Source organism: Primulina tabacum, chromosome 9 (genome assembly GCF_025594145.1).
Source record: "Primulina tabacum isolate GXHZ01 chromosome 9, ASM2559414v2, whole genome shotgun sequence".
NCBI lineage: Eukaryota > Viridiplantae > Streptophyta > Magnoliopsida > Lamiales > Gesneriaceae > Primulina > Primulina tabacum.
In genome coordinates this window covers 4,409,378-4,553,556 of record NC_134558.1, presented here as the reverse complement: position 1 = coordinate 4,553,556, position 144,179 = coordinate 4,409,378, and the positions used below count along the sequence as shown (strand labels likewise).

The window sequence follows — 144,179 nt, the reverse complement described above, 5'->3', positions numbered from 1 at the left end:
GAAAATAATTTCAGAAAACGGACCAAAATTACACAGGAACCTAAATGACAACAAAAACGTCTTTTGAGATCTAAAATGTTTCAGAAATCGATTCAATGCATAATCACTCAAACTTTGCTCATAATAATCAAACTTTCACATATAACATACATCAAAATATCTACTATGACAAGATCGATACATAAAACGAAAGAATATACATGCCTTTGATCTTTAAAACTCACGATACGGTGAATATCGAAGCGACACGGTGCGGGAAATGATCCGGGCGACTTGAGGCACGATTTTTGCCGCTAAATCAACGAAGGATTATTGAAGGAAATTTGGAGACGAAGATGGTGATATGGAGGCTGCTGAAAGAGAGTTTCAAGAAAACTTCTCTTCTTCTCTTATCATAATAGAGTAAAGGAATTGACCAAGTAATGTTTATCTGTGTGGTGTGTGTATACGTGAATATATGTGTGTGGTGTGTGGGGTGTTTTAATTAAGGAAAAATTGTTTAATTAATTAATTAATCATGCCAATTAAAATGTTAAACCAATTATCAAGTTAATAAAATTCTAATCCCATAATAAATTTACTAAAATCCCGTAATTAAAATAAAATCCACAATTGATAAACTTTAAAAGTTTAAAATCTTAAAATCACCTAATATTTAAATTAGGCTTTAAAAATGTTAAAACTTCATAAATCATTAAAAGTTTCATTTTCTTGACTTGAAATAAAATACCACATTTTAAAATTGTCAAAAATCGTCTTTGGTCTCTTTCCCTCGATCCCGCATCGAATATTCGCCTGAAACATAAACTCGAGAAAACATTTTAACGTGCATCAAAAAATCATAAATAATTAAAATAATGCAATTTCATAAATCATGCATCTCTAAAATCATTTTAAACTTAAATAATTAATTTAACAAATTAAATAAATGCATGAGTTTCACGTATACTGATTTTGGGCTCTACATCAAGGGCCTTAAGTCGCAAGGTGCGGGTTGGTTAGGGTTCACGAACATAGGGGCCGCATGGCTTGGTGTTTTGGGGCAACTAGGGCACGACTCATGGGCTCCTGAAGGGTACGGTCGCTAGCAGCGTTCGGGCCACATCCAGAGGGTCCCTAGGTGGTCGAGTCGTGGCCCTAGGTAGACTAGAGGATGGCTGGATAAGGAAGGCGCACAGCTAGGGCACTCCCTAGCCGTGGGCGTGAGATATATGAGGAACCATCCACGTCCTCGTGCATGGCTTGTAAGGGCTGGTCTAAGAAGGTCTTGTGAGGCTTGTTCTAGGTCCTAGGAGGGTTTGTCGGGGTCTGGTCCACTCGATTAGGGTCTAGGTCGAAGGAATTCTTGGCTTGATCAAACTAGGGTTTCGAAAAATAGGGACAAAAATTATGTAGCTTATCTAGGCTTGATCGAGGGTCTTAATTGGCTTGTATATGGTATAATTAGGTGTTTTAAGCTTTGGTTCAAGTTTGGAGAAGTTTGATTAAGTTTCGAGTCCATACGAGTCAAAATCGGGATGTACGTCTAAGTTTAAAAACGTATTGAAACAGTATTCAAGAAGCTTAAGTTTATATCTAAGAAATATTTATGGGTGTATTTTAAGGTGATATGTTATGTTTGGAATGATTTGGGTCGTCATTTTAAGGTCTAAGTATAAATTGGGAAGTTGGGGTTTCAGGGGCAAAACGGTCATTTTTCACCTGAAAAACGTTAGACATCTTGGCAGTGCCATGAATGCTATAATAAATGTTAAAACGTTTATTTTAAATATTTGTGGAATTTTATGATGAAACGTTAATGCTAAAAGATATGTTATATACTTGGTTAAAAGAAAAATGATTTATATGTACATGAATTTTTATAAGTGATGGAAAAGTAAAAAATTGAAGGAGGTGAATTGATTGTGACTAATACGATGATACAATGATATGTAAGGCCAAGGCTCAGTTGACGGGTGAGAGTGTCGCTGATATCCCCGCCGCCTGGTACCGTGGTAATACGTAGATTGATCCATCGACCTACAGCTAATACGAAAGTCACAATTGAGGATATGAATTCAATAAAAAAGGAAACATATACATATATGACGAAAGGAAATATGATATGATATGTTGAAAGGAAAACGCTAAAGTTTATGTTCATGAAAAGTCATTTTATTAAAAGTATTTTCACTTTGTTTGTGAATGTATATGTATTACTTGCTATCATGGTTAAGTTTTGCTGAGTCAACAGACTCACTACGTGTGATCGATGCAGTTGAGCATGAGATTGATGTTAATGGAGGTCTTGATGGCTGATCTTGCTGGACTGAAGGTGCACACAACCCGAGGACCGTCGCTAGTTTTCCGCAAATAAAATAATTTTATAATTTATGATTACTTAAAGATTTTATGACTATGATGCTTTTGAGAGGTTTTTGAGAGAATGTTAGAGTTAAGGTTATTTTTGAAATAATTTTAGTTTAGGTTGGTTGACGTTTTACGACTTTATACTTTAAATTACTTTCTTGGATTTTCAAATAATACTTGGTTGGTTTATTTTTAAATGGTGTAAAATATTCATATTTTTAAATGCTTAGTGTTTCGGCCGAATGAAGTAGAAAGAAAAAAATTTCTGATATTTTTTTAAGAAAAACGAGTAGTGGACGTTTCAGTATATATGTGTTAAAATTTGATCGAATCACTACATATTTTTTTATGCTCGTTTCCTTTGCCTCTACTTGCTCTGTTCCGATTTATTACACTCATTTCATCATGTTCCGAATTTGAAAACCATTGTTATGATTCAAGTTAAAAGTGAAGAATTCCTAAACCTTGGTAAGTTTTGTTCTCAACCCACATGTCCGTATAAAACCATGCTATGACCTCACCTCATAGAAGAATAATATATTTGGGAATGATCAGTTAACCACGGATATTAAGATGAATTTTAGTGCTATATTTGTTTTGTTCTGATATGATATATTTTTTTATCTAAGTTTCAAAATCTTTTTATTCTGTGTTTTGACCTATGTCGGGACATGTTCTGTCATATGAAATTTTTGAAATTATTTTTATATGTATAATATGTTATTTTATTGTTCGATAGAGCCCACTTGCTTAATGTCTCACAAAACACTCAATCAACTAATTCTCTCGCCATATAAGAATGAATATCAGGAGGATGAGGATGAGCAAAATATGTTTTGGGATTGGCGAAGAAATTCAAAATATGAATATCAAGTTTTTTGTTCTAAGTTTAATTTCATAATTGCTAGTTCAATTGTAGTTCTCTTTCGCATTCCGTACTTTTTATTTCATAAAGACAACTTTCGCACTATTTAGATTATTCATTGTAATAAGTTTCATGTTATAATTGCTCGTTCAATAATAAGTATTTCGATTGTTAAACAATATCAGTGTCGTACGTTCCGATCTCGGGACGTGACAAAATTGATTTTTATTGTTGAATAATCTCAATAAAAAAAATCAAATCCATCTCTTATTCATTTACATTATATTTATATAAATCACAATGAATATCAGACCACTTCAATGTTATAATATTTGAAATCTATTGTGTTTGAATTTCTTTTCTTTAAATTATCAAAAAATAGAAATTCGTTTCAAATCTAACAGATTACAAAACTCTCCAACAAATTAAATCTTAAAGCAATTGCTTCTACGGTAATTATTATACAGGTAATGAAAACCCCATTATACATAGAGGTAATGAAAGCCTATAAGATTTTCTTACTTTTCAAATATCTTTTCAATTCAATTCTGAAACCGAAAACTCGATCTTTTTTTAATTCTTAAAAAAAACACTTTTTATAAATAAAAAAAAAAAAAAAACTTTTCCTTTTGTGTTGTGTCAATCTCATTTGCAATGGGACAAAATAATATTGCATAAAAACTGTCCGTCAAAAAATTTTAGCCACAGATATTTGTCCTAGATTTTTTTTTATTTCGAAATTTTTGAAACCAAAACATAGAAAACCACTAGAAAATTGAATACGCAAAGTTGATTCAATATTTCAAGAAACGAGATACCTGATGATGGCAAATCAACAAGAGGATGGTTTCACTACTCTACACTTGGTATGAATTGCCTTTTTTGTTTTTTATATATAAAGTTTTTAAATTACCGGGAATGATTTTTCCTAGATGGAGATTATTTTGTAGCCATCCACATTTTTAGGGAACAAATTTGATAAAAAAATCGCAAAGATATTAAGTGATCCCAATAAAGCTACACGATTTTAAATCTTGTTTCAAGCTTATAGATCCCACTTTTCTTGAGAACTCGGAGTTTCTATCATACATCATTAATTAATATTTGGTGTTACGTCAGTACGCTGACGAAAAAAGACTACAAATGGAAAATAATACTAACTTATTATAATAAAACCAGCTTATATATCAATTTACAGGACAAATTTATAATTTTTCTCATACTTTTAATAAAAGTTGGTTTGTTGTGAAGAATGCCAAGTTCACGCTTATCATCAACCACTTTAATTTCCTCAATAACATGAATACAAGAGATCTAGAGGAATGTTTGTACTCAATAAACAAAAACTTTTTTGTTTAAAAAAATCAGTTTTGTGTGTTTTTTAAACTCAAATCTGCGTTAGCTTCTCCTTGATTTAATTGAAATCCAAAAGTTGATGAGACTATGATTCTACTTCTACGAAAACAATTACGATAAAAAAGTTAATATCATAATCATTTATTTATCAAATATTATCTACTTTTTATTTTCAGCTTTTCACTTTTGTATACAAACATTACACACACTGATTTTTCTCCATTTCTTGGTAATCTATCAAGTTTGAGCCCATTTGTTTGGAGAAGCCAACATGCTAAAACATATATTTTAAAAAAAAAAAATTAAAATGTATATTGTTTGGCTACAAAAGATGTTTTAAAAAAGCACTTAAAAATTAAATTTTTAGAAGCTTCTAAAAATTTATGGTTTATGCTTCTAATTTTATTTAAAATTAAAAATAAAATCACTTTTTAATATTTATCTAAACGCTAAAGCTACTTCTACTTTTTTTAAAAATAAAATAAAACACCTAAAAAAATTGGATTTATTTAATGGTTTTTTTAAGATACAATTTCTATATTCAAACTCACACAATCTTTCTTACGAATGTGTATTCAAACTCCCACTTCCTAGATATTATAGAAAATAAAAATAATAAACCAAATATCAAGTAGAGCTACTATTAACGGTGGTGGATTGGAGGTAGGGATGTAATCGAGTCGAGACGAGTCGAACTCTTGAATGTTTGAGCTTGGCTTGTTTATAATCGAGCCGAGCTCGAGCTTTATTTAACAAATATATTTATGGCTCACGAACTTATTCAAGCTTTTATCGAACCTAAACGAGCTCAATAAATATGAATTGTACATTTAAATATTCATTAAAAGATAAATTATAAATTTATAAAAAAATATAATATTCTTATTAAAATTTGTCAATTTATTATAATAAATAAATTTAATAGATTTTTCTGTATACTTCATAATTAATGTATTAAATCAATAAATTAAATATCAAAATTATTATTTTTCATCTAAGATATTACTTATGAATTTATTAACGAACATGTCCACGAGCTAACGAGTCGAATAATATAGAGCTTGAACATGGTTCGTTTATCTTAACGAGATCAAACGAGTTTTTATCGAATCGAGCTTCGAATAGCTCACAAACGGTTTGGTATCCCTAATTGGAGGAGGAACCGACATGTATGGACCAAAAAATAGCCCTATTCCAGATTGTATGTTTGCAAGTCGTCATGGACCAAAAAATTAATGGGTCACCAATCTTTTGCATCTAAAACATAGCGGAAATTTTAAATTTTTGTTTCGTCGCTCGAGATTTTCTTTGGGCATCGTAATACTATTCAAATATCCATATGGTGTTTAGATTATATACATGTGCGTTTTAAATGCTAGAGTCGAAACCAGTTCAGGATTAACGGAGATGATTTTTCTTGTATCTCCATTCGAACGGAACTCCGTTTTTTATCATCAAATTATGTTCACGATCAGATATTGTGTTTCTTGTTTGGATTGATCAACTTGTAATCACAAACAATTTGTGTGTTGAGACTATTTCATCCGAATTTTGCAAATTCGGAGTCGGCACAACGTCTGAGGAACGCGTCAGAGGAAGAAATCAGGGCTGAATTTTTTTTCAAAATATTCAAAGTGGTCGAGAGCTATTTCTCGGAAGGGGAGGAGGATTTTGATGAACTTTTGTGCTTATATTGAGTACAAAATCTCTCTTATGTCTTGTGTCCTCTCATTATCTATTTATTGAGTGTGATTCCTAATCTCATCAGATAAGTCTCTCTGCTATTAGGATTCCTTATTTTCATTAAATAAAATTCTCATATTATTATTATTATTATTATTATTATTATTATTATTATTATTATATATTTATCAACCTCTGATAATGTATTATATATTTTTAAATACGCATATCATTATATTTCCATATAAAGTGTATATATAAACATTAATATATTTACACTTGTATATTTAATACATGCATAGATATATTAATTAATTATTATTTAATTTATTTAATTAACTTATTAGTTAATTAATTCTAGACTCCTCTAGACTATTTTATGAGAATTTTATACACACTAGTAGTCATTACTACTAGTACTATTATTTAATTAGTAAATTTTAAATTCGCTAAATAAATAATTTTGAACTCATTACAATTCTGATTGAAGATCTAACAGCGCCGATGTATCAAAGATACAAATCTCGTTCATATAATAAAAATTGAAAATTTCGAAGATCAAAATTTTCACTATCCATATTTGCAGCTATCAGTTTTATAAATTTCTTCACCAAAATAGACAGTTCTGCTATCTTTCCTTAATTAGCAATTAAACTAACTTCCATTTCTTTCATCTTATGGAATCAACTTATAAACTCATTTATAAGCATCCCGTTTGATCTCACTATATTTATCAAATTCAACTCCTTGAACTTTGACTATCTCAATGGGAACACACAATCTGATACTTGTGTGACCTCCAATGGTTCATGGATACAACTAGCTGTGAGTTCACATCTCCATTTGATTCATAATATTTATTCTTATTTGAGCTTATCCTAATTTAGCCTCATTCTTTTCATCAATTCATTAATCAACAATGTCAGAACTCATTTCCGATTTTACTCATCTGTTCATGATAAGAGCGTCTAGTAGTATCGTCTCATTATCTCTTAAGTATCGCTAGTAGTGCTTGCAAGAACCTTAAGTTATGGTTATCGTACAATATGGTCACTTCAACTCATATATCCTGATCGAATTTGCAATTACTAATATATTGAGAGTTTCATATGAATCCAATAATTATGTGATGTATCTTTGAGTAATAATAATGGCATGATATGTGAAACTAGGAAAACACATTTCCCTAAAGTGCATTTCTTGATCTAGCCAAAGACTCATTGCACTATTAACACATTATATCACATAGTATATCTTCACACATAGGCAAACGATGAATCCTCAATTACAATGTATTTATCCCTACGTATTTCGAAACTATACCCAACTTCGTCTCCTGATGACTCTTAATGGAGTCGGTAAAATGATCAAAATACATGTTAGTACGTAGAGTCTCTACATTGTCCCGGGTCAAAGAACTAATAGTGTACAATCACCACTGACTATTCAACTCGATAAGTGAAAACCACTTGAACAGTCCGAGGGAGGGTTGTTCAGTGCATCATAATATGATCACTCATCTCTATGAATGAACATCTTCATTCTCTTACCGATGAAATATGTCGTTCACATCACAGATGCTAGTCTCGAGCTCAAGCGACATTGATCCTTGTTTTAGGCTGCTGATTCGACTAGAAACATGTTTAAAATACATGATACACTTCTAAATGAGTTTCATGATCTTACATTGCAAGGCAAATCTCATGGTACCTATTGTATATTCAAAGACTTTATTTGTGCAGTTTGCATGAATATACAGATAAAATAAATGTCACAATTGGATAAAAATCATAAAATATTATGAATTTAAAGATCGTTTTACATTATTGTCAATAAAACCTAAACCACAAATTGTGTCACTAGGCACCTATTCTAACAAAAATAGCCCTTTGCTCTTCCGGCGCCGCCCATTACCGCACAAACAAATTGGTAATATTTTTTGATTCTTTGACCGAGAGTTATAACCATTATTAATTATCTTTTAGTTTTGTTTTTAAAAAGTGGTGAAGAGGAAAAGCACTACATACTTGCAAATTTTTTATATCCCTATCCAACCGTATCATGCATGGATCATATAATATTCGTGGAGTCTTGGAAAGGTTCGGGTCATATCCTTGGATTCGGGAAAGAATGGAGGACCAAAGCAGGATCAGATTTCAAGTTGCTTCCAGAAAAATGTATAGAACATCAGATAAAATTTAGCCAAGGTTTATCTCACCAGACCAAGGTCATCTCGTCCATCCAAGAGGTTCAAGTCTCCTTACCAGAGTTTTGTGATCATACCAAAAAAAGAATATTTTAAAAGTTGCACCATTACAACTCACGGTACTCAATATGCAATTATTATGAATTCTGCCATTGGACTATATGTTGACTTATTTAACGGTGGTGGATTGGAGAAGAAATCAACATGCATGGACCAAAAAATAGCCCTATCCCAAATTGTGTGTTTTCGAGTCGTCATGGTCCGAAAAATAGCCATTCGCTCTTCGGCCGCCGCCCATTACCGGACAAACAAATTTGTAATATTTTTTAATTCTTGTTGGTCCCACGTGCGAAATTTGAGATAATAAAACCCGAAAATAAAGAATAAACTGGACACCGAGATTTACGTGGAAAACCTCTAAAAATTATTAGGGTAAAAACCACGGGCAAGATGAAAAGAATTCCACTATAATATTTTGTGGTGTACAACTCACTCACTGTGTTTCCAAAGAGAACACACACTCTCTTAATACAGGAGAACAAAACACCTCACAATATTATAGAACTAAGCACTCAAATGCTTATAAGATGAGAGAAAACTCGAAGAAGGGATGATTTGAAATGAAGGAATGAAGCTCTATTTATAGAACTTCCTGTCAGTCTGAAAACGCGTATAAAACGCGTTCCGTCTGAACGCATCCTACCGCGTATAAAACGTGTTCCTTTCGTCTGCAATTCAAATTAATGCACCACAGGAAATGCATTAAATGCATTTCCTATTTGTTGTCGACAATTCTTTGATTGAGAGTTATAACTATAATTAATTATCTTTTATTTTTGTTCTTAAAAAGTGGTGAAGAGGAAAAGCACTACATGCAAATTTTTTATATTCCCATCCAACCGTATCATGCATGGATCATATACTATTGGTGATACTATGAAAAGGTCCAATTCATTTTTGGACTTGGGCAGGATGTGAGAACCAAAATAAGACCAGATTTTAAGTTTTTCTCGAGAAACTGAGTAGAGCACTGATAAAGTTTAGCCCGACCAGGGTCATCTCGTTCGACCAAAGTTCATCTCCCTCGATCAGGGTCACCTCTCCTGACCAGGGTTCAAGTGACCCGAGCAAGGTGTATCTCCTTCGACCAGGGTTCATCTCGCCAGACCAAGGTTTATGTCCCTGACCAGGGTGTATCTACCCCGACCATGGTTCGTCTAGTCCGACCAGGGTTCATGTTCCCCAACCAGGGTTCAACTCGCCCGACCAAGGTTAAGGTCATCCGACCAGGGTTCATCTTGCCTGACCAGAGTTCATCTTCCTCGATCAAGATTCAGGTCACTTGAACAGGTCCGACCAGGGTTCATCTTGCCTGACCAGATTTCATCTTCCCCGATCAAGGTTTAGGTCACTTGAACAGGATTCATCTCGTCAAACTAGGGTACATCTCACTTAATCACCCGCAAAGATCTTTTCACATTGGGTTCCTTCTCACTTGGGCTGATCGCAAGGAGACAGGCCCACCAATATGGGTCTACATGTCTCGAAATCACTAGCATGAGAATCAATGCCCATGACAAGACCAAAATAGTATGGGTCGACATGCCTACTGACAAAGCACTAGGCATGAGCAATTGTTAGAGGACAGAGAATGGATAGATGTCTAATAAAGAACAGTGTCTAGACACCATAATCGAAGTCATCTTCTCTCCTGTAAATACTCAGGTTTGTTTGTTCATTTGGAACATGAGATATTGCATTCTACTACATTTAATAAATTCTTTCACTAATTAATGAACTGTGTATTGACTTGAGCGTTGTAGTGACCACGTCGGAGACCCTTTCGGCACCCCACTGACATTTTCTTGTTGAGTGTGTGCAGTTCGTTTGACACGCGCTCATTCCATTAGGTCAGGTCAGGCTCATACCACCAGATTAGTAAAGGCTAAGCCACTTGGGATCATCCCATCAGGTCAGATTAGGGTAGGCTAGGCCATCCCATCATGTCAGGTCTGGCTCATCCTATCAGGTCAGACCACCCAGGCTCATCCCATCAGGTCAGGTCAGATTCATCCCACAATGTCAAGCCACCTGAGCTCATCACATCCAGGCAGGCCAGGCCAGGCCACCCGAGCTCGTCCCATCAGTCTAAGTCAGGTTCATCCCATCAATTCAAAAATTTTCACTGGGAAATTACACCTCTATGTCCGATAGATTGCCCACCCAATTTACCCAGACATCATCAACTATATATAAACATGGCAGATAATATATATTTTTCTTTTTGAAATTTATACACAAGATAATATTTGATTCTTACGATAAAATAATAAAAGAGAAAATTATATAATTTTGATCTTGTCAGTTGACATATGACCTGTTTAAGATTTTAGTTCTATAACTTGATCAAATTTGGTTTTAATGATTTTTTGTATCCTTTTTTTGTCTGAGGTCACTACATGATATTGATTATTTGGAATCGCGTTCTCTTACACGACTCATGTAACGAGAATAGAAACTTATATTGATTGTAAGTAGACGCGACTCATGTAATGGGAATAAAAACTTATATTGATTGTAAAGTAGATAGGTTTTAATATATATAATATAAGCTTAATTTTAGTCACATTAGACACCCATGCCAACTAATCTACGATATTTATTCCAACATTAATTTGTGCCCGGGAGTATAACGACATATCATGTGCAGCGTCTCTACGATTAAGCAAAAGTAAATACAACAAAGAGCTTTGTTCTGTTACGTAAGTGAAATAAATATCTATAAATTATTCCATTACCTCATTTAAAAATCATACATATCTAAATATGAAATGCATGACTGCGACATACTAGCAGAGTAATACAACCAGTAATTAAACCGACATGTTACAATGATTGGTTTGTTTTTTTTTTTCTTTATTACGTAATTAAGACATAATCAATACATATGACTGCTTCACTCCACCATTATATATATATAAATAAACTACTCAGCAGCAAGAAAATCAAGCAGCTTATTTACAGAATATGGCTATGGAATCCTCAAAAGAAAATAAGAACAAAGATTATTTGAACTCCTCTTCTTCCTTGTCTTCTCTTTGCTTGAATAAATTTCACTGCTTCCCCTCTAAATTTCTTCTACCTTCCAAGTCGCCGCTGCCGACATCAACGTCTCTGCCGGAAAATGGATCAAAGGTCGCATCCCCGCAGCTGAGAAAGCCTGGCGGATGGAAGGCCATGCCTTTCGTATTGGGTACACACATGCATATATATAATATATTATGTAGTTTATATCAACGAATGGATAAAATATTTGAGTTCTTTTGCTTTGTTACATGTTTTAGATATAAAATCATTCGCAAGAGAAAACTACTTCTATAGTCCAAGAATTAGATTTGGGAATAGCTGCGCCTTATGTGTAATATTTATAAAAATTGCAAATGAAGGTACTGCATATTAAACGAAGAGTAATTATTATTGTAGGTAAAATTAATAATATCCCTGCAAGGACAAAGCTGAAAAAAAATGGAGGTCGGAGAAAAAAATAAAATAAAAAATTAAAAGAGACAAAAGCAAATATTAGGAGTAAAATGAAAAATATATAATTATTTTTAGGCTCTTGTCAATAAAATAAAAAAATTGTGAGGCCAGAATTACAAAAAACAAACACATATAAAAAAAATGTAATTTTCTTTATATATAATTGAATTTTAATTAACAATCCTTTTCCTCGTATATATATTATGATTTTTTTTTTTAAATAACAGGAAATGAGACGTTTGAAAGATTGGCATCCATGGGTTTGATTGCAAATTTTATGGTGTTCTTGTTAACACAGCTCCACATGGAGCAGGTGTTGGCCTCGAATGTGTTGAATATTTGGTCGGGTATCACAAATTTTGCGCCCTTGGTGGGTGCATTTATTTCGGATGCCTACACCGGCAGATTCACCACCATTGCTTTTGCTTCTTTCGCTTCTTTGATGGTATGTAGCCACATTCTAGCATTAAATCAATCATGGTTCTCTTCAACTTTTCTGATTCGGAGGGTGCCACAGCTTCTAATTAGTCTCGATATTGACTCGTTAAAACGGGTTAAACCGATAGATCAGCCCAACTCCCTTTAAAAATGGGTGACCCATTTGAATTTGGGTCAAAACGAGTCAGTTTGTTGAGGTTGAGACAGTGTGAAAACGTTAAAAAATTTCCGATTTTACATGAATATTTTTCGGTGATATGTTAGCATTTTCACATTTTACATTAGTATTTCTCGATACCACACGAATGCTTTTTGGTGTTACGTTAGAATTTTTTTTTTAAGAGTTAAATAGTTTATACTTTTCAAAAAGGTTAATTGATCCCTTGTATTGTTTCTCTTACTTAAGGTACGCAACTGATAGCCGCATTGTTTTCGTCGACAGCTAGCAATATTAATTATTATATGTTTGTACGTTTTTGGATTCTTCATGTGGGATCAACATAAATCACATTAATCAAATTGGATTGTCGAGTGTCCCTGACGGGAATTAGGACAAATTAATTTTTTTAAAAAAAGTTGCCATTTATCGTATTAATCTTGGACAAAAACTTGTGTGAGACGCTCTCGTATTTTGTGAGACGGTTCTCTTACTTGGGTCATCCATGAAAAAGTATTACTTTTTATTGTAAATATCAGTATGGATGACCCGTCTCACAGATAAAGATTCGTGAGACCGTCTCATCTACTCTTATTCTTGAGCAGTTTCAGTCATTATTATGGCATTATATTGTTTCCCTGGTAAAATCACGAAATCAAAGCTAAATTTTTTTAAAAAAATCACAAACTAAAATCTTGAATTCAATTTTGTTAAAAAAATAAAAATAAAGCCTTGAAATAATAAAAAATATTACTTAAAAAATAATCCCTAAAAGTGAAAAAATTTCAGTTGACAAAAAAAACAAAAATACTCAGTATTTGTATCAGCTTAAACATATATGTGTATGCATGCATGTTTCGAGTTGGTTATATTTATTAATAGAAAATTAAATTTGTTTAAGTTTCTGGACAATAATTAAATCCTAGCAAGTCAAGTTATATACGATGATGAAGTTTTTAATTTATTAATTTATCGTAAAGCCAAAAGCATAAAATTATGTTTTTAAAGAAATTTCTTTGGTTAAAAAAAAATAGTGTTTATTTAAACTTCTCCATCGACAGGGTATGTTGATCTTGACACTTATAGCGTGGTTTCCTCAGTTGCATCCTCCAACATGCAACGTTCAACATTCCACCAATTCTTGCCAGGGTCCCACCAAGTTCCAATTCGGAATCTTGGCCATGGCGTTGGGGTTTTTGTCCATCGGCGCCGGAGGCATTCGGCCATGCAGCATCCCGTTCGGTGTCGACCAGTTCGACCGCAACACAGACGAAGGACGGAAAGGGATCAACAGCTTCTTTAACTGGTATTACACCACATTCACAGTTGTTTTAATCCTCGCACTTACTTTGGTGGTCTATATTCAAGATTCTGTGAGCTGGGTTTGGGGTTTCGGCATCCTTACGGTGCTCATGGTCTGCTCGATTTCACTGTTTTTCGCCGGGACGAGGCTTTATGTGTACGTAAAGCCTGAAGGTAGTGTGTTCTCTGGGATAGCACATGTGGTGGTGGCTGCATACAAGAAACGGAAGGTCAACATTCTGGAAGTTGGCGGAGTCGTCGACGGGACATATTATGACCCACCATTGGGGAAGGGAACGCTTGGGGAGAAGTTGCATTTAACAAATAAATGCAGGTACCCCATCTAATCCATTCATTGACATTTAGTATGTTTAACTTCTTTACGACTTCATATTTGTTTAATGTTTTTATATATGTTTCGTTTAGATCTCATCTCTCTTAAGAAAAACTGCATGGATTCTTGAGCAAAGAATACAATCTTAGGGTCAAATTCTTGACACGATCATATTGTTATAATAATGGTTATGGGTGTGAATTGATGGGAAATAATGTGGACTCCAGTGATGGAGATTGATCCCAACTTGCCGTTTGTTTTTTTAATGACTATCGGCATCTTTCGACTTGATATTTTATGTATCACGAGGTCCAAATGGTCCCATTGTTATGAGAGAGAGAGAGGAGATCTTCACGAAGTTTAGTAATTTGTCTTCATCCGGCGCATAGTCGACGATACTGTGTGCATCGAAATTCGAGATATCCAAAATTTAGATACATCTAACTAACATTTTATTATATCGAAATTGTACTGTATATCGAAAATTCGATAGGATATCGGTATATACCATTTTGTACAGAAAAATCCTTATATTTTTAAAATTTTATAAATTTATTGTTTTAAAATATTATATATTTTTTCGTTATTTCGATATTCCGGTATATACCAAAATTTTCAAATTGTATACTATTATCGTACGGTACCGAAATCTTCGGTATATCGAAAATCCGGTAAATTTGGTATTTTTTAGGTACGGTGATTTTTTGTATACCGAAAATTCGGAAATTTTTTCCTACCCTTCGTACTTATATCATACAAGATATAGCTGACCTGATGTCGGGTGTTATTGCGGCCAAGTTGGAATTTGACAATCTCGTAATCGGCCACGAATGCAAAACTAACGTAATATTCTAAAATTATGCCAACGACCAGATTCTTGAACAAAGCAGCCATAATAGCAGAAGGTGACATTCAACCCAATGGCTCCATCTCCAATCCATGGAGACTTTGCAGTGTCCAACAAACCGAAGAACTCAAATGTATAATCAAAGTCATTCCAATATGGGCTTCCGGCATCATCTGTTTCACTGCCATAGCACAACAAGGCACATTCACAATGTCCCAAGCCTCGAAAATGGACCGTCGACTCACCTCAAACTTCCAAATCCCCCCAGGTACACTCGGTGTCATATCCATGATCACTGTCGGGATATGGGTACCGATATACGACAGATTGGTCGTGCCCTCGGTCCGTAAAGTCACAAAACTCGAGGGTGGCATCACTCTACTCCAAAGAATGGGTATCGGGCTCGTTTTCTCTGCCATGTCGATGGTTGTGGCTGGTCTAGTCGAGCGCATGCGAAGGGATTCGGCTATCGTGCATCATAGGGCTGATGGGGTTGCCCCCATGACCGTTTTCTGGCTAGCACCACAGCTTATACTGATGGGATTTGCGGAAGCATTCAATATTATCGGACAAATCGAGTTCTATAACAAAGAGTTTCCTGAAAGTATGACTAGTCTGGCTAATTCTTTGTTTTCTTGTACAATGGCTGGAGCCAGTTACCTTAGTGCTCTGATTGTCAATGTCGTGCACAATTCGACGGGACGTAAGGGGCGACCTGATTGGTTAACAAAAGATATTAATGCTGGGAAAGTTGAGAATTTTTATTTTCTCATTGCAGGGTTGGGAGTGTTGAATATAGTGTACTTTCTTTGGGTGTCGAGGGGTTATCAGTATAAGAGTAGAATGAGAATTGGTAGTGATGGAGAAAGCGATGAGGTTGAAAAGCCAAATTTTGATGTATAAAATAATGTTGTATGGAGGATTGTAATACTTGGTTCATGAAAGAATAATAAGATAATAAAGTTATAGTAACAACATTGATGTGGTTGTTTTAAAAATTAAAAACTAAGCTGAACTCGCGGACCAAACTTATGATTCGATCGAGCTCATAGAAATATTCATAAAGTTATTATCAAAAGGAAAGTAAATTTTTTATCCAATGAATTGTTTCATGGTTTTGGTCTATTTAGCATTAAATTTTTTTTGGTGCCTTGTTTTTTTTTTTTTAGTCATTTTTCTTTAGAGTATTGATATGATACTTAAAATATTTTGAAAATAATGAATGAGTCGGAACCACATTAACAATTAGAGCAAAATATCTGAAAAATTAAAAGTTAGTGAACTAATGTTTGATTTTATTGGCTAAAACTCAAATTTAAATAAGTTAGTAGACCAAAATATTTATTTTCCTTCCAAATAATATTTTGATTTTAATTTTATTTTGTAAAAATTCAGTAGCATATCAGTTGAGATCAGATTAGAGTTTAGAGAGGGTGAATTAACTTTTTAAAAAGTTTTCTTCAAACTTTGAACCGTCATCAACAGTTTTTAGGTTGTTAAAAAAATATTCTTGAATATTTAGTTTGTTGGACCACTGAAAAGTGAATAAGTACGGAAACAGTCTGTTTTGACTAGTGATGAATTATACAACGCAGTAGATATTTTAACAAGCAATGGATTGAAATATGATATGCAAGATGTAAGATGCGTAACGAAATGAGCCATATATTTTTATGCATATTCAGATACAACACTTTTACGTCACATTTTTCCACTTAGGAAAGTTTTCACTAAAAGACTTTGATTTTACAACGTCTTGTAACAACTCACTTCAATTAGGACTTATCATTGTCTAAGTTGAAACTCTTATCGATCGCTTTATAACTTACTCTTAGGGATCACTTTAAAATATGTGGATGTTTAAGAAGTCTAAGTTTACCAGAAAACAAAACAAAATAACCCAATGGTCGCTTGACAGATTGAGTTGGTAGTATAATACAAAATAATCTTTGAAGATATGATATATTCTGATAAGCTTGAGCTAAGTAAGAAACTTGAGATTGAAAGCTTGAGTGTGCTCGAAGTTCTTGGAAATATGAAAGCTTTGAGAGAGTAATCAAATTCATCAATAGTTTCTCGTTTTTGCTTATTTCTCTTTGAAATCCGCATATAAATAGTTGAAAAACTCCAACGATCGGATTTGTTTTTCAATAACCATCTATGCAATTACCCTATATAATAGACATGTCGTTTTCAATCATTGTCGTATCATTAAATGATCATTTAATGTTCCTTATACTTTTGTGACTTTAACATTGCTTTTCAAAAAGTTGGCGTGTCATGGCCAAAATAGGCAGCTTTCTGTCATTTATGAGTTAGTATGATATTGTTTAATGATACTAAATACGGCATTTGTTCAACGGCTTGATTTGCATTATCTTTTTTGAAATTATTCAATTTTGACCAGTTGCAGTGCGGTTAGCGTTGCAACGGTTTGAACATGTGTGTTATGAAGGGAACTTGATATGGTCAGTTTGACAGATGATTTCTCGAAGCTAGAATTTAAATAATATATGACTTGACTTTATTGTCAAAACAGCTTAAACTTCTGATATTTTTGCCTAAAAGGCTTGAAACGATCCGGCGGCCTGAAACCTAAAATTATAATTAAAGAGCAGCAGGATCTGAAATAGTTCGATATTGTTATTTGTCGACCACCAAAATTTAGGATAGTAAAAATGTTCTAATTTTTTTCCATTTTTTGTGATAATAAAACCAATATGCAAGTTTATACAAAAGCATACATTTAAACAATATAAGGGATGATTGAAAGAGATGAAATGTCATTTTTATAGGTGCAAAAAATTTAAATCATAATCTACCTAATACACTTATAAAGAAATATAAAACATGTCTTCTATGGCTTGAACCTCCACCACTTCCTCTATTTCTTCTATCTTCATCTTACTTTCTCATTCTTTCATCAGCTTTCTTAAATCTTCATATCTATCTCTCTCACCTCGATGTTTATACTCTTTTTTACTTTTGTGATCCACCACTTCTCTTTTTTTAGTATCACCATGTTGCAAACAATCAAGAATTTCTTGCAACAAGCCACCCAAAGTATCGATCCGCTCATCTATACGTTTTTTACTTGAGCAACTTTAGCTTTCAACTCAGTATCCATATAAGTTTGACAATGAGAAATCCGATCTGAGAGTTCTGTGTTCATGGTAGCGGATCAATTCATTATCTGGGTTTGATCATCCATTGTTGATTTGAATTGAAATTCAATAGCATTCAAGTTCTTGACCACTTGAGCCTTGAAGTTGTCGAACTGGACCTGATGAGCATAGTTTTTTATTTCCATGTCATTCATTAAATGAGAGATGATGATCAATTGAGACATTAGATGATCAAATGGAGTCTTTGTTGGAGAGTCTGCTCTTTTGGGTAAAAATTCTTCTGGAGGAGGGTATGAATGACCGCATTGGTGCAATTTAGTACCACGAGATGGACTTGAAATTATTGCATTGGCTGCTATAACTGGTACTTATTCTATCTGCATATCAGTCACTTCTTATATCATTATTTTCTTGGTCTTTTCACTGTAAATGATCAACTCTTTACCAGATAGGGACTTAGGAGAGAGCAATTGATTTTCAATATTTTTTTCACTGGCAGGAGTGGTAGGCATTGATTCTAGATTAATATCTTCATATATATAATTTCTGTCTTTCTCAACGGTGAGATCTTCAAGCATGAGAGAGGAGGAGTTCATCTTGCTATGATCGAAATCAAATTGAGATAGAGATTTTACAACTTTATCCATAGATATTGGAGGAATATCTGGGAATTCTTTTGATGGCATGTGTTGTAGCGGGGAGGATGGAAGAGCTTGTTCCTTTGAAGGTTTATGCCGGTTCACTTGACCATCGGTCTGAAGTAAAGATTCTTCGATGTTTGGATTTTGACATAGTTCTTCCACTGTGGTGGATATCTCGACCTCTAGGCTGTTTGAATGAGGGGTTGACCTCTTTGTCAGTCGTGACTTTTTTAGCAACAATGTGATCTTCAGGAGCAATTATCTAAGGACTGTTTACCCGTTTGACTTTCTCCAAGATAAAAGATTCTTCAATTTCTGCTTCCTCAACTCCTGGAAGTTCATACTCTTGTTGTGAGGGCCCATTATTCTAATCACGATATATTAACATGCAATAATGATTAATCGGGAAACATCAAAAAAATGAGTTAAAAATATGTGTTTGTCCCTATAAATTTTTTGGCACGACCTTCTTGTAAATAGGACATACCACAAAATCAAATACTTAAAATAAAAAACATATTTCTTCAATAAACACTAACATAAAAAAGTTCCGGCTAGACACAATCGTGACATATACAAACAAAAATATCATAGAGCCGACAAAACTCGATAATAACATAACACAATCCTCCAAATTTATACATATAGTATATGTGCGACGACAACACTACATAATATCTAAATACAATCAATGTCACTCTCAATAAGCTCTGGTACCTCCTGATGCTTCCTATCGATCACCTGAGGTCGAACGACATGTACCACCTATCATGTCCATACACAAAAGGCATGAAAACTCCGTCTCGGTTGTCAAAACTTATAAGTGCAAGAATTGCACTTAATTTATAAGAGAATCCATTTTATTTTTGTTAGTTTTGGACAGAATTATGCGTAGTATTTGTTGTTTTTGTGTCGTAAAAGAGGTCAACAATTATTGGATGAATGATGATGATTAGCCGCAGCTCTAAAAAAGAAGTGTTGTAGCGCTAAGGCTTTACACGAGGGAAAAAAGAGTTGCAGCGCTACAACTCAGCACCGCAGTGCCAAGGTTGCCGAAACTCAAGCGCCTAGGCGCTACATTACAAGCGTTGCGGCGCTAAGTCTGGGATTGGAGTATGGTTTACAGGTGCCTAGGCGCTGCTTGACAAGTGTCGTGGCGCTACTGCCGAACGGAAAGATAATTGGGCTTTATTTTACGGGCTCGAACGAAGGATAAAAGGGACAAATAGGGTTTCAACCTGAGGAGAGCCGTTTTGAAGAGAAAAGCCGTGATAGACGAAGAGGATACATTGGAGAAGGATTTGGAATGCAAGGATTGATCTCAAAACCGAAGAACGACGAATTTGGAGATAGAGACGCCACTTCTGATTTGTTATATGGTTCTTTCGCCCTTTAAATTCTTGTATTGAGATGTCTAAATCTTCAAAAATGTTGTGTTTTAGTTTAGATTTCGTTATGCACTAACTTTTCAATTCTAGAGGATGGTGTAACTTCGTTGACACGATAATTTTGACTCTATTGTTTATATGATTGAATTCATGTTAGTTAGTTTGTGTTTTCTATTTCTTATTGATTTCAATTTACTAGGCCATAAATTGACTGTCATCATATTAATTCTACAACTCGGGATAGGGACTAGAATTATGGATCATTGGAGACCATCGTTAAATGTTTATATTGTTCAGAAGGTGTATAGCTTTAGCGGGGTTTAGGTAAGATCATCTTTGCATATATCAATTGAACTTAGATTTTTATTATGAATGTTTGAATCGAAGTTTGAATTATACATTTTATTCGTCACTTGGAAAATGGGGAATAAAATAATCAAATGTTCTTGGCTATTAAATGAATGGAATTCATGAATATAAATTCAACCGGGAAAAGTTATCGTGAAAATTAAGTGAAATCATTACTCTAGATATTTTTTCTCATTGACATTTGCTCAATTCGATGATTCGATTAATAGTTATTTTCAATAAATTCGTTCTAAGTAGACTAAACCTTTTATTGATTCTTCTAGATAAAGTCGTGACTATTTTAATTACAAGCACCGATATACTTTTATGTATACACTCTTCGTGGGAACGATATTTTACTCTCCTATATTAAAACTTGACAACTGTGCGTTTACGAGCGAAAAATACGCAACTAGTTGTTGACGTCGTTGTCGGGGAGTGTTAATTTTAAATTTATATCAGTATTGTTACTGATTAATCATTATTTTAATTAGAGTTGTTTTTATATTATTATAGTAATCACTGATTTGTTCTTTTTCTTTGTTTGACAGTGCATGCGAAGATCGCAAATTCTTGACTTGCTTATCTTTGTTCCTAAGATCGAAAGAACTGCAAGAATATTAAGAAAAACGAGAAGAGAAGATATTCAAGCATTGGCCGAAAACAGAGAAGACAACAGGCGAAACCCGCCAATAACTATATCCATCAAAGATCATTTCAGACCAGTGATCAACACACATTATTATGGCATTGCTCGGGGTACTATCAATGCTAACAATTTCGAGTTTAAGCCAGCCTTGATTAACATGGTTCAACAGAACCAGTTTGCGGGAACCGCCACTACAGATCCTCACCTTCATATGTGGACTTTCCTAGAGATTACAAATACGGTAAAGATTAATAATGTATCTGATGATATTATTAGACTGCGTTTGTTTCCATTTTCTCTCAGGGACCAGGCAAGACTGCAAGAGGATGGCTCCAATCGCTTCCTTTAGGGAGTATCACGACATGGCAGGATTTAGCAATGAAGTTCCTTTCCAAGTATTTTCTCCGTGCGAAGTCTGCATAGTTGAAGATTCAAGTTAGTACTTTTAGGCAGACTGACTTTGAGCAGTTTTATGAGGCATGGGAACGGTACTAGGGAATTGTTGAGGAGGTGCCCGATTCATGGTTTTGAAGACTGGGTACATAATGAATTATTCTACAATGGTCTGAATGGTGAAACACGAGAATTATGATGTAAAGATCCGAGGACGGATGGTTGCATTCGACAGTCGGACGATTAACTCGTTGTACTCGATGCCCGACTATGACACTGATGATTACACGACGTTCATGAGAGAGACTTACCCATAGGAAGCGATTATTACTGTGAGCCGGGCACAGTTTGAAAACTCAACAATCAACGAGCCCTGGTACATTTTCGGCTACGTCTATGAAGAGGGAGGCATATAAATGGTACCATTTTGTAGTCTTGATGTTGATGTCATCTGGGCATGTGTCAACTGTGACTAAGAGTAAGGCAGCTTTGGTATATTGTATCATCACTGACAAGACAGTTGATGCAGATCGGGTGATTATGTACTCGATCTTGCAAGCTGCCCACGGCACTTCCACTGTTAGTATGCCCCATTCTTTGACCATTACAGACCTTGTCACGTAGCGGGTGTCACATGGGATGACAGCGAGAAGGTGTTTCTAACAAAAGGAGATATTTTACTAGTTGGGGTCCTCCCGAGATATAAGAGACGACGATAGAGTGCTAGTGGTCCAGGTGAGGATTCAGGATTGGAGCACAGCTGCAGCTCACCCCACAGGCACCACATGTACAACGTGCAGGTACTGGGAGGCCACAGTCCGCGCATGAGCCTCTCGATGATTTGGAGCACATGATGAGAAGATAGTGGCGGATTACTTGCGAGCACATGGAATATGTGCATGACTTTACCCGTATGTTGGCACAGCGCTTTCCTGGGTCAAGCGCCTCCGACGAGCCATTTCCGCCTCCGCCATCTTTTCACACCGATCTATTGATGATGAGTATGATTCTTATGAGGATGATGAGCTTGATGACTTGGATGATGAGGAGGTTGATTTTTCAGAAGAGGACAATGAGTCCTGATGCTTTCTGGGTTCATTACTGTACATTGGGGACAATACACGTACTTAAGTTTGTGGGTGATTAGTTATTTCTTGTATAGCAATTAAATTTTTTAAATTTCGTAGGGACTCTAGTCGAGTAGTTTTGAGTTTTACTTTTAGTTTCAAATAAATCGAGTCAGGTTGTAGAATATACAAGTATTCGGCCTATGATGAGAAATTATTTTGAATTAAAATAGGTCAATATATATGTATGATTTCTCTTCTTTCACATTTTTATGTACTGGTGCCATGATTGTTGATCCCATCGTTGTTAGGAAACATTCACTCACTTGGGATACTAAACCGATGATTGAGAACTAAAACATTATCTAGAATAACATGAACCTAAGTAAGATGTTTGTGTATACAGAGATGACCTAGGCATTGTTCGAACTACTTTGGGTCTATTCCTTTTTATTATCATTTACAGCCCTTTGTGCCTAATTGAAAAATGAAGTGTGTAGTTGAGTTCTTATTGCATGAAACCATTTACTTGTTGAGTTGCATGATCATTCTGTATCGACTATGGATTAGTAGTTGTCTAGAACTTAACCTCACACTCCTCGAGACAAAATACGGGTAAAGTGTGACATGAAATTATTTAGGCAATTCTTAAAAGTATGTTGAGCCTTTCGAGTCTACCTAATGCATCATAAATATCCCTATTGATAAGTGCAACAAATGCACTTAATTTATATGAGAATTCATTTAAATTATGTTAATGCATGGTATTTGTTGTTTTTGTTTCGTGGAGGAGGTAAAAAATTATTGGATGAATGATGATGATGATTAGAGGTTTTATTTATGCTGAATTGTTGATGGACTAGCAGGGCAACTCCAAGGAAGAAGCGTTGCAGCGCTAAGGCTTCACAGGAAGGAAAGAAGAGCTACAGCGCTACAACTCAACGCCGCAGCGCCAGGGTTGCCGAAGCTCAAGCGCCTAGGCGCTACATTACAAGCATTGCGGCGCTAAGTCTAGGATTGGATTATGGTTACGGGCGCCGCGGCGCTAATGCCTGCGCGGAAAGATAATTGGGCTCTATTTTACGGGCTTGAACGAAGGATAAAAGGGAGAAATAGGGTTCAACCTGAGGAGAGCCGTTTTGAAGAGAAAAGTCGTGATAGACGAAGAGGATACATTGGAGAAGGATTTGGAAAGCAAGGATTGATCTCAAAAACGAAGAACGACGAATTTGGGGATAGAGACGCCACTTCTAATTTGTTATCTAGTTCTTTCACCCTTTAAATTCTTGTATTGAAATGTCTAAATCTTCAAACATGTTGTGTTTTAGTTTAGATTTTGTTATGCACTAACTTTTCAATTCTAGAGGATAATGTAACTCCGTTGACACGATAATTTTGACTCTATTGTTTATATGATTGAATTCATGTTAGTTTGTTTGTGTTTTCTAGTTCTTATTGATTTCAATTTACTGGCCATAAATTGACTGTTATCATATTAATTCTACAACTCGGGATAGGGAATAGAATTATGGATCATTAAAGACACATCGTTAAATGTTTATATTGTTCGGAAAGGCGCATAACTTTAGCGGGGTTTAGGTAAGATCATTGTTTGCATATATCAATTGAACTTAGATTTTTATTATGAATGTTTGAATCGAAGTTTGAATGATACACTTTATTCGTCACTTGAAAAATGAGGAATAAAATAATCAAGTGTTCTTGGCTATTAAATTAATGGTATTCATGAATATAAATTCAACTGAGAATAGTTATGGTGAAAATTAAGTGAAATCATTACTCTAGATATTTTATCTCATTGACATTTGCTCAATTCGGTGATTCAATTAATAGTTATTTTCAATAAATTCGTTCTAAGTAGACTAAACATTTTATTGATTTTTCTACATAAAGTTGTGATTATTTTAATTATAAGCACGGATATACTTTTATGTATACAATCCTCGTGGGAATTATAATTTACTCTCTTATATTAAAACTTGACAAACGTGCGCTTGCGAGCGGAAAATGCGCAACAGAAACAACGATACATGACATATTAAAACTTAAAATATCATGAGTAACTCGATCCAAATATGGAGGGGGGAAAAAAGAAGACCCAACAGTTAAAACTCGTTGAAAATTCAATCCAAATATGTAGTGGTAAGATGCTTGCCGTGCAAAAATGGCGAAATTGCGTGTGAAAATGAGGAAGAGAAAAAGAAAAAAAAAAAGGCACGTATGACTATCATATCTTATTCGAAAATGGAAATTTTTGAAACCGTACATAATATTCGAAATTTGTTTATTTCGGACCAATAATTTGATGGCATTAGATCATGCACAAAATTTTTAAAAAAAGTGCTGGAAGATCAAAAATATTAGAATAAAGTGGCTGCATGAAGCAATATTTTTCATATTTAACATCAGCGGTCGACATGATGCAAGGTCCCAAGAAAAAACAGAAAAAATGTTCGATTCCTCGACGAGATGGAGGATCCATTTTGAAGCCTCGAAACAAGCTTCAAAGCTCGTGAGTCTTCTCGATTTCGTGTTGTTAAATCTCAATCAACAACTCGTTTGGTGTAAATTTTATTGCTAAGATGTGTTCTCTTCTGTTCAAGATCGTCGGATATTTCACAGCTTTCTTGTTGTGGACATTGCCATCAAATTCAACCGTCCGTCACGGAGTTTACAGAAAAATATACTGATGTCGACTTTATCCAGAATGATGATGATGAATTGCACGTATGTCCTTTCGGCAGTAAAAATTTATTTCTACAAGCAAGAAATATGACACCAAATACCCAATATATATATAGTCCCATGATTAATTTACTGATTCTCAAATTTTGTCCATGTTAGATTTCCCCTGATTTGAACAGCCTAGGAAGATTTCTACATCCACTTACATTTTTATTCCATTTGAACAACTCAAAACTCTTCCCTTGCAAGAACTCGAAATACCAGAAACATCAAAGAAATCGATACAAACTTTGTCTCGTGTGAAAATTACCAAAATTTTGGGGTACTGCTGCTGAAGGATTTCAATTATCAGCAGTAAACAGCTTATATTAAACGCTGCTTAATTCATATAAAACAAGTAATTACATACGCATCGAACATGCCTCTCTGCAAATATCAATTATAGTTGAATTGTGTAAACAGGAAGTGGCAGAGGGGTTCGGAGTACAGTCATGCCTAGTTTCAGTGCTGCTAAAGAGAGGATAAGTAGTCGATAAGGTTGTGGGGGCAAAAAGGGAAGACCTCCAAAAGAAGATTGAGAGATTCTAATTCAGATCAATAATCCTTAGTGGGCTCTTGCTTTATTAAGAGTGGGGAGAGCAAACAAAGTAGCACGAATCATTAACCTTGTCAACGTGACATATTGAACTTGAATTTTACATGCATTTGGCTTTCATACAATTTATGTAAGAAATAATTTCATGAATATTCTATGCAATCTTTCACATTTCCTGCTTATTACTGGAAATTGATGCAATAAAAGAATGTTTAGGCTAAAGTTCAAAATACTGAAGAAAGAAGCATCTGCATACAACAGAGTAAAACGATTCAACCGCAAAAAGTTCTGTATAGCTGCTGAAAAAGCAGCTAAGCCAAAGCAACGACCCGAAAAAAAACTCTGCTACGCACAAAAACCATTACTAGATTGAGGAGGTAAGTATATATATACACTTAGTTGCGCTATATGCATTCATGGTAAATCTGTATTAAACAGACAGATACTACCCGGTTGTCCTGCCCAGGATCCTCCTTAAATCCGACTTCTGTTCTGCAGTAAGGCTTGAAGGGAATTTGACATCGAACTTGATCCTTAAGTTTCCATTTTTACCAGGTTCTTTTGATACGGGCATTCCTTCGTTTTGAATCACCATTTCATGTCCTGGTCTGATAATATCTGATATTGGAACAATTAGCTCACGTCCATCCAATGTTTTTATGTTGAGATTCTTTCCCGTGAGAGCATCGACTAGAGAGATTTTTTGATGGATGAACAGATCATTGCCGTCCCTTTTGAAAATCGGATGGGGCTTCTCATCAATAACAAAGATAAGGTCTCCAGGCGTAGCACCGGGTTCGTGGTTCCCTTTCTCAAGAAAAGTAATCTTCGTGCCATTCTTCCAACCTGGTTTGACATTTATAGCGAGTACCTCTTCAACTGTGCTCGGCTTGCTGCAATAAGATCTTGGCTAGTGAACATAGACTCAAGAAAACAAGGGGGAGGGAGATAGCATTGAGCCCACCACCATCAGACACATTCAAAAGACAGAAAATCCTAATATTGCACGCAAATTCAAATTTCAAAGTATGCTTCAAAGATATATATAGAAATCAACACATAAAAATGAATGAATTTACAGTAAAATACAACAATAAGTCGAACTTATGTGACACACATATTATAGCAAAGAGACATAATTTGACACTTTACAGACACTGATCTGCTAACAGGAAAGGTATGATTGATACAAATGGAAATTGTAACCACTGACAATTTCTTTTGTTAAATAACTCATACACACACAATCTTCCCTCATAGCATAAAAAACAAATTTAAACCTGAAAACAAAAAAAAAAAAACAAAAAAGATTCCTTAAAATGCAAAAGAACTTTTAATATCCAAAACAAAATCCTGAATATATGCAAGCAATAGGAAACTGAAACAAAGTCGATAACACAGAAAAGCAACCACAAATACCTACCCAGAATAATCAAGAACGATTCTTGAAATCATCATTTTCCTTCTCGACCCTTTATACAACTCCTCCAAAGTACACGGCAACATATGCTCCATCGCCTCCGCTTTCCTCAGCCGCCCTCCGCCGCCGCCACTACTCTTCCCTTTCCCACTATCCAAGCCACCAAAAAACTCCACAAAAATATCCTCTGGATCCCTCTGGCTAAATTTAAACCCCCTCCCTCGTCCACCACCGGTAAAATCCTTCTCTTTTGAACTCGGCGGCGCATGCAGACCAGACTTAAGCCCCTCTTCCCCGTACAAATCATAGATCTGCCTCTTCTGAGTATCACTCAACACATCATACGCCTCACTTATCTGCTTGAATTTCTCCTCTGCTTCCTTGGTGTTCACCGCATTCTTATCCGGGTGCCATTTCATCGCCAACCTCTTGTAAGACTTCTTCAAATCCTCTTCAGTCGCATTTCTCGAAACTTTCAGTACGTTGTAGTAATCGACACCCATTTTAACTAGAAAAGATTGCTCTTTTACCCTTAATCATCCACAATCAACCTCACAAATATGGTGGAATGAAGCTCTCCAGAAGATTCCAGAGAGTTGTGGAGGTGAGACTGGAAATGGGCAGCGCGATTTCCAGCTGATACAAGGCCGTCGGCGCCGGGAAGCTCGGGTGCGCAGTGTAGCGGAGTGGAGAATGTCGTGCTAAGTTGCACGTTGGTGGCGATGTTTTAAAGGAGGTTGTTAAAGTGACGGGCGTTGGAATACTCGGATACGGGGGCGTTAACTCTTAAGGCCGTGTTTGGAATGTTCGAAGAACAAATCGATAAAATAAATAAATAAGTAAAAATTTACAAGTAAAAAAATGAAAATCTCAGACTCACAAAATATATTAAATTGCATATTATTATAAAATTTTCTACACTCAACATGTGTTTTTCTTCACAAATTGAGAGACCTATTTATAGAATTTTTTTGAAAATAATCCAAAAATAAATACAATATTACATACATATCACACACTAATTTTCAATATTTACAACTCTTATTTTCAACACTCAGTCTTGTATTTTAAACACTCCTCCTTGTAATATGATAATGATATAATAATTATCTTCATTACGTGTTTTTATACTGCTTCATTAAAAACCTTACTAGGAAAAACCTATTGGGATAAAAACTATAATAAGGGAAAAAGAGTGCAATCACGTAAATTTTTCCTCATGTAAACACGAAACGATTCTTCACAAATTTCGTAGATTGCGCATCTCAATGTTATATATATGCTTTCTGAATATTATCGTAGAAAGTGTCTTTATGAAGAGATCTGATAAGTTTTCACTTGATTGAATGTAACGAATATTAATATTTTTATTTTTCTCAAGCTCTTGGGTGAATGCGAAGAACTTATGGGGAATATATTTAGTTCTGTCGCTTTTTATGTATATTTCTTTCATTTGAGCAACACATGCAGCATTATCTTCATATAGTGTCACAGGATTCTTGTCGAATGATAATCCGCATGAGATTTGGATATGTTGTGTCATTGATTTTAATCACACATATTCACAACTTGCTTCATATAGTGTAATAATCTCAGTGTGATTCGATGAAGTTGTTACGGGTGTTTGTTTCTGTGAACACCAAGAAATTGCAGTGCCTCCTCGAGTAAATACATATCTGGTTTGGGAACGTGTCTTGTGTGGATCAGATAAATACCCAACATCAGCATAACCAATTATGCTTTGATTGGTATCTTTTGAATACAAAAGTCCCAAGTATGTCCTTCATCGTAGATAACGGAATATATGTTTAATTTCGTTTCAGTGTCTCTTTGTTAGATATGAGCTAAATCTTGCCAATAAATTTACAGCAAAAGATATATCAGGTCTTGTACAATTTTAAAGATACATAATGGCACCAATAGCACTTAGATATGGTACTTCTGGACCAAGAATAACTTCATCATCTTCACATGGATAGAATAGATCTTTTTTCTATGTTTAATGATCTAACAATCATTGGAGTACTTAAAGGATTTGATTTATCCATATTAAAACGTTTAAGGACCTTTTTGTATAATTTGACTGGTGAACAAATATTCCACATTCTTTTTGTTCAATTTTCAAACACAGACAATATTTTGTTTTTTCGAGGTCCTTCATTTCAAATTCTTCATTCAAGTACGACACAACTTCTTGAATTTTCTAATTTGTTCCAATGATATTTAAATCATCAACATATACAGCAATAAGTATGCATTTGGATGTTGTTTTCTTAATAAAATGCAATGGCATATTGAATTATTAACATATCCCTTTTTCCATTAAGTATTCATTTAGCCGATTATACCACATTTGGTCGATTGCTTTAACCCATAAAATGATATTTGTCATTTCACATAATAACATTATTTGGATTTTGAACTTTGTGCTTCAGGCATCTTAAATCTTTCGTGGATTTTCATATATATTACTATCGAGTGATCCGTATAAGTAAGCTATGACAGCATCCATAAGACGCATATATAAATTTTCAGATACCACCAAACTAGTCAAATAATGAAACGTAATTGCATCCATAACGGGAGAATACGTTTCTTCATAATCAATTCCAAGGTCTTTGAGAAAAACCTTATGCAACAAGTCGAGCTTTATATCTTACTATTTCATTTTTCTCATTTCTCTTTCTAATAAAAACTCATTTGTACCCAACAGGTTTTACACCTTCAGGTGTAGGACTATATGTCCAAAAACGTTACGTTTGTTTAGCGAATCAAATTCAACCTGAATGGCGTATTTCCATTTTATCAAGTCCTGTCGATTTTTACATTCACCAAAAGATTTTGATTCATGATCTTCATTGTCATTTATGATGTCAAATGTCACATTGTAAGAAAATATCTCATCTATTTATTTTATATCTTTTCGATTCCATATTTTTCCAGTATTAATATAATTGATATATATTTCATGATTCTCATCAATTTGTGGTTCTAACAGAAGATCATTTTCATCATCATGTATTTCTGCCGGAATATCATTATCTATTTTGTGATCATCGTGTTTCTCTATGTTTTTTTATTTTTTGAGGATTTTTATCCTTAGGAACCTATTGGCCTTCCACGCTTCAATCGTTTTATGACATCATGAGTGTATTCAATTTGTTTCTTTGGAATTTCAATTCGAACAGAGGCATTTACAGCACGTATATATGATTTAGTTACCTTTTTGTGTCTGCAAATGCATCTTGTATTTGATTTGATATTTTTTGCAAGTGCACAATTAGTTGTACATTTTGTTCTCATTGTTTAGTTCTTGGATCCATATTTAACAATGATGATGTATATCATGTAATTTCTTTTTCGATATGTATCTTTTGTCCCTAACATTGAAAATATTTCCTCATTAAAATGACAATCAGCAGAATGTTCTGTAAACATATAGCTTTTCTGAGGCTCAAGATATCGAATTATTGATGGGCTATCATAACCGATATAAATTCCGATCTTCTTTGAGGTCCCATTTTAGTTTGTTGAGGTAGTGCAATAGGCACATATATCATACATCCAAAAATTCTCAGATGAGAAATGTCTGGTTTTTTACCAAATGTAAAATGCAATGGGGAATTTTATGATATGCACTTGGTCTGATGCGAATTAATGTAGCAGCATGTAAAATTGCATGTCCCTATATAGAAACATGGAGTTTTGTTTTCATAATCATTGGCCTAGCAATCAGTTGTAGACGTTTAATCAATTATTCAACTAATCCATTTTGTGTATGTACATGAGCAACATGATGTTCAATAGTGAAATCCATTGACAAACAATAATCATTGAAAGTTTTGGAAGTAAATTCACCAGCATTATAAATTTTAATTTTCTTGATTGTATGATCGGAAAATTGATTCCGCAATGTTATTATTTGAGCAAGTAATCTTGCAAATGCCACATTCTGAGTTGATAATAAACTTACATGTGACCATCTGCTGGAGGCATCGATCAATGCCATAATATATCTAAATGATTCACTTGGTGGATGAATTGGCCCACAAATATCACCCTGAATACGTTCAAGAGAAATTGGTGATTAAGTTTGGATTTTAACTGGTGATGGTCATATAATAAATTTTCCAAGAGAACATGTTTTGCATTGAAACTTATTATTTTGAAAGATCTTCTGCTCTTTCAGCGGATAACCCATGTGTAATTTCTATAATTCTTCGCATCATTGAGGATGTCCTAATCGATCATGACAATTGATTAATATTGAAGAATTATCAACTATCATGTTTGATTCAATTGGATTTATATGTGTATAATGCAATTCAATAGGGAGCATTGGTAGTTTTTCAACAACATATTTCTTTCCTGATTTATATGTGGTAAGATACATATATTTCTCATTTCCTTCATTTATTGTCTGAGTATCATACCCAGTGGAATATATGTCATTAAAACTCAACATATTTCATTTCGATTATGGTGAATACAAAGCATTATTTATTAGAAATTTTGTACTATTAGGTAAAAAAAATGTGCTTTAACACAACCTTTAATCAAGTTTACATGACCTGATATTGTATTCACTATTGTTTTTGTTGGTTTTAATTCCAAGAAACATATTTTATCTCGGAGAATAGTGTGTGTTGTACCACTACCAGATATGAAAACTTCCATTGGATTAGTTCCCTGCTTAGCTTTGTTCATAGCATTTTTCATATTTGAACCTCAAAAAAAATATGCAATGAAAAAATTAGTGACAATACATATGTAATTTATTGAAAAATATAAAGCATATCATAACTATACAATAAAACATTAGCATACGAGCTCATAAAAAATAAAATATTTTACATTTCAATTCCACCAATATATTGATTATTTTTAGATAAATCATTCAGAAAATCTGCAGAATCAAAATAAGTTGAATCACTCAAACGGTCAATTTGTTCAGAGAATTTGGTCTCTTTTTCTTTTCTCTTTGTTGATTCTTTATAGGGCTTACAAAGGTGCTCGGGGCTCGAAAAATACGAGACAAATGTCCTGAAGTTTCGCATATAAAACAGGAACTTTCAAATCGTTTTGAGTGATTTTCATTAACACTCATGTTCTCATGATGTCTTTTTAGTGAGTGGTTCGTGACACCCTTTTGAGATGAGTTATAGAAGTAACTATCTCGATTGTTTTCAAAACCACGGTCGCGACCACGACCACTTTCACGTCCACATCCACATCCACGACCACGATCACGACCACGATCACGACCTCGACCAAGACCTTGTCTTTCAATTTAATTTTGGTTTCTATGTTTAAATTCATTTTACTTACAACATTTACTTCTGAAAATGCTATTGATCTAGTGGGTCAGGAATGATGATTTCTCATTAGCAGCTCGTTGTTCTTTTCCGCCACAAGAAGACATGCGATAAGTTCAGAATATCTCGCAAATCCACACACTCTATTGTTGTTGTAGATTTATATTTGATGCGTGAAAAATGAAAAATATTTTTTCAACTATTTTCGATTTCGTAACCTCATGTACATAAAATTTTAATTGCGAGATTATTTAATACATAGTTGAATTGTAATGACTGACTTTCTTAAAATCTTAACGTATTCCATTCATCACGGGCAGTCGGAATTATAACTTCTCTTATATGTTCAAATCTTTCATTTAATCCTTTTCATAAAGCTATGTGATCTTTTTCAATGAGATATTCACATTTTAATCCTTCATCAAGATGTCGACACAAAAATATTATAACTTTTGTTTTTTCTTGTGATGATGAGATATAATTTTCTTTAATGGTCTCACTTAGATCCAATGACTCAAGATGCATTTCTACATCGAGAGTTTATGTCATATAATTACAAAATTTTAAAAAAAATTATGTATATGTAAATTTTATGGTAATAATATAATGTATATAATGTTAATCATGTTTAAATAATTACGTATATCACATCACAAAATTATAATGAGGTGTTAAGGACTTCTTTTATATAATATTGTGACATTATAGAAATATATATATATATATATATATATATATATATATATATATATATAATTATTATATAACATAATAAAAATATATAAAAAGTGAAATAATCACATCACGTTATTATAATAGATGTCATAGACTCCTTTTATATAATAACATGATATTATTAATATATATTTATACAATACATAAAGAGTAACACAATAAAAATATATAAGTAGGATAATAATATATCACATCACGTTATTATAATGAGGTGTCATTGACTCCTTTTATATAATAACGTGATATTATATATTAAATATATATATAATAAAAATAAATAAATAGTAAAATAAATATTCTTACTTTTGAATATTGTTACATTTTCTTGTGTTTGGTAGTTTGGAAAAATATGGAGATCCTTCGTGTATCGTGCTTTGAGTATCGTGCTGATAACGTGTTAAAAGTAAAAATTTACGGTAAAAAAGTAAAAACTCAAACTCATAAAATATAATAAACTATACACTTTTTTAAAATTTTCTTCACTCAATTGTGTTTTTATTCACAAATTGAGAGACTTATTTATAGAATTTCTTTGAAAATAATCCAAAAATAAATACATGATTACATAGATCATCACACACTAATTTTTAATATTTACAACTCTTATTTTCAACAATTTTAAAATTTTAAATCTAAAAATAAGGAAACAAGAAGTTTGTTTTAATTGTTCTTGTTTGCATTTTGGTCATCTTGTTGGCATGACTCTTAGATCTATTTTCAATCAGTTAAAAATCGAATTTTATTTATGATTTTTGTCATTTATATTATTAAATTTCGATAATAGTCGTGGAACATGTTTGCAATTTTAATCCTTTTTCTTCTTAATTTGTTACGTGACACTACGCATATTAGAGTCACTTTGTTATCACATCAACGCCACGACAGAAAAATGACTAAAATTACAAAAAATAAAAAACTAATACTGAAAATTTGACAACATAAAAAATTGAAATCGTAAAAACATATATGACAAAAATATAATTTTTGTAACCAATAATTCCATATTTTCAAATGTTATATTATTGTTTTTAATTAGCTAACTCAAAAAATGATAATATTATAAAATCCATACTAACTATTGGAGATATTTATTGGAAAATAATATTTAAAATGTGTGTATTGAATATTTGAATGTTGAATATTTGAATGTTGAAAATAAGAGTTGTAAATATTGAAAATCAGTGTGTGATGATGTAGGTAATGATGTATTTTATTTTTGGATTATTTGTAAAGATTTCCTATAAATAGATCTCTCATTTGTGAAGAAAATCACAATTGAGTAGAGAGAAAAATATTATAAATTGTGTAGTTTAGTAAATTTTGAGAGTTTGAAATTTTTACTTTTTACCATAAATTTTTACTTTTTCACAACACGTTATCAGCACGAAGCTCTAAAAGTCCTACATACTTTTCCAAGCTCCAAACAGAAGAAAAAAGGTAACAAAACATAATTATATTTATTTTACTGTTATTTATTTATTGTGTATTTATTTAATATACAATATAATGTTATTATTAGAAATAATAAAAATAAATTTTTCATAAACTTGTTATAAATCCTGGGAAGATGTTAAGACGACATCCCACACTCCCGGTAAGGGATACGACAAGTATAAAAGCCTATAAGGTTTTTAAACAAAATAAATTATGACACTCATTATAATATTATGATATGATATACATAATTATTTAAACATGTCTAATATTATATATATCATATTATTACCATAAAATTATACAAATACATACCTTTATTTTTTTTGTACCCCAACGGTCATAAATGGTAAAAAACGGCTAGTTTTTGCCCTATAAATATGATCTCACAAACACATTCCATCACTCCAACTTTCTCTTCTTCTCTAAAATTATTCATCATCAAATTTTTCGAAGAAAAAAGAAGATGGCTTTCTCAAGGATATTTTTAATTATTTTGGTTGTCATACTCACGAGTCTTGTATTTATCGGAGAATATCCTCCTCGTGCGTTTTCTTTATTTTTACAAATACTTGTACTTGTTGTTTATCCGTTACTTTGTATTGCAATAATTATTAACTAATAAAATGCATCGTAATTTTTTTTAGTACCACCATGTCAAATTTAACAAAGCTCGAATTTGTTGCGCTCGACATCACGGGAAAGAATTATATGCCATGGACTCTAGACGTAGAAATGCATCTTAAGTCATTGGGTCTAAGCGAGACCATTAAAGAAAATGGCATATGCACGTCACAAGAAAAGGCAAGAGCCATGATATTTTTGCGTCGACATCTCGACGATGGATTGAAATGTGAATATCTGACTGAAAAAAATCCCATGGTTTTGTGGAAGGGATTAAAAGAAAGATTCGAACATATAAGAGAAGTTATACTTCCGACCGCCCGGGATGAATGGAATACATTGAGATTCCAAGACTTTAAAAAAGTCAGTGATTACAATTCGGCGATGTATAGAATAATCTCGCAATTAAAATTTTGTGGACATGAGGTCATAGAATCTGAGATGCTTGAAAAAACATTTTCCACGTTTCATGCATCAAATATTACTCTACAGCAACAATATAGAGTACATGGATTCGCGAGATATTCTGAACTCATCGCCTGTCTTCTTGTGGCAGAAAAAAACAACGAGCTATTAATGAGAAATCATCAGTCCCGACCCACTGGATCAACAGCATTTCCAGAAGTAAATGCTGTAAGTAAAAATGAATTTAAACCTGGAAACCAAAATCAAATTCAAAGACAAGGTTTTGGTCGAGGTCGAGGTCATGGACGTGGACGTGGACGTGGACGTGGACGTGGAATTGGCCGTGGTCGTGGTCAATGCCGTGGTTTTGAAAATAATCGAGATAGTTATTTTTATAACTCATCTCAAAAGAACGTCCCAAACCATCCACGGAAAAGGCATCATGAGAATACAAGTGTTAATGAGAAGCACTCAAAAAGATATGAAAGTTCTTGTTACAGATGTGGTACTCCAGGACATTGGTCCAAAGTTTGTCGAGCCCCTGAGCACCTTTGTAAACTTTATAAAGAATCATTAAAGGGAAAAGAAAAGGAGACCAACTTCACTGAACGCAGTGACCGTTTGAGTGATTCAACTCATTTTGATGCTGGTGATTTTATGAATGATTTCTCTGGAAATGATCAATATGTTGGTGGGATAGAAATGAACAATATTGATGCTGCAGATTTTCTCAACAATTTCTCTGAAAATGAACAATATAATGGTAGAATATAAATGTACAATAATCTATTTTTCATGTATTCATAGAATAATGTTTTATTGTATAATTATGATTTGTGTTATATTTAAATATATATTGCAAGTAATTTATTTCATTGCATATTTTTTTGAAGTTCAAATATGGAAAATGCTATGAGCAAAGCTGAAGTTTGCATACCCGATAGTAGTACAACGCACACTATCCTCCGAGATAAAAGATATTTCTTGGAACTAAAACCAACAAAAACAACGGTGAATACAATATCAGGTCCTGTAGATTTGATTAAAGGATGTGGTAAAGCACAATTTTTGTTACCTAATGGTACAAAATTTTTGATCAATGATGCTTTATATTCACCACAATCGAAAAGAAATTTGTTGAGTTTTAATGATATATATTCCCATGGGTATGATACTCAAACAATGAATGAAGGGAATGAGAAATATATGTGTCTTATCACATATAAATCAGGAAAGAAATATGTGATTGAAAAACTACCAATGCTCCCTACTGGATTGCATTATACACATATAAGTCCCATTGAATCAAACATGGTAGTTGATAATTCTTCGATATTAAACAATTGGCATGATCGATTGGGACATCCTGGTTCAACAATGATGCGAAGAATTATAGAAAATACACATGGTCATCCACTGAAAGACCAGAAGATCTTTCAGAATAATAAGTTTCAATGTAAAGCATGTTCTCTTGGAAAACTTATTATAAGACTATCACCAGTCAAAATCCAAACTGAATCACCAATGTTTCTTGAACGTATTCAGGGTGATATTTGTGGACCAATCCATCCACCATGTGGACCATTCAGATACTTTATGGTATTGATTGATGCCTCCAGCAGATGGTCACATGTATGTTTATTATCAACTCGAAATGTTGCATTTGCAAGATTACTTGCTCAAATAATAAAATTGAGGAATCAATTTCCCGATTATACAATCAAGAAAATTAGACTTGATAATGCTGGTGAATTTACTTCCCAAACTTTCAATGATTATTGTATGTCTATGGGAATCATTGTTGAGCATCATGTTGCTCATGTACATACACAGAATGGATTGGCTGAATCATTGATTAAACGACTGCAAATGATTGCTAGACCAATGATTATGAAAACAAAGCTCCCTATTTCTATATGGGGACATGCAATTTTACACGCTGCTTCATTAATTCGCATCAGACCAAGTGCATATCATAAATACTCCTCATTGCAGCTTGCATTTGGTAAAGAACCAGACATTTCTCATCTGAGAATTTTTGGATGTATGGTGTATGTGCCTATTGCACCACCGCAACGAAAGAAAATGGGACCTCAAAAAAAGGTTGGAATTTATATCGGTTATGATAGTCCATCAATCATTCGATATCTTGAACCTCAGACAGGCGACGTGTTCACAGCACGTTTTGCTGATTGTCATTTTAATGAGAAAATCTTCCCAATGTTAGGGGGAGAACAGAAACATACCGAAAAGAAAATTAAAAAACATGGTATGTATCATCATTGTTACATCTGGATCCAAGAACAAAACAATGTGAAAAAGATGTACAACAAATTGTACACTTGCAAAGAATAGCAAATCAAATACCAGATGCATTTGCAGACACAAAAGGGGTAACTAAATCATATATACATGCTGCAAATGCCCCTGCTCAAATTGAAATTCCAAAGAAACAAATGGAAGATACTCATGATGTCATTAAACGCCTGAAGCGTGGAAGGCCAGTCGGTTCCAAGGATAAAAATCCTCGAAAAAGAAAATTCATAGAGAAACACGATGATCACAAAATAAAGAATGGTGTTTCTGAAGAAACACATGATGATCACAAAATAGAGAATGGTGTTCCTGAAGAAACATATGATGATGAAAATGTTCTGTCAGAACCACAAACTGACGAGAATCATGAAATCTCTATCAATTATATTAATACTGGAAAAATATGGAACCGAAAAGATATAGATGAAATTGATGATATATTTTCTTATAATGTGGCAATCGACATCATAAGTGATAACGAAGATCATGAACCAAAATCTTTTGGTGAATGTAAAAATCGGCAGGATTGGATAAAATGGAAAGATGCCATCCAGGTTGAATTAAATTCGCTAAATAAACGTAATGTTTTTGGACCTATAGTCCTTACACCTGAAGGTGTAAAACCTGTTGGATACAAATGGGTTTTTATTCGAAAGCGAAATGAGAAAAATGAAATAGTAAGATATAAAGCTCGACTTGTTGCACAAGGTTTTTCTCAAAGGCATGGAATTGATTATGAAGAAACGTATTCTCCTGTGATGGATGCAATTACGTTTCGGTATTTGATTAGCTTGGCGGTATCTGAAAATTTAGAAATGCGTCTTATGGATGTTGTTACAGCTTACTTATATGGATCACTTGATAGTAATATATATATATATGAAAATCCCTGAAGGATTCAAGATGCCTGAAGCACAAAGTTCAAAACCCAGGGAATGTTATTCTGTGAAATTCCAAAGATCATTATATGGGTTAAAGCAATCAGGTCGAATGTGGTATAATCGACTAAGTGATCACTTGATGAAAAAGGGATACGTAAATAATTCAATATGCCCTTGTGTTTTCATTAAGAAAACAACATCCGGATGCGTAATTATTGCTGTATATGTTGATGATTTAAACATCATTGGAACGAATAAAGAAATTCAAGAAGTTGTGTCATACTTGAAGGAAGAATTTGAAATGAAGGATCTTGGAAAAACCAAGTATTGTCCGAGTTTACAAATTGAACAAAAAGAATGTGGAATGTTTGTTCACCAGACAAATTATACAGAAAAGATCCTTAAACGTTTTAATATGGATAAAGCAAATCCTTTAAGTACTCCAATGGTTGTTAGATCATTAAACATAGAAAAGGATCCATTCCGTCCATGTGAAGATGATGAAGATATTCTTGGTCCAGAAGTACCATATCTAAGTGCCATCGGTGCCCTTATGTACCTTACAAATTGTACAAGGCCTGATATATCTTTTGCCGTGAATCTTTTGGCAAGATTTAGCACATATCCAACAAAGAGACACTGGAACGGAATTAAACATATATTCCGTTATCTACGAGGAACGACAGACTTGGGACTTTTGTATTCAAAAGATGCTAATCCAAGTATAATTGGTTATGCTGATGCTGGATACTTATCTGATCCACACAAGGCACGTTCCCAAACTGGATATGTATTTACTCGTGGAGGCACTGCAATATCTTGGCGTTCTCAGAAACAAACGCTCGTAACAACTTCATCAAATCATGCCGAGATTATTGCACTACATGAAGCAAGTCAGTGAATGTGTGTGGTTAAAATCAATGACCCAACATATCCAAATTTCATGCGGATTATCATCTGATGAGAAGCCTGTGATACTATATGAAGATAATGCTGCATGTGTTGCTCAAATGAAAGAAGGATACATAAAAAGCGACAGAACTAAACATATTCCTCCTAAGTTCTTCGCATTCACCAAGGAGCTTGAGAAGAATAGATGTATTGATGTTCGTCACATTCAATCAAGTGAAAACTCATCAGATCTCTTCACAAAGGCACTTCCTACGTCAATATTCAGAAAGCACATATATAATATTGGGATGCGCAATCTACGAAATTTGTGAAGAATTGTTCATGTCAACATCAGGGAGAGTTTACGTGACTGCACTCTTTTTCCCTTACTATGGTTTTTATCCCAATGGGTTTTTCCAAGTAAGGTTTTTAACGAGGCAGTACAAAAACACGTAATGAAGACATCATCGTATCATGATCATCATCACAATGGGGAGTATTGGAAAATAATATTTAAAATGTGTGTATTGAATATTTGAATGTTGAATATTTGAATGTTGAAAATAAGAGTTGTAAATATTGAAAATTAGTGTGTGATGATGTATGTAATGATGTATTTTATTTTTGGATTATTTGTAAAGATTTCCTATAAATAGATCTCTCATTTGTGAAGAAAATCACAATTGAGTAGAGAGAAAAATATTATAAAGTGTGTAGTTTAGTAAATTTTGAGAGTTTGAGATTTTTACTTTTTACCATAAATTTTACTTTTTCACAACAATATTTATATTTTGGATCAAAGATTTTATTTTCACGATATCGTTTTCGTCATTGTGAATTGGGTTCAGGCAAGGAGGAGAGGACGTGCACCAGCCTAAAAGTATCCTTTACGATGAATTTCTTTTGTCGTGTCTGATACGCGGTCGTTTCGTGAAGAGATAGTGTTGGGCCCATGTATTAATGAGTTAACAGCATGTGGTCCAATATGGTATGGCCCAAAACATATTATCCGTTGTTACAAGGGCCCGTTTATAATTTGAAGGCTTTTGGGGGCTCAGACGTGGATGATTTGCATCCAACCTTATATTTTCTTCTTTTTATTTTTATTATTCTGCAGGAAATAATAATTACCTACATAATTTATTAAATTCGCTATCATCGCTAAGAAAATATTTTATAATTAGTTCAATAGCCAACTTTCATATTTACAATAAAAAAATACTATTTTTTTTAATTCAAATATAAGATTTGTATCGTAAAATTTACTCATTAGACCTTCTCACGAAAATTTTTGTGATTTTTTATTAGGTGAGATTTTTTTTAATTATAAAAGGATAAATATTTAAATTATGCATATAGAACCATGATTAGATAAATCCGACTCAATTTGTTCTCGTACATCTCTCATCATGTGTTTTTTTAAATAATATTTGAACGTGAAACTTGTTTAGAAGTGCTTTGAAAATATGAATAGGTCTCTTATGAGACGGTCTCACGAATCTTTAACTGTGAGCCGGGTCAACTCTATTATTCACAATAAAAAGTAATACTCTTAGCATAAAAAGTAATATTTTTTAATGGATGACCCAAATAAGAGATCATTCTCACAAAATACGACTCGTGAGACCGTGTCACACAAGTTTTTGTCTTTTATATATATATATATATATATATATAAAATTTAGGCTAATTAACATAGTTATATATGTAAATTTAATTTGGTGTAACTAAGTCGGATCAAATTCAATCACTAAAGAAATATCAAGTTTTAAATATAGTATAAATTATTCGTCGGTGTATTATTTTATTTTATTTTCCATTTGTGTATTTAAATCATAAAAATAAAAAATCATAGAGTAGCTGCATGATGGTGTCGAAATTTTATTCGTAGTCACAGGGTGTGTATAAATAAATTGAAATTTGTCTTACTTTCATGGGATTGAGCATTTTTAAGCTCGGCTCAAGCTTGCGAACCTGATTCACACCTGGCTCGTGTTCGACTCAGGCTCGCAAGGTTTTCTTTACGAATAACGTTTGCGAGCTCAAATGGGTTCACTCTGAGTTTGGTTATTTCAAACTTGAAAGGTTATTGAATTATTAAATTATTTTTAAAAAATATTAGAAGCCCAATAACCAAGTCAAGAGTTAAAACCAGAAATGCTAGGCTAGAGAAAAAGATTGAACTTCCTCATTCAAATTCAAAGAAGTCAACTCAGTACAGCTTAAGCCTCACTATCCGAGCCAAACCACTTCTTGTCAAAGGGTACTCGCGATATTACGCCCGAGGGGACAAGTTCGATTATTGTTATGTTATAAACTTAGGAGTTATAATTCCAAAAGCTTTGATGTAACAATTCATGGGTTTATAAGCTGCTATTTATTTGTTTTAATTTTCGAACTGAGACATTTTATTTCTTCGGTTAAGCGTTTTGAATTTTGGAACAACAACAACATTCGATGCACGAATTGAATTCTTTCTCTGCGAGATGAAATTGCCTTGTATCAAAGTGTTTACGGTTTAAAGTCAATCATACCCAAGATACAATGATTTTGATCAAAAGACTGAAAGCAAAATGAATATCCTGATATCGACGAACGAATAGGGAAAAAATTTCAAGACAAAATAGAGATAGCAAGATGAATACAAAAGATTCAATGAAGAATCAAATCAGAAGAAAAAGAAACAACACAGACTTGAAGGGATTATTTAAATTGTTTCACCGATTGTAACGAAGGTGCACAAGAGCGGAAAATATAGCCAAAGGACATGTTGTTTCTTTCTTGTGATGTAGAGATGGCAGCGGGACGGGGCGGGGCGGGTTTGTCATCCCCATCCTCGCCGGGGAATTGTATCCCCACCCCGATCACCGCTTCTTTCGAGTTCAAATAATTCTCGAATCCAAATATTCTGGGATCAAATCTCCATCCCCGTTTCTATCTCTATCCTCACTTCAAAAATAGTAATGGGGCAGGAACAGTCCGAACTCGAGAATTATTCCCCAAACACGTCTCATTCATGATTTTTTTCCTATGGCGGCCTCAAACCTATGGGAAAAATTACATCCCTATTTGGGTGACTTTTGGTCTAAAATCAGGTGATTAATATCAAGAAACACCATTTGGAATCCAAAGAACCAGTGAAAAACTCGCATAGTCTACCAAACATTGCTTCAGGCGCCTTGGCTAGGCTGTGCAAATTGGAGCCTTTTCCCAAGAAATAAGAACTCCTAGGCACCTAAATCCTTCGCTTACCTAGCCTCCTCTTCAGGCACCTAAGTTTTTGGACTGCGTCATGGAAAAATCCAGGACGCCAATGGGGTACCCCTTTCAGGTGCCTCAATGCCTTCGCTGCTGTCTGGAAATTTCTCAGGAAGCTCTTAAGTTGCATGTAGGTATCCACGAGGTCCATTCGAGTTTTCTTCTTCTTTTTCTTTTGCTTAATTTCTATTCATTGATTCTAAAACATTCCAACAACTCCAACGATCCCTCACATAATTGAAATTAATGTTGTATGCAGATTCACTTGAAAGTTCTTTGGATTGCATCAGGATAGATAGTTTATGGCTTTGAAGATCTCTTAATTAGAGTATCATGTCATACTCCATCTTTTAAGTATATGAATCATTAAAAGATAACTTAACATTACCACTTGTTGCAGGTCTTTCCTACTTGGAAGTTTTAAGAATGAGCTTGCATAATTTCCGAGTATTCAACCTAATATTTATAACTTAGTTGTCTCATTTAACCAAGTCTTGGGGATCTTCAATTCACAAGTTTTGGTTACTGCTATATAAACATTTTATTTTATGGCTTTTAACTCATTCATCTTACTAATTGTACAATTGATATCGATTTATTCCTTTATTGATGGATTAGCTAGGTTTTCCTTTGACTTCACATATTCAACATAAATAAACCAATTTAAGATCAATTGTCTTATGGTATTATATAATCAACGAATATGATGAAACTTACCATTTTATATACTACTTTGTGCTCTTCCTATTGTTTGTTGACTATCACAGTGAATTATAATAGAAGACACTGGTTTATTCCAACAAGAAATATCTAATAAGAAATTTTTTAGTCATTTGTATTGTTTTTCGGCTTTATCTAAAGCAATAAACTCGGATTACATATTGGATCAAGCTATTCGTGTTTCCTTAGAAGATTTCAATGGCATCGGTCCTCCACCTATCGTGAACACATATCCGCCAGTGGACTTGAAATCTTTTTTTTTAGATATCCAATTTGCATCACAATATCATTCTAATACTGCTTGATATTTTGTGTAAAACAACCATATTTCAAGTTGTATTTCAAGTATCTAAGTACTCCTGTCAAGTATTTTCAATGATCTTTTCTAGGATTATTTGTGAACCTACTTAGCTTGCTTACTGATATATGTAAGGTCTGTACGGGTACAATTTTTTCAAGTGTATTAGACTATCAATTATCTTTGTATATTCGAGTTGAGAAACAATTTGTCCTCGATTTTTGGCCAAGTGTACGCATAAGTATGTAGGTAGTCTAGCCAAAGGACTATTGTAGACATTAAATATTTTAAGAACCTTTTCTATATACTAAGTTTGGGATAGGACAATTCCATCAAATGTTCTAGAGATTTCAATCTTTAGTACTACACCCCGAAATGGGGCGGGTTTGCCATCCCCATCCCCTGCAACCTAATTGTATCACCGCCATCATCACTACTTCTTTCGAGTTTCCGAACCCGAACACGATGGGATCCAATCTCCATCATCATCTTCGTCTTCATCCCTACTTCAACAATAGTAATGGGGTGGGAATGGGTTCGAGGAATCCTGGAAACCGAACTTATATTGCTATTATCATTTTGTTATTATCATTATTAACAGTGTAGGTTCGGGAATTCAAAAAAAAAATCACTGAATCCGAACCCAAATATTAGTCCCGAAACCCGCCCCATTTTGGGTTTTTTTTCCGTGAGACCCCGAACCTATGGGAAAAATTTACATCCCTATTTGGGTGTATTTTGGTCCAAAATATGATGATTAACATCAAGAAACACTATTTGAAACCCAATGAACATGAAAAACTCACATAGACTACCAAACAATGCTTCAGGCGCCTTTACGGGCGCCTCAATGCCTAGGCTGCGCATATCAAAGCCTTTTCCTAGGAAATAAAAGCTCATAGGCGCCTAAAGCCTTCACCAGAATAGGCGCCTACCTAGCCGCCTCTTTGGACACTTAAGTTCCTGGCCTACGTCCTGGATTTTTCCAGGACGCCCACGGGGTGCACCTTTATGGGGCCTCAGTGCTCCTCAGCTGTCGGGGAATTTCTCAGGAAGCTCTTAAGGTGCATGAAGGTATCTACGAGGTTCGTTCGAGTTTTCTTCATCTTTTTTTTTTCTTGATTTCTATTCACTAAGCCTAAAATATTCCAAAAATCCCAGATAAATAAAATTAATGTGTGTATTCATATTCACTTAAAAGTTCTTTTGGACTAGTATTTATCATTGATAGGTAGGTTATAATTAGGTTAATGTGTCTTGAACTATTCAACTGTTTATGTAAATTAAGTCAACAATATTTACAAAATAACAATTCTAACATATTTTGTTTTCATGTTGTGTCTATTTTGACCCTGGAACATAACTTAGATTCATACGTTTTCTTATCGAAACAGTCATTACTTCGCACTTATATAGATTATCTCCTAATTAGAGTAACATGTCATACTCCACCTTTTAGGTATATGAATCATTAAAAGATAAATTTATCACACGTTGCAGGTCTTTCCTACTTAGAAATTATAAGAATGAGCTGGTGTAAGTTTCAAGTATTCAATCTAATATTTATAACTTAGTTGTCTCAGTGAACCAAATCTTGGATCTCCAATTCACAAGTTTGGGTTACCGCTATAAACATTTTATTTTACGGCTTTTAAACTCATCTCTCTTAACAATTGTACAATTGATCTCGACTTATATTTTTAGTAAATGGATCATCTAGGCTTTCTTTTGGCTTCATATATTCAACATAAATAACCCAATTTGAGATCAGTTGCCTTATAGTACTATATCTTCGACGAATATGATGAAACTTACCATTGTACATACTACTTTGTGCTCTTCCTATTGCTGGTTGACTATAATAGTGTATCATAATAGAAGGCATTGGTTTATTCCAACAAGAAATATCTTCTACGAAATTTCTTGGTCATTCGTATTGATTATCAGCTTTATCTAAAGCAATAAACTCGGATTCCATAGTGGATTGAGCTATACACGTTTTCTAGGAAGATTTCACTGACACCGCTCCTCCACCTATGGTGAACACATATCCGCTAATGGACTTGATGTCTTCTGTTCGGATATTCAATTTGCATCATAATATCCTTCTAATACTACTTGATATTTTGTATAAAAAAAACCATAATTCAGATTGTATTTCAATTATCAAAGTACTCTTTTCAAGGATTTTAAGTGATCCTTTCTAAGATTATTTGTGAACCTACTTAGCTTACTTATTGATATATGCAAGGTTTGTATGGGTATAATTTGTCAAGTACATTAGATTGCCAATTACCCTTACATATTCAAGTTGAGAAACAGTTTCCGCTCAATTTTTGTCCTAGTGTACGCCTAAATCTTTAGGCGATCTAGCCGAAAAATGAAAAAGGCCCAGGTCATCCTTGGACTCAGGCAGGAAAAGAGGACCAAAGCAGGATCAGTTTAGAGTTGGTCCAAGGAGGCCAAGAAGGGACCGGATGGAATCCAGCCTGGGTAAAGAAAGAGTAACCTATTTAAACAAACCCGCATATGCAGCAACCCGAGAAGCATATCAGACCACTATGGACTGATACAAGCCTTGGCTCATATTCTTGGCCGGGAAAGATAGGGTTAATTGAAAGTGTCTGGCCAGGCTGCGAGTCCCTTGGCATCCCGAGCACTTGCAGAACTATAGAGTCTGCCCTGACCAGGCAAGACAGGGTACCCGAGAAAATTAATTTAAATGATTGTAGACCCTGTCCACATGTAATCGAGAGGTCAGTTCCCCTTCACCTTTCCAGGTCTGTTAGTGTAATATTATTGTACATAGATTATGCCTTAGACCATGTATCATTGGCCATAGATTATGTCTTAGACTACCTAATAGAGTTTATGACCCACTGATTCTCCTTTTCCTATTTTAGATAAGTTGATACATATATATAGATGTATATCTTATGTACAAAATACATTGAATATGAATTTCTTCTCAGCTAACAGTTTTGAACGTCAAAATAAAAATTTAAAACTTCAGATTTTATCTTGAGTGCGAGAAAAAGATGCACCAACAACTTACTCCACAGTAGCATCAAATAAACCTATGCAATATCGAATTTTCCCCTTAGCCCATTCTTGGTGTGAATATGGGTTGGTTTACATGTATAAAAAAACTCATGATAGACAAATCCGTCCTTGCTGAATATAAAATTTTTTAACCCTCATAAATGTTGCACAAGAGCTTTCACCAATAAATAAGCCAAGCAAGCAGAGTCACGGCTAGCTCTTAACCAGTTGAATCTTGTATACTAAACCCATACGCATCGAACACCATTTCCACATAAAAGCCTTGCAAAACTCACAATCTACCATGCTAGCATATATAGAATTAGGCCAGACCAGAGGATGTACAGAAACGCGCAATGATTCGAGCAAAATTGTTGGGATTTCTGAACTTTATCTTACAATGGCACGTCTGATTTCGCCGAATCTTGAGCTACAAAATTTACACCAGAACAAGAAGAGAGTGAGTGGGAGTAGTGCTCTTAGCACAAGAAGTTCACAAAACAACTTCCAATCAAGAAGGCAGAGTTTCTCCAACTTCAAACAATTAAGTTCAAATAAAGAATCACACATCCGAAATCAGAAAAAAATTTCCCTCAAATATTGCGCCATATATATCAGTGTTCATAATTCATAAACTAACACATAATCAAAGATCACCTTGTGACGATGGCGGAACAACAACAACGTGCATAGTTGCATTATTTGGTGGAAGCTGCAGATGGAGAGGATAAAGCTCCCCATTCAACGGGCTTCGAGTGCAGACGATGATGCCTTCAAGGCCTAACTCAGACTCTAGCCTCGTCGTTAACTCGTGCACATCATTTCCCTTGAATGAAACACAAAGCTCCTCGAACCCCTCGTCCACTTCTCCATATTCATTAGCGATATGAAAATAAATCAATCTGCCATCACTCGCCTTCGGTGGTGAACTAACTAAAGATTCATTTGACTGCACCAAAGTACCAACAACTTCAGAATGAGACATTCCCATCAAAATTTACCTTGGACTTATACTTAGTTTTTTAAAACAATTCGAGTGACAGAATCCAAAATCAATCATATTTTAATACTTGATCACTTTTACACGAAGTCAAATCTTACAGACTACAATCATTCTAATATTAGCGTGGTTTGTAGAATATGTTTACCAGTAGACAGAGATAAATTTAGAATTTGGTCATTTTATTATATGATAATTGAGTTTATAAGAATAGTTTATTTCTAGTTGAGAATTATAAGATAACTTCCACAATTTCTGATCGAATTTCAACTTTTATACTTACCTCTCGCCCAGAAAAACTGCCAGACATGGGCGACGGCGTGGTGGAAGGCGAGCTAGTTTCTGAAGCAAAAGATTCTTCTTTACCCACCGGCGACTGATCCACCAGAATTTCCACCATATGAACCTCCCACAGAATCCACTCCTGGGTAGCCGTCCGATGCGGTATATCATGCGTGACCGAATTCCTCCACGGCGGCAGACCCCCATTCGCCCTCAGAAACTGCCCATATCTAGTCTTCAACTTAACGGCGCCGTTCTCCCTGATTGGCTCCCACTCGACGGAGCTGTCGAGCCTGCTAGGGCGCGTCTGGGTCACTTTCCGGCCAGTCATCCCAAGAAGAAACGGCTGATTCGACGCCGTCAAGTACTTGTTGTAGCAGCTCCTGAGTCGAATAACGTTGTCCGAATTCTCGACAAACTCGACCGTCCATTTACAAGACTTGGCGACGCCGTTGCGATCTTGGTTTACGGACTCCTCGTCTTCCTCCGCGTTCAAGTACTTGTCGTGGCAACTCTTCAGGCGGACTGTTCTTGCATTCTGGAATAAGTCCATTGCTGGTGCTCGTGGGATTGAAAACTTCGAACTCAGCTTCTGCTCAAAAAAAACCAAAACAAAAACCAAAAAATTGCGTGAAGATGAATGATTGGCTTCTGAAAAATCTCCCTTAATTTGTCCAAGACGAAGAAATTAAACGACGGGCAGGGTGATATCGTACAGTGACAAGGTTTTCACGCCGGGGGTTATTTAATGTAGAAATACAATATCCAAATAATTAAAATTCGTTTCTATTTTAGAATATTCTATTATTATTTTTCCTGAAAAAATAAATATGCTTCAACAAAAGAATCTAAAATCATCAAGATATTGATGAGAAGTATACTTAAAAATATATATTTCAATAAATATTTATGTATGAATTTGAATTTTCTTTCATTTAAATTTGCATAGACAAAAGTGGCCGGGATAAAATATTGAATTTTAAAAAAAGAATAAATTTGCATGAACTTTTTCATTTTTCTGTAAATTATAAACAAAGATGATAAGTCACGAAAGTATATTTATTTTTTTAATACAAAAATCCAAAACGAAAAGGTAAAATAGGATATACCGAAGGTGGCAATTCTGACCTAATATTCCAATGAGCGTAATACATACGATATTCTAATGAACATAACTTGCACGAAAACATAAATGGCTAAAAGGCTGCCCAAGCCATGTATTCATATTTTTACGAAAAAATTATCTAATGCAAATAAAGTAAAAATTTGTGTGAGACGATTTTATGGATAGTATTTTGTGATACAAATATCTTATTTGGGTCATGAATGAGAAAATATTATTTTTTATGTTAAGAGTATTATTTTTTATTGTGAATATCGGTAGGGTTGATCCGTCTCACGGATCTTTACGGATAAAGATCCGTGAGACCGTCTCAGAGACCTACTCTACAAATAATATTTATCTTCCCGATCCCAATCATAAATTTTGATGACTTATTTGAGACAATCATGATTCAAAGGTGCGGCGAGTGTGTAGCATGTCAATATACAGTGGCGGAGCCACATGCATATATATGGTCTACCGGGTGGCTCTATTTTTTTAAAAAAATTTATATATAAATTTTGTATAATTTTGGAATAATATGATATTAGTTCGGATAGATCAAATTAAAATATTAAAGATTCTAGAGTTTAAAATTCTAGCCCGAGCATAGCCATATTTCTGACTCCGCCACTGTCGATATATATATATACACCCACCCATACACACACGTGTATGTATATATGTATGTACATGTTATGGAAAATGAGCTTTAAATATATATACACCCATACACCCATACACACACGCAAAGCCGTGACGCTTTTCGTTTCTCACCTGTTTTGTATTTTGCTTTTCACAACGTATGTATTATTGTAAAGTAAGAGCGGACTTCCAAAAAAACCATGTATAATAATAAATTGTTTCTTTTGTCATCAAGTATGGAGTGCGAAGGTGTTTGTTTCAACCTACCCGTGCAGGCAGTGCCTGCACGGACAATGAACGGTCCGGATCACTCATACGGCCCGGATCACTCCATATGAGTGATCCGGGCCCACCTCCCTGTAAAAAAAAAAAAAATTGGCTCGAAAAAATCCGAGCCGTTGGATCGATCCCTGCAGGCAGTGCCCGCAGGGATAGGGTCGACCGAACCGTGGGAAGGGCTCTTAACATGAGCCGCTCACGAGAAAAAGTGGGTGATACCACTTAAAGCCAAAGGTTGGTCTCAATACTTTAGAAAAGTTTAGTAACAAAGTCTGTGGAAAAGTTAATTTATCCGTGTAGAGGTGTGTAATCAGGCCGAATCGAACCAACTGAACCAAAAACACCAAAATCAAATAAATCGGTTTTTTCCCAATCAACATGATTGACAACATTAAAATCGATTAAACTGAACCGATTATGTTTTAAAAAATATATCAATTTAATTGATTTTTTACATTCGAAACCTAAATCAAACCGATTTAATCGATAATTTTTTTTAAAAAATAATCAATTATCAAACAGACCGAACCAAAATTCTTATTTGGATCAATTTAGTCGGTTTTCTCGAGTCTCATTTTCAGAGTATATCATTGACATTTGTTTTATTATTATTACGAAGAGGTCTCTTGTGAGACGGTCTCACGAATCTTTATCTGTGAGACGGGTCAATCTTACTGATATTCACAATAAAAAATAGTACTCTTAGCATAAAAAGTAAAAATTTTTCATAGATGACTCAAATAAGAGATCTGAATCACAAAATACGACCCGTGAAAATATCTCACACAAGTTTTTGTCCATTATGAATCTGCTATAAAACGATATGTATTTTTTTTTAAATTAAGATAAGACATATAATATCTTAACCCCCATGCCCACACCCTTTTTTTATATAATTTAAAATTTATCATTTGTTTAATTACAAGTATAAAGGTTAAAGATTGAACCATATCACCACAATATATCCATTTTTTAAAAAATTTGATTTTTTCCATATTTGTAATTAGCATTAATTAAGGTTGTCGTATGGCAGGTAAATTTAATAATAAATATCAAATCGAGTTTATTCGAGTAAACAATCGTACCTTCTTCGTAGAGAACCTAGGCGAAGGTGAGGCCGAATCGGACAGCCCATACCGGACAGAAACCGGCGACTCGAACCCTAGCTCTAGACCGGATATCTCATCGGAAACAGACGAGAAGCTCGAAACCATCGACCAATAATCCGCCACCGCCTCATCTTCCGGCACCTCCACCGCCTCCACGTCCCACATAACCCAATCATGCGTCGTTGCCGCGTGAGGGTTATCGTGCGTCACCGAATTCCTCCACGGCGGAGTTCCACCGTTAGCCCTCAAGTACGTGCCACCGAAATCCCGCAACTTCACCTGGAACCCATCTCTGATCGGCTGCCACTCGATGGTAAAATCTTTATCGGGATTCTCCGGCGAAGTCTGTGATACTTTTTTCCCCGTCATGCCGATTAAAAAGTGGTCGCTTGAGGCGGTGAGGTAGCGGTTAAAGCAGCTCTTCAGGCGGACGACGTGGCTGTTGCCGTCTACGAGCTCCACCAGCCACCGGGATCTCCTGGCGGCGGCGCTTCTGCTCTGCCGCGTGGAGATTTGATCATCGTCTGCTGCCAAGTACTTGTTCAAGTGACTTCTTAATCTTACCGCCTTTGCATCCTTGAAGAATTCCATTAATTTAAGAAAGCTAGGCGTGAAGGTGGATTGATTAATTGAATTAATTTATGCATGCAATTTCGAATATATTGTAAATTAAGGGTTCGAAAAGGGATTATGTGTCTTATGGCCATTGGATTTTATTGGAATCAAATGTAATAAAATTAAGTCCATTTTTTTTTTAAAAAATTTGGTTTTAGAATTTTCGTCACTTCTCGTATCCACAGGTTTGTGTCTTCATGAGATGTTTGAAATAAAGGGTTGACGTATTAAAATGAAATTTCTAGGTGGTTTCTCAATTAATGAATGTATTTACTTATCGTGTGAACTCGGATTTTTTTTTATATATATATAATTTTAAATCAGATTTTAAACATGTATCTTTTTTTTTTTTTTTTACAATTTTACTCTTTTCTCACTGAGAATACTATACGACGTTGCACACAAGAACAACACATCTTGTCAAATCAGCAAAATGTTGGAAAAATGATCAAGTTTGCTATAATTGTAATCTTCAAGATATGCCCTATAAAAAGTTGTTAAATAGAGATATCCGTTTATTTTTCACTATATTATAACAATTTAAATATCAAATTTGAAATAGTAAACAATATAAATAGCCACATAAAATATGTATAAATAGTTATTACTATTCAATTGTGTGATTTCTCTCCTCTTAAAGTGTCATTTTTATTATTATTTCAATATATATATTTTTTTTTGAAATGATTTCAATATATATTTTAGAAACTACTGGAAATGTGTTAAGAATCAACCACAGGGCAAATGCAAAAATGCAATCAATTGTTAATGGAGTTGATCATTTGTGGATTGAAAAAAGAAAAAGAACCCAATTAAGAAAGTGTATATATATATATTATCGATTGTTACCATATTCTATTACATTATCAAATAATTAAATAAAAACGAGATGAACCAAAAAAATAAACGGTCAAGGATTTATTTTATACATATAAAAATTAACTTTTTTTTGGGTTTTTGATTATTTAATACGTCGAAATTTAGGTCGAGTGCTATATAAAAGTTTTCTTAATGTTTTTTTAAGATAATGGATTATCAATTTTTTATCAGTTAAATTTATTGCTATAAACTTCAATAAATACTCGTTCCAGGATACAAATTAAGAACTCAAAATTTTTGTGAGACGGTCTCACGAGTCTTTTTTTATATAGATCTCTTATTTGGATCATTCATAAAAAAAACTTTAATTTTTATGTCAATGATATCACTTATTATTGTAAATATGATCATATTTGACTTATCTCACAAATAAATATACGTGAGACTGTTGTACAGTAACCTACTAATAAATTAAAAAGGACGTAAAACCAAAGTGTTTATTATTTATTTTTGTAAGTTAAAACTCATATTCTTATAACTATAACTAATAAAGGAAGTAATAACAGACATATGGTAAGGCTCCGTGTGGAATTCTTAATTTGTGCGCGTGAGGACGCCATCTAGAAGCACAAGTTCAACCCCCAAGTTTCACAATAAAAGCGACCACTTCAAATTTGGGTCCAATTTATTTGATGTTCCAAATTTAAATATTATTTCAAAGAGTAGCTAGACGGTCTCACGAATCTTTATCTGTGAGACGGATTAACTCTATCGATATTCACAATAAAAAATAATACTTCTAGCAAAAAAAATTTACGTCGTTTTCTCAATTATATAAGTTTACTTGTTCTTTTTTTTTTTTTTTTTTTTTTGTTATTCCTATCCTTGGAATATTACCTAAATACTTGCTCCTATCATATAGATTACTAGCTATCGTCAACTTTCATTCCGATGGAGAGACGTGCTTAGGACTTGAGACATTGGATTAGTCGCGTCTATCTACGCCCTACGGACAGTGGATCAGTTAGGATTCAAAAGTTCATGGGATGACTTTGTCCCAAGTTATGCAATGAATTAATTAATTCAAAAATCGATGTATTCTTTTGTTTTAAAAATTGAGTTGATAATTTTTTTCTTTCTTCATTCTCTAATTTAGCTAACTATAAAAATATGATAATCTCAAAAATTCGGAATACAAAATTATTTTCCAAATGTCACAATTATTATTAGACTTTTATTTATTTAATAACATATTATAAATTTAATTTTTCGACTAAAATAATATAAAAAATCTGGATTGTATAGATCAATAAAATAATTTGAAATACTATATTTGTAAATGAGTTCTTTAAAAAAAAATAATAGTTTCTGTTTGTGGTGATATTAATACCTCCGTACAACTCGTGAACTAAGAATTCTGACAACAACAAGAATGAATTAGGCGTTAATGAAATTTTTCACGAACTTACCGATTCTAAACGTTTGATTATTAGATAATGGTTTTCGATTTACCAAACATTTCGTTATTGTATACTATTTCATATCCATAGATCAATCTTTTTTCTATACAGAAATACATTATTTATAAAATTTATTTTATGCATTCATTCCCATAAATGTGTAACGATGAGGTTTAAGAGCTTAAAACAGATTGTCTTTAAGTATTAATTAATATAAGTTTTTTTTTTTTTTTTATCGATTTCTATGTTTTGATATATACGAATTGATCTAATTTAAAAAGTTAAGATTGAATACCACTAAATTTTTTAAGACTCTAGAAAAATCTAATTTAAATACCACTAAACTTTTATAGAGTTTATAAAAGTCTATGTTTAATACCTCTATACTTTTAAACTCTACAAAAATCAATAAAAGTAATTAATATTTCAAGATTGAATACACCCCCTTAAATCTTTAATAGATAAGAAATTAACAATTTTCGACATCACAAAAAACACCACATTGTGTATAAAAAAAACACCACATTGTGTTCCGAAAGATATAAATAATAATCGGATATCTATTTAAATAATCGAAAATTTTAAAATCTTTTCTAAAAAATAATCGAAGGATATAAATAATAATCGGATATCTACACCCATATCTTAATTCATGTCTCCAATGTTATGTTTTTTAAAACATAATTGTGAGTTTTTAGTAGGTTGGTAGCTTAAAACCTTATTTAAATAAATAAAGCTACAAAAAATCCTAGCAAGTAACTTTAATAAGGGATCGGAATTTTGGTCCATTTATGTGAATAAAAGGCAAAAGAACTAGATTAGTGTTTCTAGACTCGTGATGTTTTCGGCTTGAAGTTTGAAAAAGAAGGGTTTATTGGCCTATTAATTTTTTTAAAAAATTTGATAAATTAGTTCTACAAGTTTGTCACTTTTGGTTTTTGATATGATATCTTTGCCACTTTTGATTAGCGTCTTATATCTTTTCATTATTTAAAAATGTGATCCTTATTTACCCAATTTCCACAACAATTCCTGAATTGGTATAGTCTTGGTGACATATAAACTTTGAATTATGGTTTTTGTCACATCTTACATAATGTGGGATTTAACATAAACATCACATCTTCCCTCTTATATTCATCGGCATCAACTTTTATTTAGAGGAATCAAATCTCTAATTTTCTTTCAACAAATCTCTAAATTTTTAAGAAAGAAAAGTTAATTTACACGAGATTTGTTGGAACATTTCATGTTCGCAATCTTTATTTTGATGTAAACAAAATTTGTTATTGTGTTTCTAACATATTTACTGAAGTGTGAAGTTATTAAACAAGAAGCAAGCTGAAAGTAAATTCTGCACAAACTGAATTTATGGCAAGCTTTGGTATTTTGATGATATCTCTCAACTGGATGATTCAAATGACAATCCGCCAGATTTTCTGATCATAGAACTCAATTTGGAACAAGTCGTATCTCGCGTCAGTTGGGAAAATTCGGATGTTATCAAGGTCTAACTGATCGCTGAATTACCGAACTGATTGCACGAAAACAACAATCAGTTGGGTATGAGCAGTTGCGGTATTTTGGTCATATCCCTCAGCTCGGCTATTAGAATGAAGCGATTCAGTATGCGTTGGAAAGATAAGACGATGATCTACAAATCATCTTCAGAAGTCAAAGTCTGAATCCAAGTTTGAGATGCTGATAAATGACGATGAAACTACTGGTTCTGCACAAACTGAAATCATCTAGGCTGATTTCAGCTGACCAATTGAATGAAACTGAACCAGCTGCTGCTGACCAACTGGACTGAACCAGCTGCTGACCAACTGGACTGAACCAGCAGCTGACCAACTGAAACTGAACCAGTTAAACAGAACCAGACCAGGTGAAATTGAACCGAACCAGTTGAACTGAACAAGACCAGCTGAACTGAACCACCAGCTGAACTGAACCAAACTAGTTGAACTGAACCAATTGACCAGAGTTGACCACTCGGAAAAATGTCCAGCAAGGCGAATTTGACCATTGCAATCTCGAAAACAATACAGAAATTTTCCAAACGGTCATATTCTTGTCTCTAACGTATATATCATTGTTGGAGCCTATAAATACAACATATTAAAAATCAAACAAGAGCTTTTGAAGAAAATTCAAAGCATGGGCAGTTAGCATGAAGAAATCAGCTAGTTGAGAGCATAAGCCCTTATGTGAGGAAACATTTGAGATGTACACTGTAAAGGATAAATTCCTCACACACAATCACTCACACATATACAAGAGAGTTGAACTTCAAATATTAGTTGAGCGAGTCTTCACACAAAGACGTAAAACAATGTGTTTGTAGTCTTTGCATATGAGACATTAAACAATATGATGATTGTGAGGTGCTGCCTGCAATCTTGAGTGCTAGGAGTTCTAGTTGGGTGCTGTCCTTCCGGAGTGGATTTGTACAAAGAGTTGTATAAATCAAAATCTTCTAGTGAATCTTTCCCAAGGTGGAAGAAGGGGTGATGTAGGAGCATTTAAAGTCTCCGAACATCCAGAAACAATTTGTGTCTATTTATTTATTGCATTTACTTATCATTTCTACTGTTTTAAAGATGCATTGTTGAAACATTTTATGTGTTCTTCAAATACCAAAACATTGCATACCAAGTGTTGGATAAAAATGCTTCAACCAAAATATTTTTACTCATTCAAATTGCGTATATTTTAAATGGTTTACAAAATGTTTAATCGGTTTCTACGAAGGATTATTTCGAGTGTCTTCCGCTTGGTTTGAAAACCAAACTCGATTTAATTAATCGGTGTTAATATTTCAAGAACCGAGTTGTTGTAGCTCAACGATGATCCCCATAATCGATCCTAACAAGATTACAATATCATATGTATCTGAATGAGGAATATTGTTCCGTAAATGTGAAAAAAGTGCATGCTAAAATTAAAATTTGAATCTAAGTTTAGGTGAACTGATTTGGCTTGATTAAAATGTGAAAATTATCTAAACTAAACTATTTCGTTGAAAGACCATTGAGCTAATCAAAAGCTAATGAGCTACACTAATACAAGATGAGGCAGACAAAATCAAATAGACAAACCAAGCTGTACAACTTAGCTGATCTGAAGAACATCTACAACAGCTTAAATTGAACCAAGGTGTCCACTTATATTTTGTAACAAAACAAATCAACTCGCAGAATGATCTGGCAATATTCTCTGAAGACAACAGATAGTTTTCTCCGAATAAAAGTAGAGTTTTATTTTTAAAAACTCTTCCTAATGATGCACAAAGGGACTGCCATGGTAGGGGTACTTGAAGGGAAGTTTCTACAACATGTTAAGGATCCATAGATGCATAAATAAGGGCTGGACATGAAGGCATCACAACTGAATGAAAATTAGAAGTTGCATGGGCTAGGGTTTCAGCCAAAGCTTCCTAGAGGGGCATGACTCTTAGCTGTTGTAGGGACATGTGCAAGGGTCCTAAGAGAGGCTAGTCAAGGTCCTAGGCTAATCACATAAGGCTTGGTTCGAAGGCTAGGGTGATCGCGTGAGGGTAGGGAGTCACGTACGATTTGTGGTCAGGTTTGAGGGGCTGGGGATTCTAGGTCTTTTAAGCTCGGTCCAATAGGGTCCATAGGGTTCGATCATGGTCCTAGGACGATCAGCTAGGGTCTGGTTGGACTAGTTATTGGCTAGGGCCGAAGGGGTGCAAGGTTGGGAGGCTAGGGTTTTGTTCCAGTTAGAGCAGAATTTTCCAGCAGCTTCCTAGGCTTGTTCAAGGGCTTTAATTGGCTTGATTTGGGTTGTATATTGTATAGTTAGGTGTTATTAAGCTATGGTTCAAGTTTGGTTAATTTCGAGTCAATACGAGTCAAAACCGGATTGTACGTGTAAGTGTAAAAACGAATTGGAAAATTAGTCGATAAGCTTAAGTTTACGTCTAAGAAATATTTATGGTCATATTTTAAGGTGCTATGTTAAGTTTGGAATGATTTGGGTCGTCGTTTTAAGGTCGAATGGTAAATTTGAAAAGCTAGGGTTTCGGGGGCAAAACAGTCATTTTACACCTGAAAAATGTTACAAGTCATGGCAATGTCCTGAATGCTGTAATAAATGTTAAATTTTTTATTTCAAATGCCATGGAATTTTATGATGAAACATTAATACTAAAAGACGTGTTACATACTTGATTTAAAAGAAAAATGATTTATATATGCATGAATTTCTATAAGTGATGGAAATATGAAAGGTTAAAGGAGGTGGATTGATTATGACTAATACGATGATATGTAAGGCCAAGACTCAGTTGACGGGTGAGAGTCACTGATGTCCCCGTCGCCCGGTACCGTGGTTATATGTAGATGGATCCATCGACCTACAGCTAGTACGAAGTCACAATTGAGGATCTGGATTAATAAAAAGGGAAACATATATGTCTATGATGAAAGAAAATATGATTTGATATGATGAAAGGAAAATGTTTAAAGTTTATGTTCATGAAAAGTTATTTTCTTAAAATTATTTTCACTGTTGCTTGTGAATATATATGTATTACTTGTTATTACGATTAAGATTTGCTGAGTCAATAAACTCAATAGGTGTGGTCGATGCAGATGAGCATGCTATTGATATTGATGGAGGTCTTGATGGTTGAACTAACTGGACTGAAGGTGGTGCACACAACCCAGTGATCGTCGCTAGTTTTCTGTAAAATTACGTTTATGATTTAGGATTACTTTAAAGATTTTATAACTTATATGCTTTTGAGAGGATTTTAGAGTTAAGTTTATTTTTGAAAATAATGTTAGCTTAGGGATGATCGACATTTACGATTTTGTGTTAAATGCGTTCTTTTGGATTTTCAAATAATAGTTGGTTGGTTTGTTTTAAATGATGTAAATAAATAAATATATATATACAATTCGGCCGAAGCTTTGTAAAAAAAATAAAATAAAATTTCTAACACATTTTAAAGAAAAATGAGTAGTGGAAGTTTCATTAATAATTCTGTTGGTAATCAATAGGTACTCAATTGGCAAAATACGAGACTGCTAAGGAGGTTTGAGATCATCTGAACAAAGAAAGTGCGAGTAATCAATAAATATTTTATCGCCAAATGGTAGTACTCTCATGCAATACAGTAAAGTAGAACCAAAGATCCTTCTTCTTCTTTTTTGGAATCATTTCAAGAGTACAGATAAGAACCCAACTACGGAATTGGATAACTAATACGAATCCATGGTTGTATATTGTGACTTGGAATGACCATGGATTTGACGATGGCCACACAATCAACTCAAATTAGATTAGCCCCTGATGTGATCTCGATGAAATAGATGAGCTGGGTAAGGGGCTTCTACCGGATCAAATCAATAATTTAGTGTTTAGGAATTTGAGTGAAGGTAATGGCTTTGGTTAACACCTGCAAACAAGAAAAGAACTCGTGAATGGGCGCCGGAGGAGTGTCCGACATAGCCACTCCGATGCTTAAGTTAGCAAGTTGAAGATGAATACAAGCAAATATATGAGAGAATATATGTGAGTGCTTGAGAGTTCAAGGATTTCAGAATCTGTCAAAGACATTAAGACCTGCTATTTATAGTAGAAAATGGGGTAGGTACCTCGTTTCCAGTGCCACCTACTAAGTATGGCAAGTCGGCTGCCCATACTATAGCTTCTGATGACTTCTAGAATACTCCAAGCTCAAGTTGCTCTGATAGGTTAGACAACTTGTATCAATCACACTCGAGTGTGGAACAATTCTCGAGGTGGCCCGGGTGGTAAGGTACCTGAGTGCTTGTGACGAGGGCCCGGGCTATTGACTACCCGGGAACCAAGTTAATGATGACCTGGATCCTTATGGGGGTATTACCACCCATCCCTAAAATAGTCGGGCTAGAGTCTTACTCGCTGTCCCGATCATTCATACTTGTATTCTTGTAGAGACATAATTTAGAGTGTATAAGTGCATCGGGGGCATCAAATATCTCATAGATGGGATGAGGTGCCGGGGTCTAATATCTCCCGGGCTTAAGATAAGATGTCAGGGCCTCGTGTCTCCCAGGATCAAGATAATATGCCGGGGCCTCATGTCTCCCGGGCTTTGAATATTTTCGTCGTTTAGTATTTTCGGGCAGTTAGAGGGGTGTCATTATGACACATGCTTTAGCATTTAAACTGCCGAAAAATCATTTCGTATTCCGAGATAATAATGAGCCTGCCTCTTCGATATCCGTACGCGTCCCTTCACCTGCCTGCACAATTTTCTAGATTCATCCTGATCGTCCGATCTGATCTGGATCAACGGTGGAGATTGATTCCCTCCTCCTATATATAGTTCTTCACCAGTTTTTCAAAAATCACTTGCAAATTCAAACTTGTGGCGAAGCTCTTGAAAATTATTCTCTCAACTTTCCACCGTGCAAATTCCTCAACTCCGGCGATCTTCGAGTCTCTTTCAATCATCCAGCCACCGTTTCTCTCCAAAAACTCGTAAGTTCATCTATCTTTTCCCCCAAAAATATGTCAAATTCTACCTCCTCTACTTTCAAAGCAAATGCGCGAGGCTTGCCTAGTGCCGAGTCTACCGCGATGCGCTTCGATTCTTCCCCATCTCCCCCTCGTTGTTGCACTACTACCCAAGTTTCCACAAAATCCTCAGCCCATCAAACTAAACCATCCTCTTCAAAGCCTTCCTCTTCTGGCCACTCCCGAGCTCTACAAAAGAGAAAAGGTAAAGGCAAAGCCCGGGCTTCGAGCCCTCCTCCTACTGAGACCCCGGGAATTTCTTGGTTCTCCTCAATGAGCAGCACTTTGCGCTCGGGGGCGGACGAGGAAATTCAGGTCCTGGGCTCCATTCCTTCCAATTTCTCCATTCTGATACCCGGTCCTTCTGATAAGCTGATAACCCTCCTCCCAAGTACACAACTTTCTTCCGGGACCAAGTTAGGAATGGTCTTCGGTTCCCTGTCCCTCCTTTTTATATTGAGGTCGCTAAGTTTTTTGGCGTACATGTAACCAACTCCACCCCAATTCTTTTAAGATTATGGCCTCGGCCTATGTCCTTTTTAAAATGAACAATTTTGCCATCACCCCCCTCATCCTCCATTACTTATTTTCTTGCAGACTCAGGGATAAATTCCTTCTCCCTGACTGCCCAGTTAAATGCTCGGTTCCTTGATGACATCCCTTCCTCTTAGAAGGGATGGAAAGGACGATTCTTTTTTATTCAACACTCGGGGCCCCTTCCCTGTCTTACCGGCTTCCTTCCTTCTCTGCCTCCACAACCTACCCTCCCCAAAACTTAAAAATTCAAAGAGCCCTTTCTCGTAAGCCAAACATTGGTGGAGAGGTGTAAATACTCCTCTTCTACCCTTATCTCGAATGAAAATTTAGTTGCCTATGGGTTGAGTGCCCGGGCTGAGGACCCTTTGGACCGGGTAATAGATGAGGTTGCTGGCTCGGGCTCTCAACCTGGTAATTGCTCTTTCTTCCTTATCTCCCATATTTTACCTTTTGTTGCTACTTGTAATTCATACTAACTCTTTCTTTCTCTTTATGCAGACAAGATGCAGGAGGCCTTTCTAAAGAAGTGGGAGGCCGAGAGGGTAGCCAATGAGAAGAGATTGGCTGCCCGGCAAGCAGCTGCTGAGAAGAAAAAACAGGCTGCTGAGGAAGCGGCCTAGTTGAAAGAATCAACCCGGGTAGGATCTCCACCCGAGCAGCAAACCTCTCGGGTGGAGTCCCAGGATTCCGAGGACCATATTCCTCTCCGCCTGAGAAAAAGAAAAGCTGTCTCGAGCCCCGAGCTAATCTTGGTGGAGAGTGAAGAAGGTCAGGGTTCCTCCCGGGCAAGTCAATCACACACCCCTCCGGGCTTTTATTAATGAAATTTCAATTTCTTTTAACTGTTCTTTATAATAATTTCTTGATAAATATTCAAAAACCCAGATAAAATAATTGCTCGAATGCAAAAATCAGAATTTTTTCTAAGTGTGGAGAACTAACCGGTAACTTCAAATAAGTACCCGGGATTCTGATCATCGTAATGAATAAAATGCCTCATACTCAGTAAGTGACCTTTATGTAAGCAACCTTAAACCCGGATATAAAACCCTGGTGCATATAACTAGAATGAGAAAATCGGGCAAGGGAGCATATCTCGGGATTTGGAGATGGTCGAGGTGTGGCACCCCGAGCCAAGGTGTAGTGCCCTGGTCTTTTTAAGAACCAAGGTACGAAGCCTTGGGCCGGGGAGCATGTCCCGGGACTTGGGAATGGTCGAGGTGTGGTGCCCCGAGCCAGGGTGTAGTGCCCTGGGCTTTTTAAATAATCGGGGCTTTGTTCCTCCCGGGGTAAGATATAAGAAACATACATAACACTCTTATATGAGAAATAGATCTTTAATTATATCTTCCATCAAATAATTATATCTGTCAAGCATAATACTTCTTTAAATTAAATACATTCCAAGGCCTTTTGAGAGAACGGCCTTGGGCATCTTCTAGATAAAAGGATCCCGAGCTGACCCTCCGGGTTATTTTGTAAGGTCCTTCCCACCGAGCTTCCAGTTTTCCAACATCCCCAGCTGGATTGACTTTCTTCATGACTAGATCCCCTACTTGAAAGTCTCAGATTCGGACCTTCCTGTTATACGATTTCATAACCCGGCCCCGGTATGCTTCCATTCGAATCAACGCTCGATCTCTCTTTTCTTTTTCCAAATCCAACTCCATGGCCCGGCTTTGATCATTGCTATCCGGGTAAGATTCTATCCGGGAAGAAGTTTGCCCAATTTCAACTGGAAGGACTGCTTCAGAACCGTATACCAAGTTAAAGAGAGTTTCTTGAGTAGGTGCCCGGGGAGTAGTTCTGTACGCCCAGTGAACAATAGGTAATTCTTCCACCTAGTCCTTTCCTTTGCCTTGCAGCCTGGTTTTCAATGCTTGTACAATAATTCTATTCAAAACTTTTGTTTGGCCATTAACTTGAGGATAGGCAACAAAGGTGAAAGACTGAGTGATCTTCATTTCCCGGCACCAGGATGTAATCTCTTTGCCCTGAAACTCTCTTCCATTATCTGATATCAGTCTTCTGGGTACTCCAAACCGGCATACTATGTTATTTTCCACAAAAACTTTAAAACTTCTTGTTCAGTGATCTCGGCCAAGGGCTCAGCTTCTACTTACTTGGAAAAATAATCTACAGCTACCAGTAAAAATTTCTTCTGATCCCGGGCAATTGGGAAGGGACCCACAATGTCCATGTCCCACTGGTCAAGGGCAAGATGCCCAAATAGGCTTCATAGGAGTGGCCGGGCTATGCTGAAAATTTGAATGATGTTGACAACCCTCACAAGTCCGGACTACTCAAGCAGAGTCTTGGCTAATAGTTGGCCACCAGAATCCCGCAAGCATCGTCTTTCGGGCCAAAGATATTCCTCCGAAATGCTCAGCACAACATCTTTCATGAATTTCTCGGAGGACATAATCCACCTCCCCCGTAGGTAAGCATTTTAATAGAGGTCCCAGGAATGATCTCATGTACAAGACATTATTTAAGAGAACAAACATGGGAGCTTGTCTCTTAATCCTTTGGGCTCGGGCTTTATCTTCATGTAATTCATTATTTATAATGAATTTGATCAGGGGTGTCATCCAGGAGTCCTCGAGCGTTGGCAATATTTCTTGCTCTGCGTAAAGGACTAACCGAGAAACATGTAGCACTTCCCAGGTACTGGCTTATGATAAAGAAGCAGCCATATTTGCCAAGGCATCTGCTTTGTTATTCTCTTCCCGGGGTATTTGTTCAATACTCCAATCCATAAATACTTTTGACTGGGCTTTGATGAGCTGTAGATATTTGTGCATCCTGTCATCCTTTGTTTCATAAAAACCTTTGATCTGTTGTGTAATCAATTGTGAATCAGAGTACAAAATGATCCGGGCAGCTCCAATTTCCCGAGCAGCTCTGATGCCGGCCAAAACAGCCTCATACTCGGCCTCATTGTTAGTTACCCGGGTGTTAATTCTCAGGGCCAGCTTAATCTTTTCTCCAAGGGGAGATATTATCACCACCCCTACTCCACACCCAGCAAGGCTAGATGCCCCATCCACAAAAACTCTCCATACTTCTTCTTCATCGGGCTGGACCATTTCGGATAACAAATCTGACAAGGCCTGTGCTTTGATGGCCACCCGAGGTTTGTACTCAATATCATACTCCCCTAATTCTACTGTCCACTTGATCATCCGCCCGGATACCTCTGAGTGAGTCATAATTCTCCCCAAAGAGCTATTGGTGAGCACTATGATATGATGTGATAGGAAATACGGTCGCAGCTTCCTGGCAGTCACAACCAAGGCCAGGGCAATCTTCTCTACTTCACTGTACCGGAGCTCGGGACCTCTTAGAGCAAGACTGACATAATAGACATGCTTCTGATCAAAGCCTTCCTCCTTGATTTATACTGAGCTGACAGCATACTCTGTAGTCGATAAGTAAACAAACAATTTCTCCCCGGGCTCCGACTTTACCAGTACGGGAAGCTCTGCAAGATGAATCTTCAAATCCTGGAAGGCTTGCTCACATTTTTCATTGCATCCAAATTGCTGGGCCTTTCTTAGGACTTGAAAGAAAGGATAACTCATGTGTGCTGATCGTGATATAAATCGAGAAAGAGAAGCAATCCTCCCGGTCATCTTCTGCACTTCTTTGACAGATCGGGGAGATGGCATGCATAATACGGGCTTGATTTTCTCCTGATTCACCTCAATTCCCCGGTCTGTCACTACTGAACCCAAGAACTTGCCAGTATTCACGCCAAATATACATTTGGCAGGATTGAGCTTGATTCCATAATGCATCAGAGTGGCAAAAGTTTCCTCCAAATCAGTAATGAAGTCCGCAACCTCTTTAGACTTGCCCAAAATATCGTCCACATATACTTCCACATTCCAGCCCAACTGCTTCTCAAAGACTTTGTTCATGAGACGCAGGTAAGTGGCACCTGCATTCTTTCAACCCGAAAGACATTACAACATAACAAAACGTACCTCCCGAGGTGATGAAGCTGGCCTTATCTTGATCATTCTTGGCCAGGGGTATTTGATGATATTCCTGGTAAGCATCCATGAAACTCAGCAGTTCAAAACCCGAGGTGAAATCCACCAGTTGGTCGATCCTGGGTAGGAGATAGTGGTCTTTGGGACAAGATTGTTGAGATCACGGAAGTTCATGCACATCCTCCACTTCCCGATGGACTTGGGCACCAACACCACATTCGAGAGCTATGTAGGAAACTGGATTTCTCGAATGTGGCCAGCTTGCAACAACTCTCTCACCTGCACATCAATAACTTTGTCCTTTTCCGGACTAAAGTGCCTTTTCTTCTGCTTCATAGGGTGAGATATCGGGAGAATGTTTAAATGATGTTCGGATATCAGGGGTGAGATCCCTGTCAATTCCTACTGGGACCAGGCAAAAGCATGAATATTAGTTTTTGTAAAATTAATCAAACTAACTCGGGTGGATGCACTGAGGTCCCGAACCACCCGGATTTGTTGGCCTGATCCGACTTCCACAACCTCCTGCTCTTCCTCAGCCACAAAATGTACCTCACCCTTCTCCACTGCTCTCGCTCCTACTTTATCAACTCTTGCTTTCTTTCCCTCCCTCCTGGTTTTACTTTGATCAGCCCGGACTGCTTCCACATAACATTTCCGAGAAGAAGGCTGATCTCCCAGGACTTTACCCACCCGGGCTCCCACAGGAAACTTGATCTTTTGGTGGTATGTGGACGCCACGGTCTTTAGCTCATTCATAGCCGGCCTTCCCAGAATGATGTTATATGATGATGAAGAGTCCACCATTGTGAAAGAGGTCATCACTGTCTTTTTACGATCCTGGGAGCCTGTAATACCTGAAGTAAATATCACAATTTGTTGATTTGGTAATGTGAGATTACTAAATAATTAATGATTTTTAAAGAGCGAAATATGACATATTTTGATCATTTAAAGTCCAAATGATTTGAAATTTGGATATAACGTAGAAAACTCAAAGATATAGAAGTTTCGAGTTTTGAAAAATTTGATCGTTTGACTGGTCCAAAGGGATATACCAGTGTTAAAATGTTAAATATATTATATTATATTATTTTATATTATTTTATTAATATAATATAATATAATATTTAAAAAAACAAGATAAATTTGAAAATCTTGAATCGGTGAATTCATTTTTCAATTAACAGTATGATAACGGAAGAGGAGAGAGAAGAAATAGAATAGGGTTTTGAATTTTTTTTTCGATCTTGCGACTTATTGGTTTATATAATCGACGAACCGACTTCAGTTCTAGGATCGTTTACATGAGATCTTCGATTTGAGGTATAAATTTTATAGTTTAGGTGATGTTTGAAATTCGTCGATTTCTGTAATAAATCTGATAAATTGTTAAATCATACTGAAATTGAAGATTGTTGAATAATGTATGATTTTAACGAAGTAGAAAAGATTATAGTGGTGTTATTTTGAATTATTCTCAATTTATTATAATTAGAGATTTTTAATCGTTGGATTGAGATTGAAGAGTTGTTTGTCATTTGTTATTAATTCTGATTATATATTCGGAGTCTACGAAGTATAGGCTACACATTGATATAAAGTTTTTGTAATTTGACAGATGTTGTAAAATAGCATATTATTTGAAGTTAATTAATTAGGGTGTATTTGATGGTAGTATTGTGAATTAAATACACCGGAATATTAATTGTTGAACGATAAGAATTTATAATTGAGTTTTATATTTTTATTGAATTGATTGTTCTTGGGCTATTTGATGTTATATATTGGGGCTGTTATGATTGTGTTGATACGGTGACAATGATCTGATATTGTTGTTGAATTATTTAGATACATCACAAGCCTCGGGATCAAAGAAATAGCCAGATTTTATATATACTCGATTATCAGGTACGTTTTGACGTACGAGCATACATTGTTATTGTTTAGTATTGATAAATACTATTGTGTTGAACGATGGTAAATCACCGGAATTGGGTGATTTGATATTATATTTGCTGTTGTTTATTATTGTTGATGTTGTTGGCTGTTGTTGTTGGGAGATGTCACGTTGATGTGGTTCGTTCAACGATATTGCTATCGCCGGAGTTGGGATGCAACGTATCGTCGATGTTGTTGTTCGTTCGACGATATTGCTGTCGCCGAAGTTGGGGTGCGACGTATCGTCGATGTTATTCTTGTAGTGTGATGTTGTTGAAGTTGTTGATGGCTGATTGTTCAGAAACGGCAAAGGGGGTATTTATGTTATCATTTCAATTATATCTTATGTTGTTGTTAATATAACTGTTATGTATTACAATGATGATTGTTGTGTATGCTCACCCTTTGAGGGCTGTTTCTATTGGACATGTTACAGGATTATGCCGTGAGAGAGGATAGTGGTGAAGGACTAGATGTGTCTAGTCAAACAGTCCTGTAGTTGGTACGAGATAGAGACAGTATAGATTATTGTCTTATTTGCGTTGTATGTGTGTATTTATTATACTGTTTCTGCTACACTGATGTAGATAGTGTGATGATTGCACTATTTTGTCGTATATGCATTATATTATTACGTCGTTGAAAATAAAATTTTTATGCATATGACGTCACATGTTGTATGACTACGTGGCGAGGTTTGGGGCGCCACATTGGTGGTATCAGAGCATATGTTAGATGTCTGGGATGGTTAGGAGTTGGGTTTGTGATGAGGGAGGTGGATGATGATATTATCTGCGTGTGTCTGTGCATTTGACTTGTTATTGATGATTTCTTGATATGATTGATTGATCTTTAGTTGCGTGTGCTTTCATGCTAAAGGTGTGATGATGATTAATGGATTATAATTGTTAAATGTTATGATTAATAATTTGATTTTCCGTGATGGAAGCTAGAGAACAGGTACATCCACACGAGGAAACAGACGAGGTTGACAGTGGGTTTGGACAGATGAATCCATTGCCACCTCCTCCTATGGGACATGCACCTTCAGATCAGCCTTTAGTGCCTGGTGAGTTGACTTTGGCACAGTTTAACAGTTATCTTCCACCGAGATTTGATAGCTCTGAGACTGGTGAACGAGCAGAGGAGTGGATTGAGATGATAGAGCATATATTTGTGACCGCTCTGTGTGCTAGGTCTGCTTGGTTACGATTGACTACATTTCGGCTTTCGAGGAATGTACTATTGTGGTGGCAGACGACTGAGGCCGGATTGAGAGCCCATGGCCATACTGTTGATTGGGATGTGTTTCTCTCTCGTTTTCTTGATAAGTATTTTTCTATAGCAGCTAGACAAAAGAAAGAGAGAAAATTCGAGGATTTGAGACAGGGCAGTATGTCTGTTGCTGAGTATGAGTCTCGCTATTCTGCATTGCTGAAATATGTGCCACATATTGCTACAAATGTTCATGCTAAGATGAGGCACTTCTTGAAAGGGTTGAAGTTAGAGTTATTTGATCGTGTGCAATCAAATAACCTGGTATCATTTGAAGATGCAGTGATGAGGGCTGAGATGGTTGAGTTGGTTATGCAGGAGTATGGGGCTCATGGACGATTATCAGAGCCGACTAGGGAGTCATCGCGACCACATGGATAGTCTTTTAAATATCAGAAAGGTTCATCTTCTTCTTCAGCATCATCTGGGAAGCGTCGATTTGATTCACGATGTGTTGAGAGTCGTGGAGGCAGTTCTCAGTATGTTCAGGGACAGAGAGGGGAGTCCAGAGCAGCGAGATGTTTTCGTTGTGGGGGACCTCATCTGATCAGAGAGTGTACACAGACCGAGATCACCTGTTTTGAGTGTGGCGGTGTGGGCCATATAGCGAGGCAGTGTCCTAGTCGTGAGGGACAGCGAGAGCCCAGGAGTGATAGAGGTAGATCCTCAGGGAGAGGAGGCCGACAGCCTCAGCAGTTTACACCGCGACCTTCTGGAGGACAGCCATGTATGCTGGGAGCTGGTCCGCCTCAGGCACAAGTGTATGCTTTGACCCGAGAGCAGGCAGAGGAGGCACGAGAAGAGATGATAGCGGGTAAGTGTTATTTGTGTTCTTATCATGCTTATATTCTTGTTGATATAGGTGCCTCGCATACTTTTATATCGAAGAGGTTTGTGGTTGAGCATTATATGCGCCCGTCTCCATTACCTACGCCTCTTTCTGTTTTGTCACCCTCTGGAGTTTATATATTAGTTGTATCGATGATATCAGATGGTATTATTTCTTATGAGGGCTATGAGCTGAGATCAGATATAATTATTCTGGAGATGACTGATTTTGATTGTATTGTGGGAATTAATGTCCCGAGGAGATATTGTGTAACTGTTGATTGTTATCAGCGAGTCGTATATTTTTATATAGATGAGAAAGAGCATTGGACATTTTATGGGAACGATTCTCGTCCCCGTGTTCCATTGGTATCCGCTATCCGGATGTCTCGGTTATTGGAGCATGGACATGAGGGTTATCTTATTTATGCTATAGATGTGACAGAGAAGAAGAAGGAGGTGAGAATAGAGGAGATACCTGTAGTTGCTGAGTTTGATGATGTATTTCCTGATGAAATTCCAGGCTTCCCACCAGTTCATGAAGTGGAGTTTGGGATTGAATTGATGCCAGGTACTTCCCCTATTTCTCGTACTCCTTACAGAATGACACCAGCAGAGTTGAGAGAGTTGAAAGCCCAATTGCAGGACTTGTTGGACAAGGGATACATTCGCCCTAGTGTATCGCCTTGGGGTGCACCAGTCTTATTTTTGAGAAAGAAAGATCGAACGATGCGGCTTTGTATTGACTATTGACAGCTGAATAAGGTAACCATTAAGAATAAATATCGCCTCCCTCGTATTGATGATTTGTTTGATCAGTTGCAAGGAACCTCAGTGTATTCCAAGATTGATTTGAGGTCAGGATATCATCAGATACGAGTTAGAGAGGAGGATATTCAGAAGACAACATTCAGGACCAGATACGGGCATTATGAGTTTTTAGTTATGCCGTTTGGGATGATGAATGCTCCAGATGTGTTTATGAGTTTGATGAATAGGCTATTTCAACCTTATCTCGATCGGTTTGTTATTGTGAGCATACAGGGCATTTGCGTTCAGTGTTACAGGTGTTGCGAGATAGACAGTTGTATGCCAAACTCAGTAAGTGTGAGTTTTGGTTGGATCGGGTGGTCTTCTTGGGTCATGTTATATCGAGAGACGGGATTTGTGTTGATCCAACAAAGGTCGAAGCCGTATTACAGTGATCTGTACCTACATCTGTACCTAGATATCCGTAGTTTTCTTGGGTTTAGTAGGTTATTATCGTCGATTGATCGAGGGATTTTCAAAGATTGCTAGACCTTTGACACAGTTGACTCAAAAAGGTGTGCGATTTCAGTGGTCTGAAGTATGTGAGAGAAGTTTTCAGGAGTTGAAGCACCGACTGATGACTGCACCGGTGTTATCAATTCCTACAGAAAACGAGAGGTTTGTTGTTTATATTGATGCATCATTACGTGGTTATGGATGTGTTTTGATGCAGGATCAACATGTTGTGGCATATGCCTTGAGATAGCTGAAACTACACGAAACAAGGTACCATGTGCATGACTTAGAGTTGGCAGCCATTATCTTTGCCTTGAAGATATGGCGACACTATTTATATGGTACCTCGCTTTACGATTTATACTGATCATAAGAGCTTGAGATTTCTGTTTACACAGAAAAAGTTGAATATGAGACAGAGACGATGGCTAGATTTGCTAAAGGATTATGATTGTGAGATTGAATATCAACCTGGTCGAGCCAATCTTACAGCTGATGCATTGAGCCGTAAAGTGAGTTGTACTGCAGAGGATGTGTGTCGTTTATCAGCTATGATGATGTCTTGTTGTTCCTTGGGATATGATTTTGATATCTCGATGACTCCTATCCAGGTATCTACCTTATTAGTTGAACCTGATATATATGGTTGTATTCATGATGGAAGATGACAGACGAGAGAGTTCAGCAATGGAAGGAGTTAGTTTCTCAGAAACAAGATACTTGTTTTAGAGTGGTTGATGATGGCAGTTTGAGAATAAACGATAGATGGGTAGTTCCTGATGCATCTGAGTTGCGCCAGGGCCTGTTGTGGCGTGCACATTGTATTCGATATTCTATCCACCCTGGTGGCAAGAAGATGTATAAGGATCTACGCTCTCAGTTTTGGTGGAAGGGAATGAAACGTGATGTGATTGATTTTGTACGTCGATGTCTCAATTGTCAACAAATCAAAGCTGAGAGGAGAAGGCCATGAGGTGAATTGAGGAGTTTAGAAGTACTGACTTGGAAATGGAAGCACATATCGATGGATTTTGTGACTCATTTGCCAAGAAGAACTGAAACTATTGATGCTATTTGGGTGATTGTTGATCGATTGACGAAAGTTGCACATTTTATACCCTATAGCATGAGTAGTACGTACTTTACGATGGCAAAGTTGTATATACGAGAGATTTTACGGTTGCATGGGATTCCAGTGTCTATTATTTCTGATAGAGATCCTCGATTTAGTTCTCATTTTTGGGAAGGATTGTAGACTGCGATGGGGACAGAGTTGAGATTGAGTGCGGCCTTATCATCCCCAGACAGATGGTCAGACTGAGCTTACTATTCAGACTGCTGGAGGATATGTTGCGTGCTTATGTTATGGATTTTAAATCTGTTTGGCAGTCAACTATTCCATTGGTGGAGTTTGCGTATAACAATAGTTATCAGAGTAGTATTCAGATGGCTCCATTTGAGGCATTGTATGGGAGACGTTGTAGATCTCCGTTATACTGTGATGATGTTGATCGAGCTGCGGTTACCGGTCCTGATATGATTCATGAGATGGAATAGAAAGTAAAGTTGATACAGCAATGATTGAAAGCAGCTCAAGATAGACAAGCCGCCTATGCCAATAAAAGACGAAGACCCTTAGAGTTTCAGCAGGGCGATCGAGTATCTTTGAAAGTTTCTTCTTTTCGTGGCACAGTGCGATTTGGTATGAAAGGAAAGTTGGCATCGAGGTATGTTGGTCCGTATGAGATATTGCAGCGGATAGGCACTTTGGCTTATTTATTGGCTCTACCTCCATCTTTATCTGGTATTTATGATGTGTTTCATGTGTCGATGTTGCGAAAGTGTTGTTAGAGTAGGTGCCCGTCGAGCCAAGTGTTGGCCGAGTGTTCACAATGAAACTCTATGTATAAACAATCTTTATTTTAATTATATTTGAAATTATTGTTTTGACACATCTTTATCTGTATACCCATGCTAGTTGCATAGATAAAGTCCTCGAATATACAAATAGTAGAAAGAATATGAGATGCTCATATGATGAGTATCATGAAACTCATATTTAGAATACTGTATATTCTAAACAGTTCCTAGTCGATTCAGCCGCCGCTAAGAAGGATATAGGCCGCTTGAGTTTGAGACTAGTATCTGCGATGTGAGTACCATGTTTCATTGGTAGGGGACATTGTGATGTCCAAGCATGCAGATAGGTTCTCCTAGTAGAATGCACTGAACAACCTTCCATAAAAGAATTTCCAAGTGGTTCTCACTTATCGAGTGGAAATGTCCTAGTTTATGGTTGTACATCATTAGTCTTTATGACCCGGGACAACATTGAGACTCTATATGCTAGCATTGCACTTTGACTTGTTTACCGACTCTCATGGGGTCATCAGGGGGCAAGGTTGGGTGTTTTGTCGAAACATATAGAGTCGATGCATTGTAGTCGGGGATTCACCGCTTACCTTCGGGTATGGATATCCTATGTGATCACATGTATATGTAGTATGAAATATCTGATCAGAGTATGGTGGTAATTATGAAATGGGTTTCATAGATTACACCATCGATGCTACTACGACATGATACATAGTATCGATTCATTGACAACTCTCGATATACCAATGGTTGTCGAATCGTTCGGGATATATGAGTTGAAGGGACCGTACTGTACGCTAACCTTAATTGAATGGTTCTTGCAGGCACTATCATTTGATACCTAGGGAATCATGTAAGCGATGCTGCTAGGCATTTAACATGATTGGTTTGGTACTATCAGACTTGAGTTCTAACGTTCTTATTATCAAGGAGTTAATAAGTAAGAATGGAGTAATTGGGGTATGCTCATATAAGGACATGTTTAGTCCCGAATCACATGGAGATGTGAACCCACGACTAGTTGTATCATTGAACCATTGAGGGTCACACAAGTGCTAACTTTTTAGATCCCGTTCAGAAATAAAAATAGTTCAATGTGTTGAACGGCTTATAAAGGAGTTTATAAGCGTAAGGAAAAATAGAAGTATGACTTCTATAAGGAGAATGTAAATTTTAATTTGAGGAAGTGTTCCTAAATTAAAAGTTGGCCAAACAAATAATGTATTTGAAAATTGTGATTTTCATAAACATTATTATGGACTAAATTAAATTAATTCAAGTGTTGAATTAATTAAACAATAGTGGACCTAGTAGAGTCCAAATAATTAAATTAATTCAAGTGTTTAATTAATTAAATAACATTGGACCTTGTAGAGCCCAAGTAGAAATAATTATTAAACTAGTGGGCTTGAGTAAAATCAAATAAAGTTTAAATGATCTCAAATGTGTTTGAAACATTTAAATAAAAGTCCATGGGCCTTGTAATTGTTACAAGCCCAAATAAAATGTGCATGGGGAGGTGAAGGGTTGGGAGACAACTTTTTCTTCTTTTGTTGAGGAAAGATTATTCTTCTCAATGAAAAATACTCTAATTTTTCTAGTGCAAAATTAGAGTGGTTCTATTTTGTTAGTGGTGGACCTAATTTTGAAGGAAGGAGCTCAAGAACAAGGAGGCTTGAAGATTTGTCTTGCCATTCAAGAGCTAAGGTGTTTACAGCTTAATTGGAGCCAATAATCAATCTTTGAGATTGATAGGTAAAAATTTCTATAAACACCCTATGTATGATATTTTGTTGTTTTCGTATTTTCTACACACTTTGTGGGTGCTCGGTTTTTGTTTTCTTGTTAAAAAACATTTTTACAAAACTTCCGTTGCGCAACCGTGTACCGTAACCGATCCCTTTCAAGTATGAGCTAGATCCTTCACATGTGTTGGATATTTCTGAGGTTCAGTTAGATCCTGACGTGTCTTATGTTGAAAGACCAGTTTGTATTTTTGATCGATCTGAATGGAAGCTTCGTAGTAAGCTTATACCGATGGTGAAGGTTCAGCGGGAGCATAGAGGTGTCGAAGAGGCCACTTGGGAGACAGAGCGACATATGAAGGAGCTCTACCCCTACTTATTCTGATGGTATGACGTATCTTTATTTATGCATGTTATTATTGTGGTTGATTAATTTCAGGGGGAAATTCATTTAAGGGGGATAGAAATGTAATGCCTGAAGTAAATATCACAATTTTTTGATTTAGTAATATGAGATTACTAAATAATTAATGATTTTTAAAGAGGAAAATACGACATATTTTGATCATATGAAGTCCAAATGATTTGAAATTTGGATATAACGTAGAAAACTCAAAGATATAGAAGTTTCGAGTTTTGCGTTTTGGAAAATTTGATCGTTTGACTGGTCCAAAGAGACATACCGGTGTTAAAATGTTAAATATTATATATTATATTATATTATATTATTAATAGAATATAATATTTAAAAAAAAACTAGATAAATTTGAAAATCTTGAATCGGTGAATTCATTTTTCAATTAACAGTATGATAACGGAAGAGGAGAGAGAAGAAATAGAATAGGGTTTTGAATTTTCTTTTTCGATCTTGTGACTTACTGGTTTATCTAATCGACGAACCGACTTCAATTCTGGGATCATTGACACGAGGTCTTCAATTTGAGGTATAAATTTTATAATTTTAGTGATGTTTGAAATTCGTTGATTTCTGGAATAAATCTGATAAATTGTTAAATCATACTGAAATTGAAGATTGTTGAATAATGTATTATTTTAACGAAATAGAAAAGATTACAGTGGTGTTATTTTGAATTATTCTCAATTTATTATATTTAGGGATTTTTAATCGTTGGATTGAGATTGGAGAGTTGTTTGTCATTTGTTATTAATTCTGATTATATATTCGGAGTCTACGAAGTATAGGCTACACGTTGATATAAAGTTTTCGTAATTTGACGGATGTTGTAAAATAGCATATTATTTGAAGTTAATTAATTATGGTGTATTTGATGGTAGTATCGTGGATTAAATACACCGGAATATTAATTGTTGAACGATAAGAAGTTATAATCGAGTTTTATATTTTTATTGAATTGATTGTTGTTGGGCTATTTGATGTTATATATTGGGGCTGTTATGATTGTGTTGATACGGTGACAATGATCTGATATTGTTGTTGAATTATTTAGATACATCACAAGCCTCGGGATCAAAGAAATAGCCAGATTTTATATATACTTGTTTATCAGGTACGTGTTGACGTACGTGCATACGTTGTTATTGTTTAGTATTGATAAATACTATTGTGTTGAACGATGGCAAATCACTGGAATTGGCTTATTGATATTATATTTGCTGTTGTTTATTACTGTTGATGTTGTTGGCTGTCGTTGTTGGGAGACGTCACGTTGATGTGGTTCGTTCAACGATATTGCTGTCGTCGGAGTTGGGGTGCGACGTATCATTGATGTTATTTGTTCTACGATATTGCTGTCACCGGGGTTGGGGTGCGACGTATCGTCGATGTTGTTGTTCGTTCGACAATATTGTTGTCGCCGGAGTTGGGGTACGACGTATCGTCGATGTTATTATTGCAGTGTGATGTTGTTGAGGTTGTTGATGGCTGATTGTCCAGAAACGGCAAAAGGGGTATTTCTGTTATCATTTCAATTATATCTTATGTTGTTGTTAATATAATTGTTATGTATTACAATGATGATTGTTGTGTATGCTCACCCTTTGGGGGTTGTTTCTGTTGGACATGTTACAGGATTATGCCGTGAGAGATGATAGCGGTGAAGGACTAGATGTGTCTAGTCAAACAGTCCTGTAGTTGATAGGAGATAGAGACAGTATAGATTATTGTCTTATTTGAGTTGTATGTGTGTATTTATTATACTGTTTCTGCTACACTGATGTAGATAGTGTGATGATTGCACTATTTTGTCGTATATGCATTATATTATTACGTCGTTGAAAAGAAAATTTTTATGCATATGACGTAACATGTTGTATGACTACGTGGCGAGGTTTGGGGCGCCATAGAGCCCAAAGTCAATGGCAAGACAATCTTCCCTTCCGGATAAACCACATGGCCAGTAAAGCCAAAGAGTGCAGTCTCCACAGTTTCCAGCTGAAATCCTTGCAAATCCAACTGCATAAAGGCATCCTTAAAAATAACATTCACAGAACTGCCTGAGTCCACAAAAATTCTCAGAATATCATAATTGGCCACCCGGGCTTGGATAACCACGGCATCAGCAGATTTACTCTCTTCAAATCCTCCGGGCCAAAACTGATTACCACCTCACTCCTCCTCATCCCCTCTACTTCCATGCAGTCTCGCCGACTCCTTGACTTCCTAGCCCGATTAGAATCTCCATCAGTGGAACCTCCTAATATCATCTTAATCAGCCCCATGGCGGGGGGTGAAGTCTTCTTCCTCTCGGGCTCTTGCTCTCTTCTTCTACTCGGATTATTTCTCGAATCTCCTCCCCTAGAGCTGGATTCTGGCTGCCGAGATGTCCAAGGTGGCAATCTCGGCTTCTTGTTGGCTTGGTTATGTCCCTGATTGGATGGCGGGACATAATTTCTTTTCAGGGATCTTGCAGTCCTCAGTGTTATGATAACACACCCGATGAAGGGTGCAGAATCCATTCCTCTCATGCCGAGCTACCTGGTGATCCGGGGCCAAATCCCTGGCTGCACTTTTGAACCTCCCTGTCCCGGGTAATATTCAAAGGCACATGATGAAAAAAATACCTCGGATTACCCCTCCTCGGCCCCTTCTCCTCGGGTCTTACCACCCGGTCCCCCTCTCCTTCCTCCCCGATTCCCTTTTCTGCTTCTGGTCTTCCTCCATGTTGATATACTTTTCTGCCCGGGACAATAAGTCCTCAAAATCCCCGGGCACCTTCTTGGTCAACGACCTGAAAAATCCACCCTCCCTCAAACCCTGGGTGAATGCAGTAGTCTTTGTTTCGGTGGCACAGGTGGGAACATCCAGAGCCACTCTGTTAAATATCCTGATATAAGCCCTCAAGCTCTCCTCTGGGCTCTGTTTGACTTCCAAAAGACTAAAACAGTCTTTTTGTACTTTTTGCTGCTGCTGAAATGGTGTGAAAACATCTTCTGGAAGTCCTTGAAGGAATGAATACTTTGAGGAGCCAATCCCTCGAACCATCTCTGAGCAGAATCTACCAACGTTGTTAGGAATACCTTACACTTGATTCGATCAGTGTAACATTATAACATGGCCATATTCTCAAACCTAGCCAGGTGCTCCTCGGGGTCCGCATTTCCATCGTAGTCTTTTACTTTGGAAAACTTGAAGTTCCCGGGAAGAGGTTCCCGGACAATGACTTCAGTAAATGGGCACCCCTTAGCAATTGCCCGAGGAGTACCCCGGCTTTCCAACTGCCCTTCCAACACCTTCATTTTCTGCCTTAACTCTAACAACTCTTCCGCCACATTTGGAATTTTTGACCCAGCACTAGATTCTCTGTCCTCCTCTCTCATTTCCTCATACTATCTCCTTCCTTGATCCTGCTCCTGCTCCTGCTCTCTCCCTGGAATGGTAACATGATGTGAAGGATCTTTCTGGGCCATGGCTTTTTTAACTGCCTCATCTATCATCCGAGCCAAATTTTCCGGGGACACGGTGATAAGGTTAGGTCCTGTGAGAAGAGCATCACCTTGTCCCGAAGTATGCGCACCAGCACCATCTCCGGGAGCCCGGGAAGTATCTTGATTAGTTCTTCTCGTTGGAGCCATATCAACGCCTCTCAATTTCCCACAGACTGCGCCAATGATGTGATCTCGATGAAATGGATGAGCCGGGTAAGGGGCTCTACCGGATCAAATCAATAATTTAGTGTTTAAGAATTTGAGTGAAGGTAATGGCTTTGGTTAACACCTGCAAACAAGAAAAGAACTCGTGAATGGTCGCCGGATGAGTGTCCGGCGTAGCCACTCCGATACTTAAGTTAACAGGTTGAAGATGAACACAAGCAAATATATGAGAGAATATATGTGAGTGCTTGAGAGTTCAAGGATTTCAGAATATGTCAATGACATTAATACCTGCTACTCCTAGTAGAAAATGAGGTAGGTACCTCGTTTCCAGTGCCACCTACTAAGTATGGCAAGTCGGCTGCCCATACTATATAGCTTCTGATGAATTTTAGAATACGCCAAACCCAAGTTGCTCTGACAGATTAGACAGCTTGTATCAATCACACTCGAGTGTGGAACAATTCTCGAGATGGCCCGGGTGGTAAGGTACCCGGATGCTTGTGACGAGGACCCGGGCTATTGACTACCCGGAGATCGGGTTAATGATGACCCGGATCCTTATTGGGTATCAGCCCCCAAAATAATGAGTTGTGTAAATGTTGTTTTTCGGCCCAAACTCAAGAATTAAAAGCCCCTTTTAACTTATTTCAAACCTTAAATTATTCACATCCTGATTTTTCTTAAATTAATAGTAGGAGATGACGTGAGAAATTGTTGTTTGTATGAAAGGGAAACGTTCCCATTAATGCTATATATTTTTCCTATTTCAAGTTACGAGTGATTGATGTGATACTAGATGCTTTGTATCTTGAAAAAAACTTGTGTGAGACGGTCTCATGGATCGTATTTTATGGGACGGATATCTTATTTGGGTCATCCATAAAAAATATTACTTTTTATGCTAAGAGTATTACTTTTTATTATGAATATTGGTAGGGTTGAGTCGTCTTACAGATAAAGATTCGTGAGACCATCTCACAAGAGACTTACTCTTGTATCTTTAGCTATGTGTGAGTGGCTTTGTCTATGATTTCACATAAATTTCATATGAACATGTGGAGTAAATAAAAAAAAGTAATCATGAACGATTTAATATAGACAAATTCATGTGAGTGTACGTCTCTACGATTTTAATAATTTGTATTTACTTATAAAATAAATAAATAGTAGGAGACACATTCAGTTTTTTTTTTTTTTTTTTTTTTCCCGAGGAAGTCAAAATTTTCTCTTATTGTTAAAAACCGTTTAGTTCTCATATTTTGTGTATATATATTGAAGTATTCTGTGTAGTTTGCCGGAAAACAATAATAAACTTGTGTAATTACATTTTTTTTCTCTTTGTAAATGATTTTTTGTTTTTTGGAAAGATAACAAACATTTTTTGGTTATTAAAAACCTTTTTAACTATTATATCTTGACGATGTATGTTTACGTCTCCAAAATTATGAAAATAATAATTTGTCCCCTTGAAGTAATTGTTATAATCAGTATGGTTTTTTATTTTTTAAGATTACCATCTCATTAAAAAAGATTTCTATGGTATAGATAATTTTTATTGTAGATGATTATCTTTATTTAGTTATACTCATGATCAAGAGATATCACTACAAAAGAAACGGAGATTTGTAACCGAATTTGAGATCGACAGTAATTTCGTTCTCAACTTTGAGACCGAAGTTGGTAATATCGGTTGCTAAATTTATAGATGGATGCACCCATTTGAACGTTTTTTGAGGAGGCTAAAAAATAATATTCGTAATAAAGCAAAGGTCGAGGGGTCAATACGTAATGCTTATTTGGTTGAAGAAGCATCTTCTTTCTGTGCATATTATTTTTCTGACAGTGTCAAGACTAGACATCGTAAGACTCTCCAAAATTATGATGATGCTCGACCGATAGACTCAAACATGTTTTCGATTTTCAAATTCCCTGGTAGACCGATTGGTGCATATATTTTTAGATGGTTAGATGACAAAGAATACCATGCAGCAAGGACATACATTCTCCTCAACTGTGATGAGGTGAAACCTTTCATAAAGTGAGTTAGATTGTACTTCCTAAAATATTTATTTTCTAATTTTTTTTAAGTATCATTGTTGCTTAAAATTTTCATTTGTAGTATGTACGAACAAGAATTACGAAAAGAAAATCCAGCAATTTGACCTGATGAAGTGGACAAAAAGTTGGATACAAATTTTGCATCGTGGTTTGAAAGCCATGTAAGTGTTGATGTAGTATAATTTTGTTGGGTTATGTTAAGCTTATCTACTTTATGTGAGAGCTTACTTTTCAGGTAAAGGAACCAAAATCAAATGTACATGATGAAATGATAAAGGATTTTGCAAGCGGACCTCTGCGTAACATACTCGGGTTACTACGTTAATGGTTTCAAATTCCATGTGGCTCGACGTAATTCAACCACATTGACTAGTAATTCAGGTGTTTGTGTGAAAGGATCTAGCAACTTAACTGCTGAACTTGATTACTACGGTATGCTTAAAGAAATCATCGAGGTGGAATATCCAGCTTTACCTATAAAGAGGATAATATTATTCAAATGTTCATGGTATGATCCGACGCCCAGGATTGGTACGAGAGTACATTCAAACTACAAAGTTGAAGTCAATGCAAATAGAAGATTCAATAAATTTGAACATTTTATTTTTGCGGTACAAGCGGGTCAAGTATTCTACGCTACATATCCAACGATAAGAAGAGGACCTAGTGAATGGATAGCAATTTGTAGAATGAAGGCTCGATCAACCATAGAAATGCCAACTTCCCTCATGCCTGAGACCAACGATGCATTTCAGAATGACGAAACGGGTGGACATTCACTTGATTCACAAGTTCAAACTACATCACAGTTACTTGTAGATGTAAACGTTACTTATGAGGAATTAGATGATGAAGATATGTCTACCGATGATGAGATTGATGTAGTAATAGAGTCAGACCATGATAACTTGGAAATTAATGATGATTATGATACAGATTATGATGACAATTGAATTGTATGATTGAGAACTATGATATTTTTATTTTTTTTTATTTCTTGTCTAACAGCTTTCATATTAAAAGGCCATGATTTAATTTTTTTTATGTGATTGAGTAATATTTCAAAATTGTTTGTGTTAAGATTTTATTTTTCAGACATCATCATGGTTGACATTGCAAAAGAAGAAGTTGGAGATCGGATTGAGCTAAGAGTAGTGGGTAATAAGTAAGTATTTTTTTTGAAGAAGTAATAAGTATTTTATTATCTTTAAATGTTATTATATTCAATCCATTTTCATTTTTTTCCTGTTCTAAATATTGACGAAATTTTTTATTGCAGTTTTGTTCCTCATGGACATAGGGTTTCTGCCTATATCACTTCTAAGTTCAAACCACGACAATATACATCTGGTCATAAATGGGGACATTTAGATGAAGACGGAAAAGAATTTTACTACAAAGAGTTTTTGGTAAGAAGTTAAATACTAATAATAATAGTAGAACAATAATTTTTTTTGTTTTGTTTCTATTGGTTTAGACATTGCAGAAGATATATACATGGCAACCCGGGGAAGAGGAACAATTTAAATCAACATGGAATTTGTATTGTCAACAGCTATACAAAAAACTGTTGCACAAATGGAGAAAATTGATTCATCCCTCAACACAAGTTCCTATTAATATATGGACTGCATAGCAGATTGTTTGGATTGGGGTAAAATGGAAAAAAAAATCAGAGATAGCTAAAAATAACAGAAATAGTGAGGTGGTTGGTACAGACACTGGAGTTACTAAGCACACAGCCGAATCACGCTCTATAATTGAGCATACTTTGAAATTGGTGAGTTTCAAATAATATATTTCATTCGTTAATATTATGAACTTAGCATATTTGAACTTGTTTGTGCAGGAAGCAGATTCGAAAAGATGATTGTTGGGAGGTGTTTCGAATTACACATCGTCACAAGGATGGAACATTTGTCGATGCTCGATCTCAGTCTATAGATGTAAGTATTAAAAAGTTATTAGTAAATAATATAGTTCCACCATTTTCAATGCTTGAGTGCTATAAACTCATCTTTTTCTGTTGGAATTAATTTTACTTGCTGAAATTGTTTTCTTTTACATAGGATAATATGACCACAAGAATTTCCGAGATATCTCAAGCTACTACGAAGGGGGAGGAGCCACATACTCCATCACAGGATGCCATAAACGACATATATTACGAGGTTGTTGGAGGGATGAATAAAAGATGCATTTATGGAATTGGCTCACAAGCAAAAGTTGCCTTTACTCATGCGACGTCTGCTTCTACTGGAAGGGTTCGTCCAAGTAGCTCATGTGTAGAGATACAAGAGTTGAGGGCAGAGAATGCAGATTTGAAGACTCAAGTTATTGAATTGGAGGAAAAGATGTGTGAATTTATGGCTCGTATGGTGTTTTCTCAAACACTAGACCGTCCTTCTGCTTTTCCAAACTTTTCTTCACCCATTATAGATTCTAATGAGACTCAAGCTCCTTAAACACCGTCCCAGTAATTAAAGTTTGAGTTTCAATTAGATTGACTTGGAAATGTTTGGAAGTGGTTGAACATTTTGTAGAATGAATGGATATTTGTTTTGGATATTTGACACTTTAATATTTGATATAAATATTTGTATTGATTTTGGTGTTGATAATTTGTGGATTGAAATAGTTGTATTGATGTTAATATTTTGTTGTGCTTTTTGGATGGTTATATTGATAATTTGTGGATTGAAATAGTTGTATTGAAGGAGGAAAAATAATATTTTAATTAGAGATTGATTTCATAAATTCGGTCTCTAACTTAGAGACTGATTGTTTTTAATCGGTCTCTAATATAGCGACCGAGTTACTTTATCAGTCTTTATATTAGAGACTAACTTTAATTAGTCGGTATCTAAAGTAGAAACCGTATATAATAATTCGGTCTCTATTTTAGAGATCGATGAAGTAAATGTGGTCTCTAATTTAGAGACCGATTAATCGTACCGGTCTCTCACATTTAGCGACTGACCGACTAATTCGGTTGGGAATAAATCTAGCAAGTGGACTAGGTCAAGTTATAGTAAATGGACGACAAGTCCAAGTATCGATCCCACAGAGACTATTATTTAAGTACTATGATTTAAATTATTCGATTTAATCTAGGCAAACAATAACAAGAAATTTGGTGATAATTTAAACTAGTTAAATTAAATTAAATTATGCTAAATTAATAAATAAAATCGAAATTGCAGAACATGATGAAACTTGGGAAATTTTCAAATTCAGCAAAATGACCGGGAACGCAAACTTTGATTATTGTCACGCATTGGAATTATTTAACCACAGATTATTGATGTCAAGATTAAATTCTCAAATTTAACTATAAATCTATTTCTAGAGTTTATAATCCTATTTTTATTTAACAGTCCAATTTACTTTTTCAATTGAATTTAATTAAACAAAAACGCATTATTCAACGATGGAATCACAGCTGTCGCCTAAAATCGCACCTTGAAACCGAATACTATTTTTAGTCAGTTTAATCGTGTGTTGATTAATATTTTTGAAGCTAAATTCAATCTTATTCTCTTTCGAGTCAAGATCGAACAACAGACATGCAAATAATTGGCCAAATTAAAAGCACGAAAATTATGCAAACATTAATCAATAACATAAAAGTAATTCATAAATCAAATAATCCAACGAATGAACAAGATCAAAAGTTTGTCCCTATCGTGGTTCCGATCAAAAGAAAAACTTCTCCATAAATTCAAAACTAGAAGAAAATCTAAAATTTGAATTCATGAATGAGAATAAGAAAACAAGAGAGGAGAAAATCTCAGCGATGGATGCGCGAATCTTGCGTGTGAATTGCGGTTTTCTCTCGTTTCTCCCAAGCCGTTGCCGTCTTCTCTGCAATTTTTTCAGTATAAAAAACGTTGCCAAAAAAAGTTCTCATGGTCTAGGTTTTCTCTTTTTATATCTCTACAAAATCTTCGCCAAATCTGAGTCTTATCTCAAGGGCACGGACCCCGTGTATGCAATAGGGGAGGGGTCCGTGTAGACTCTGTCCAAAATTCATTCCAGAAAACACTGGACACGGACCCCGTCCGTGTACCGGTCTTTCATGGGGTCCGTGTAGGCTCTGTCAAAATCTTCCTTCGGCTTCTAAGGCACGGACCCTTACACGGGGTCCGTGCAAGGGTCTGGAAAGGGTCTTTGTGTTATTTTTCTATTTTTCCGGGTAATTCTGACATGGCTTTGCGAAGCTTGATTTTTTTTCCCTTTCTCTGGCTTTTATCATCTTTTGGTCAAAGCTGCAAATAGCAATAATAAAACAAAATAAGCGCAAAACTCGGAAAAAAACGCCAGATAAGCACGAACACGACAAAATAAAGTTCCTAAAACGCTATATAATTCGTGCTTATCAGCGACCACGGTTATTGATACCAACCAAATTAGTCGCTAATCGATCTCTATTTTGCTTTAGAGACCGAATAGAGATCGATTTGTCGGTCTCTAATCTGTGTTTCTCTTGTAGACAAGATAATATCTGTAAATATTTGTATTATGTTAATTTTCCTTATAAACAGGGTAATTAAGTTCAATAAAAATTTCACCTGAGCATTGACTCTTATGAATTATCTGTATCTATATCTCTTCTATTATGATTTATAACACATCACGATGATATAACCAATTGAGAATGAAAATAAATATCATTATGTTAATGCTCTTGAAACTACATGACATGTTGTCAATACTCAATTTTATATAATATTTGCCGTTGCTCTAGAAGTAGAAGAAGTATAATTATTGGTGCTCAAAAAGTATCATGATAATTGTGGCTTGACTCTAAAGTAGCACAACAGGATTTTATATTGAAAATCTAAAGAAAATCATGATACATTTTTGATAAAATTGAAAGAGATTTATGATTAATGTATGAAATAAGATCAAATATATCGAGAATCTAGAGAGATTAATGTTTAAGATTTGATATAAGATCTAATATATTAAGGATCTAATATGAGATTTAATATCTACAAATATGCTTAAAAGATATAAATCTAATATCAAAATTGTATCAATATTTATCAAAAAATGCAATATTTGTTGATATTCATGAATAATATTGATATAAGATCCAAGATTTAGCAATATTCTTGAAAAATATTGATTTAATGGTAAAATGATTTTTGAAGATCGTACAAATAGATTTCATATAAAATTATCAATATTCCTAAAGAAAATTATTAAGGATTTGATATTTATCAAAGGGTATTGACTTGATCGATCCAAATCATATATGTTTTGTTAATGCTTGAAGAATCATGATTTATTATTTGTCACTAAGAATATCGACTTGATGTTCAACGATATACTACATATTATATTGAATAAAAAATTTGAATGCGAGCAGTAAGACCGCAATGCCATCAATCGGAAAAATAAAATAATGTTAAACACAATGAACTTGATATAATTGTTTACACTGGGCAACGATGATGATGTCAGTTGGTTGATTTATAATGATTTTGAGTCATTTAAGTTATTTAGTTTTTTTATTTATTTAGTTTGGTTTATTTATCCGCTTTCTTGTTTACTACACTAACATGTCTTGAATTTTTATGGTGAATTAATAAATTCAATTAAGTTTTAGAAAATTTTGGTATGTGTTTATTCACCTAGGTATTTTGATGACATAAAATAATCTATTTTATATAATCTAAACAAGATTGATAAAATAGAGGATATGCATATCAATTCTATGATTATAAATATATTGGTTTAGTTGATTTATTTGACTCCAATAACTATTAAAACATTGAGTTTGAAAATATTTGTTGTGAAAATAATCATTTAAGAGCAGTGTTATAGATAATTTCTTATTATAGATGATTATCATTATTTACTTAAACTCATGATTAAAATAAATATAACAAGATATATCTGTAAAAATTTGTATTATCTTATTTTCTCGTGTATCATGATTTATAACGGCCTCAAATATATTTGGGGAATTTGGGAAAAAATCCCCAATCACAAACTATTTCTGGTGCTCAGTCTCCCATTCAATCAAAATTTGTCTGCACAACCTGGGAGGAGGGGAAATATTTTTTAAACTCCCTCCCCAATTTTTTATTTATTTTATCTTATTATATTATATTTCTTATCCCAAATTTCATTCTCTCTCACACAACCCATTCTCACTTTTCCCCATTTCCTTTCCCAGGCCAAAGAATCCCTGACCTTCCACCACCTCTTTCAAGACTACATTGCACACAAAACCCATGGTTTAGACAACGTGGCCGATTCTAATGCCTAATTTCTAGCTAATGGGTTTTGAGTAAATGGCCCATTTCATTTTCTCTTCTCACCTTCCACCTGCTTCCCTCATCTCAGCTTTCACACCCAAGTTCTTACCCAACAAATTCGATGCCTCCAAAAAACATTGGGTGACTTAGTCACCGATCGGAGAAACCCACCGGCCGAAAGAACACATTGACACCAATGGAGAAGACGGTGAGTTTCTGTAAATTTTTGAATTTTCTGTTTTGATATCTGATAATTTTTTTATTTTTTTTGTGCTATTTTTTGGGGATTTTGCAACGATTTCCTGTCAACTTATTGAATTTTATGTTGTTAGTGCTAGTTTGGGGCTTTTTGTGAATGAAAATAAATTGGCTTAATTTGAACAGTGAACCAGCTTCTTCATATTTGTGCGAAAAAACTTTATGTTGGTGTAAAATGAATAACAGAGCATTTTAGAAATATAATTTTAATTTCACGAGTAGCTGTGTAATTTTTTTTAAAAGATCGAACTTTATACGTAATTTTTTTACATATATATGACATACACACAAGCTTTTTGATTCCCACAAGATTTTTGTTTTCTTTAAATACATGATTGAAAGAATCAATGCAGAAGACACTAGAGAAGCAAGATAGTCGACAAATTTGGATTTTCTTTAGTTTTTGTTGGTTTAAGGTTATAACTTATGTTAGTTCTATTCATCAGCATGTTATTGTTTTTTGGGAGGTTATACTTCAAATTTTTTTTCTCAATTGTTATTAGTTATTGTACGTTTGTGCAAGTTTATGAGTGATTTTTGTTTGTGGTTTTTTGTTTTAATATATTGTCAATATGTCACTTTTTTTGTTGTATAGATTATTATTTTGTTGTTGTAGTGGTGTTGTACTTGATGTAATTGATTTGTGCTTTTTTTTTTAATTGTCTCTAGTTTTTATTCGATTTATTTTGGTTTCATCATATCATGTTGGTTCAATTCGAGCGTTGTTGTACTTTAGAGTTGTAATTAAATCGTGTGTTATCGTTGATTTTACTTTGTGGTATTGCATTTTAATTATGTGCTCTTATTTCTATACCATTAGTGGATTTATAAATAGTTTTATTAGATTTGGTGAACGTTTCATGAATAAGCTTATGAAGAACATTTTTTAAGTTTTTGTGTGAATTTTTTTTGTTTATAATTTTGTGTTTAGTAAAATATTTTATGAAATTTATAACCACTTAGTTGATGCAGGTTTTTGTTTTATTTCTTGGAGAAATGAAATATGTATCTGGATCATCAAAATTTTCATTTCTAGGTAGCAGCGTGTACAAAAATGAGCTATATATGATTTCAATCTTTAATGACTTCTCTCTAACAGAGTTATTTCTTATTTTTGGGAAAAAACGTACGGAGATTTCCCCACAAACTATTATCCTACAGTATTTATCCCCCCATCAGAAGATGTATGTGACGTTTAATGAAGATGATGACGTCCGTATCATGACCCATATTCACATATCTATGAAACTGATAATAATTAACATGAGGGCAGTGAGAAAAGACCAAACAGGAGGCCATAATATTGGGAGGTAAAAACTCATGTCTTAATTTTGACTTTCCACATGAATTGGTTTTTTGTTTATTTTTGTTTTTCTTGGTAATGCATTTCCAGAGTGCAACTACTTATGATAACATTTTATTGTATTTTTCATGGAGATATGTTGTGAGTGTGCTTCTTGTGAATCTAGATGACGTGTCAATTATATTTTTCAACTAACTAATCATTTACATTGTTATCTAGAACATAAGTATTATTTAACATGTGTTGCATTAATAATTTCTTAAAAGGTACAAAATGTAAGTGTTAAGAAATTTTTACATTAATTAAAATAGGGTTGAATCTGAAGATGACACGGTGAATAGTAATGGCAGTCATCTTCAAGTTGGTTTGTTAAAAAATTCCATAGACGTTTGGAGTAATTGCATCCGTGGGAAGGGTCAAATATTCAAGGATGCTGCTGAATTTCGAGTTTATGCTAAAAATTATGCAATTGCCACGAGACGTTATTTTTCATACATAAAGAATGATAATGAGAAGGTTACTCTTTTCTGTAGTGTAAACAACTGTTCTTGGAGAATTTATGCTTCAAGACACAAATCTTACAATATTTTTGGCATTAGAAAATGTAATCTAATCCATACATGTTGAAATGACAATCTACGTAGTAGAGGATATCCTAAAGCTGATGCTGCCTAGGTTTCCAATGTTGTGATGGAGAGATTGAGGGGAGAGCCGTCGTATAGACCATGTATGTTGTTGAAAGACATACAAAAAGATTATGGGGTAGAGCTCAGTCAACATACAAAGAGATTATGGGGTAGAGCTCAGTTACCACAAGGTTTATTTAGAAAGGCAAAGATTTGGCTATGCATAACATTCATGGTGCATATGATTGGTCTTATGATAGATTAAGATGATATTGTAGTGCTACCAAAGAAACTAATCCTGGAAGTATTGTTGAGTGTGAAATTGACCCTTCTATTAATAAATTTAAACGATTATTTATCTGTTTCAATGCATGTGCAACTGGTTTTGTCAGTGGATGTAGGCCATTTGTTTTCTTGGATGATACTCATATAAAGAATAAATACAAGGGACATATTTTAGTTTCTGTTGCAAAAGATGCGAATGATGATCTTTTTACATTAGCATATTCAGTTGTGGATGCTGAAAATGATGATAACTGGGGATGATTTTATTTCCAACTTAAAGGTGCTTTTTATTTTACATAACTGTATGGGGTTCGATGAGTACACTTTCTTCTCCGATAGGCATCCCAGAATAATTAAGGCCGTTGAGTTAATATTCCCAAGTAGTCATCATGCCTATTGTCTGTGCCATTTAGTAGATGATTTCGTGAAACAAGTTTGTAAGTAATTGTATATTTTTGTTGGGAAACATTTTTTGAAAATATTGTTATGTGTATTCTTCACAACAAGAAACACTGGTGATCTGTGTTCAAAAATGTTGTATATGTCCCATCAAGGCAGGAGTTTGAAATGCATATTAACAATATAATAGCATCAATGCCACTTGCCAGAGACTTTATAGTCAATTCCTCTCCAGAAAGTTGGGCAAATGCATGGTTTCCTGGAAATCGGTGGGGTGTAATAAACAATAATATAGTTGAGTGTTGGAATAGTTGGGTGAAAGCAGCAAGATTTCTTCCTATTATGGGCATGGTGGACCATATACGCATTCAAATTATGGACATGATGCACAAACGACGTGAAGCGTCAATGAGGATGGATAAAAGATTGGGTCCATAAAAGGAAAAAATTCTTGCAAAAACATATGTTGAATCTCGTAGCTTGCAAGTGCGTAATGTATGTGGTTGGAGTTTTGAGGTTGTGGATGGGGATAAATCATTTGATGTTGATTTTTTTCTACGAGTTGTTCATGTAAAGCCTGACAGCTTAACAAACTTCCATGCAAGCACGTATGCGGTGCAATAGAGTCAAAATCAATGTATTTATATGATTTTTGTGACAAAATACTTTACGATGGAGTTATATCGTGAAACTTACAAAGGAATCCTAAATCCGATTCCTATGTTTGAGTTACATGAGTACAATGCCAATCATGCATTAGTAATCAATCCCCCTGATGTTCGAAGCCAACCGGGCAGAAGAAAAACTGAAAGGATACCATCGCAAGTAGTTCTTCGGGTGTTAAAATGTTGTCAGTGTCATAAGAGAGGCCACAATCGACGAAGTTACAAAGGACCCATTAACTAGCCTTTGTGTTATGTCTTGTTAAATTAGTTTTGAGTTTTTTTACGTACAATTAAAAATCTTATATTCGTATATATGTGTCTCATTATATAATGAATGATAGGAAAACAACTAATACATTTTCCAATTTACATGAAAAGGAGGATGGTAGAACAAAGAAGTCAACAAGAAGGTTTACTCGATCCAGGTGTACTAGTATTGGTGATGCAGCATTGCCTTTATGATACTTTTGCGAGACTCACTTTTATTTTATTGTTTTTGGTCAAGTCATGTACTTGTGATATTAATTAATTTGGACTTTTTTCCATTGAGTCTTAGTTCTTGTTGTTGTGTTTTAAGTATAACTTGTGTTAGAAAGATGGACTTGCATATTTTCTATAATGTTTTATTTTCATGTCATTTGTGTCCTAGCAATATGTAACTTGATTGTTGTCAACTAATACATTCAGTGTTTTGTTACCTTGTTGGTTTTGTTGCACGCCCCAACTGTTGGGCGTGTTGTCAACCAATATGTTCATAAGCTCTTGCGGTTCCAAGTGACATGGCTGTGTATATTGAGTTTATAAATTCAAACTCTTTTTTTTCAGTATTGTAAACAAGCAAGAACCAATGATAATTGGCGTGAATTGGGAACAACAAAAATCTACAACGATCAATCAACTTCCTATTTAGTTGTTCTAATTTTTCCCTTGAATCATGTGTCAAATGTGATAAAAAAAAAAAATCATGGTAACCATCTTCTTTCAAATTCCGCTTTTTGTTCAACCTCTGTAATGCACCCAATACCTCATCCTAAGAATGAAAAATAACATATTATCATATTTATATTTCATATATACAAACCAATCATTCATTTTTTTTAAATACAAACCTGGACTGTTGTATCCATGCAAAATATTTCAGAACAATTTTTTCCAATATACCCACTCACCATTTGCATATAACAATTGATGATATTGTCTTTCAACGCATCCCCAAACAACAAATCACATAATTCAATGCCACAAATTTTGAATCTTTCTCCTTCCCACACAATACCACTACAAGAACAAGAATATGGTTAAGTCCAAAAAATATGAACATGAAATAAATTTAAAAATTTCAAGAGGTGTACCTTAGTTTTTCCCCTGTAAGATAATTTATAATGATGTTGCGCTCTTTGTCGAAGACTTCTTCGCAACCACAAAAATCTTGTCTACCTCTGAAATTTTTAATTTTTGACTCATCATTATCTGCGGATATCTTCTCCTCTTCTATGCTTGTGTCTCCCTATAGAACAATAAAAATTTACCAAAAAAATAAATAAATGACATCATTATAAAAAAATTACAAAAATAAAAAAATTAAACCACACGATACCTCATCACTAATTACACGATACTCTTTGCATTCTACATTAGACTTTGTTTTGCGTCTTGGGGTGGAACTTGGAGGAGTGACGAACATATTTGGCTTTCTTTTTTTCACACGATCAGTTCTTGTCCTTACATTCTTCACAATTGAAGATATAAAAATTTTGACCTTGTCCTCTTGCGAACTAGTGACATCATTACCATCATCTCTTTCATCTACTACCTCTCTCAAAGAATCCTCATTGCGAACCTTATTTAATTTCATATCCAACTTAGTGAAACCAACATCATCGCATTTACTCAAATCTGTCACAACATCAACATGATGTACTTCATTGTATCCACCTAAATCTGTGTCAAAATCTTCAACAGAAACATTCTTATCATCATTTTTTCTCTCATCAAGTTTAACATCTATCCGACCACCACCAACATCCTTTGTCATATTTTCATTACTTTGACAACACATTTGTCTGAGTATTTGAATCTCATGGAATTGGTCTTTTTCCACAAGTTTTTTCAATTTCCTAATTTTGCATGTTGTTTCCTTATCCTTCATTTTAGATGACCCTGAAAATTTAACACCTAAAAAAATCAACACCAATTCTCAATAAATCATGAAATAAACTTGGTGAATTTATTTGTTTACCTTTACATTTCTCCGTCTATGACCAAATAACTCTAATTCCTCACCAAATGAAATGATTTCAACACCTTTTAGAAATCAAAAAATTGTCACCTTCGTTATGCTAAAAAATATTCTTAAAACAAAATACCTTTATATGAGTAATTCTTTTAGCAAAGTCTCTGCTTCTTCAACTTTTATCGGGATCTTGCTTTCACGCCACTTAAAAAAACATGGATATGTACGTGGAGATCCGAATACAACTCCTAAGGAAGGAATTTTTTCGTACACCCAAGCCTACATAAAAAACGATACAAATGTTATAATATAATATTAGTTAGAAAAAATAATAAAAACTCACCATCATCCCGACAACACAACCATCTAAGTATGTTTCCTTCCTATTTCTCTTTCCTGATTTCTCAATATGTGCATAAATTTTATCGCATAGAAATCTATGGGCAGTGTCTCACCGTGAATATCCAAAAAATTTGGAAAATAATCAATGTATGAAAATAAAAACTGGGGTGTCAAATAGGTACTTAACAGAAATACTATGCAATTAAACACAAACAAAATAAACATTCTAACAAAATCATCCAATTGCAATTCATCACCTGATTCAGTTAATAATAAGAGATTTTCAAAAATCGTCTTCCTCGTGGCTTTGCTAAGTTTCCATCCAAAATAACGTGATAAAAAATTTGACTTTTTGATGAGATCTTGGTTTAAGGTTGGCCACCATGAGGTAGACCAAGGACGATAGAAAACTCGAATGATGTGAAAGAGACGACAATGCTCTTCCCAAAGACAAAAGATGAGGAGTTAGTGTCACTGTTGAAGCTCTTTAATATCACATCAACTCTGGTACTGTAGATGGAGAGTATAGGCATCTTCAACCATTTACCAAAAGGAGTACTAATGATCATTGCTAGTTGCTTCTCATTGATTTTTGGTTCAAGCTTGTTCATTACTTTTCTAAAATAAGTAGAAGAACATCGTGACATTGCATCTTTTCCACTCTGCATATGAGCCTCATTATCATCAAAAATTTTTTTAACCATTTCTGCACAAAACAAAACAAACTTTAAATATATTAATATAAAAAATAAAAAAAACGTAAACTTCTAAAAGTATTTCAAACAACACGTACCATCAAAATTAATAAAACGTACCATCAAAATTAATAACATAAAAAAATTAAGACAAACAAAACAATGCAAAGTGTATTAAAATTGACGACAAACGCTTGCTTGATGTCACAAAGAAGAAAAAACATGCAAATGTTTGTACATGACCGACCGAAGGGATGATGGTACGACCTACCATTTCATCATAAACAATAAGTTCATAAAACAACTACAATTAAGTTCAAACTTTAAAAACAAATTGAACTTAAAAAATTCATAAACTTCAATGACTTTAACAATTTTTCGTGCAACAATACCACAAAATATCAGCAAATATTGCCTCCACATAAATCATAATTTATTTAACAATTGCGGTCAATCTCAAGCATTTTCAATGAAAAAATCTAACATTAATATATATTGCAACCATACGCACGAAAATTAATAATAGACCCAAAAAACGAAACACATAAGCAGAAAAAATAAATTATAATCAAATAGAAACATTATACAAATTTAGCATACAACTTGCCAATAGGTCTATCCTGCTGACCCTTATATCATTATGCAGCAACCGACCTCAGCAGAAACTTGCCAATGCTTTTCCCACCTATGCTTCTCTCCAATTATCTAATACATTCTAAAAAAAATTGGCAATCTCAACATCTACATAATATTGATTAATGGAACAAAAAGGTATGATAATTTGAACCTCCTTTAATAGGGATACTCACTTTTAAACTTATTCATCATAATAGTCCAAATAAATAAATAAACACCTATGCATATGCTAAATCTTGCTCCAATCCATTTCCCACAGCAACACTGTCATAAAATTACAGAAAAATGGGAAGCACGTCAAAATCCACAAATTTCTTAAAATTTCAACTTTACAGAGCATATCAACAAGCGCACCTATCAATTCATGATTATATCTTCACTAAAAATGACAATTACTAGCAAAGTTATGAAAGTTAAAAAATGCACAACCGAAAGTAGCACATAAACATCTATCGAATAGATCATAAAACTAGGATATTTTTACAAATAAGGTATTTCTTCAAACAAAAGTGAACAACTTTTTTTGTCAAAATTACTATAAAAATTTAGAAAAACGAATTCTTCTGACCTTTTTATTTTTAGTCACATTCGTACAAGAAACTATTTATTGTTTAGCCAATTTTTTTTTTGCTTCCAGTTGCCTTCACCGTGAGTGTCTACGTAGTGGGTTTTAGTGGCTAGGAATTTACTCTCAAAATTGTGACAGTAACTGTGATATCCTTGTCCCACATCTGAAAAATGAAAAATTTAAAATGAGTTTATAATGGCTTACAATGGACTTCTATAGCAACTTGGGTTAATCATTTTCGTAAAGCGAGGACGAATACGAAGTAGTTGCTATAGGGGCCCATTGTGCAGTCACGGAGCCGCGGGCCCGGGCTCGGGGCGTGACAGTGACATAAATTAATAACAAATGTGTTAACAAATATCAAATTAATGGAAAAATCGAGCGAACAAAAAAGATGAAGAAACTCACTTGCTTTGCTTTCGTAATTCTCCAAATAATCGGCTGCCGATGTCGCTTGGTTTTCTTCATTCTGTCTACCTTATGTAACCCCATTTGAAATCATCGTCGTCTATACCATGGGTTTTGCGTGCAATGTAGTCTTGAAGGAGGTGGTGGAAGCTTAGGGATTCTTTTTGGCCGACGGGAAAGGAAATGGGAAAAACTTAGAATGAGTTGTGTGAGAGAGAATGAGATTTGTGATAAAAAAAAATATAATATAATAAGAGAAAATAAATAAAAAATTGGGAAGTGAGTTTACAAAATATTTCTCATTTTCTCATGTTGTGCGGACAAATTTTGATTGAACGAGCGACTGACATCAAAAATAGTTTACGATCGGGGATTTTTTTCCCAAATTCTCCATTATATTTACAAGGTACAATAATTACGAAAACTTTTAAGTTTCTTGTGAGTCGTAGGTAAGTTAATTGGATTCGATTCAATCAATCATACATCAATCGGAATCATAAATGAAATGGAGCCACAATATGCGTGTATAGATCAAATGATTTAAATTTATTATTTATATACATGAATTATCTAGCTCGATAATTAATTTTTATCCGAGAGTTGAATGAAACTATAAACTTGTAATTTTTTTTTTAAATATCTATCATATTCATTTTTCCATACTTAATAATATTTATATTAAAAAAGAGTATGTCTCTTGTGAGACGGTCTCATGAATATTTATCTGTGAGACGGATCAACCCTACCGATATTTACAATAAAAAGTAATACTATTAGCATAAAAAATAATATTTTTTAATGGATGATCTAAATAAAATATCCGTCTCACAAAATATGACCCGTGAGACCGTCTCACACAAATTTTTATCATAAAAAAAACTATTTTTTTTTTTTTTTTGGAAAACAAGCCATCAATCTTGGTGTAATGTACGGAGAAGTTGACCAAGAAGTTTCAAATGTCCACACACATGGCCACTATGGTTTTTTGTCCTCACCCCTTTCTGTTCACGTGAGTCCCCACTTTTTAAACCCTCGAGACCCGAAAGTCATAAATTATATCTTCTTCATAAATCCAGCTATACCATTTAATTATATATTATATTATATATTATATTATATGAAAATGCTACATAACTGAATTTATTATATACCCAAAACTTATATTAGTAACAATCTCTGTATGGGCAATATAACATTAAAAATTTACTACATAGTTCCGAAAAATTTGTAATTTATCGTATACATAAAAGAATCAAGGTAGTTCTTTTCCCAAAAAAATTAAAAAAAGCCACTTACAATTTACTATGAAAATCAATGATTTATGAAACTCGTGAAACTCATCGTTACTTCATAAAGGGGTTGAAGCCACAACATATTACACAAAAGTGCTACCATCAATAGAAACATCCGCCGGAGTGAGCTCAAATCATGGATACATATATTTCTCTAAGATAAAAATATAAATTTATAAAGAAAAGTATAAAGAAAATGGAAATATAAATATAAAATTATGAATGAACATAGATGAAAAAATATAAATAAATGATGGATACATATATTTCTCAAAATAATTTGGGAAAAAAGATGTTTATTCAGTGTTCTAAAAAGTCCGCTTAAGCACGATTAATCTTGAAGCTCGACAAAAACGCTCGTTTCGGAGAAAAGCGGAAAAAAAACGGTTAAACTGTAGTTTGACCGAATTAAGCGTAATTAAGGCGTTTAATTAAGTGTTCTTAAATACAATTAATTGCATAGATTTATTTTTAAGTTTTTTTATTTCGAAGAAGGTATGTCTTTTTATTTTAAAATAATAAATTAGGTTTATAATTTATATATTTATTTTTTTAATTTTAATTATGATTAAGCATGTCTGATAATGATTTGATAAATATTTAACATTTCTTAATGTGGTCTAGTTTCAAAAACAAATAAAGATTACAATTTTTAGATTTTTATGTTTTTCTAAATATGAGAATTAATGCATCAGACTTAAATTTATCATATTTATGTATTATCTTATCTATTTATTGGTTTGAGATAATTACAATTACATTAAAAATTAAAAACGCTTTTTCATGCTTAAACATATATTAATTTCGTTTAAAATTGAAAAATTTGGAACTCGACATCGCGTTTTATGGAGCTGGTTTTATTAGGTTTTATTTCCCTAAGATATAAATAAAAATTTATAAAGAAAAGTACTGAATCATGACCTCATCTTCTTGTCTACCGCATAGTCCCGAGTATTACAGTAAAGTTCGGATGTTTCATTTCCTCATGCCGCCACCTTCGTCGGCTTCCTCCGCAACCAAGCCCACCACTTTCATCTTGCTTGTAGCATTCCTTCCCTTCTTGACCACCGTAGCAACATCCCAACATTGCTCCACCCTGCCACCCAAAACCCATACCTTGTGCCCACCTTTCACCTCTGCGCCGCCATTTCCGTTCTCATTCTCAGCAGGCTGTGGCCACCCTTCTTTCCAAGTCTCCTGCTCACCACCCTCACGCGCCACCATTTCAATCAACAAACTGTCGTTCTCACTCCTCCATTTTGAGCCCAACTCAACCTCTCTCACCATCTCCCCCAATCCACTCCTCCTGCCCAAACCCCAACTCAATAGTTGCTCTTCCCCCCGAATAATTTCCACTCTCAATAGATCCATTTCACTTTCCGGGTCAATATTTCGGGTCTCGGATTCCTCGTGCTCCCGACTTTCCGTTCTGAAACCATGCCCGCCTCCAAATTTACCCAACTGCAGCCAGTGTTCATGGGAATGCAAGCTTATTAAAGATCCTTTGTATCTTTTGCAAGACTGCGGCGGCTTCTCCGGCAGCCACCGCGAAGACTTTCAACCGGAATGCCAAGTCGATGTTCTTGGAGTTCTGGACAGTATATTGGAATTAGGGATTGAAATAGAGTGGGACGAAGATCGAGATTCTTACTTTGGGAGATGTAAATCGTGCAGACTCCGGAATGGAATCTGTGGGTTTAACTCATCCGATCCCAAGAAACCATTCATTTGTTTTCCATCTCAAATAACAACCAAACAGCTAAGCCCGAAAAGGATTGGCATGTTGTCCATAATTTTCTTGTTTATTTGTTCATTGATTGCTCTCTCAGTGATCATTGTGACTTTCTGGTTGAGAAGCAAAGCTCTAAAGAATGCAGAAGAAGATCCCACCATGATTTTCCTTCGCCGGCACCGCTCCACCAGTTTACTTCCGCCTGTATTCACCTACGAAGAGCTCGACTCCGCCACCAATCGTTTAGACCCAAAACTGAAAATTGGAGATGGAGGATTCGGTTCAGTATACTTAGGCCAGCTCCAAGATGGTAGATTAGTGGCCGTAAAGCACCTCCACAAGCAAAACTCAGCCGCAGCCGGTGGAGTTAAGGGGTTCACCACAAAGTCATTTTGCAATGAGATTTTGATATTGTCATCGATTAAACATCCAAATTTGGTTAAACTTCATGGGTATTGCAGTGATCCAAGAGGCCTAGTCCTGGTATATGATTATGTACCTAATGGCACTCTAGCTGAACATCTTCATGGAAAGAGGAGTATGTACAAAGAAGGGGCCTTAACATGGAATGCAAGAATAGATATCGCTGTTCAAACGGCCATGGCCATCGAATATTTGCACTTCGCAGTAGTGCCCCCTGTAGTTCACAGAGACATAACCACGTTAAACATATTTATGGAGAAAGACTTGAGGGTGAAATTGGGGGATTTCGGGTTGTCAAGACTTTTAGTATGCTCCGAGACAACAGTGTCTTTGAATGACTCATCAGAAGGTGTTTGGACGGGGCCTCAGGGAACTCCGGGTTATCTGGATCCCGATTATTACAGATCGTTCAGGTTGAACGAGAAGAGTGATATATATAGCTTTGGAGTCGTGTTGTTAGAATTGATAACTGGGATGAGAGCCGTTGATGAAAAGAGGGAGAAGAGGGAGATGACATTGGTTGATATGGCAGTGCCAAGAATCCAAATGGGACTGTTGCATCAAGTGGTGGATCCTGTTTTAGTTGTGGATGGGGAAGCGATGGAGGGAGTTAACTCGGTGGCGGAGCTTGCATTCCGATGTGTGGCGGCTGATAAAGATGACAGGCCAGATGCCAGGGATGTGGCAGCTGAGCTGAGAAGGATAAAGGGTCGAGGACGAGGCGGTGGTGGTGGAGGTGTTCTGAAGGGTTCAAATTCGAGTAATGTGGTCGTTCCTGATGAGTTTGGAGGGCTAATGGTTTGAACAAAATGTTGTGAACTTGGGATTGCTTGGTTCAATTTATGTTGTGGAGTTCTGAGTTCATCAACTTCGTTGCACACTCAATGGCACTCGGTCCTCAGGGTGTCTCGTTTGCCATTTGTGTCTCTAGAATTATCAAACATAGTTTTGGGACAAACTCTTGTGGTACGAAGGATGATTCGTTGAATATTGTTAGAATGGCGATTGTGTGACAGAACTTATATTGTAGGAAATTTATATGGATGATTTCATGATTTGATTTGTTTTTGGGGTGAATATACGATGTTAACGTATTAGTGATGTATTTCTTACTTCAATTCGATTGAGCTTCTCCCATTCCATTTTACCATGACCTGTTCTTTTTCATTTGTAAGATAAGAAAAAATTGGGGGCATCATTTTTGGTTTAGACTCTAGACATTGATGAAATAGGCAAGATTGTAGTTTCATCATATAAAATTTTAGCCCTTGCATATCCTCATACCCCGAAGTAAAACAGTCTTTGTACTTCAACATTTCTTTCAACTCAGCCTTTATCTCATCATCTAACAAGGAACTCATATACACAGTTTGTGGGTTATGTGACTCCTACATTCACTTCCTCCAGCGGATCCTGTACCTCTGAGTGATGGTACTCCATTTGTCATGGTGCCAAGGCTAGATCCTCCATTTGCAGTTCCTCAGGTTCCTCCTCCAAGATTATGTCAGACTCATAAATTTCCCTATCCAAACTACCCTTCACTATTTCTAATATTTGCTGCACTTGCATTTTCTTGATGGCGGCTGCAGCTGCCTCCATCTTCTTATCATGGAATTCAATCATCTATTTCCTCCACAATCGGCTGTATCATTGGCCTCGGAGGCACAATGACCGTCGACTTGAAGATCCTCCCAAATGTCTCACTGTTTCCTAAAGTTTCCATGTACACAGACTTAGACTGACCATCCCTCCTCTTTTCATAGAACTTTATCGGCCCAAAATCACCATTATAATACCTTGCTTCAACGGTGCTCGAATTAGCTTGGAAAGATTGAGAATCTGTTTGTACAATTTCCACATCATGACTATTCCAGAACAATAAGAACTAGTGCATTGATGATGGTATGCAATTATTTTCGTGAATCCAATCCGGGCCTAATAAAGCATGAAAATTCAAAGAAGAATTCACTACAAAGAATGTAGATACAAAGGATTTACTCCCCGCCATAACCTCTGCAGGGAACACTCCGATGGTTTTGGTGGCTTCACATGTTAATGCGGTGACCGAAACTTCTGTCGGAATAAGATTCTCCTCTTCTTTGACCCAGTTCTGAAACACTCTAAGGGCAGAAGGTTTACCACGGAACCATTGTTGATTGACACTCCCGAAATTGGTTGACCATTGACATGTGCTTTTATGTACAATGATCTGATGTGCTTGGTCATCTCAATTGTAGGCTTCAATAGTCTTATCTTCTTTGGCTTATGTTGTTCCTTTTGTATACTCATACCAATTCCTTCTTCAGTTGCACTACCTTCTCACCAGACTCTTCTTCGTCGGTACCCTTGAACTGGCGTTCTCTTGAAAGTTAATTGTCTTCTTATTGATCAGTTCCTCATCGGACGGTAAATCATCATCCTCCAACTCTTTATCCTCTGTTTCCTTTCTGCCGAACTTACTCTTGCTTTGGATGGATCCCCCAGACTATGCCCTTCTCATCATTGCCTTTCTCTTAAGATTCTTCTTTTTTAGGTACGAGTGAGAGGCTGCAGGAACATTTTATTATTTTCTGTATGCCATACCCCATTGGGCTCTACCTTAGGAGGCACAACAAACCTCGCTCTATCATGCACCCTTCTTGCACACTTTTCTCCCATGAAGAATTAGTTCCCAAGTGACAAGCACTATTCTCTGATCTTTGTCCATGCCTTTCTTCATCATCTCTTGTTCCGGGAGGATACCAATCAGTTCTTGGCCCTTGGGCCATGATTCCCTGAGGTCACAGAGGACTTCTTGATTGTACTTCTCTTGGGTAGTAAGGAAGATTCCTTGGCACTTGGGCCATGGTTCCTTCTGTATGGACCTGATTCCTGCTCTTGTTTCTCCATGTAAACTGAGCCAAAATACATATGATATCTATCTTTGACCTCATACATCATGTCTTTGGGACCCAATACTTTCTTATTACTTTCTTTGGACCCACAAACTTATTCCCTTGTTGTTCCATGTTCCTATTAATGATAACAATCAAGCGTATAGTGTTAACATTAACAAAAGAAACATGGGGAAATGGATCCTGGTCAACCACCATGGCGTCCTCAGGAAACTTCAAGACCCCTTGTTTATTATATCCTAGATGATATTCTTAAAGGCACAACATGAATTTGTAGCATGATTGAAAGAGGTGTGGTGCTTAGAATATTCACTGCCCTTCAATTTTTCTTTCTCTTGTATATGATAATTAGTAAGAAAAGTAACAAACTTCTCTTTCACAAGGAAACCGAAGATCTGCCCCGTCCTACATACAAATATGAATTGATTGTGATTCTGGCTTTGAGACAATGCGGAACTAACAACAACGACATCATAAATATTGCTCCTCAATGGTGGACATGTGAACGATCCAGTTTCCCAACCTCAGCCAAGGGAACAACCTCCACATCCTAAAAGTATGAACCAAGGTTCATTTCCTCGTGTATGACTCTTTTTTAACAACTCCTCATACTCTGTGACCTTTGCTGCCATTTCACTGAAATCACGGAACTCAGTTCCTTGGAATTTCTTTCTCAATTCGAAGTCCAGTCCCTTCTGAGGCATTTTTTCAAACCCGGATTCTGGCAAGAACAATAGACATTTGCTCTTCATTCTTTTGAACCTTTCTACAAACAAGCCAGTAGTTTCCTTTAAATTGTTGTGCATAATTTTGAAAAATCTAGTGGATAATGAAATTTGTATAGATTAGGCGCACCGAAATGATGCTTCTTTAAAGATATTAATTCCTCCCCCTCAGGTGTAAATGGTTATCGAGAAATTAACCTTCAATGATACAAAACCTACCATCACCAAAATTCGAATTTTAAGAACAAGAAATCACAAGTTTGGACCAAAAAATAGAATAAGATAAGAGACCAAAATAATGAAGGTTTCATATTATTTTATATATCTACTTATTATAAAGCCTGAATCCGCTCAATTTGGCCAGTTACAGGTAACACCCCCTACAGGTATCTCTTACACCACATCACTGCCTAGGGCCAAAACCACGTGTGATGCGCTCTTTTTTCCACCTCACCCTTGACCTGCCGGTTGCAATTGCTTTCTGCACCTCTTCATTTTCCTCCTCCTCTTTTTTCATCTTGCCTTGGCTTTTGTCTTTCTCCCATTTCAGAGAGCAGCTTCCAAAAAACGTTCGGCTAAGCGCGTTGTTTGAGTCCTCCTTTCTCTAGCGCCTCGGTGTCGCCTCTACTGCGTTTCTTCTCCAGCTCCTCGGCATCACCTCTACTGCATTTCTTCTCTACTCCTACAAATAGGTTGGCTTCTTGCGGCTCTTCGGTCTGTTCTCTTCTCCTCTTTCTCTTGTGTGCCTGCCTTTTAGAGTTGCTTCTTCTTTGGTCGGCCAGCTTCTTTGCCCTGCTTTCACATCGTTTATTTATAAATAAAATACAATCTGTGCGCATTTACCTACCCTAGATGAGGCAAATAGCATTCACATGTGATAAAAATACGGTTAAGATGAAATCATGTTTTTCTTCCTAAAAAATTTCAAAACCATATTTTATGTATATGTGATGCATCATACATATGAATCCATGAAAACATAACAGAGAGGTCAATCTTCCGTACCACATTGTAGCTCGACCAAGGTTTGTTAGGAGAGTTAAGACTTCTCACCACAAGACCACCACCACCCAAATTTGAATCATGCTCTTCTATGTGCTTATGTATGTCTTCTTCGTTTAGAATCAATCACGGGCACAACAATACATAAGAAATGTATACTTGTCAATTAACTTGCAAATCGCATTAACCGAACACAACATAACTTAACCGCATTTCTCGTGCCACAACAATACATAAGAAATACTGCTTATAACCAAAAAATGAGAAAGAGAAATGTAAACAAAAAAAAAAAAAAAAAAGGAGAGAACAAGGTGAGATATTGCCATGTAACAGGAAAAATCACTCTGTCAAAGCCTCAGGGTCGAGCAAGAGACCCATCACACTGGAATTAACATTACGCTGGAATTAACATCACATAATCATATCAGAAGCTGCTCGATGGCATCCTGCATTAGGCAACATCAATTAACAAAATCATCATATTGATGGTCTATGAACAAACGAAAAATTACCATCAACTAATGCAAGTTCTGAAAATTATTGCATCAATAATATATGAATAAACAATAAAAAATGGTGTAGCCATCCACAAATTACCTTCAACTGCTGTATTTGAGATTTCAACTGGATTCCTTCGTTGTTTGTAACTGAACAAGCAATAACTGGTCTGGTAAGTCCACATGCCCGATCAAGAGCTTGCTTTGATGGAACAAAGACATAAGGCACATTCTGCACTCAAAGGCAAAAGATCAGACAACTTGTTTAGCCTCTGAAATAATCATTCAACATAGCGCAAAATATCAAACTTGGAGCAACACTTAAAAGTGTATTTTGTGTGCTCAAACAACCCCAAGTAAATCATACCTCATGCTAATTAATTTTTGAAAGTTCCATGTAGTTAGTAATTTCATTTAAACGTTTAAGCAAGAAAATTTATGTTATGCCTGCAGAATGAAATATTTTTTAATTTTGTCCATCAGTATTGAAATCAACTCATTAAAACAGACCTACGCCCACTTTAAAAGCGAAACAATGTACTGTGATCCTTCAGTTTTAAGGCCAATTGCATGGTTTTGGAAATGCTTACTAAGTTTGAGAGATTGTCCACACAAAAGGCTAGAATATAATGGGAATTTTAAAAACTCGATTAACCACCCAATATAACGTAACAAAGCTGTTAACGTGTGGTCCGAAATAAGAAAGCAAAGTGCAAAACCCTCAATAAACTAATCCAACAACCACCACTGGTTGCTTGAATAGATTCTTAAAGATTTTATGTACAATTTAGGAAAGGTAAATGCACTAGGATGAAAATAGTAAATTTTTTTAATGCTGTGGGTTACGTTGTAGTAATACGATATTTAAAATAATTAGAATAATTTATTTTATATAGATGTGTATGTGACAGAAACATATAATTTGTACTAATATTGATCTACAAGAAGTTGTACGACGGTGTCTATTTCATTTCAGAAATAAAGATGTAACCAAAATATTTGTTTGCTAGCCGCCTGATCCTTTCTCTTGTAGGTTGGACAAAGTTGATTTAAAATAGTTAAACAAATCAGAAATGCTCATGTTAGAATTCATTCAGTGCTATGAATCATTTACTTCAAACTCCAGTCGCTTTTATTGTCTCCCTCACCTATATTTGGGAGTCAGATGAATAAAATAAACCCAGTACTATAGTTTGTCCCATTTTAGATTACGTATGTTGATCTACCAACAGAAGATGTCTTTCGTTATTTTTTCACAGAATTACGGAGCTGCCAAAACAACCAACATTTTCTTTTCAAATGTGGTCAATAATATTTAGTAGCTTGTGTATTGGAACCAAAAGTATTGACATTCATATATTAATCTGCTAGCATTAATTTCTGTTTACTGGTTAGAATAAAAGAGGTAAATGTTCTGAATTGTTTTCTTTGTGTTGCTGTTGCCTTGCAATGAATTGAGGTATTATTATTGGATATTCTCATTGATTCTATTTACAACTGCTTAAACTCCTATATTTGACGACTCATCATATACTAAACATCAGCCTGTTTTTTTTATGGTATTTGACTTTTTTCCTCAGGTTCGAATCAACAGTTAGCCACAAGGGTTCAACTAGGGATGTAAACGAACCAAACCGTTTGTGAGCTATTCGAAGCTCGATTCGATAAAAGCTCGTTTGAGCTCGTTTAATGAGACTCGTTAAGATAAACAAACCAAACTCAAGCTTTACAGTATTCGGCTCGTTAACTCGTGAACATGTTCGTTGGTAAGTTAATGAGTAATCTTTTAGATGAAAAAATAATAGTTTTGATATTTGATTTATTGATTTTGCATATAATTTATGAAATATATAAAAAAATCTATTAAATTTATTTATTATAATAAATTTAGAATAATATATTTTTGTTTAAATATATAATTTACTTTTTAATTAATTTAATGATTAAATTTAAATGTATAATTCATATTTATTAAGCTTGTTTAGGCTCGATAAAGGCTTGAATAAACTCGTGAACTATGCATATATTCGTTAAATAAAGCTCGAGCTCTGGTCGATTATAAACGAACCAAGCTCAAACATTCAAGAGTTCAGCTCGGCTCGACTCGATTACATCCCTAGGTTCAACTATGCTTACAATGATGAGTGATGAACATCACATTTTGTACTTTTTTGTTTTCTACTTTTGGAAAACATAATGTAAATTTTATGTGAATTATGATGTGATTATGTTACTTTACAAAATATGGTGTCATACCTACATTTTGTTATCCATTGGAGAAAAATTTAAAGATGTTCAGCAATTTAAAAATATAATAATGGTACTTTAAATATGAAATCAAAACTTTTAGCCCTTACATCTATTGCACGCAAACACATACAACTTTATTGTATGTAATCTTCACAATCGATTTTATTTGTAATTTCTCTTACCACATACATACTTATATGCTTAATTACCACATACATACTTATATGCATCAATTCAATTTTTTTCTTAATTATTTTCACTTTTTTTCTTAGTAACGGATAACATGTTAGAAAATGAGGAATGTGCCTGTGCAGTCTCTTTCATTTGCTCTCTCTGTTAGTGAAAATCTTGATTGTATAGAGAGGACTAAGTTTTAGTGACAGAGTGGTGTTTCAACTGTTCTTTATTTTAAAAAAATATTATTCCACAATTACAATTAACTGTTGTTAGTTTTAGTCGGGAAAAAACTGTTGGCTTCCAATGTAACTAGTTCAATACCACGGGGCGATCAAGGAAATGGTATTAATCCATTGATTGATTTCGTAAGGACATAAACAGCAAAATTTGGACCTAAAACATAAATTTACAGTAGATGATGGACTAGTCTGCCTCATCTCGCACGAGGTGACCTTCGACGTGCTGGCAATGGAGAAGCCAAAGTGGTCGTTTTCATTGATGAATGATGCTTCAATGGTGAGGCAGCAACAGACTCGAAAGAAGCTCGATGCTCTGAATCTGAATATCTTGCTGTGTTTTTTGGAGTTTGAAGCTGTTCCAAAGTGGCTACAACCTCTGCCATTCGTGGCCTCACTTTCGGGTCGGGGCTTAGACACAGCAATAGTCGCTGCACTGTATGCTGCTTTCTGAGGGTATTGGCCCTCGAGTTTAGTGTCCATGATCCGGAACAGCTTTCTCTTGTCACCCATGTAAGGTCTTGCCCAATCAACTAAGTTTTGCTCGATGCCCACTTTTGTTTTGTCGACAGCACGGCGTCCTGAGAGCAATTCAAGCAAAACGACCCCAAAGCTGTACACATCACTCTTTGATGACAATCGACCTATTCCGGAAAATTAAACATAGTTTTGATGTTCTTCTAACTAGTGGTATTGCACGTGCATAATAAATAGCAAAATTAATTATATATTACATCATTATACCAAGATATCAAAACGATAAAGTTTTATGTTCAATATCATCAATAGAACAAGTTGTATTTAAGAAAATCATAGAGAAATTCCCAAGAGACCAAAAGTTGACAAACAAAGACACAATGTACTAATATATTATAGGGATGGGTATTTTCAGGAACGAAGATGGCTACACCAGACATCTGACAGTAAGGGAACCTTTGCTTAATTATCTAGTATAAATAAAAGGACGACGAGCAGAACAAAAAATAATAATGGGCGAGTCAATTTTGAACTCAAGAACCTGTAGCAACGTATTCCGGTGCAGCATAGCCATGTGTTCCCATAACTTGAGTGGATACATGAGACTTATCACCGGTCGGGCCAGCTTTGGCCAAACCAAAGTCAGATAATTTTGCATTAAATTCCTGCAAATGGAATTGCTAGGTGTAAAATCGATATATGATATTAGACTAGAAAATAATTGACTGGATTAAAGTTGGTAGAAAACGAGAAAAAAGTTTCAGTTATACCCCATCGAGAAGAATGTTAGAAGCCTTAAAATCTCTATAGATCACTTGTTCTCTAGCTTCATGCAAGAAAGAAAGCCCCCTAGCCGCACCCGTAGCAACCTTCATTCTAGTAGCCCACGAAATGGGTTGAGGCCCTCCTGCAGCATGCAATTGGATTCAAATGCCACATATCGTTATACAGCACATGCCGATTTTTGGTAAAAAAAAAAAATACAGAGAATGTTCTCATCTAACCCATGACAAATTGGCAAAAACAAGATCACATAAACGGAAAGTTAGCATTCTCCTAGGTTACAAATGAAAGAAAAAAATAAATATTGGTGGATCTGCACATGGACGACAGCATCGCTTAACTACTCCAACATTTCAAGAAGACTGGCTATTAGCACAAGTAAAGATGTCAAACTGAAAGAAACCGAATGAGTTTACACTAAGATCTTCGTTGTTATCCAAAACAAACTGTGCATAAGGGGAAAGAAACCAGAAGGCTCAGTTGCAGTACAAATAGTATCAGAGAGTATAACTGCAGTTAATTATAAATACTAAGAAGATATTAAAGATGTGACAAGTAAATTCAAGAAATAGCAATTTAAATATCTTCGTCCTTAAGAAATAACTTTAAGAAATGATATGTAACACAATGACATAACCAATAATTAAAGTAGTCAATAAAATTTCTTCACTATTTTAGAAAGGACTTTATGAATTGATATATAATAAAACGAGGTAAAAAGGCGCTAATAAAAGTTATTTCAGTGCAAAGAGTACTTCTGAACAAATGATTCTCCAGACTTCCTTTCGACATGAACTCATAGACCAATAGCCGATTATCACCCTCAGAGCAGTATCCAATAAGTTTAACTAGGTTCAGATGTCGAAGTTGACCCAGATAATTAACTTCTGTCTGCAAAACATAAGCAGGCCGGTCAAAATAATCGATGCATAAAAAATTCAGTAAGAAATAAATTCATTGCATGACAAAGGAAAAACATACCAACCACTCCTTGTGGCCTTGGGAACCTTCAGGCTTCAACTTCTTGACAGCAATAACAAGTCCTGACCCAGGTTTTGTGGCGGTAAGAGTATTCTCGTCAATCCATCCCTTGAAAACATAGCCAAATCCTCCTTCACCAAGAAGACTGTCAGGTCGAAAGTTTCTTGTTGCATTCCTTAACTCGTTAAATGAGAAGGGCTTCACGTGAGGTGATGAGAGTATTTCAGCCTCCGATCTTGGAGTTGGAAGGCTTTCGACACTGCATTTGCGACTGTAAATGGGAATGCTTATGTTGAAACGAGATGATGAATTGCACGTTTTGCTGGGAAATCTTGATGCTTGTACATTCAGAATAATAATACAGGTTAGATTATTAGCTAATTACAACCCCCATGGAGCAAACACCCTTCAAAAATTTACGTTAATAGAAGAAGATAATTCCTAAACATAGTGATAGATTGTGTCCTAATTCACAGCAAAAAACTATGATGTGGAACACTAGAATTATAAGAATTGCGTAGACGAATATACAGTCGTCGAGTAAGATATTCATTTCACAAAATCTTGCCATTTGATTACAACATTATAACAGCAGTTGCACAAGATAGAATATCCTAATTCTAGCATACTTGCCATTTGCCCTTGAATATTCTCCCAGATGTGGTACCTTAAGACATCATCATATCTTTATAAATTTATTGATAAAGTTTTGCCGCTTTTTTGGATGTCTATGGTTACATTTAATGAATGGAAATGTGACTGCAATATCCAAAGAATCAAATTTAACATACGCTACGCATAAAACCAAATCTTTAAGCATGTAAGAAAATTGAAGCTTCTTATTGCTTTTGGTCCCACGTACGGCAACGTGAGATATAATATGAAAATAAAGAATAAATTGGACGTCAAGATTTACAGTGAAAAATCCCTAAAAAATTATTAGGGTAAAAATCACGGGTAAGATGAAAAGAATTTCACTACTATATTTTATGGTGTACAACCACTCACATTGTTTCGAAACACACTCTCTTAATATAGGAGAACAAACACCTCACAAATATTATAGAACTAAGTACTCAAATGCTATAAGATGAGAGAGAACTCGATGAGTGATGATTTCTGAATGAGGGGGGAGCTCTATTTACATAGTCTTTTATGAAAACGCATATAAAACGCGTATTTCGTCTGAAAATTCCGTTGTCAAATTTGACAACTCACAAAGCTGCTTAATTCAACCCACATTTAATGCCACCTAACATATCGCCGACATTTCTCACCCTTGGAGATTTGATTGAGAATCAACACATCTCCACACATCTTTTCAATCTTCACATATCATACTGCTTATGTTTTCGCTAGGCCACTTCAGGATCTACACCATTCGAACTTATCAGTGTTCACTGGCTTGGTCAGAAAATCAGTTATGTTATCTTTTTTATGGATCTTCTGCATATCCACACTTCTTTCTTACACTACTTCCCGCACAAAGTGAAATTGGACTCCAATGACGAAATGAAAGACTGGGTTCTTTCCATTGTGCAAGACATTTTGACTGTCACAAAACAAAAGAACATTCTCTTGTTTGTGTCCGATCTCCTCCAATAACATTTTAATCCATATTGCTTCCTCGCAAGCTTGAGTAGCTGTCCATATATTCTGTCTCCGTTGTAGATAACACCACAACTGTTTGAAGTTTTGAAAGCCAGCTTACAGCTCCCCTTGCAAGTGTAAACACATAACCAGTGGTAGATTTCCTTTTATCAGGATCACCTGCATAATCTGAATCGACACATCCCATGAGTGTAAAATCGGATCCTCCATAACATAATGCAGCATTTGAGGTACCCATAATGTCTTAATGTATTTTAGGATCCTCTTAACAGTGCTCCAGTGCTCTCGTTCAGGGTTCGCTATATACCGACTAACTGCTCCCACTGATTGAGCAATGTCCAGTCTTGTACAGATCATCGCGAACATCAAACTTCCCACTGCTGATGCAAATGGTACTCGAGACATCTCCATCCTCTCTGCTTCACTTTTAGGACACATTTGGGAGGATAACTTGAAATTAACAGGAAGAGGGGTGGAGATTGGCATATTATTTTGCGTGTTGAAGGTTGCAAGACTTTCTTCAAATAATTTTTATCGGAAAGCCAAATCTTTCTATTATTTCTGTCTCGGTGAACTTGCATCCCTAGAATTTAATTTGCTGGTCCTAAGTCGTTCATATCAAATTCCCTAGCCAACTGTGCCTTCAATCCTTGGACTTGATATTTGTTGGGGCCTGCTACCAACATGTCGTCCACATACAACAGGAAAATGATATAATCATCACCAGACCTCTTGAAATACGTACAAAGGTCTGCACTCAATCTGTTGTATTCAAGGCTCATGATATATGAATCAAATCTCTTGTACCAACATCTTAGCGCCTGTTTGAGACCATACAAAGATTTGTTCAACCTACAAACCAAGCTCTCTTTGCCTTTTTCTGCAAAACCTTCTGGCTAGAGCATATAGATTTCTTTTTCAAGATCTCCATGAAGAAACGTCGTTTTCACATCTAGTTGTTCTAGATGTAGGTCAAACACTGCACACAATGTCAACACCACTCTAACTTGTTGTAAGCCGAACCATAGGAGAAAATATCTAATTGAAGTCAGTGTCATCTTTCTGAGCATACTTTTTTACCACCAATCTAGTACGATATCGCTCCACTTGTTTATTGTCATCACGCTTGATCTTATAGACTCATCTGTTACCAACGACTTTCCTCCTTCGTGGTAGTGTAACAAGATCCCAAATTTTATTTTTATCTAAGGCCTCCAACTCTTCTTGCACTGCTATCATCCACAAGGATACATCCGAGCTTTGAGTAACTTCGTGGAAACTCGATGGCTCACCATCCTCTGATAATAGACAATATGCAATATTGCTTTCAGTGACATAATCTAAAAGCCAACCTCATAGTCTTCTGTCTCGAGTTGACTGCCTCACATTGGAAACCTCAGACTCAACATGTTCTTGTTCTTCGTGCTCCGGTACTACTTCACAAGAAATTTGACCTTCATCCGTCTTATTTTCCACCTGAAATATATTAGTTTATGAATTCAGTGTGTCTTTGTCTCCCTTTGCTTTATCTTTCTCGAAGATAACATCCCAGCTGATGACAAGCTTGTGAACAGTAGGATCCCACAAAGCGAAACCTCTTTACTCCATCAGCATAACCAAGAAAATACATTTTCTGGATTTCGAATCCAACTTCGATCTTTCTTGCTCATTGTACAGAACGTACACAGGACTTCCAAATGTATGCAAATGAGAATAATCGGTCGGCTTCTCGGTCCACATCTCCATCAGAGTCTTCAGATCAAGCCACTGAAGGAGAACGATTGATAATATAACAAGCGGTTTTAACTGTTTCCGTCCAAAATGACTTTTCTAGACCCGCAGTCCTTAATATGGCTCTTGTTCTGTCCAACAAGATACTGTTCATCCGCTCCGACACTCCATTCTTTTGAGGTACTGTAAGCCGTCGTAAACTTTCTTTTGATGCCCTCATATTCACAATATTCATCAAATTCGTCACTGGTATATTCTCCTCCATTGTGAGTCTTCAAACACTGATTTTCTTTTCAGAATCAAGTTCAACCCGCGCTTTGAAATATTTGAAGATCTGGAATACATCTGATTTCTTCTTAATTGGATACACCCAAATTAAGCAGCTTCGTGAGTTGTCAAATTTAACAACAGAATTTTCAGACGGAAGACGCGTTTTATACGCGTTTTCACTCGGACGAAAAGCTCTATAAATATAGCTCACTCCCCTCATTCAGAAATCATCCCTTCATTGAGTTCTCTCTTATCTTATAGCATTTGAGTGCTTAGTTCTATAATATTTGTGAGGTGTTTGTTCTCATGTATTAAGAGAGTATGTGTTCTCTTACGAAACATGGCGAGTGGTTGTATACCATAAAATATTATAGTGGAATTCTTTTCATCTTGTCCGTGGTTTTTACCCTAATAATTTTTTGAGGGTTTCCACTTAAATCTCGGTGTCCAATTTATTCTTTATTTTCATATTATTAAATAAAGTTGTCGTACGTGGGACCTACATGTGGTATCAGAGCCTTGGTTTAAAATTTCTTAAAATTCTGAGTATGCTCCTAGACTAATCTTCCACATTCGAAATTTTTTTTAAAGATTTTATATTAAGACGGGATTATTTTGTCTTGTCTGCTAAATTGTTGTTGACATAATGGTGGACAGGCACGAGATAACAAAGTTCAATGGCGTTAAAGGGCACTTCAATAAAGAGTGTACGAGTATCGAAAAAAGTTCTCAAATAAATGTGGCCAGTACTTCAGGCAGTGGTGAAATATTATTCAGCGAAGCGACAACAGTTGCAGAAGGCATGCACAAATTTTGTGACACCTGGATTATGGATTCAGGAGCGACGTGGCACAGGACGTCTCGGAAAGAATATTTTGATCATTATGAACCAGTCTTGAGAGTATCTGTATTCATGGGAAATGATCATGCCATGGAAATCCCTGGGGATTGGTACTATCAAAATAAAAATGTTCGATGGCACCATTCGCACCATACAGGAGGTACGACATGTGAAGGGACTGACGAAAAATCTGAAAAATCTTTTGTCATTGGGGAAATTGGATGATATCGGATGCAAAACCCGTATCGATATGAGATCATGAAAATTGTGAAAGGTGCGCTTGTTATGAAGGTGGAAAAATTTGCCTGCAAATCTGTATGCACTTTTGGGAGAAACACACAAAGAGGCGAAACTAGTTGTTGCATCAATTGGTTCAGGAGAAGAATCAACAGTGTTATGGCATAGAAAGCTTGGGCGTATGCAAGAACGAGGGTTGAGAATTCTCTCAAAACTAAAGCTGTTGTCGGGACTTACAAAAGTGTCGCAACGTTTTTGTGAGCATCGTGTTACCAGCAAACAATACAGATTAAAGTTTGGCACTTCTACTGCCAGAAGCAAAAATATATTGGAGCTGATTCATTCGGATGTTTAGGCAAACACCGGTTGTATCCCTAGGAGAAGCGAGATACTTTATCTCGTTCATTGATGATTTTTGAATGAGGAGAGGGAGCTCTATTTATAGAGCTTTTCGTCTTTGTGAAAACACGTAAATTCCGTTGTCAAATTTGACAACTCACAAAACTGCTTAATTCAGCCCATATTGCCGACAATTGCAACAGCCATCATTCCAAGGAGCAGACAAAAATTAATCAACACAAAAATCAAATTTTTTAAATGCATCTGCGGTTACACGGTAAATCAAATATGCAACTATAGGAAATTATAGACTCAAGTCCATACAAAGAAGCCATAGCACCTCTACAGAAGTAGAACTTTCTCCTCCTTCAGCACACATGAAACAAATATTCAACAAAAGGCAAGATTTTGAATCCATTCTTCACCTTCAGAACTCATAAAACAAAGAGTCGACAAAAAGCAAGATTGTGTATGCATCTTAGCCATTCGTAAGGCCAAAAACTTTAGAATCAGAGCCTAAATTTGAGAACTTAAAAAGGTCCACCTTTGCCAGGTAAAAAGGTTTAACGTTGGACCATGGGTAATCATAACTCGAACCAAGAACAAAGCAACACAAAAACTAATCAGAAAAAGCTTCAATTCAATCCATTCTAACTCGAACAACTAATAATAGAAACATATAAATAAGAAAAAACGAGATTAAAATACCAGAGGGGGTGTTAAGAGAGGCATCGACCCTAGCTGAGTAACCAAAGCAATTTCCCATAACTATCAGAGCAACCGAGACGGATCCTCGACAGAAATCAAGAGAACAACAAAATAATCAGGCACAAAAATGTAAATTTAAGAAAGGGTTTTCAAGAAAGGTTCTTGAATTGAAGCTCCCCACTTCTGATCTACAAAGAACAGGCTTTTCGAAGAAATCAGCAAATTTTTCGCAGAAGGGCTTAAAGAAAGTAAAACGGGAAAAGGCCGAAAGGATATGCTAAATGAAATAGGAGTCTGCCATGGATATATTCTGTACTGGTTTCATATCATCAATCAATTTGGGCAGCTAGCTACTGTCCCCAGTCCCACCTAAGCTCACTCCGTCCTATTTAATGCTAACGCGTTCGCAGGTGTTCATTCTCAACAGACAAATAAAGCTTCGGTTGAGTATTTTGTGCGGGAATTGAATTATATTATTGCTGACCACACAATCGTTGTATGTATTTGTTAACCAATAGAAAACACAAAAAATGAATGTGATTAATTCAAAAACAAAATTTACAACTTATGAATATAAATCAGCCTTACACACAATAAGTCTAATATCTAATTAAAACAAAATAAATCGATAATAAATTAATCGAATTTCTTCTAGAGTTAATGAACCTCAAATTCTAAAGAGACGTATGTCAAAACTACTGCATCAATGTATAAACATATAAAAAATTAACAGACTAGTATGTTGTATGATATAATAGCACCAAAAATATAATCCAACAAAACTAATTTGTATGAGGAAAATCATGAATCAAGCAAACCGAGACCTGTAACAAAGTACAGTTTTCTTAAAATAGGTTTGTTGTCTCCACTAAGTGCTTCAGGATCAATACATTGTAGTGAATTAAGCACTAATTCACTACTCCGAAGAACTCAAATCATATAATTACTTTATCATCAAAATTCAACATAGACCAAATAAAAAGTTAGTAATATGAAATGCAAGATAATGTTTGAGTGAAATATAGTATGTTTTTTTATTGAGGAAATAGACACACTTATTTATAGGCTCAAAAAAATCACATTAAAGTCATTCAAGAATGTAGAGAGCCAAAATTTCACATTAATTCAAAAATATAGACAGTCAAAAAACACTCCTACATTACACAATTTTTCATTCAAATTTAATTTTAATTTCATTTTTCAACGATATTATATTCTTGATTTGTATATAAATGGATAAAACTAGAAATAAATATTTTAAATTCTAAAATAAAAATGTATGCTTTTAATAATGAAATGAAACTATAAAAAATGAATTTGATTAAGATTTTCAGTTGAGTTAACTTAATGTCGAATAATGTATTTTCCAATTTCAAGTTGAAACTCGAGTATGATTACATTTACCCCAAACAAAAAGTAAAAATATTGAGTTCATAAATAAAAATATAAATAATAATCTGATATAGATTTTGACTTTTTACTCTTCATACATGTAAATGATCAAGTCAACATATATGAAGAGTAAAGGACTCAAACTTCCGATCAATTGTGCTCATATCTGTGCTTAATATTAAGATGATATTCATCTAAAAGAAGTATAATTTTGATATGATTAACCATGTAATAAGTATAATTTTAATATAATTAATCACGTCCAATATGTGAGTTTCATCTCAGCGGTGGGCATAGATGTAGGTACAATATGTGAGTTTCATCTATATTGTGAGACGATATCATGGAGATGGTCGACCTGATTCATGAAAGTAATATTTTGACATGAGTCGAGTTGGGTTAGAGATCTATCTTACAAAAAAATTGACTGTTAGAACATTTCATGTTCGCAATCTTGTTTTTGATGTTAACAAAACTTGTTATTATGTTTCTAATGATTTAGCGAGTGTGCAGATGTTGTAACTGATCGAACTGATCAGTTATCGAGCCTAAACTGAAGCTATCAAAGACGTAAACTGAAAAGCACCAACTGATTGATCGAACTGAACAAGTACAACTGAAGTATCAAGAGCAATTCAACTGATTGTCCAGTTAATAGTTGGTTCAGAAGAAGACCTTCAAAAGCTCGGCCAACTGATGAAATGTTCAACTGATGAAGAGCCCAACTGACCAGTTTAACTGAATCAATGAAATCAGTTCAGCTGACGAGTCAACTAATTTCACCTCACTAATTCAAGGCCAGTTCAGAACATCAGTTAGGAACGAACCAGTTTGCAGATACGACAAGCTTAACCCAGCTGTGCACAAAGGTACAAAAGCTATTGTACGATCATAGTACAATAAGAGACGTTGCAGCAGCACTTAAAGCCAAATGTTCCAGATATCTATTTGGGGGAACAAATTCAAACTGCAACGGATTCATTCAATGAGTCTCACTGTCCGTTCAGCCAAACGACTATAAATAGAAGCTGAAGTTCAGTGAAGACGATGATGAGATTGATGGAAAATACAGAGATGACACACTTATTGCATATCAGCTTTGAAGAAGCAATCAGCCCAGTTTCTGATGGAATACTTCAACGTGTTATCAGCTTAGATTAGAAGCATATTTCCCTCAGAATGTGAGAACACTTTCGGGTAGTTCACAGAGATCAGTTCTCACACACGCACACACCACAACTCAAATTCCGTCTTGCACAATGATGTAAAACATGTGTATGTAGTCTTTCTAACATAGACATTAAAGAAGTGTTGACTGGAAGGTGCTGCCTTCAGTCTAGTCTATGAGTTCAGTTTAGGCAGTAGTGTTTGTCCTAACTGGGTGGGTTTGTACAAGTATTTGTATCGATCAAAGTCTTCTAGTTAATCCTACCCGAGGTGGTATAAGGGGTGACGTAGGAGCAGTTGAATTCTCCGAACATCCATAAACATATCTTGTGTTATTTCTGTTTAACTGCTTGTTTTTTGATAACTGATTTGATCAGTTCAGTTCTGTCCATAACTAAACTAATATAAGCCAGAACTGATCCCTAACTATTTTCAGTCATTCAGTTACACAAGATATAAAATATATAAGTGTTTCTTAACGAATGATTATTTCGAGTGTTTTCCGCTTGGTTTAATACCAAACTCGATCTAATCAATCGGTGTATATTTTCTTAGAACACGAGCTATTGCAGCTCATCAACGTTTTTAGAGGATTTTCCCGATCCAAAACTCTATTCCTTTGACGGTCGTTTTTGCAAAGGGGTGCTAGAATCCTGTTAGATATTATAGCAAATCTTGTTCAAATGTATAACCAGCAGACCACAATATAGTACGGAAATGATTTGATGGTTTAAGGATGTATAATGATAAAACAGTAAGAAGTAGACAATGGTTTGTTTATGGAAGGTCAAAGATTAAATCTTCTACATCTCCCCTTTTTCTGTTTCCTGAAGGTATCACTAAAAACTTTGGTTTTTAAAGTACAACACTTGTACAAACCCATTTCAGCAGGACTTATCCTTTGCCTACTGAAACTCTTAGTTTCTCAACACGATAATACGAATACAACAAAGTTCTGGAAAAGACTCTTTTCCAGATTACAAACTCTTCTCAAAGATATAATAACTCGATAATGATTGTAGAGAGAATAAGAAATAGTCAGCACAATATGATCTCAAAAAATCAGATAACTTAAGTGAAGCGTGTACTACTTTTCTGTATATTGAGCTTTAAAGATGATAAGGAAATCTGAGTGCTCAAATCAACGTTTGTATGTTAGAGAATAAGCTCGTAGTTTTTGGTAACTTGTAAACGTCGTTGATCTTGCGTTTATATAGAAGTCTTGAATCCAACGTCTATAAAAAAACGGCTTCTTTGACTTCTGATAAAATCAGCTTTATTGCCTAAAAGAGTTCATGCAAAAAGTCTTCAAAACAATCAGTCTTGTTTTATACCAAAATAGGCAAGGCGTATTAAATGACTTTGTTCAGCATTAATGAATCATTAAATACTTGTACTTGGTAGAGTAACGGTAACATTTAATATAAGATCGATTGGTTCTGATTCAGTAAAAGTCAAGTTCTGCTTCTCTTTCTCTAAGCGGATAAGTACTCGAAGAGTACTGCTTTTGTAAAAGCGATAGGAGAACTACTGATTTTATACTAACTACTACTTTAAAATATCTTCAAGTTTTCATTCACGCGATCTACTGGTTTTGACTATCATCACCACAATTAAATTAAGTCTATCAATTTCCCCCTTTGTGGTGATGCCAAAACCTAGAAGTTAGTAAAGAAGAATATAAAAGCAGATAGCCTTTAAAAGCAATTGATAAAAAAAATAAACAGTAAATCAGAGTTCAAAAAGCGTTAAAGAGTTTTAATCATCTGTTCCAATATCTCGGAACACGATATCCTCATCCTGAGGATCTTGGCCTCTGAAAGATGATTTTGCTTGATGTCCTCCTTCTGTCATTCTTCCTTCTGCTTCTGGTCTGCCTTCTGTTTCCTCTTTTTTGGCATAAAACCCTTGAACTCGAGTAAGTAAGAAATCCACTCATTCAGTAAGATTAATAAGGCCAGTATTTAGTATCTCTAGTATTGGCGTTTGATTCGAAACTTGTTCATTTAGAGCTTGAATTGATTGAGATTGGGACTCAATCTTGTCGTTGATAGTTTTGATTTTGGAGTCAGTGGCCGCAATTTGAGTTGAGATGGTTTGCAGAGACGAGTCATGAGCAGAGATAGTACGAAGAACATCAGTTTGACCGAGTACGAGGGTAGCATGACTTGCCAAGACATTTTTCTGGAAGAGATCAGATTCAACATCAAGCTTTGACAATGATTCTGCCATGTTAAGGACATAATTCATTATGCGTTTGCGGAAAGAGTCGGTGGCACTGACCTCACCAGCATGATCAAAAGATATATGCTTGACGATTTCGGAAATTCTATCAATAGATCGCCTCAGTGTTTCGATCTCAAACTCAAGATTGAAGTGATCTTCTTCTGGGGAGGGGTTTCTGGCCAGAAAACGTTGTTTGATTTCAGCAAGATGAGCAACGTGAGCAATATGAGTCGGGGAGTCAGCAGGATGGACAATTAGTGCAGTAGAAAGGGACAAGTTCTGTAGGAGCAGTAGAAATTGCAACGGGCTGTTCAGAAGAGGTCCTTCAGCAGCAGTAGATGGTTCAAGCGCTGCACTTCCTTGTGATTCTGCAGCTTCCAAGGCTTCCAGTTGTTTGGTGGCTGGAATGGATATAGATGGATCATTCAAAATAGCTTCTGTTGCCACTCGATGTTCAGCAGAGAAAATCTCTAGATTTGGCGATGATTGAGATTGAGTATCATCTGATACTGCCATGGGTAGGTCTGATGGTTGAACTATTGGTTGGACTGTTGGTTGGACCACTGGTTGGACCACATCTTCAGCCTGAACTGCTTCTGGTGTAGCGGAGACAGTAAGAACAATGGATTCGATGACTTCATCCACAAAAGCCAATTCTCGAACAGAAATAAGAGACGAAGATTGAGTAGGCCGCTTAGGTGATGCATGAGTACTGGAGATCTTAGCTTTTTGTGAAGCTGTAGTCCGTTCCTCAACTGGCTTAGTTTGAGTAAAGATTGGAACGAAACCTACTGAATATTGTGCAGGCTCTCCAAAGGACTGTTCTTGAGCAAGAAGTTGCTCATTCATTATTCTCAATCGATCAGTCAGAATGCGAATGACATGCTGATCTTGAGTAGTAGTAGGAATCATAGGATTGAAATTAGACTGAAGAGTCTTTAAGACAGATTCCAGCTTCTGTTGCTTCAGTTGCGCAAAAATAAAACTTCGCCTGCTCATGGCTTCAATCACATTATCAGTTCTGGCAAGTTCAAAAACTTTCTCCTCGTACTTCACTATTCTTCCAAAGGTACCTTTTTTCCTGAAATACGAGAGAGGATGACAAACTCGAACCTTATGTCATTCATCGAAGAACTTCATGCCTTCATTGGCAGTTCTCTCAATTTCCTCTATATGAAGATCAACACCAGTGAAAAAAGATGATTTGGTGCCATGAGATTGTGATTCTACAGTTAGTTTTCCTTTGCCTTTATTAGAAGATGATATAGGCATCAAGTGTCTAAATCAGTGATTGCAACTGTTTTCTTGATGTGAACAACAGTGTGAGCTTTCTTCTTGCTAGGAGTTGCTGGTAGAGATGCCTTGGTAGGAGCAGCAGACTCCTCAGATACTGTTTTGTCAGAATCAGTGGAAATAACCACTCTTTTTCTTTTTATCTTCTTCTGAGGTCCTTGAGCCTCAGTTTGAGCATCTCCCACTTCCTTCTTCAAAGCAATGAACTCAGGCACACTTAGCTTTGGCCTTAGCGCTAGCACATTGTCAGCATCAGCCATGGTGACGTAAGAGACGTCCTGATCAGTAGTAAGAGAAAAACCACCATCTTTCAGCATCTTGCTGATTTGAACAGCAAAGCCAGAACTCTTCCTTAACACCATATCCTTCATGATTCGAAACAGGAATGAACTCCAATCCACTTTGAAGTCAGAGGTGATGGCCAGCATCACTCGGACTTTCTCCTTGGTCAGCTTGTCAAAAGTACCGGCTTTGACCAATAGTGATTTTGTAACAATATCAGCAAGCACCTGGTACTCCATCTTGAGTAGCTTCTTGAAGCAAGAAGGAGAGAGTTCCTCTCCAGAAGCTGAGTACGTAACAAGGGTAGCTGACATATCCTCCTTAGATGTATCAGAAAAATCTGAAATCCCTGAGCATGGGAGGAAGAAGGTCGATCCCAGAAGAGCAACATCAATTGAGATAGAAACATCTCCCTAGGAAAAGGTGATTTTTCCTTCAGCAACTTTAGCTCTGGCATAGAATTCCAGTAGAGCAGTTTTGTAGATAACTGCTGGTGCTTCCAGAAACCATCTAAGTCCAGATTTCTCGATGGCTTTGAACATATTTACTAGATTTTCGTCCTTGATAGTCAACACTGAAGCAAAGTTAACTTGATAGGCATTGATTGTGTATGCTCCGGCCATTTTTTTGCAAGTAGAAATAAGTTTGAAGTAGATTTTGTAGAAGAGATGAGAGCAAGAGAAAGCAGTAGCTATAGATCAAAAGTCTGAAAGCGTAAAAGAGAAATGAGATGAAAGAGGCGGTTAATATTCAAACATGTACAGCCATCAATGAAACATAAGGACATGTGTCAATATGTTTGCGGTTGAGTATTTGAAAAGTAGAACAGAGGGTGTCAGATACGCCAAAATTTTAAAAAGTAAAATAAAAGACGGGCTGTCCAAAGCGGTTACTACAAAAATCAGAAGAGAGTTTGTCGTCTTATGATAATATCTACTGGAAGTTATGTAGTGCTGAAATATTTTCAGCATCTGAATAAAAACTAGTAGACTTATCGAAAAGACAAACCTTCTTCTGCTTCTGATAAAGCACGGAGAAGGAAAAGACAGAATAAAATAATGTTCCCCCTCAATTAATGCAAGTAATAAATGCAAAATATACGATATCTGAGAGAGTGATAGATGACTCTTGATATTCGTGCATGATGTGACCGGTTGGATGTCTCTTTAGCTTCCCAACATTCTATATAAGTACCTGCAATCTCACAAGTTAAAATAAGTACTCAAATAATAACAAAACACAAATAGATGATGCAAGTATTCTCTCGGAGTCTTCTCCAAAGACTGATTCAGCCCAGGAGTTCCAAGGACCATTTCCAGCTTCTCGTAATATGATGTCTGAAGACATCATTTTTCTAGTTATGAAGTCTTGGAAGAAATTCCTTGGCCTGTAATATGAACAATCAGTTAGATTGTTCGTTCTTATTAGGATTAAGTTACGGGATAATCCCGTTCAACAACCACGATCACGCAGAGCGAGGGGATTCCAGCAATGCTTAGTTAGGTTCCTGCTGAAGTACTTTGCAGTACTTCAAGCTGCTGATATCAACACAATGTAATAGATAGAACAATGCAATGCATTTGGTTTTATGAATGAAATATTCCATTTTGTCATATTTCTGTTTATCTACTGCTTTTACTTAATGCAAATAAGCGAATAAACAAGTAACAATAAATAAACAGAAGAAAGAGTGAGAAAAACTTAGTCTGAAAATTAATGCTCGATGACTCCTCGTCTTCCTCAAATCTTATCTACAAAAGAAGATGACTTTTGTTTATAATGACAACAGTATTCCAATGGATTGTGAAAGCAGCACTCATGTTCCTCTTCCTTTCTGGACACCTCAAATTCTGCAAGAATTAAAACAAGGTGCAGAAGACTTCATTTTTTACGAGGTTATGTCCATTTGGACTATTGTTCATGATCTTCAAGAAATCAACACGGGAGAGTTTCCTGCTTCTGCTAAACAGAGGTCACTAGCAAGAAGGTTCAAAAGGCTTGCTCGAGTTGATCACATATCCGAGCTGGTCAAGGATGATGTGCTGAACCACCTGCTGCTATCAAAAGAGTGGGAATGACTTGACTTTCTCATCAATTCTGAAAACTTAAGGAATATTAGGAGTCATGATTTAAACAACTAGTTTAGAATGTGGCAATATGCTGTAGAAAGAAGTTTGAATCAAGTTATAAGACGTCGATTTCATTCTTAATAAAATAACAGTAGTTACCACAAATTGTCTCCTTTTCTTATGAACTCAATGATATTAGATGAGAAACAAATAACTGACAGCATTTAACAGACTGATAGCAATATATTCAAGTTAAATCAATTAAACCAAGAACATTTCGAAAATAAGAAAACTTATTCTCAGGCAGAGGCTTTGTAAAGATGTATGCTGCTTGTTGATCAGTGGAAACGTATTCCAGACAAATGTCCTTCTTCTGCACATGATCTCTAATGAAATGGTGTCTGATATTTATGTGCTTTGTTCTGGAATGAAATACTGGATTTTGCGTGATTGCTATAACACTGGTATTGTCACAGAATATGGGTGATTCAGAAACATGAACTCCATAGTCTTTAAGCTGTTGTTGCATCCACAATATTTGAGAACAGCAGCTTCCAGCAGCGAGGTATTCTGCTTCTGCAGTAGACGTAGCTATGGAAGTCTGCTTTTTACTAAACCAAGAGATCAGCCTATCATCAAGAATTTGACAAAAACCACTTGTGCCTTTTTTGTCTAGTTTACAACCTACATAATCAGCATCTGAATATCCAATAAGATTAAAAGATGAATCATTAGGATACCATAAGCCGACATTTTGAGTTCCCTTTAAGTACTTCAGAATACGTTTAGCAGCAATATAATGTGACTGCTTAGGGTTAGATTGAAATATTGCACAAATACAAACAGCAAACATAATATCAGGTCTACTGGCAATAAGATATAACAGAGAACCAATAATACCATGACACTGAGTTACCTCTACTGAAATTACACTATCATCCTTATCAAGTTTAGTGGATGATCTCATTGGAGTGGAAGCAGCAGAGCATGCTTCCACGCCAAACTTTTTCAGTAGCTCCTTGGTATACTTAGCTTGATTTATGAAAATTCCAATATCAAGTTGCTTGATCTGTAGTCCTTGGAAGAATGTTAATTCTCCCATCATGCTCATTTCAAACTGATCCTGCATTAACTTAGCAAACTTTGCATATAATTTGGGGTTAATTGACCCAAAAATAATGTCATCACATAAATCTATACTAACAGAATGTGCTTATTCTTAACTAGGGTAAATAGAGTCTTATCTACTGTGCCGATTGTAAAAATCATGATTGAAAAGAAATTGTGATAGAGTGTCATACCATGCTCTAGGTGCCTGCTTTAAACCATACAGGGCTTTGTGTAATTTAAATAATGATAAGACAAGAAATGGTCGATAAAACCTGGAGGTTGTTCAACGTAGAACTCTTCTTGCAGTAGACCATTTAGGAATGCGCTTTTCATGTCCATTTGATAAACTTTGATATTTTTGAAAGCAGCAAAGGCTTAAAATATTCTGATCGCTTCAAGCCTTGCTACTGGTGCATAGGTTTAATCATAGTCTATTCCTTCTTCTTGTCTGAAACCTTGAGCTACCAGTCTTGATTTATTTCTGACCACAGTTCCTTCTTCATTTAGTTTGTTTCTAAATACCCACCGTGTTCCAATAACGGCTTGATGAGATGGTCTAGGTACAAGAAACCAAACTTCATTTCTCTTAAATTGATTCAGATCTTCTTGCATAGCTTCGATCCAACTGGGATCCAGAAGAGCTTCTTCAATTTTCTTCAGTTCATCCTGAGAGATAAAAGCAGCATGCATATATTCATTAATCATTTGCCTTTTGGTTCTTAATAGAGCTGCAGGATTACCAATAATCAAAGATGGAGGATGAGATTTCCTCCAAACAAAAGGGTTTAAAGAAATTTCTTCCTGGTTTGATGTATTCAAAATAGGCTCAGTCAAAGCAGTAGCAGGTTCTGGAATGTTCAGTTCTGGTTCTGGTAAATCTTTTGTCTGAACAATTGGTTCTACCAGAGGAATGTATGGTTCTGGATTTTGAGCATCTTTAGCACTAGGTTCTGCATCATATTCACTATCCAGTTCCAGATGAATCCTGTCTAACATGTTACTTAGATTTGACACGTTAGAAGTTCCAGGGGCACTGCTATCTTCATCAAAATAACTTGAATGGATTTTTCAACATTAAGAGTTCTATTGTTGAAAATCCTGAAGGCTTTGCTTACTGCTGAATAACCAAGGAATAATCCAGCATCTGATTTTGAATCAAATGCAGACAAATAGTTTTTACCATTGTTGTGCACAAAACATCTACAACCACATACATGAAAATAAGATACATCAGGCTTACTACCTTTCCATATTTCATATGGAGTCTGATTGTGCATTTTGTTGATCATGGTTCTGTTTTGTGTGTATCAAGCTGTGTTGATTGCTTCTGTCCAGAAGCGCTGAGAGATGTCTGCATCTGCTAGCATTGTTCTAGCAGCTTCTTTAAGAGTTCTGTTTCTCCTCTCAGCTACTCCATTCTGTTGAGGTGTTCTAGCAACTGAATATTCATGATGAATGCCATGTTCATCCAAGTATAACTCAAGAATCTTGTTAGTAAACTCAGTACCCCGATCACTTCTGATTTTAATGACAGAAACTAATTTTTCATTTTGAATCTTTTTCAGAAGCTTGATCAGGAGACCACTGGTTTGATCTTTTCTAGCAAGAAATATCACCCAAGTAAATCTGGAAAAGTCATCAACAACAATAAGTGTATATTTAATTCCCCCTAAGCTCATGATAGGGATTGGACCAAACAAGTCCATATGCAATAATTCCAAACACCTTGAAGTTGATTTACTACCTTTGTTCTTGAAGCTAGATCTCACCTGCTTGCCAAGTTGACATGCAGAACAAACATGATTCTTAACAAAGTTAATATCAGGCAAACCGTCAACTATATTCTGCTTCTTGAGATTGTTGATTGTCTTGAAGTTCAGGTGATTCAATCTCTTGTGCCATAGCCAATGTTTATCACTAAGAGAAGCAACTAAGCATGTAAGAACATTAATAGGATCTGTATTCCAAGAAACTTTGTATGTGTTGCCTTCTCTTTTTCCAGTTAATACAGTAGACTCATCAGCATTTTTAACTGTGCATATGTGCTTCTGAAAAGCCACAGAATAACCATTATCACACAGTTGACTAATGTTAATCAAGTTGTAGCAAATATTTTCAACTAATAGTACATCATTGATAGTAATGTTACCATGGATACTCTTACCCTTACCCACGGTTTTACCTTTTGAGTTATCTCCAAATGTTATCTTTGGTCCGGTACAATTCATTACTTCTGATAGTAGATTTTTCTGTCCAGTCATGTGTCTGGAACATCCACTGTCCAGATACCATGTGGAGCTGCTGATTTTGGCTTTCCTCTCCTGTTCCTGTAAACACAAATTTTAGTATCTGGTACCCAATCTATTTGGGTCCAATCCTTATCAGTCCTTTAGGAACCCACATTTGTACAATTCTAGGTGACCTTGTACTTCGGGTATCCAAAGCGGTGTGTGCAACAAAAAGTCTGCTATTTCTAACAGTATGCATCTTATGTTTTTGTTGTCTGGTCTGTATCTCTTCTGAACAGGTCTAGAGTTATAGTGCTGGTAGTTTTTAACCTTCATATGGGGTTGTCCTCCTGAGTTGAATCATCTGCTGGATTCAAAACTCTGGTGAACTCTTCCCTTAGGTTCAACATAACCCAGACCATAATGCTTCCTTCTGTTCGTCTGATTTACAGTCCTTTCAACTCGAACAGTTGGTACTTCGGGTTCATATACCACACTGGATTTGACAAAGTGAATGAATTTCCCTTTGCCTTTATCCAGTTCTGGCTTAGTACTTGTTTCAGAAGTGCTTTCATTATTGCTGAATCTGAGACCACTCCTGTCACCGGATTGCTTCTGCAACTCTTGCATCTTCTCTAAAGAAACAGAAGACTTGTTCCATGCATTTACCAAAATAGATAACTTCTAATTCTCAGACTTCATCGTCTGGTAATCTGCATTAACTCTGTCATTCTCAGTTCTTAACTTACTCATCTTAACTTTTAAATCATTGCAGCTATTCTCTTGCAAGCAAGTGAACTTACTGACTTGATCTTTTAAGTCTTGATTTTCAATCTTAAATTCCTCGAATGATTGAGAAAGTCTTGAGTACTCTTCCACCATGTCATGCAGTGCTTTAATTAAATCAGTTCGTGTAAATTCGTCAGAGTTAAAGTCGAGTACCTCTCCAGATGTCGAGGTTGGTTCAATATCTGCCATGAGACATTTGATCTCTTCTGCATCACTCTCGCTGGAACTGACTTTCTGAGTCAGAAGACTCAGAGCTAGAGTCCGCCCATCTAGATTTTCTTTCCTCAGCAATCATTGTTTTGCTGTCTCTTCTGAATTTCTTGTCATTCCTCTTTTATTCCTTTTTCTTCTGGTCATCCTTCTTGGGCTTTGGACAATCAGCAATAAAGTGACCGATCTTTCCACAGTTAAAGCATGCCATGTCACCAGGTGGTGAATCCTTCTTGAAGTTCCTGTTAGGGCTTTGGTAGGCTCGGTGATTATTTTTCATGAATCTGGAGAATTTCTTCACAAAGAGAGACATAGCATCATTGCTGATCTTTTCAGAAGTGCTCTCAATGATGGTATCAGTACTTCTTGTGGAACAACCACAGCAGCAGCAGCAGTAGAAGTAGTAGCAGCAAGAGCCTTGGTTGGTAGATTTTTTGAGGGCTCTTCTCCGCTTCTTACTTCCAGTTCGAACTCATAGCCTTTTAAGTCAGCGAACAAGTCATGTAGCTCCAACTTGTTTAGATCTTTAGAGACTCTCATAGCCATTGTTTTAACGTCCCATTCCCTGGATAAATCTCTCATCACTTTGAGTGATATTTCTCTATTGCCATACTCTCTCCCAAGAGCTGCTAGTTCATTAACCAGGCTGCTGAACCGTTCATCAAACTCATTCAGAGTTTCTCCAGCTTTCATTTTGAGATTCTCGAATTTTTGCATTGCTACAGATAGTTTATTTTCCTTTGTCTGCTCATTTTCTTCACAGATTTGGATGAGATTTTCCCAAATCTCTTACGTAGTAGAACACATCTTGATCTTGCTGAAGGTATTTTTGTCGAGGGTTTTATAAAGAATTTTCTTCGCAACATTATCAAGATTGGCTTTCTTCTTATCTTCGTCAGTCCATTCACTTATGTGCTTTTCAACCATTTGAGGCGCTCCCTCACTAATAGCAACAGCAGTGTTAGATTTTAATATCTTCAAAGGACCATCTATGATGACATACCATATGTCATCGTCTTGGGCTGCAAGATGAGCTTTCATTCGAATCTTCCAATCATCAAAGTCTTCTTTTGAGAACATAGGAACCTTGCTGAAATGTGCCATAACTGTTGTAAATCTTGTTCAAGTGTAGAACCAGTAGACCACAATATAGTGCGGAAATGATCTGGTGGTTTAAGGGTGTATATTGATAAAACAGTAAGCAGTAGACAATGGTTTGTTATGGAAGTTCGAAGATGAAATCTTCTACGTCTCCTCTTCTTCTGTTTCCAGAAGATATCACTAAAAGACTTTGGTTTTTACAGTACAACACTTGTACACACCCACTTCAGCAGGACTTATCCTTCGCCTACTAAAACTCTTAGTTTCTCAACACGATAATACGAATACAACAAAGTTCTGGAAAAGACTCTTTTCCAGATTACAAACTCTTCTCAAAGATATAATAACTCGATAATGATTGTAGAGAGAGTAAGAAACAGTCAGCACAATATGATCTCAAAAGATCAGATAAATTAAGTGATGCGTGTACTGTTTTCTGTATATTGAGCTTTAAAGATGATAAGAAAATCTGAGTGCTCAAATCAACGTTCGTATGTTAGAGAATAAGCTCGTAGTTTTTGGTAACTTGTAAACGTCGTTGATCTTGCATTTATATAGAAGTCTTGAATCCAACGTCTATAAAAAAACGGCTTATTTGACTTCTGATAAAATCAGCTATATTGCCTAAAAGAGTTCCTGCAAAAAGGCTTCAAAACAATCAGTCTTGTTTTATACCAAAATAGGCAAGGCGTATTAAATAACTTTGTTCAGCATTAATGAAGCATTAAATACTTGTACTTGGTAGAGTAATTGAAACATTTAATATGAGATCGATTGGTTCTGATTCAGTAAAAAAGTCAAGTTCTGCTTCTGTTTCTCTAAGCGGATAAGTACTCGAAGAATACTTCTTTTGTAAAAGCGATAGGGGAACTACTAGTTTTATACTAACTACTGCTTTAAACTATCTTCAGATTTTTATTCATGCGATCTACTGGTTTTGACTATCATCACCACAATTAAATTAAGTCTATCACACACTATATATGTTCAATATAAAACTATTTTTATAATTCAGTTAATAAAAAGTTCTTTCGCTTAATATTATAATACTAAAATTAATATCCGAATTACTGCTGCTAATTAATCATTATATTTTATCTATTTGATCATCCAAATTAGTTTTGTAAATAAATGTACACATTATCAATATTAGTTTTTTATTTGTTTGAATATCAAAAGAAACCCCATAACTATTAAAAAAATAAATTAATTTTAGGTTTTTATACATTTTAGCAGTGTGGTAAAAATAATAGTACTTTAATTTTAACCAAATTAATAATATTTTTTTATTATTGTTTTTTATTTCTATAAGTCATAACAATCAAATTAGATTTCCCTATTTATTTATTTCTATAACATTTAGCAAAGTGATAACTACGACATTAGCAGCGTGGTAAAAACAATAGTGCTTTAATTGAGGAATTAAGGTAGTTTTTTGAAAATATTTAATTATTACTTTTGCATGTTATAGTAAAAATTTGTTGAAATTCGTTTCATAGAAACTTATGGTTTTTGTTAATATAAGTTAAATATGTCGCGTTCAAAGTTGTCACTTACATAAAATTTAAACATTTATTTGGTGTAATAATTGTCTTTGCAAGATGAACAATCGAAACATGACACTTGTGTTGCTGTATGATTTAAAAGATTTGAGTTATACTGCCATCAATTATAACTTTTCGTAAAGCGACAAACACTCGGTCCTACAATTGGTATCAGAGTCAAGGTTGCAAGTTCGATTCTCATTGATTTCAGGGAGTGCAATTATTGAGAGAGAGCTTGTTGGATTTAATAATTATCTCTATTGGATATAGCCGTGACGTTTGTGTTCTTATATAGTTTAAAATATTTGGGTTGAACCTAGGCATGCTTAACGGTTCCTTGGTTCCGGTTCCGACCGGTTTAGGATCGGGTGGTGGAACCGGTTCCCATTCCAAGATAAAAACCTTGGAACGAATCCAAACGGTGGAACAATTTTATGATTTATAGACCAGTTCCGGTCCGGGTCGAACTACTTCCAGGTTTTGGGTCCGACTATTGTTACTCTCTAATATAACTTATTTTAATTAATTGACATTTTTTTATTTAGTATTTTAAGTTGAAACAGTACTGACTAATCATAAAAATAAAATAAAACATTGATTTTTACAATCGAACATCTAAAATTAATCACGATTTATCAAATTATATTTTGAATACTCTGGATCTTTGTCGGAACTTGAGCTTTGAAATTCATCGATCTCTCCATTGGTCCTATTATTAATTTTTTGTTGTAAACCAATCTTATAAGCATGTTAGCGCGTGCTAAGTGTTTATGGTTTTAAATTAGTTCTTTGTCACATATTTTCCTTTGAACTTTTGTCGTTTAAAACTTTGAAAGAAGTTGAATTCTCCACTTTTGCTTTTATCTGTCGGCCTCTCCTCCGACTTTGCACTCGTATCACATTTTCACTAGCATATAAATAAACAATTCTTGGAGAGAATGCATGATTAACTTCTTTTGATCGCCAACATTCTTCCGAAGAAGTTTAGTGTAACGCCCCGAAAATTTAAAGGTCCACGCGAACCACATGCATACGATTTATTAAATTCTCTTGTATTTTAATTAAATGATTTAATTGCATTAATTAATTATGTGGTGCATTTTTACATGTTTAAAATATATTTTTCTAAATGGTTGCATTAAAATATATTTTTAAAGGATATTCGAGTTGCGATCGAGGAACGGAGACCGAGGGCTGAAAAATAGAAAATAATTTTTATTGGTTAATTGTTTTTAAATTATTTAAAAATATGGGTGTTGCTTTTTCTTATTTTTGAAAATATAGGGTTTTGAGGTGATTTTATACGCCGGTACGTAATTTTTATCGGTGTTGGATTTTCAACTAAAATACGAAATTTTTGGCAACCCGGCTAATAAATTCACATATTTAATTAATCAAAACTTTGGTTAATATTTTATTAAATCCTAATTTAACTAATGGACTTGAATTTTTGGGCTTATTAGGCCTAAAGCCTACTTAGTGGTTAGATTAGTATTTAAAGTGCAAAAAATCACAAAACCCTTCACTTTTGCATCAAAGAACTCACGCCTCCCCACTCCCAAAATTCTGAAAAACCCTCTCCCAACTACAACACACATAGGACTTCACTTTAAGCTTTTTGGAAGAGATAATTCGAAGGGTTCAAAGGAAACAAGTCAAAGGTTTCGACCCGTTCTTCGTCGTCAACGATTATTCGAGCGTATAATACGCAAAGGCACGCCTATATCTTCCTTTTCTCATCCATTACATCATAGTATCGATTTAATTAACATATGCATGAAGAAATTGAAGTTTTTTTTTTTTGAATTTTCGGATTTCTTATGTACATGCTATGAACTAATGATTTTTATGTGCCAATTCATGCCTTGAATGTGTTTAGGGACTGCCATGATGCCATATGGTGTTTAGGTAAAGTTTTAAAGGAAAAACAAAGCCACACTCACACACCCACAATCGGCAGAAACCTAAAGAAGCAAGGGAACCGAAGTCTGTAGGTCGCTGTCATGGGTTATGGGATCGGGTTCTATGAGGGATGGCTGGACTTGGCCTGGGCTGGGGCCAGGGCTCGGCCAGGGACTGTTAAGGGTCTAGGGAGAGTCCTAGCCAAGCTAGGACTCAGGAACGAAGGCAGGGAGGAGTCCATGCACGCAAGGACTCCTACCCGAGAAGTGACACAAAAAGGGTGCAGGCTTCGGGTGGCTTGTAGAGTTTAAGGTATCGTTCCAGGGCTCGTGGGTTAGGCTAGGGTGACTCATTAGGGTCCTAGGAAGGTGCACAGGGGGTTGGCTTGGGAGCTAGGCTGACGGCTAGGTCACTAAGTGCTCAAAACATAGAGTCCATGCAAGTTGAAAGTCTCGGCCAGCATAGGGTCACTTAGGAGGTTCTCGTTTTTATGGTTTGGGTTAGTGTCTTGGTGAAATAACGGTCCAGTAGGTTAACTTAGGATGTTGGGCAAGTTTTGGACCAACATGGTGCGGGGGTAACTCGAGAAAATCAAAAGTTGGCTCGGGGTCGAAGTTTAGGTGTCAAATAGGGTGTTTTAAATAATGAAAAATTGGAAAACGGCTCACGGGGGTCGAGTCGTGGTCCATAAGGTCTAAAATAATATAAAAAGACTAAATTTAGAATTTAGGAAATTTATATTAAAGTTTGGTATTTTTCGTGATTAAAACACCGTTAAAACAATTAAGAAAAGATAATTGAAAAAGTCTAACATTTAAGCCAAATAAAATTATGAAAAAATTCACGTAAGCTTAAATAATTATTTGGAATATGTTAGAGTCATGAAATCAAGAAAAAAGTTGAAAAGGTAAAATGTTTAGTCCAGGGGTAAAACGGTCTTTTTACACCGGAAAATTAGTAAAGGTCATGACAGTGCCCTAAATACTATTTTTATGATATTATGATTATTTTTAAATGTTTATGAAATGCTTATGATTAAATTATGATTTTAAAATGTCTATTTGATTTTTATGATTTAAGGAAGACATTTAAAAGACATGTTGCATGCTTGGTTTCAAAAATAAAATGTTATGTTATGCATGATTTTTATAAAGTGGTGAGAATATAAATGTTGAAGGAAGTGAAATGATTGTGACTAATTCGTTAATGATGGCGACGTCGTGAGGGTTATGGTCCCAGTGGGAGCCCGACGATCGTGTTTCCATTATTACGAATATGAGGTTATGAGGTTTGAGGTAAGAATGGGAATATCGTGAGGGGAGAAGGCCCCAGAGGGAGCCCATTTATGGGAGAAGGCCTCAGAGGGAGCCCCGACGATCGTATTTCTATTCGATCATGTTAGGCCAGGGCCCAGTTGACCGGTGAGAGTGTTGCTGGTGTCCCCCGCGCCCAGTACTGAGGTTTCATGTAGATGGATCCATCGTCATGTCATGTCATGTTGAGGAAAGTCACAATTAACGATCTGAATTCAACAAAGGAAAAGGAAAAGGAAAATGTTTATGATCATGTTAAAGGTTTTATGTCATGTTGAGGAAAAAGGAAAAAGATTAAGGTTTATTTATGCATGTCATAAAAATGTTTATGTTTAAAGTTGATGCATCATTATAAAGATATTTTTATTTAAAGTTTTATGCATTATGAAAATGTTTACAAAAATATTTATGTTTATGCATCTTCATGAAAACGATATTTTAAGTACAAGTATTTTTCACCGTTATAGTTGACTGTATTACGTATTACTCGTTATAAAGATTATGGTGTGTTGAGTCTTTAGACTCACTAGGTGTGATAGATGCAGATGGTATTGAGGGAGGACTTGATGAGTGATTTGACTGGGCTGAAGGCGCACACAACCCGAGGACCTAGCGCTTCTACTTTTTCCGCATTTTATGACTTTTGACTCATGCTTTATGATTAAAGATTTTTAAGATTATTTATTTATGCTTTTGAGAGATTTTTGAGAGGTTTAGTATGGGCTTTACTTTTCAAATTATTGCTTTTTAGGTTTGGTAAAATGTTTGACGATTTTATGCTTTAAAATATTTTCCTTTGGATTTTTTTTGATAGCAGTTGGATGGTTATTTTTAAAATGATGTCAAGATATTTTATGGTTCCGCCGATGTTAAGTGAGGTTTAAAAAAAAAAAATTTCTAGTACTTTTAAAGTAATAAAAAGGGCAGGACGTTTCATTTAGCATAATATTCAAAAACACTTCTAACCCACATTGACTTTGACTCGGATCAAGTAATATCGCTAAACCATGCACAATTAGGATATTCTCTCAATCTTTTAAAATTTGTTTTTCATATTTGAAACAAAAGCATGCATAACAGAATCATCACAATATTCAATAAATTTATAAAAACATATTGAAAAGCAAAGATAGAAACATGGTCGAAATAAGATAGTTAATACCATAAAATTTCTCGGTTTCTTCTTTAACAATTTCGAACAAGAAAACACAGTTACTCAAAATATTCCAATAATCTTCAGTCAACATTAAAAATTCTAGGGAAAAATATTATTGGAATAAAGGGTAACTAAATCTTGAAAATGTAACAAAGTATGAAGCAAGTGATATAAAGAAACCTATCCAGTTTCAACATGAAGAAGAAATTACTTAAATTTAATCTCGTTTGATTCGACTAGTGTTTTCCAATCACATCAATGTCTTCTTTCACATAATAATTTGAATTTTTTTGTTACAGTAGACATATGCTCATCACATGCACATTTAATAAGTTGATACTATGACATGCACATCTAACTTGAAGAAAATTACCATTTAATATCGGGTTTTAGTGAACCTTTAAGATATTTAATATGAATAGTATTGGCACTCACATTATCTACTGTTATGGACATTATTTTATTTTGTATGTCATAACTCTTAACAATATTTAAAACATATCTAACTATGGTGTATGCGTTATGTGACGATACTAAATGATTTAGCTCTAAAATTCTATTTTGTATAATCTAAGTTTTATCAATACGACGAAAAATACAAGAAGAGAAGATTCATATTTCAAATTATTCCAAATGTCAGTTATCAAACTAACTCTACATCAAATATTTGAAAGATGCGATTTTAGTGTTTCTTAATATTCTTTATATATATTATAAACAATATTTCTTAAGTACTGCCTAGAAATATTGTGAAAATCAGGTTGAATAGTGCTAGTATATTCAACAAAACCTTTTTTTCAGCTATTATAAAAGGTTGACAACTTTTGGTAAAATAATTTATAATGACTTTTCATGAAATTTCTTTTGAAATTATAAAAGTTTCACCACTTGAAGGATTAATTCGTTGTTGAGTTAATTCCCTACCGAATGGTTGTAACGTATCAGGGTCAAGTTTATGTACAATGTTTTTTCAAAGTGCCGGTACTACCGGAACCACCACCCATTTTGTAAATTTTACATATGGCAAAAGAGTTGTTTGTACCTTATCGTTCAATATCGAAGTGATCCCAAACTTTGCTTCGCTTTGCTCAGTATGTCGTCATGCTCGTTGCCATCGTGTTGCTTGTTCGGGTGGATGATGACGTCCCTACATTTTGTTGGGGAGTTCCATGGTTTCTTCCTCCTCGTGGTCAGGTTCGACTTCATCAAAGTCGGGGGATACAACCAAAATGTTCACCGAAGTCGAAAACATATTCAACTTATATGTATATTTTACCCCACAAATCAACTATAAATACAATAACATTTTTTATATTTGCATGTATCAATTTTCTTTCAACTCTACATTTCTCTACAATCAATTTTCTCTCTTTGCTCTTCAACGTATATTCAATAACAATGTTATTATTTTATCTACACACATATATCTATTTTACCCCACAAATCAACTATAAATACAAGATCATTTTTTATATTTGCATACATCAATTTTCTTTCAACCTACATTTCTCTATAATTAGTTTTCTCTCTTTGCTCTTATTTCTCAACGTATATTCAATAACAATGTTGTTATTTTATCTAAACACAATATTGCAATTAAATAATGTGTATTCAATAGCCGATGGCCAAAAAATATATATATTTGTAATATGACCCATAAAATTGCAATTAAATAATGTGTATTCAGTAGCTGTTGGCAACATCTACCGAATATACTGCCGACATTGATTGGCCTTTGCAGTCGTCGGCCCAAAGGCCTTTAATTTTTTTTAAAATTTTCGTGTTCTGGTCCGGGCCGGATCCAATTCAAGAATCGGAACCGGTTCAATCGGTTCAAAAAATGTTGAACCGGTTTCATCCATTACAAAGTGAATTAGAGACGATTTTGGGCCCGATTCACCCACATCGGACCCGGTTTCGTGCTTAACGGACATGCCTAGTTGCACTGTTATCCTAGCTATATCTTTTCGTAAAGCGGTAAGCGTTCAATACTACAAAATTTCTCCTAAAAAATAATAAATGAAACATTTAATTACATATAATTAAATAGGTAAAGCAATTCTCTTTGGGAGCCTTACTTTTAAATCCCCAACATATTAAATGTGTTCATTCCATGTCAGACCAAAACTTTCTCTGTAGTCCCCGATTCACACAAAAAATATTTCTGCACTCGCTGAACCCATAATTATTTTTCGGATGAAATTTGGTACAAAAATTGAAAATCTGGAACTTATATATGATATTGCAGAACAAATTATTTTATATCTAGTACGAAAAAAATTTTGAGTATAAAATTGGAACAACTATATTAATATCAATACTTATTACACTTGTTTGTGTGTTCAAATATCATATATTAGTACCTGATCTGAAAGGTTATAGGATGAAATATCATATATTAGTACCACATATTTAATATCATGTCATTAATACCAAAATTTGTTTGACATGTTTGGGTACTCAAAAATAATATATTACTGTCAAACCTGAAATATTTAGTATTCAAATATCATATATAAATACCATATTTTCATGATTTTATACCGAATTTTCATCCAAAAAAGAATTGTCTTTGATATCAAATTTTTTTAGACGTGTTTGGATACTCAAAAATTCTATATTAGTGTCGTTTATTAAACATTTAGTTATGAAATATCATATATTTGTTCCATACTTTCAATGTTTTGTACCAAATTTCATCCCTAAAATTTCATCCCAAAAAAACACACGTAGTCTTAGGTAGTGCAGAAATATTTTTTGGATTAGTCACAGATTGCAAAAAAGAATCGTTCTGATAGAAACTAAGCATACATTTAATTATAGGGATGATGATTGATTTGATCATTCTCTTTTAGTAGTTGTGGGATAAATATTTATACTGAAATTGATAATTTGTGAATAATTAATTTATAAAGTTGATATTCAAATAATAAATAACTAAAATTAATCAATGAATTTTTTTTACTACATGAATAATTTTGATCTTGATAAATGACTAAAGAGGTCTTGTATATGCATATATGATAGGATTGATTGAAGTATTTAGAAGATGGTTGAATAAACACTTACTAAAATTTATTTTTTTAACAATAATTCAGTATTATCAGAAACTGAACTTGGTATTTTCGATTGTCAATGTTAGTTGGCTAACAAAATATGTGCAAAAAGAAGCCAAACTGACATATTAGAACAGTTCAAATAATGAATTAATATGTAAACTGAATGGTAAAATGAAAGTAAAATTTGTACAAGTTTGTTTCTGGATATTTGGAGAATTCAAGCTCCTACATTGCCCCTTATTCTTTTTTGGGAAGGCTCACACTAGAAGTCTTTGATCTTTACAGACAATTTGCAAAAACCAAGTTCGGTTTAGACTTAACACTGTCAAAAGTGAAACTCCTAGTCTACTCAACTGAACGAGGAAATAATATACAAATTGTTCTCAAATACAATGAATTCTCTGAGCATTTATTGATCCTTAATGATTAGATACAATTTTTTGTAAAGTGTGCTCGACTAACTAAGTTTAGCTCAAATATTTGAATGCTTGAATTTGTGTAAAGGTCGCAGAGTTTTACCAAACTGAACTTCTTCTCTGTTTATAGACTCCGAGTCCAATGGTTTTGAGTTCAAGAAAGATCTGTTACAAATAAAAGTGTTCATTGGATTGTTTTTGTTCATGTCATCATTCTTTGACATCCGTACAGAATGTAGTATGGTTTTAACAAAGTACAAAAATACTTATCCAATAATCAGTTTAATCATATGGTGTAAAATAATGTTCTTAAGAATTAGTGATGATCTCTTAAATTGAACTTGGTAAAAATTGCTATGATGTGATTTAGTTTAGGTCCGAGTCAGTTTTGCTTGACTAGTTCACTTAAGGTAAACCAGTTTAGTTTGTGGACATAGTCAATTTCGTTCGATTCAGATGACTTAGTCTTAGTCTAGTGCAGTTTAGCTTAGACCATTTTTGACTTAAATTATTGGTTAACACAAAAACATTAATTTTACAATAATTTCATCATTTTTGATGTTTGACAAAATTAAGCGATAATTCCATTTGTCTTTATGAAAAAATTGTAAGTTCTGATAAATAAATATCTGATAAGCTTTTGAAAACTGATATAATAAACAAATACAACTATTTTCTTTGTTCCTTGTCTTCACCCTTTTTCTCTGACTTCTTTGAATCAGATTCAGCCTTAGACTCAACAACCTAGTCTTCCATTTTGTCTTCTCCTTTTTTTCAACACCAGGGGTTGGCAACATATCTTTTCAGAATATGTACAACTGAAGTCATCTGATATGACATGTTGTTGAATTTGGCGGAGAGTTGGGTGTGATTTGAATCAATCTTTGAGTTCAAAGTGTCATGTACTAGATCCATTTTCTATGTAAGAGTATCATGAGAACTTAAAAGTTGTGAAGTTGAATCATAGTTCTTTCTCATAGAATCTAGTTGAATAAACAACTTGTTGACATATCTTGATAGACCTAAAATGTCCTTGAACACTTTATCTTTGAGATTCTCAACATCAGTTGCAGTCATTTTTAGGCTTGTATCGACCTGTGAAAGAAGAACATTGATAATAGTCGGACTTGAAAGAATATCATCCACTGGAAGATCATCTCCAAGCTCCAGTTATAGTGATTCACCAATAATATGAGCTTTCGGTTCAGTAAAGATAATCAAATGACTGTTTGTTCAACAAAATCAACTTGCTCAACTGCCTGAACAATTTCAGTTTCTTGAAATTCAATCTAGTTTGCTACTGAAACTGATTCTTCAACTCCTGATGAGTTCAGGACAAGCTGGTTCCTCACATATTCATACATGAAAAATGCCTCAGGAATTACAACTTCAGTAATTTGAACTGATTCTTTCATTGCTGGTTCCTCAGTTCCCTTTATAGATGCATTGGTTCTTTCAACTTCTGGAATGCTGTCATTCATTGTCTTCACAATTTCATCGATATCAATTAGTGGCACTTCTTCAACCGGTTCAGTTGACAACTGCACTTCTAAGGTTAAACTTGAATATTCAGTTGAGCCAACAACTTGCTCAGCTGAACTGGATGATGGTTCTGATGAATCCTTTTCTTTTTCTTTTTGTTGTTCTTGATTCAATTAAGTTGATTCTTTGGTAGATTTCTTACTCTTATTGTCAATTGGAATGAAAAAATGTTAGTCCATCTCCCAGAACTTGACTTTCATTTGCAGTGAACTCAAATCTACTTCCAACTGAGTTAAAGTAGCTCTATCATCGTGGACAGTTAGACAGGTTGGATCATAATTCCTCTTCAGTTCTTCGAAAATAAGGATCAGTTCCTTAATTTGTATTAGATCAATGGAATACTCTTTCCTCTCCAACGCCTGAACCACTGATATTGCTTTCACAACATTATTCACCATCTTCTCAAGAGCAATGAAACTCTTCAGGGTCTCCTTCTTTTTCAGTATGCGAGCGATAGTAATTGTCCTAAACCGATACCATTCATCATAGTATTTAGTTTTGGTTTCTTCATATTCATTTATTTTGTCCATCAACATATCTATCTGAGTTTGAACTGCATATAGTGATTTAGGATCCTCGGTTTCTACCAACTTTCCTTGTTGTTCCCCTCTATTCCTCTAGAGGAGAATCTTGAGTCTCGTCTAGACCCGATACACTCAATAGAATCTTAGATAACCACACTTTTAGGCTTGCAACTGTTTGCATAGGAGAAACTCTCCCAGCCAATGTCAAAATATCTGCAAGCTTAGCAGAAACTTCCTTGTCAGTTGCCTTGGTAGTAGCTACCTTTGCCTCAATTTTGGTCAGATTAGTTTCCTTCGCCTCAGGTTTTTCTTCTTTTTCTTCTCACTTGCCTTTTCCATAGGCAAAGATGCTAGTGTGCTTGGTGTAGAGACTAGTTTAGTCTTTGTTGTCCTAGCCTTCTTAGCTGGTGGAGAAGGTACCTTATCAGAATCACTTTTATAGGTGATTAACTTCCTCTTGGTTTTTGTCTTAGGAGCTAAACTGACTTTGCTCTTCACAGTCTTAGACTTCTTAGCTTGAGTCATTTCTTCTCCAATTTTCTTCTTTATCTTTATCAGACCAGCAGGATGAACAAGTTAAGGCTTGGCCCTTCGACCTCAAAGACAAAATGATTTATGCATTGTGCATCCTAATTTTTTGGAGAGTTGTTGCATTTAGAGGAACTCTGAAATCCTCAAAGAGTTTGCTCAACTAAACAACAAAACCAAAGGACTGCCTGGTGTGTTGAACCAAAATTTTCACAGTTTTGAACATAATATGAGACTAGTTGATCTTCATTCCATTTACTATGGCCTTCATCACTTGAAATTTTCAACGGTTAGGTCAGCAAAAGAACTTGCCTTAGCAATAAACCCCTTGGCCACAACATCTATCAACAATTGATACTCCATCTTCAGTTCTTTATTAGCATCCAAAAGTTTGATTGCTTTTTCAGACGTAGAGAACTTCATTTTGCATCTCCTCCAAATCAGCAGTAGAGATACTGGAAAAGTTGGTAATTTCTTCTGAAGGTAATTTAAACGGAATGCAAAGAAGCCCTCGTCAATCAGCAGAGAGTGTCCATTCATATTCATAATAATATTCCCCTCTTCACTGAATCTTCTCGTAGACACCCAGCAACTATGTCACAAAGATATCCAAGGAAGAAGCATAAAGAAATTCTCTGAGTCCAGATGACTCAATCAGTCTGAAAACTCCTGAAATTTCTTTGTCTTGCATGGTATAAGCTGAACCGAAATCTGTAGAATAAACATTTAATATGTAAGCTGGTGAAGGTGATGTCATTTCGAAAACAAATCTTAACATATTAGATAGACATGGTTATTACGATTTGAAAATTGGAAAGCAAAAGCAAAAATAATTGCAGAAAATGCTTTGAATGGTGAAGTAAGAGTATAATGAGCTAAACTGAGGTACTTATTGTTAGGATTGTCGGTTGAGTGTGATAAAGTGTTTAGAAGGGGGGTTGAATAAACACTTGACATTTTCACAACTTTTCGATGGATGAATCAGTTTAGTGATAAACTGAATTTACGAATCTTGTTGTCAATGTCAATCTAATGAAAATTCTGAAATAAACTGAAAGACAAATAGAATGTAACTGATAAGAAAGATCACAAGACTTGTGGATGTTCGGAGATTTCAATTACTCCTATGTGACTCCTTCTGTCTCGAAGATAAGATATTCACTAAAAGGCTTTAATTTGATCTATACAATGCTTTGTACAAACTTACTTCAGTTTGGACTTAACACTACCAAGACTGAAACTCTTAGTATCACTACAATTTATCGGTACTCAACTGATGTGTAATTTCTTAGAACAACAAAGATCGAATAAAACAACAATGAGCGTTTGTGCTTGGAGCTCAAAGTATAGCCTGAAAGGTATTGATATGTATGATAAGTGTGAGCTTTTGTGAAATTAGGCTTTGAAATAATATGCGCAAAGTTTTTGCTAAACTTGTATAAATCAGTGTAGCTTGGATAACCTTTAATACTCTACTTCAGCTGATCTTCTCGGCTATTTATAGGATTTTCTTCCAACGGTAACAATGAATGCATTTTGAATCTTTATATTCGTTGAATAGCCACGTCAACATCCTTCTGACGTACACTGTAGCTTTTCTGAAATGCGGCGTTCCCACTGCTCTAGTACAAATTGTCGGTTGGTGGCTACGTCTTTTAACTGATGAAGATCATTTGACTCTTTAGCTGATAGGATTAACTGATTGTTGTGTGACTGATCGGTCTTAACTGATTGTTATGTAACTGATCAGTCTCAACTGATCGTTCATTTGACTACACAGTTCAGTTAGATTTTTTTAGTTCAGTTGCTTCAATTCGGACAACTATCAGTTTACGAATCTTCAGTTCAGCTACCTTCAGTTATCTTGATCAATTGTTCAATCTTTTCACACTCAATTTGTCAAACTCCGAAATTATGATTCCAACAATTTCACCCTTTTAGGTGTTTGACAAAATTTAGAATTTATGAACTGATAAAACAATCTTTTATTGGTAACTCTTTCAATGTACAGATTCGTACAAAGAATGAAAAAAAAATAGTATAATGTTCTACTGACTGACTGAAAATCTGCCAAAACTCTCAACTGAATATAGAGGCTATCTTCTAACTGATCTGGAATTCTTCAGTTCTTTGCCCTTTTATCAGCTGGTCATTGATCAGTCGATTGACTTGATCTCTTCTTAGATAGCTGTTGCTGCTGTTTCTCTTCCCCCTTTTTGTCAAACTTATCAACCTTGCTGGATAATGCATGGACTTCTAAAGTGACAGTAGATATAGCATTCAACATTTGTTCCTGCATTAGATCCATTCTCTTTGTCATGATTGTCTGCACAAAATCAATGCGCGTTTTGAACATGTCTTGAGTTTGGAATGTAGAGCCCAAAATAGAACACGTAAACCCATGCATTTATTAAATTTTTTAAAATTACTTATTAATTATTTAAAATTTTTTTTTTACGATGCATGATTTATGATTTGCATTATTTTGAATTATTACACATTTATTTGAAGCACGTTAAAATGTCTTCTTAAGTTTTATGTTTCAAGCGAATATTCGATACATGCTCGAGAAAAGAGACCGGCGATGTTTTAGACGATTTATGAAAATGTGGTATTTTATTTCAAGTTAAGGAATTGATATTTTAAATAATTTATGGAATTTTAAGCATTTTAAAGTCTAATTTATTTTATTATGTGATTTTAAGAGTTTTAGATTTTCAAAAAAAAAAAAAATTTGAGTAGGGGGGATTTTAAACCTTGTAAATTATTTTATTAAATCTTTTAGTAAGGTTAAATAATTAGATTAATATTATTTTATCACTAATTATTTAACTAAGTATTTTATTAACTCTTAATTAACTCCCTAATTACCTCACTCACACACACTCACACGACACACACACACAACCTCTTTGTATTCTTTTTCTCAAGGATCTAGGGTTCTTAGAGTTACAACAGCAGCCACCCCTTTCCCTTGCAAATTTATGGAGACTTAAGCCCTTATTTTCGAGCAAGAATAGTGTAGCAATCTTCTCCCGGTCATCTCCCGTAATCCACCGCGTCGGTATTCGTTATCTTCGAGCGTTTAGACGGAAACACATGTATATTCTTTCATTTTTCGCATCGATATTGTCATAGTAAATATTTTGATGTATACTGTGTGTAAAAATCCATTTATGTTATGCAAAATTTGAGCAAAAAATGTTTGAAACGATTTTGGAACGAATTTTAGATCTCAAAAACCGAATCTGCTGTCATTTCGAATCCTACGAATTTTTGGTCAGTTTTTTGGAAAAAATTTCAACATATAAAATGTAGTACTTTTTGATATCTTCGACTTGACAGTAAAATTGTAATTTTCGGACAAGAAACGAGTGAGTTAAGATCATTTTCAGGTGACTGCTCAGACTGTGTAAAAATGTCCTTTTTGAGGATTTTTGAGCCAACCAAGTGGGCGGCACCCGAGCGGTAAGATTTTACCGCCCGAGCGCCAAACATTCTGGAAAATAAAAATTTTAAATTTTTGTCTTGGGCAGGCATGCATAATGTATTAGTATGTTCGACGTGCAGTGAAAAAATTTATGTTTTTGAGGTATGCTAAATGTCTTGTGACCAATTATGAACGGGTTTGAAAGCCGGAGAACATGTCCGGGGACCTCTCCACC

The 144,179-nt window shown here is 35.3% G+C and overlaps 6 protein-coding genes, 1 long non-coding RNA gene and 1 pseudogene across 7 annotated transcripts; 3 read left to right on the top strand and 5 right to left on the bottom strand.

The window, feature by feature from the left end:
- The first annotated feature begins 11,422 nt into the window (after nucleotides 1–11,422).
- LOC142556807 (protein NRT1/ PTR FAMILY 2.13-like) lies at nucleotides 11,423–16,065 on the top strand. The gene is made up of 4 exons (XM_075668296.1): nucleotides 11,423–11,712; nucleotides 12,227–12,444; nucleotides 13,656–14,230; nucleotides 15,104–16,065. Exons 1-4 carry the CDS (start codon nucleotides 11,487–11,489, stop codon nucleotides 15,978–15,980), a joined length of 1,896 nt encoding a protein of 631 aa, XP_075524411.1. The 5' UTR covers nucleotides 11,423–11,486; the 3' UTR covers nucleotides 15,981–16,065.
- A 10,154-nt stretch (nucleotides 16,066–26,219) lies between these two features.
- Nucleotides 26,220–28,166, bottom strand: LOC142556806 (uncharacterized). The gene is made up of 2 exons (XM_075668295.1): nucleotides 27,413–28,166; nucleotides 26,220–26,882 (listed from the first exon to the last, which is right to left on the bottom strand). Exons 1-2 carry the CDS (start codon nucleotides 27,910–27,912, stop codon nucleotides 26,435–26,437), a joined length of 948 nt encoding a protein of 315 aa, XP_075524410.1. The 5' UTR covers nucleotides 27,913–28,166; the 3' UTR covers nucleotides 26,220–26,434.
- Nucleotides 28,167–47,218: 19,052 nt separating this feature from the next.
- LOC142556802 (uncharacterized) lies at nucleotides 47,219–52,411 on the bottom strand. Its single transcript, XM_075668290.1, has 4 exons — nucleotides 51,722–52,411; nucleotides 48,612–49,202; nucleotides 47,986–48,277; nucleotides 47,219–47,758 (listed from the first exon to the last, which is right to left on the bottom strand). The coding sequence occupies exons 1-4, from the start codon at nucleotides 52,334–52,336 to the stop codon at nucleotides 47,724–47,726; spliced, it is 1,533 nt and encodes a 510-aa protein (XP_075524405.1). The 5' UTR covers nucleotides 52,337–52,411; the 3' UTR covers nucleotides 47,219–47,723.
- An 11,974-nt stretch (nucleotides 52,412–64,385) lies between these two features.
- LOC142556876 (uncharacterized) lies at nucleotides 64,386–64,922 on the bottom strand. Its single transcript, XM_075668374.1, has one exon. It carries the CDS (start codon nucleotides 64,920–64,922, stop codon nucleotides 64,386–64,388), a length of 537 nt encoding a protein of 178 aa, XP_075524489.1.
- Nucleotides 64,923–80,432: 15,510 nt separating this feature from the next.
- LOC142504608 (uncharacterized) lies at nucleotides 80,433–81,076 on the top strand. The gene is made up of 3 exons (XR_012804253.1): nucleotides 80,433–80,750; nucleotides 80,832–80,931; nucleotides 81,006–81,076. It is a non-coding gene; the product is annotated as an uncharacterized LOC142504608 (long non-coding RNA).
- A 10,238-nt stretch (nucleotides 81,077–91,314) lies between these two features.
- LOC142556875 (uncharacterized) lies at nucleotides 91,315–92,836 on the bottom strand. Its single transcript, XM_075668373.1, has 4 exons — nucleotides 92,173–92,836; nucleotides 91,928–92,082; nucleotides 91,685–91,853; nucleotides 91,315–91,605 (listed from the first exon to the last, which is right to left on the bottom strand). The coding sequence occupies exons 1-4, from the start codon at nucleotides 92,722–92,724 to the stop codon at nucleotides 91,315–91,317; spliced, it is 1,167 nt and encodes a 388-aa protein (XP_075524488.1). The 5' UTR covers nucleotides 92,725–92,836.
- Nucleotides 92,837–97,663: 4,827 nt separating this feature from the next.
- LOC142556795 (LEAF RUST 10 DISEASE-RESISTANCE LOCUS RECEPTOR-LIKE PROTEIN KINASE-like 1.5) lies at nucleotides 97,664–100,099 on the top strand. Its single transcript, XM_075668285.1, has one exon. The coding sequence runs from the start codon at nucleotides 97,666–97,668 to the stop codon at nucleotides 99,706–99,708; it is 2,043 nt and encodes a 680-aa protein (XP_075524400.1). The 5' UTR covers nucleotides 97,664–97,665; the 3' UTR covers nucleotides 99,709–100,099.
- A 6,679-nt stretch (nucleotides 100,100–106,778) lies between these two features.
- Nucleotides 106,779–115,115, bottom strand: LOC142556794 (putative serine/threonine-protein kinase PBL3; annotated as a pseudogene).
- Between the last annotated feature and the right edge of the window lie 29,064 nt (nucleotides 115,116–144,179).

Coding starts and splice junctions, on each gene's coding strand:
- LOC142556876 (XM_075668374.1), bottom strand. CDS start 64,922: ATGACTCACTCAGAGGTATCCGGGCGGATGATCAAGTGGACAGTAGAA.
- LOC142556806 (XM_075668295.1), bottom strand. CDS start 27,912: ATGGGTGTCGATTACTACAACGTACTGAAAGTTTCGAGAAATGCGACT. Junction 26,883..27,412: donor ATCGTTCTTGATTATTCTGG/GTAGGTATTTGT, acceptor ATCTTATTGCAG/CAAGCCGAGCACAGTTGAAG.
- LOC142556875 (XM_075668373.1), bottom strand. CDS start 92,724: ATGAAGGATAAGGAAACAACATGCAAAATTAGGAAATTGAAAAAACTT. Junction 92,083..92,172: donor ATCGTGTAATTAGTGATGAG/GTATCGTGTGGT, acceptor ATTGTTCTATAG/GGAGACACAAGCATAGAAGA. Junction 91,606..91,684: donor GCATGGATACAACAGTCCAG/GTTTGTATTTAA, acceptor TTTCATTCTTAG/GATGAGGTATTGGGTGCATT.
- LOC142556802 (XM_075668290.1), bottom strand. CDS start 52,336: ATGGAATTCTTCAAGGATGCAAAGGCGGTAAGATTAAGAAGTCACTTG. Junction 49,203..51,721: donor CTAGGTTCTCTACGAAGAAG/GTACGATTGTTT, acceptor TTTTTTGAGCAG/AAGCTGAGTTCGAAGTTTTC. Junction 48,278..48,611: donor GCAGTTTTTCTGGGCGAGAG/GTAAGTATAAAA, acceptor ACTTTGGTGCAG/TCAAATGAATCTTTAGTTAG.
- LOC142556807 (XM_075668296.1), top strand. CDS start 11,487: ATGGCTATGGAATCCTCAAAAGAAAATAAGAACAAAGATTATTTGAAC. Junction 12,445..13,655: donor CTTCTTTCGCTTCTTTGATG/GTATGTAGCCAC, acceptor CTCCATCGACAG/GGTATGTTGATCTTGACACT. Junction 14,231..15,103: donor CATTTAACAAATAAATGCAG/GTACCCCATCTA, acceptor GCCAACGACCAG/ATTCTTGAACAAAGCAGCCA.
- LOC142556795 (XM_075668285.1), top strand. CDS start 97,666: ATGACCTCATCTTCTTGTCTACCGCATAGTCCCGAGTATTACAGTAAA.